Below are 144,179 nucleotides of genomic sequence, written 5' to 3'. Positions count from 1 at the left end.
CTGGCAATTTAAACCAACGGCATTGCAGGACGCTACATTTGCATCCATCATGGATAACCACATCCAACTATTCTTCGAGAAAAATGTAGGATCCGTGACGCGCCCCTGGCGTGGTGTGGAAGGCCTTTAAAAGTATACATCAGAGGGATTGCAATGGCCTTTGAGTTCAGTGTCCTAAAAGTTATCCGGCGCAGTATGGGACAATGCGAAAACAATCTGAAGGCATTGGAACAAGGCTTTATGTCTGACCCTCCCACTGCTACTCTGGCTCAGATTAAGGGAGCCTTGGACACATTTTGGACACATGCCGAGAGAGAGGTGAAGTTCTTTGACATCTCACGGTTGGCTAGGAAGTACGGTGAGGGCGACAGGGCGGGGAAATTACTAGCCCGTATGGCGCACAGAAAACAGCAGTAGGTGTATCCCCTTCATTACTGCCACATTTGGAGACACAGTCCATACACCTGCCGCCATCAACAATGTCTTCACTCAGTTTTATACTGACCACTATTCCAATAAAGCCACATGCACAAATAACACTATCAATACATTTCTGGACGCTCTTCCACTTAGCCAACTCTCACAGGAGACCAGAGACCTGCTGGAGCTCCCGATCAAGCTGTCTTAGATCACCCAAGCGATTGACAGCTTGCCAACTGGCAAATCCCCGGGGGCAGATGGTCTCTCTGCCAAACTATACAAGCGGTATAAAGGAACACTTGCCCCCCAGTTACCGCTGGTGTGGCAGGAGTCTCTGAGATCACAGATCATCCCCAGTACCATGCGCAAAGCAGTGATCATGGTGTTGCTGAAACCAGATAAACCAGCTGATCAATGCGGATCCTACCGCCCCCTTTCACTGATCAACACTGATGTTAAGGTGTTTGAAAAGATTTTGGCCACACGACTGATGCCAGCGTTGCCATACATAGTTCATTCATATCATTTGGGTTTTATCTTAGGCCAGTCAGTCCACAGCACTGAACCTAAGGCGACTATTTAATATACTGGCACACATCAACCCTAGGGTCCAGGCTGTGGCTGCCACACTCGATATTCAAAAGGCGTTTGACTCTGTGTTCTGGCAGTTCATGTACGCTGTATTACTGAAATGCGGGTTTGGTCCGGGGTTCCTTAAAGCGGTGCGCCTCCGCTATATGGCGCCGGTGGCCAGTGATAGCCTCCCCGCAATTTGAGATTGGCAAGGGTACTTGCCACGGATGCCCCTTCTCCCCTCTGATATTTGCCATTTTTATAGAACCAATGGCGGACATCAACGCCTCAGACATAGCCACAGAGGGATAAGAATAGCAGGAGACCCACAAATAATCTTGTTCTACGCTGATGACACCCTGCTCTATATTCGCAGCACCTGGGACCCATAACGCAAGATATCCTATTATTTGGGGGAGGTTTCAGGGCTCTGAGTCAACAGTGCAAAGTCAGAACTCTTTGCTCTCACAGACGCAACCACTGGCCGCCCCCAGACTTGTTTGGCTTCAGGTGGACCCCTGAGTCCATACGGTACTTGGGGGTGATAGTGGCGAGACACTGACCTGCGCTATATGACTCCAACTACACCGCATACATGTCCCAACTGCGGGGCAAGCTGGCATCATGGTCAAATCTCGATGCCAGGTAAAATTGCTTTGCTAAAAATGATCGTACTGCCTAAGCTCCTATATTTCTCTGTAGCATACCTCTTTGGCCTGGGCGAATCTTCTTCCAAGAGTTGAACATTGAAATTTCCAAATTCGTTTGCCACTCCAGGGCAGTGCGGCTTAAATGGGACACATTAACACAGCAACACGAGAGGGGGGGACTTTCAGCGCCAAACTTCTGTCGCTATTGGATGGCTGCACAGGCACAATTTGCGACTGCTTGGTTTGAAGACGGCATCCCTTCTCCCCACGTACAACTGGAGGGACACTTGGCCATAGACCGGGATCTCTGATCATTGGTGTTCCCAGTGGCATTTGGGGATGATTGTAGATTTGATCCTGCAGCTGTCACAGTGTTGACATGGTGTAAAATATGGGCAGAGGTGGGCATCCCAAACACTTATCATGAAAACGTTCCCCTCTGGAACTGCTTTCCCTCGCTTCCACATATAGACTCGGGCTCACAGAAAAACTGGACACAAAACGGTTTCCATACATTGGGGTCATTATATCCAGGGGGTAACGTCATCCACGCAACTGAGATACTAGACTCGAGATGCGGGAGTTCCTCACAATGGCTACACTACGCCGGCCTACGTAAAGCATGTAAGACACTGTGACACACCTTCCCGGCGGAACCCGACAGCGACTCACTCTTCGGGTTCGTCCTGGCCACACATGACACCCACAGCCAAGTGTCATCTCTGTATCAACTGATCCAAGCCTGCTTCACCACTTCTCTCTGTAAGGCACGAAATAAATAGGTGTCGGACCTCTGCCTAGAGATGAGCATTGACCTCTGGAGTGACATGTGTTCAAAGACATCTAGAGTATCGTGTAACCCATGATTCAGCCTGATTCAATTAAATGTGTTGCACCGGTGCCATTATACCCTGAGCCAGCTACACTTATTCTCCAATGAGGGGACCAGGGCATGTCCGCGCTGTTGATTTCGAAATGCTAAGTACTTTCACATGATCTGCGACTGCCCCAGGCTAGCCCCTTTTTGGGGCTGATGTTTGTGCAATGTTATCTGAAATGTTATGTGAACCTATTGCACACATCCCCTACTATGCCTATTCCATATCCTTGAACCACCCACATACATTTGTGAGGTTGTGTTTATTGTTGGCAAAACGTTGCATTCTCCCAAGTGTACGGGCCCCCAATAAAGGCCACTGGTTGAATGATATGGTGTGGGCAAACGACAAGGAAGAGCAATGGATATGTATGCAACCGCACAAGTCCCGTCCCAGGGACATATGGGGCCTCATTACAAATCAGGCAGTCCGGAAATAACGGTGGCGGTACACCTGCCGCCACCGTTGTTTCCGGACCGCCTGATCCCGACTCCTGCAGGCGGGAGGTGATGTTCCCGCCAGGTCAAACCTGGCGGGTTTAACACCGCCCGTCTGCAGGCGGACGAGGAAACACTGGCAGCATCACGAGATGCTGCCGGTTTTTCCATGATCCCTATTCCCATTGAGTCCCATAGGACTCAATGGGAATGGGGATTAACACCATTCCGCCTCCGTGATTCCCGGGAAACCGGGGTTGTAATTCCCCGGTAATTCCGGGAATCACGGAGGTGGAATGGTAATACGAGTCCGGCGGTAACCAGGCAGTTTTACCGCCTCGGTTACCGCCGGACTCGTAATGAGGCCCACGGTCCCCACTGAGACTATACCTATTATGGACTACGACAAGTAACAATGATTCCCCCGACACCCATCCCCAGTAATTGCCATGTTCCCTCTGTAGGTTCCCCCTCCGATGTTGCTACTATTTTGATGTAATGTAACAGGTGCTTCCATGTGTGCTTAAAAAGAAAGACCATCTGGGTGCGGAGCTCTTGAATTACTTGCTTTCTTTTTGATCGTTAGGATATCATCTTGATCGAATTTGATATCACAGGCAGCCCTCTTTATTGACATCAATTTTGGACTCTTATGGTTATTATCTCTGTAAAGGGTTGAAAAATGAGACACCCATACATTTTCTGTTAAGGGGTTCAAAAGGAAAGGACATGTTGGCATATTACCCCCATTCAGTAGTTGCCATACATGCCTTGTGTTTTTCGAGTTCATTGCTTTAAGCATTATCTCTGAATCTTGTTGGAACAGTAGTGATTTGTCGCTGCTATCCAATTACAATATTTTTGCTTTCTGTTTTTGATTAGCTGGAGTCGCACATGTAGAGATGCGTTCTGTAGTTCTGTCACTTCTTTCCTCAGAAGACGCTTTTGTTTTAAAACTTCGTTATCAAAGCAATGTTTTGGTTTGAAGTGAGACCTCACTTTCCTTTGTTGTTCTTTAAAGACGGACAGCACACGTTCATATTCTACTTTTCCGTTATCAAGTGACTGCCATTGCAAAAAAATGTCAATGAGGTTTTTAGAGTATTGCGTTTTTAACCTTATCCGGTTTCTACCAGGTTCCAGTTCTATCGCATGAGCCCAGGTCTGTAACGCAACTTTGTTAGGCATGCTGCAGGTTAGAATCAAAAGTTTGTGATCACTAGTTGTCGTTGATATCACTCGTAGGGAAATAGTTCAACTTAGCATATTAGGAGAGACATAAAAGTAGTCTAGTGTCGAACTGGATGTTACAATTTTTCAATTTTTCCAAGTGTCTGCCTCTTGGAGATCTCCTTATATGTTGCCATTTAACATATGAAATTGTCTGGCCACAATCACTTCGTTCCATTTTGGGATTCTTAAACTTTTGGCGGTCTTATGGAATTATTTTCATATATTATCAAATCCAAACAATCCAAGTTCATATCTCTGCATAGAATCAGGAAGGGTTCTTGAAATGTAGCATAGATGTCATCAATTTGGGTCATCACAATGTGCACGAAGATTGCTGATTCGCAACACTTTGGGTTCCATTATAAGTTAAAAGCCACTATATGCTTACTATTCGAGCTCACAGTTTGCTCATTTAATTTGATATTCAAAATCTGTATAAATGGATTTGGTTGAATTTCCCTTACAATTTCTAGTTTTAGGCTGTTGTTAACAAAGATGATTAGACCCGAGGTAGGTTTACCGGACAAACCTTTGACCGCTTTGTTATGATGGGTAGTGAAGCCGTCCAAGAAAGGAATCTCAATCATCCAAGTTTCTTGAAGGCATATGAGGCCCAAATTAGTCAATTGAATGGGTAATCCATGCAAGAGGTGAGAAAAGCCTTGAGTATTCCAGGAGCCAATTCCCAAAGACCAGGCCTCCACTTCCTTTTGGCTTTATGTGCTTGATGTTGTGGATAGGGCTCTCGGTAGCCAGCTCCATGTTCATACTGGTAAATTCTCAGTTTGAGTGGCGGTACCTGTTAGAATACATAAGAGTACGCCAGAGGGACTGGCTATTTAGTCATCCGGCTGCGAAGGTCCTAGGTAGATGGTTGACTTGGTCGTAGATTGATTAGCTGGAAAGCTTTTTAACTTTGGTAAGGATTTAGTTTTCACCAACGATACCATGTTTGGCAACCCAGGCATCGGGTTCGCCATGTCTTTGTTTATAGTGGAACCAGAGGTATCCACGCGGCCTGCCCTTTGGTTGGCTCTGGCATCTTTAAACAGCTCAACCAATGTTTTCAATACTGTATTATCCAGCTCTTTATCTTTTAATCACTTTTCTCTAGACATTTCAATAAAGGATTCTATATGAATAAATTTCGAGTTCATTAAAGCGATCAGTGTTGATTGATCTTTGTAATTGTCTGATACATTTTCATATAGCTTCAAATATGGTGCCAATGAAATTGACATTGGCGAGATGAGATTTGCTTGGTGAGGCATGAGTTGCTTACGTAGTAAGTATTTTTCTGATTTCTTTACCACATCAATACATTCATGGGCTAGGTTATTTCTCCTCAACTGTTTATTTGTGGTTCTTTCTCGGGGAAGACTCCTTTCACTCATGAATTCAACTTCTTAGTCGGGTTCGGCACTAGAGCTAGACATGCATGGATCTGAATAGTAGGCGTCAGCGTTGTGATTACGAAGCTAAACCTTTTTTTGGCAAGAAGCTTTTGTAAACGGGCAGCATGGTGGATTAGCCTCATTTACACGGTGTATTGAATTTAGTAATTTAGTAATCATTGTGTGATTAACAGATCGCGGGTCACCTCACAATGAACATAATTTGGGTCCCAGAGAACGCTATTATTAGAGTAGGAGGTTTGGTTAGCCTTTTCTTTGGAAGTTCTGTGAGGCGACACATCTGTGGCTTCAGGCCTCAACCGGGCGATTGGCGGCGCCTCAGTCAAAGAGTCCTTTTGGACGCTTCTGAGTGATCATCAATGACATTTAATATGGTAGATCTAAAATCACCCGACATCTCATTGGGACTTTTATCTAGGTAGTTGCGTATTTGCTGGCTTTTGTCAGGTTCAAACGCCATTTTAGTGGCCGCCTTTGTAGTGGTCTCAGACCTAGGTAGTGGCTCAAGGATGCGCAATGGCTCCATGGGCTGATCACTTATTTCGAGGCTGTGGGCTTGTAAGTGTCTTGGTTGAATTCACTCTTTTTAGACAAGTTAAGTTGAATAACATCATTTGCATCTGCACGCGCCATCACAGTTGGATCCGACCGGGTTTTATTGCTCTCTACATGATTACTGTCATCAATGTCTAGTAAATCCCCATCTGTCGCAGCATTCCACATTTTATTTGAGCACGGATCATCACTTCAATGCAGAGATAGCGATAAGATGGACTCTCTGGTCTTTGTGGTTTGATTTGGAATTTGCTTACATTGAGGAGATCTCATTTGGTTAAAATGCCATCTTAAGTTGGAGAGGTTCGCCACAGATTCTTTAAGAGAGTCTTTTAAGAGAGTGTTTAAGCGATAAATTCTGCGGATTTGATTACTACATTGAGTTAATTAGCTGGATCGCTTTATTCATATTTGGGTGATCTCTTGTAGAGTCTCTTGTAGGAATTTGCATTGGGAGTACAAAAGAGTTCATGGGGGAGCCTGTGTCATGACCCTCGCCTAAAACCCCCTCTGGCAAACCCATTGGCCAGGTGCAGTCAGGACTCGGGCCTCTAGAGACTGGCATCCTCTTCAAAAGCCCTCATGGGGCCAGTCCTGGTGCCTATGGCGCCAGGCTCATACACCATGAATAAACACTGTGGTTGGGAACTACTTTATTATTGTCAGCCACCATGGAGGCATCCACATAGCTTGGTTCCTAAGAACCAAGCTATGTGGTCTAGTGTTTGGGTGTGGTAGCCTAAGGACTACTTTTCCTGGACTATTTTATTGGGGCTATTTAAACCACACCCGAACAAGACAACACGCTTCGCGTTACTTTGCAGCTTGCAATGTGATGCTCACCGTGTCCAGCTATTCCCTCAAACCTCGGAGAAGCAGAACCTGCAAGGAGACAAAAGGAGCATCATTAGCAGCAGCATCTCACCTGCAGTCTTCATCTTTAAACACTCGCAGCTACTGAGAACAGCTTCCTCGAATCTGCACGCCTCACGGACAGAACGACCCGGAAGAGGAAAATAGAGGCAACATTAAAGAAAGCAGTAGAGACATTTACAAATTACAAACTGCTCAAAAGGCTTACCTGGCTGGTGCCCCTCGGCTGGCACCACTCCAGACATTCCACTCGCGCTGAAGAATACCGCGACCTACAAGGAAGGAAAACACAGGTTAGCAAAGGCAAGACTTTGCAGCGCTGCGCATAGAGCTTACTTAGCGCCTCATAGTGCTCTTAATGCGGCAACATTTACCAGCGGGGCTCAACCAAGCCAGTTCACCACGCTGAAGCTCTGCATACCCAAGGGAGAAAAAAGAGACATTTTAAACAAAGAAAGGCATGCAGGATAGCAACAAAACTAAAGAACAGCAATAAGGCCTAACTGAACAATATCAAACGGGCCGGTGTCAGTAAAGTAACTGGACCGCACTCTCCCATGAAAGACAACACGCCCCTGCAAAGAAGGGAGGATGGAGAGCACGCCTAATTCTACCACAAGGTGAGGAGAGGGCACCAGAGGGACTGAAATCATACGGGAGTGGAGGGAGGATACTTACCCAAGTCGGTCAGTCTTGAACACAGTCCTCCTGTATTTTCAGGCAGAACTTCCCCGCAGACCACATCTGGGCAAAGCTGAGAAGCATACCAGCGAGTAACCCGGCTGGGTGGCATCCCTCTGGATACCAGGTGAGCGTTACAGCCTGGCTCTGGTGAATTACTCAACTTGAGGCAACTGAGGTCGGGTCCGCAATATGCTTCTTCAGCGAGGGCCTCAGCAGAAACCGAAATGTGCACGTCGACAACAGGGCGCTCGTCAGCCCGCAAGGCTCCATATGGGGTCGCTGTTCGTCGCCATTCGGCGGTCAAATCGAAGGGGGCCCAGAGATGTAGTAGTCTCAGGTGATTCTTTTGATGCGGCTTTGCCTTTTTTTTCCCCATTCGATTGTAAAGTGGTGAGTTGGAGTAAACAGACATTGCCCCCTGTGATAAGGGAGCGGTTAACTAATAAGTGGGGTTCCATATTTCAGTTTGCCCTCTATTCCTCACCATATAGTGCAATCGGGGAAAACTACTTAGTGGAACCCTCTAGTTGCGGCGGATAAATTTATGGGTACATCTGCAGCATAGGTTACAGTTTTCCTGGTGCACAACAAAAACAAAGTACTCACAGGGCTCGGCAGTGTCGGGGGCCAATCTTGAGCGCCCCTAAATATGCTGGCTTTTAGACCTAGACCTGCAGCCTGCGGACTGCAGACTGCAACAACACTTAGCAGCTTGCTTTGCTGTAATGAGACCTTTTGAGTGTTCAGTAGAAGGCGGGTCGGCAGCCAAGCAGCAGGGAAAACCGACTCTCCAAAGACCAGCGTCCAGATAGAAAGCAGACAGCAACAACACTTAGCAGCTCGCTTCCCTTTGAAATCAGAATACAACAAGCCTCTCCTTAAAGACCCATCGGGAAACACTTTGCCTTTTAACCTGTCTTATGTGTCCAGTTTATATCCATTTGGTACCATAAGCTTCACATATGGCATTAGGAGAGTATCCAGTGATTAAGTCCCCTGGAAAATAGTCGTCAGGAACTGACATTTCCCCAAATGTGCACTCCCAAGAAAATCAAGCACTTTTTACAAATATTCAGCAACTGGAGTATATAATAGTAAATTATACCCGTCCTAGAATATGTGGGGGAAGGGTTTTAGGGGTGCAGGAAAGAAAGTTTAAGAATCTGGGTTGTGTTTGACAGGATGATCTTGGCAGCGAAGGTCGGGTTGGAGCCAAGGTTCAAGCGGTTCACTACGTGTTGAGACTTCTACGGCAGGTATTCCCTTACATTCCCAATGAGGATCATACCGCTGTGGTGGGTGCGCTGACCAATGCGCATTTGGACTACTGCAATAGCCAGTTCATTGGAATCCCGTCCAAACAAGTTCAGAGACTTCAAAAAGCCCAGAACGCGGCAGTTAGACTGATCTTTAGGTTGAGTAAAACTGCACGTTTCATCATCTTGTTGTGCCTTACACTGGCTAGCAGTGGAAGAATGTATTAGCTTCAAAGTAGCTTGTCTTCTATTCAAATGTTTGAATGGGCTTGCTCCATCATATTTGAAAGATAACATTCATCATTATCAACCGGTAAGATCTTTACGATCCAGAAACTGTTTGCAACTGTCTATCCCCTATTCAGCCTACAGGACAAGAGGTGACAGAGGATTTGCAGTTTTTGGTCCAAAATTTTGGAACTCCATTCCCCTAGAAATTAGGACTTTGGAATCACTGTACCAGTTTCGTAAGGCTTTGAAGAAATGTGTGTTTACATAGGGTTAGTTGTTCTGCCCTTCCCTGCATGCACTCCTGGAATTTGCTTTGTTCTGCGATATTATGAATCTGCTGTTCCATCTGCGCCGCTACGCGGTCAGGTCTGTCATGTGCGCTATATAAATGCTAAAAATACAAAATCACCTCCCTAGTTACATTTGCCCAGGCAACATTGTCACATAGAACCATTAGGAGGACACACAACTGCTGTCTGAGGTGAAGAGAGTTGAGGTGGAACACAAACAGTTGCGTGACCCTGTCTTACTGTGCGAGCTAAACAAACTCAGAACGAAATTAAAATCTGCTACTACAGCTTGTGTGTTGTAATATTTTCGGAATGTGCACAGAAATGTTTTGATGAAGGAAACAGTCCTCAGAAGGCTAGCATTCATACCGAAGTGCCAAAATCAGGCCAGGATCATCGACTCAGTGATGAAGGACATATTGCCCTGGCGACAGGTTATCTGAATAATAATTATTGCTTTTTTCCCTTCTATGCTGATTTATTTGCTGCTCCTCCCCCACCAGTTGCAGATCATCAAATGACGGATTTCCTTGATGGCATTGAATTTTCAAGAATGCAAAATGACCTTCAGTTGCTCAATTTGCCATTCCCCCAAGACGAAGTCTTGAAAGCAATTCATTCTCTTAATAAACAAAACGCTGCTGGCCCGGATGGGCTTCCACTTGATTTTTCATAGCACTTTTTCAGAGCTTGTAGCTCTGAGTCCCAGTAAGGTCTTTGAGGATGCACACGGGTTTCCACGTATGAAGAAATGTAGTGTTTTTTTCCATAAATCTGTAAAAGATTCTACTCGCTGTGACTCCTATAGACTATTTTCACTCATTAACACAGTTGGAAAGAGTATAGCTATATGTCTGGCTATGCGATTAGAGCATCCGTTACTTAAATTAATTCACCATGTTCAAACTGGTTTTGTGCGGGAACAACATTCAACGGAGAGAATGTGGCAGTTACTGAACGTTACACTATACAGGGATGAGAAATCTGACTACCCCACTCTGTCAACGCAGGTCTAGGCTTGGTGATATGTTGTGATGTCTAAGTTATGAGTACACACCTCATAATTAGGTGATGCTGTCAATCTTAGTACTACCTAGTGTAACTGGTGCCACACACTACTGAAAGAAAAGAACCACATCAATTATGCATGCTCACAACATTCTCTACAATTTACCACACATACAACAGATCATAAATAAGTCCATACAATTTTATTCCTTTTAAGACAAATTTAGAAAAGTAAAAATAAAAGACAGAGCAAGATTAAACAAGTATATAGTACAATCAACAATACATGATCTTCTCAATCTAATCTAAAAACAGTATCATCTGTAAAGGGGTTAGTTAAATCAATGGAAACTGACTATATTCACTTTAGCAGTGTTAGATATAAGACCTCAATAATTCATGAGTCTATTGTCAGGTGTCGACATGTTTCGGCCTTTCCGGAGATTAAAACACTATCTCTAGTGTCTCTACAACCATTGGTTTTTCACTGCCTTCTTCAGGACAGACCATTTCTTTAGATGCAGTAGTAAGAATCTTTCATATACCCCATAACAAGTTTGATAATATATCCTGGATGGACATGAGCTCAGAAACCGGCTCAGTAGTAGCCGTGACAAGTTTTTCTTTTTTCTTTATCGCCGAGTATTCAGGAATCACCCCCGGTTCAATTGCATCCCAGACTTCGTTTGGAACTTAAATGCTGCTTCATACAAGCATGTATCTACCAGCAACGTCTGGTGAATGAATCTTGAAAACCACAACCTTTTGCGGGCGGCGGCACTTTGACACGCCCAACGGTTGCGTGTATATTCAGCCGCAAGAGATTGCCTCGCTTTCGCAGTCGTTTCAAACACACACTGGAACAAACGCACCCGATCGGTCGCGTTTTGGCGGTCAATTCAGTTACTGAATGTGACAGAGCCTGCTGACTCAGATTATATCGTTTTATCCCTCGTTGCTGAAAAAGCCTTTGATCACCTCTGATGGGATTGTAGGTTTGCGATGCTGGAGAAATCAACCTTTGAGGGATATTTTTGGAATAAGATTAATATGTTCTATTAACATCATAGGTCCATTGCCCTGACTACTGACTATCTATGACCTTCTTTATCAGGTCATACTGATACCAGGAAGGGGTGCTCACTACCACCACTCCTCTATACTTAAGCAATTGAATCCCTGGAAATTAAAAAAAGATCAGACAAACAATTTACAGTAATTTCCTTGGGAGGAGAGGATCACAATATTTATCGACATGTTGATGTTAGTATTTTATATCTCAGTAGATGCAGTGTTACTCTGCCATTTATAACTGCTCTTCTCTTTAAATCTGGACCTTTAGCGGCCTACAAAATATATTTTGGTCAATCTGAAGTCATGACAATTAGATCAGACATCTGCATGATTCTGGTGAAGCAATCACCTTTAAACTGCATTTCTTTAAATATTTGGTTATCCCCATCCCCATTCCCAATGATTTCAATATCTTATATTCTATCAACGAACCCACAATCTTTGCTAACATTTAGACCGTTTTAAATAGATGGAATACACACATTCATTTTTTAATTGGGAGGATAAATGCTATATATATGAATACATTACCCAATAATGTTTCTTGGCCAAAATGCTGCCATTACAATCTTTTGTATGACAATTAAGGATTTGGAGAATCGCGCTCTGATTGTCATACGATCTAGCAGCTTGTTGTATCTTGTCTTTTCCGGATCTACTCTGTATGTATGTGATGTCACGAGTGCCTGGAAGTGGAACGCTGTGTGAGTGTTCTCTGCTGGGTCTTCTCTGAATGACAGTTGATGAGAGGATGGCTTAGAGAGAGGGTAGCTAGTGGATACTCCCTTATGTGACCTATATCTTGTAACCTGGTCCTGTTCTTATCAGCACTGTACTTGAAAGTAAAGAAGTTTCATTTTGTTCCCAAGGTTCCCTGTGATCTGTGGACAAAGGCACTTTTCAACACAGCTGAACTATGTTGGGCCCGAAAACGTGTACTGTCTGGTGATACTGCTAGTTGGAAATCAATTGAGTTATCTTTGTTTCACCCGTTTACACCCAAGGAACCTCATCAATATCTCCACGTAGAGTCTGAAATCAATCTGACAACCTGTATAGAGTGTACACTTAAAAGCTGGAATATGGTGCGTAGATAAACATCTGAGGATGCTGCATCAATTTTTCCATGGCTTACAGTCTGGCCAACTCTAATGGTGCTAGATAAGGTTGGTTCATTTTCACCCATTAAGAGAATGACATGCTATTACCATATCAGACTTTATCCTAAAGTATTTCATGAAGTCAGAGAATCATTGAATCTAACAAAGGGGGGATTGCTGACTCATATGGCCCTTCTACATGGCATCAAACAGTGAATAACTGATAACACGCGTAATAGGAGCCTTTCAGAATGTAAATTGGAAATGTTTGAAGACCTTGATGTTTTCACTAGATTGCAGGTTTTTTTTCTCATCCGCTCTTCATGCCTCAAAACCTGCAACTAGCTGAGCTGTGGTCCAAAGACATGGCGATTTTCCTAGAAGCACTGGCTACATATTCATTCTGGACGCATTTCTTCATGTGTCCTTTAATTTGAAAATTAGGAAAATTCAGTTTAAACTGACTGTAATGGGTCACCTCTCCTGGGAGCTTGGTTTCTCCCAGGCTCGTGCTCCTGTCTCATGGCAGGGACCACTTGACTGGAATTCAATAAAAGGAATGAGCGGCCTCCCGCGCATTAGTCTTAAAAGCAACTGAACATGGTGTGCTGTGTCCTTATTGCGCAGCACCATGCTGGTGCTGTGTAGCTGACAGAAGGCCTGCCCTGCAGGGGCCTCCACCAGGACAGTGCCCTTGCTGGGCAACGCTGTCCCTCATGGTTGCCTGCCATGCTGGTAGAGCCCCTGCTGGGCAACTCTACCTTGGGATGCCGGTGCCCCTGCTGGGCAATGCCAGCGTCATCTGCAGTAGCAGGCCTGGGTGCCCCCAGGCCATGGAGGAGCCTGTGTGCTCACGGGCTGACTGGGTGTCCCCAGTCCGGAGCTGTCTGCTGGGTGCCCCCCAGCCATGATGTCATGTCGGGTGATCCCGACGTATGCAGGGTGATTCCTGCCTGTAATCCGTTGCGTGATCGCAGCCCGTGTGTCTGCTGGGTGCCCCCAGCCTTGGTCAGCCTGGCCTGCGTGATCGCAGGCCAGGACATAACACTGACTCAATCAAGACCTTTATACTACTGTTTGAATTGCTAGAGGGAATGTGAATTGATGGGCAAACAGGGGCAAATGTTTTGGTCCTGCCCACTATTGCATACTTTTTGGAGAATTGTGAGAAGTCAAATGAAATTCAAGGGTGCTAAGCTGGTGTGATTCTATTTGTAGAAGAGGTAGACCCATTTGTAGAAGTTGAGATTGAAATGAAATTAGTATATGCAGTTTTATTTTCTGCCTATAAATCCACCTTCTTTTCCTGGAAATTCAAAGACTTGCATAATATCAAAGCTGAAAAAGACAATTATCACAGTTATGGGTTTATGAACCAAATAGCTTTATAAAAAGACGTATGATGCCACAGGTGTTTAGTATGTGTGTTTCTGGCCATGTTGACTGTTACTTTACTTTTTCGTGTAAAACAACTGTGGCCTGCTGAGTTATGTCATTACCGATTTTGCCTGCTGACCTACATATTCAATATTGCTGTGGACAGTGGATGAAACATATTGTTCCTCGCTGTGGCATAGGATCATTTGTGATGCACGTGGCCTTTTCTGAGTTGGTATAATTATTTGTATTGTTAAACGCTACTTAATTATACTATGTATTTTCGAGGTACTTAATGAGATTTCTATTGTATCTATTTTAAAATAAATATAAATATAAATCAACAATAAAAAAATAAGCAACTCAATAAAAAACTTTTCGTCTAAGCAGGTAGTATTAAAGGACACAGGCACCTGTTACATTAAGGCAGCCATACTCCTCCAGTATGCCATCATGCCCTTCAGTGACAGTTGAGACAGGAATCTCTGAACACAGGTCTAGCTTGTCAAGCTGTTTTTTAACTTTAAATCTGATATCTACTTATAAATGTGCACTCCACACAATGTATTGTGTTATACTACATGTTCTAATAAATGCTTGAGGATGTAAGGCTTGTTTACTCAGTTTTCTCAGCCTTTTTGGTGTTCACCACCTTCTACTCAGCCAGAATACCTTCTCTTTTTGACGAATGTGACCTATGTGAGTTTGAGAACCTTCGAGAAATCTCCATAAAGTCTGTTTTCCATATCTCTCTGGTTCCCCCTCCATTGAAGAGTTCCCAAATTGCCACACAAAACTATATGGATGTTGAGCCACACAAGCCTGATCAGAGTATTGTAAATATGAACCTGCTTGCAGTGTGACATATTTCTCTTGGGAGACCTCTGTGCCAGCCCCTTATACCCCCAGGGTACTCAGGCACTGCTGGGACCACACACATCTCCTCTGTCACCCTCAACGTTGAGAACTTCTTTAGAACATCACGTGTTATTTTTTACAGAGATACCATGTTTCGTGTTGAAAATGCCACTTTTGAGAGACTTTTCACAATCTATGTTGATAATGTCTGTTCCTTCATTCTCAAAATCAAGAGATTCATCTAGAGACAGGAGGGCTCGTCAACTACCAGAGACATGCCAAAAGAGCAGGTGACATTGTGAATGGCCCCAGGTGGCCCTGAAATTCCAAGGCAGCATAAGGGACACAGACCTATGTCTCAACCTTTAATGGCTTGGTGAACCTCCATTTATATAATCGCACAATAGTCAAGGTGAGAGAATTGGTCAACCTCCAGAATTAATATTACACACCTCCCATGCTTTGCCCACCTCTAAGACTTCCATCACCTCCAGCTCCTTGCACTATGAGGGATCACTCCACGAGCGCCACGGATTGGAGTACTGTTCTCCTAGGTCTCTGGGTCACTTTTTCTGAGGTGAGGAGAGTGGCTGTCAAGTGGACTGTCCACCTCTCAGCCCCACTTGCCACATTGTCAATTCTATTTTAGACTCTGCATCACTAGGAGACACAAGGCCCTCATTCCATCCGTACCAGATATCCTAGAACCTACAATGAAAACCTTCTTGATGCCAGTCTCTGTAAACCAGCATCAGAGGTGTGATAAGAAGTGAAAGGCTCTTTTCTTGAAACAACATCCAGCTGATTCGTTACTGGCTACTGACTCCAGAGGGCATACCTTGTGGTTCCTCATCATCCTGTCACTCTTCAGCTCCTCCTGAGAAGGAAAGTGGGACATTCGACACCCTGGGAAAGAAGGCTTTGAACACTGTCGCCCATACTCATAGCTGCTGGCACCTGTACACTTCTAAGGAGGCATGGCCATGCCACTTGGCAGTCTGTGGAGAAGTATGGCTCTTATCTAATGGATGACATAAAGAGGAATTCATTGAAGTGGCAAGAGAAAACTGCTTAGAACCGATCAACTGTTCAGTGCCTATAAGGAGATCTCTGAAGGGGCAGCTCAGGGCTAAGGTTCACAGCATTACATTGTGAAGGCATCACTTCGTCCAGGCTTATGGGCCTCAAAGTGGAAACAAATATTGCACCTTTCCTTCTTGGGCCACATGCTCTTGATGTCTCACATGGATGAGAATATGATCCAGATTAAAGCTGAAATTGACACCCTGAAAGCCACGGGGTTAGCCCCTTGGAGGAAGGACTGCCCTAAATCATACAACTGTCACGAGAGGCGAGGTTGCAAACAAAGGATTCTACCCCTACAGCCATCAATGCCAATACTACAAATAACAGCAACCTCAGAGATAATCTTATCTCTCAAGAAAGGATCATTGACAGAGCGGCACGGATAAGCCACCATTAGATGCAGCAGGGAAGGAACCCCTGCAGCAGAAATAGTTGTCTCCAATGCTCCTCCATTAGGACGGGTGGAATCTTTACGCATCGCGTGGTTGCAAGGGAAAACATTGCCAGAGATGTTCTTAATATGCATGAAATGTATGGACCTGCAGAAAATGCTTCGTCCAAAAGCAAGACATCTTGGGCTCCATGCCCTCTGCATCTGTATTGTCCTGAAGGTGAGGTTGCAAATAAGACCTAGAACATTTCACACAAAAAGGACCAGGTTGTCAAAGCATGCAGGCCTTATAGTGGACACTTGTTCTTAAGTGAATACTTTCTTTGACTTTGCTATCATGGCTTGCATGATTTAAGCAATATTACCAGTGGAGGTGGGCTTGATTGGATGTTAACTCTGCCGTTACCAGCCGATCAAGTCCACTGCTGACGCTGAAGGTGCCATTGTTATGAACCAGAATTACACTGCCGTGGAAATGGATGTGTGGGAAGATCCGGCAAGGGAGAGGAAGCGGGGATCCACAGGAGAGCTGCACGGGCCTGAGAGGCGGTGGGAGAGGAAGGTAAATGAGGGACAGACGGTGGTGAAAAAGTGGGCTGGGGAAACGGCATTGTGATGGGGGTGGTAGGAGGCAAAGGTGGAGAGAAGCCTGAAGGTGCTGGCAGCCCTCAGGTTGTTTTGAACATAGGCTTGGCTTGGATTGGTCGTTTCAGCCCGTGTTTGGTATCACATTTGCCCCAGGTGCTGACTTAGAACCTTATCTCTAAGTTAATTCTTTCACAGTGCAATAGGAAATGTCATCATTCCAGCCCGTCGCACCCAGGCAACAGAATGCGCCCATGCAGGCGTGATCCTCCATAGGTGAAGTCGCATATTTTCGGTGGTGCCAGACAAAGTGTGGGAGGAAGATGTCTGAATTGCTTTAGTGGCATGGCATTCAGCGACGCTCCTGTGTCTGTGAGCACTGGTAGGTTGTCTGATGCAATGGCGAGGACACAGTTTGGTTGTCTCAGTTTTCTTGTTATGCATAACACACTGCCCAGATGAAGAATACATCTTCTTTGTCTTTTTATATAGGTCCTGACTCGCCAGAATATCTTGGACGTCTTTGTTAACGGTTGCCACTCTCCCTTGTTTTAGTCTGTTGCTGACCACAAGTTTGGGTGGATTCTGGGTAGGACATTGAGCTCAACACAATTTGGCAAAGTGATTTTGTCATCTACATGTGCCATGCAGTTGTCCTAATGCTGAACAGTCTTAGTTGTGGGGAAGGCTGTCTCCACAGGAGTTGGAGTGTTGCACCTCTTTGGTGTTAGATGCCCTTACAGTGGCACGGTCAGGAGCTCTTCCCAATGATAGCATCCATTGTAGCAAGATAGCATGCTCCTGTAGATTTTTCCTCCTAAGTTGTGAGGAATAGCAGTCTTGTGTCTCCGGTCACATGACATTGCTAGCTGACTTAAATGACCGTGGAACACATCTAGGGATTTGGATGTCCCTTGGCTAGGTTGGTATAATTTGAAATGTTCATAGTCTTTGTTCACCATAGGGCTGAAATATTTGTGTAAGGCGTTTATTTTAACAGAGTTTGAAGGCAGAGATGACTCTGAGGAATGGTTACACACAGGAGTGTTGGGAGGTCGGGAGCTTTTCTGTCCTGGGAACAGCAGGTGGGCGGGGCTTAGTTTCCAGAATGGCAGCAGCAGGAAAGAGGGCCAGCGGGACGCCAACACCCCACGCGCTTGTCTCCCCGCAGGGGAGGCCGGGAGCTTTTCTGTCCTGGGAACAGCAGGTGGGCAGGGATTAGGTCTGGAACGGCAGCAGCAGGAATGAGGGCCAGCAGGACGTCAACACCCTGCACCCTTGTCTCCCCGCAGAGACAAGAGTGTGGGGTGACGGATGATGCACTCAATGTGGAGGTTCCAGATGCCCCCAATATTCTCTAATGCCTCTGGACAATCATTATTGCAAGGCAAGACATCCTCGTTTTTGTTCTTGGAGCAAAAGACAGGCATGGTTGAGCAAAAGCGAGTTGTACCTAGTTCTGCTTAGTTGCCTAGGGCCGAGAGTAATTAACCACCATCTTGTTTCAAATCTGTTTTATGCCATTCCTATGCTTCGTGCAATTGAATCAAGGGGCTTGGACTGGGTGGAGTTTACAAGCGAGAACCGATTACATCAGGTATTTTTGCATGTGAATTCTCCCTTAATGAGGCAAACACTTTTGAAGCACCTCCGCTATTACTCTATATGGGTTTAGGTCTTGTTATGATATGACATGATAAGTCATTTATAACGTGCCTGTACACAAGTGCTTCTAGGTGCGACAAGACAAGGAGGGGGAAACAGAAGGAGGACAAACAACGATCTTATTAGGCCTTGTGCCATTCACATCGCGCAAGTGCAGGGAAGAGGGGAGGGCAGTAGTGCCAAGGTGGAGTGGGGTGAGAAGTGCAAGTGACTCATAAGTGCTGCCAGAAGGTGGCTCTTAAATGCAAAGAGAAAGGACAGTAGGGTTACAGATACAGACCCTTGAGTGCTGATGGAGCCCAGAGGCAGTAGGAGGGCAACTGGACATGCAGGCGCCTGGGCCCGATTTCAGGGGTGGCCAGGTGACCAGTGTGTGGATCTATCAGGGGCATTAGCAGGAGAGAGGAAGAGAGAAAGCAGAAACAAAATGCAAGGTCTTGAGTTGCTTCCAGAACCGGAGGTGGTTCTGCTCAAGTTTGAGGGAGGAAGGGAGGCTGTTGAGAGGGAGGCCCCAGTCGAGGAAAGAGATCTGCCCCCCATTCTCTGCTTGGAAAAGCATCTGACCCTCAGAGAATCGGAGATGGAGGAGTCGGGAGCTCGAGAAGGAAGATGTTTAGGAAGAGAAAGTTGGAGGTAGTGCAGTCTCGGGCCCCAGAAAGCCTTGTGAACTATACTATGCAAAGGGTCTTGAATTTGATTCTTGCAGCCAGAGGGGGCCAGTGCAGAGATTTCAGATCTGGAGAGATACGATCCCTGGGCTTGAGGCCAAGGACAAGTCTTGCAGTCCTGTTCTGGATGAGTTATAAAGGTTGAAGAGTAGAGACAGGCAGATTTAGAAAGAGGTTGTTGCAATAGTCCATCCTGGAGAGGAACAGGGCTCTAGAAACAGTGAGCTTCTGGGGGAAAGTGAGAAAAGGCAGAATACCTCTGAGGAGGTGCAGCTGAAAGTGTGGCTTCTTAGAGATGTCAGAGATGTGAGGAGAGAAGGAGATGGTGGAGTCGAAGAGGACACCAAGGTTCTTAACCTCAGAGGAATGCGCAGGATGATGGCCCAGGGTGCGTGGCCAGAGAGAGAGGAAAGGAGGGAGCAGGTGTTCTGATGAGGAGGATCTCTGTTTTACTGGCATTAAGGCAGAGATCATTGGCAGCACACCATTCCTGAATTGCGGCCAGACAGTCTGGTATGAGAGAAGGAGCACAGGAGGCTGAGGGGAGCCTGGAGGAGAGCTGGGTGTCATACGCATAACACTGAAAGAGCAGAATGTAGCAATGCAGTGGGCCAGAGGTGCCAGGTAGTGGTTGAATAGCCAGAGAGAAAGGTTAGACCCCTGGGGAACACCACAAGAAGAGAGAGGGATAGAAGAGAGGAAAGACCCCAGTTGGAACTGTGAGTGTTGGTCAGTGAGAAAGGAGGTCAATCAGGATAGGGCCTGACCAGTGATACCCAGGTTGTCACAATGGCGATTGAGCAGGATGGCAGGGTTGACTGTGTCAAAAGCAGAGGATAGATCGAGGAGAATGAGGACAGAAGAAAGATTAGAGTCAGGATTGGAGAGAAAGTCTTCACGGGTGTTCAGGAGAGCAGTTCAGGTGCTTCTGGCAGCTCTGGTGCCAGACTGATGGTCGTGGAGACAACCAACAGATCCAGTATGCAGCTGAAGCTCGGAGATGGCCAGCTTTTCCAGGAGTCTGCCCAGGAAATGAGTGATGGAGATCGGGCGATAGTTAGCCGGAGAGGAAGGATCGGCAGAGAGCTTCTTAAGAAAGGGGTGCACAAGGGAGTGCTTAACGGGGAGGGGAAGATTCCAGTGGCAAAGGAGTAATTGCAGAAATCGGCTAAGATTGAAGTTGATAACGCTATAGTGCTGTCCAATCATGCTGTGGTTAATGGGAAGATAGAGAAGAGAGATGTATACCAATACATGCAGCCGCAACCTTTGGGAGACAGGTTTGAGTTGCTGGATTATAAGGTTGACCGTGATTTTAGCTTGGCAACTGATAAGTTACCATTGAAGTATCCCCCCTTGCAAGTTACATGTGACAGATTTAGTACAAAAGGTCACACTAGATAATCACAGTGGCATCACAATCAATCAAGGTATTTGTTGGTCTTGGTTGGCAGAAGCACTTGTTATTAATAAGGGCTAGCTAAACCCAAGGGCATTAGGGCTGGCTCTTCAAATACTCAGGGCTTCTCATCTGTGTCAAGTACGAGATTTTAATTTTGCTTCCTATGATATCCTCCTGCTTCAAGAAACCTGGTTGCGGACAGTGCCAGTGATGGATGGCTATTCGAATTTGTGAAATCCAGTTGTGAAAGGTTCTAAGGTGAGGCCTGCTTCGGCTTGCTTGGGTCTGTTCGGAATGGCATGGGAGTATATTTAATCAGATGGGAAATGCTGAATCCCAGTGTGGGAACCTCTCTGCTTACCGGGTGTGGGCACTTTTGCTTTAATTAATTTATATTGGATCCCAGTTGCGCTGTATACTGAAGTATTTTTAGATGAGATTGCTGAGTTTTGGATGAGTGTTTGACAGACCACATACTTAATAATGCGGTGCTAGTTTGTGGGGATTTAAATGTTGTATGTTTTATTAAACACAAGAAATTATTTGTAGATAGTGCAGGTGGTTCACCTACTGTAAAACAATGGGCCTCATTACACGGATGGCGGTAAAATACGCGGACACGAGCATAGTGCTATGCCGGTAATGACCCTACCACCATGCCGCTAAAGACCTTGAAAAGACCCCTAGCGGCACAGATGAAAGCGCTGATAGCACTTCCGACCTCCAGCAACACGGAATTAGCGGTCACCGTAAAAATTGCGGAACCGGAAATAGCGTCATCGCACAGGAACGGGACAGAGCATGGCGGCCATCTTTAAAAACACAATCCATTGCCATCCTCTGCCCCCAGGACCTGCATCCACACCAGTGCCATACCAAAACATCCAGGAATCCCTGACAATGCCCAAGGCAATCAAAAAAGGAGCGGATCGGCAGCGGAAGGAGAAATTTACCAATGAGGAGCTCATCATGCTCACGGACATGCTTGCCGCCAATGCGGATGTGGTCTTTGCGAATGACATGCGGCGTGAGACCCTAATTAAAAAAAGGTAATCTGGGCAGAGGTGGCCCAGAAAGTCAGTGCGGTGGAAACATTGCAGGAAGCGGTGGGACGATCTCCGCCTCCGTGTCCGCAGCACACTGTCCGCCAATCGGAACCTGGCCATGGCCACAGGAGATGGTGGAGATTCACCGATCAAACTGAGGGAGTGGGAGGAGACCTGCGCGAGCACCATAAGTGTTGAATCCATAGAGGGAGTCGGCGACATGGAGCGTGGTGCGCCCATAACATCAGATGGAGGTGAGTGTCCACATAAAACAATGCAATGTGAAAGGTGAGGTGCCCCCCAAATGTGAGCCCTAAATCAGCTCAGGGATGCGGCCACAAACATACATGCACACAACCCTGCCCATGTGAGTGTCACACCCCAACACACACACATGCACGCATCACCACAGACACGTGCCACCCAGACCCATGCATGAATGACCCACCCGACAGTCCCATGACCTGAATGCCCACTAATGAAGTCCCAAGGCATAGAACAGCATGATGAACAACATCTGCATGAAGCACGTTGACCCATCACCAATGCCAACCCCCTCTTTGTCCCCCACAGGCTCACAGACTGAAAGCGATGAGCAGGACACTGCGACACAGGCTCCGCCTGCCAAGAAACAAGCCGCAAGCACATCAAGGGGCACAGGGAGGAGAGTGCTCCTGCAGAGGGGCAAACGCAACAAGTCACCCACGTCACCAAGACGTGCGTGAAGCTACGGATGAAACAATTGCTGCACCCACTCCAGTGAACACCCCAATGCAAGAACCACCCACAGAGGGGCCACTGTCTGCTGCCAACAGTTCAATTGGCGATGCAGCAGCCACCGCACCGCTGTCCGATGTGGAGGACACCTGTGACTTGGCCATGCAAGAGCACACCCCCAGCCCCCACCAATCCAGAGAAGCAAGCCCACGGCCAACATCACAAACCAGCAGCCATGCCCAGTCTGGCGATGAAATCGTGGCAGGGTGCTGAACCCACAGGTGTTTTGGGAGTGTCGTGGGGGGGGGAAGGGTGTTTTGGGAGTGTCGTGGGGGGAGGGGGGAAAGGGTGTTTGCGTTGTTGGGTCCTTGTACCTCTTCATCTCCTAATGTATTAAACACATTGGTGACAAGTCAAAACACAGGCTTGGACATCATCATTGAGTATGTGAGCTTTAGTGGGGGACAGGGACCAGTGTGCGCTTCACCACAGAACCCATTGGACAAATACCCACATCCATTCAACAGAGTAGGACCATGTGAATCAGAATAATTGGTTGATCAGATGCTGACGGACATCGCGTCCCTCCTGGGCATCGCCTCCTGCATGACCTGCAGCCCCATCTACTCCTTCCTCATCCCCTTCATCATCCTCATCAGGTGGTTGCATTTCAATGTCATGGGGCATTGGCACATTCCGTCCGATACACATATTGTGCAGCATGACACATGCCATGGTGATCTTGGCCACCTTCTCATGGCCGTACAGGAGTGCCCCACCCGATCTGCTGATGCACCGGAACCGTGTCTTCAGAAGGCCGAATGTCTGCTCAATTACCACGCGGGTACGGGTATGTGCACGGTTGTATTCCTCTTCGTTCCTGTTCTGTGGGTTCCGTACAGGGGTAAGGAGCCAGCTCCTCAGGGGATAGCCAGCATCACCTGCATGCGGGCAACAATGGGGACTTGTTACTGTTCACATCAAGTGCAACCTGTACATATCACACAAATCAACTTTGCATTGTGATTGGCATCCACGAATCCCAGCATGCATGGAGACGATCTGTGTAACTGCAATGTGAGAAGGTGAGCTAGTCCCTGCAAGTGGACATGCACCATGCATGCCTCCGGCTGTTATTGCCATGTCCTGGGTGAGGACAGGTCTTAGGTGTTCCTGGGCCCAGGCAATTCTGGTACCACACTGCTAGTGTACTGCCATTCTGAGATCGATGTTGCCATGCTATGAAGCGTCACTTCAGTAGTGTACGGGTATGGTTCAGTACAATGGCTACAGGTGATCCCTTTGCATGCACTCAAGGGCGCATAGCTGTAGTGATGTTGTTCAGCGCACATTTTCATTTGGCATATTAGCGCCATGTTGCTGATTTGTGTCATATGAGGTATGGTATGATGTGCAATGTGCATGTGGATAGATGTGTCATATTTGGCATATTGGATTGATTTCAATGTTGTGCAGCTTCAAAATTGCATGTGGTTTTGTTTCTGGTCCATTGTGGCCTGCCTTGGTGGACATTGGCGTACATCTGTATGTCCATTTGTTCTAGGGACGACAGTCCACACCCAGTTGGAGTATGCATCTCTTCCCCCCCAATCACACCCAGTTGGAGTATGCATCTCTTCCCCCCCCCAATCACACCCCACATCACACTGCTATGTGCTTGCCCTGCTACTCACCAAGTAGCCACGAACGTTGTCCGGCATGTCGCTCCATGTAGCGTGGTATCATTGAGTTCCCCAGGACCATTGAATCATGGGCTGATCCGGGATATCGGGCAAAACAATGTGTGATTATCTTGTTTGAGTCATATACCATTTGGACATTGATGGATTGAAATTGCTTTCTGTTTCGGTAGACTGCTTCATTGTGATGTGGGACCACCAATTCCACATGGGTACAGTCGATGGCCCCGATGCAACTTGGGATGCCTGCCAGTGAATAGAAACCAACTTTGGTGTTGGAGATCTCCTGGGCAGTCCGTGGCAGGGATATGTGTTCACTTGTGTGCTTCAGGAGGGCATCAAGCACCTGGGTCAGCGTGCGTGAGAATACTGGTTGTGAGATGCCATGCATCTGCCCTACTGTATGCTGGTAGGTGCCTGTGGCCAGGAAGTGGAGCACAGTTTACCACCTTCAGTAGAGGGGGGATGGCAGTACGGATGTCTATGAGGCTCACAATGTCATCGTATATCATGTCCACGATGCTGGTGATGGTATCCCGGTCCAGACGGTACAGGGTGTGTATCTGCTCAGGGGTTAGGTTGAATGGACTGGCTCGAATCCTGGGGATTGGTGGCTGCCTCTGTGGTATTACTAGGTGCACTGGTGGGGCTTGCTGGGCCTGTCTCGCCCTCCTCCTGCGTCTCCTCTGTGCTGCCTGTTGTTGTTGGTGCTGCAATGCAATCATGTCCTCCAGCCCATGTAATGCTGCTAGTATGGGAACCATCTTGGTATGGGAAGGGGTGTGGGAAGGGGTGTGGTGTGCTCCTTTTGTGCTGCCACAGTCTCCATTGCCTCCATCTGTGCTGATTGTGTCCACCTGTGGCAGGTGGGAACACTGCTCATGTCTCTTAACGTGTGGTTCGCGATGCCGGTATTTCCGCCATGCCGGTATGGGCTTTTTGGGGCTATTCCATGCCGCTATTAGCATGTCCGCATGCCTTGTGATGGTGTGCTATTAGCGCCATGCCGCTATTTACGGGATGAGGGGTCACGCATACGCGGACTAGCCGCTATTAGTGGCACCGTTCTTAGGGGTGCCGCTAATAGCGGTTATCCGGGTCATAATTGGCAAGGGTATTTAACGAAGCCGGTATTCCCTTACCGGTATCGCTAATCCCTTACCGCCATCCGTGTAATGAGGCCCAATGTCTTTTATGGTTATCCCTCATGGAATCCTATGGGCTGCATTTATTAAATGGTCACGTTATGGTGGACATCCCTGCGAATGACACCTGGGCTAGAGGCTGACAAAGAGCTATTTCAGATTATATGTTTGTGTACGGGGGTATTTTTTCATATTCTTCCGCTTTTCAAAGTTATTTTCACCTCCTGTAGGGACTATTTCATCCACAAAATGTCCTGGTTGCTTGCAAAAGAGAATGGAAGTCTGCAATATCTCCCTAAAGCGGAAGTAGCCCCGGGGAGGAGCCGCCTGGTGTATAAGACGGAAACGGTAATTAAATAAAATATTTGTTTTACTGCAGTGCTTGAGCAAGACTGACCAATACATTTTTATTCTGGGGTGGACTTTGTACTGTTTTTAACTAGCTTTTACACTATGGGGAGAAATAACATTAGGCCCTGTTACAAACATAAGCATACCTTTGATCGAGAAGTTGAGTTAGTGAGAAGGCAACTTCGATCAGTTATTAGGCATTTGGGGAGTGTACCTAAATTGGAATTTGCACTTCGAATTAAAAAATGTAAATTAGGATACAAGAACTGGCTGCGTTTACACAAAGCACTTTAGCTACAGCACGATGCTGAAAAAAGGCTAAGTGCCATAAGTATTAAACGAACTGCGTATATATCGAAACTCTTTAAGGCTCTTGAGACTACCCAATTAGCCCTCCAGATCAGTCCGATCTCTGAGGCTGCCTGGATTCAGTATTTTGATAATACATTTGTAAAGGGCTCTTCTAAAAGAGATCATACTCCCATGTTAGCTGTCATTAAAAAATCCTGTAATTCGAGGGCCCTGGCTGGGTGGCCTATCCAATGCCATCATGAAGAAATGCCAAGAACAATCGTAATAATTTTTATATGCACTTTTTGGGCAGATTCTTAAAAGTAAATATAATCCCACTCGTGCAAGTCGGCAGTAGTGGTGCCGATTTTTACGAAGGGCGATTGAGCGAATCCTAATAATGATCACCTGATTGCTCTGCTAGATGCTCTAGGAAAATATTTGCTGCTTTAATTTCAGATCTACTAACTTCTTGGATCAGAAAGAGTTTTAGATTTGATGTTCATCAAACAGGTTTTGTGAGGGGCTTAGGTGCAACATCAAACGGTTTTATTTTAAATGCTTTTAAGAAAAGAGCTTTATCTGAGGGCACTACAATTTATAGATTTGGCTCTTGCTTTTGATAGCATTGACCACAGTCTTCTTTGGAATAAGCTGTTAAAGTGGGGATGCCCCGCTTTTTTAGTAGAAATCCTGATTGTCTTATATAGTTCAACTTCTCTGTGGGTGAGATTGAATCAAGAAGGGAAGTTGACCAGAGAGATTAGTACACATAAAGGTTTAAAGCAAGGGTGCATATTCAACCTCTTTATATCGGATCTGGGAGAGACCCTGAGTAGGGCCAGGTCTTTTCCTCTAATTATAAATGGCCAGCCGATTGGCTGGCTGTTGTATGCGGATGACCTGGTCCTGCTCGATCAGACTGCTATTGGCCTGCAGAGCCAGCTTGATATGCATGAGGTAGATGCAACAAGTAATAATTTGACTGTAAATGTATCCAAGTCGACTCCAATGGTTGTGCAATCTTTGTGGAAAAAGTGGAAATCTGTTTTTAAATGCCATTTAAATGCAGCTTCGCTGATGAGGGTGGGCTCCTTGACTTACTTAGGTCTATGCATGAATTGTAGTTCCTCAGCTATTCCGACCATGAATGTGCTTAGACAGGTTTGTGCTCTAGCACTTTGGGCACTTTTCTGTGATCCACATCCTCCAACTGTACAAAATGTGTGATGGGAATATGGGACACAAACCATAATATTTGTATGTCATCTAAAGTATAGACTTTGGTCACGGGACTTTTTGGGAAAACTATTCTGAGTCTACCGAAGAGTGTCCCTATACAACTAGTCTGCTATGAGTTGGGTCTACTTTCTCTGCAAGCCATGGTCCAGTGGAAGGCAATTGCTATATTTCGGAAGCACTTAGAATCTGAAGATAATTCTATGTTTCAGTTTTTGAAGGATGCGCTCAACGGTGGTAAGGATAGAGTGTTACTACAAAGGAATTTGGAATCCCTTGAAATTAAAAATTCTTTAGATATATCGAAAGATCTCCTGGCGTCTAATCCAATGATTGTAAAATCTAAACTGTGGAAGTGGGACTGGATAAATAATCAGAAGGAGTGCAAATCAAATACATCATATTATCATTTTATACATGTAACCAATTAATTGAATAAGTCGAAGATGCATAATCATTTTTTAACAGTTTGTTTAAATTTGTATCCGACAATGGAAATATTACAGGTGCATACGGGTGCATATTAAAGTTGAATTGAACTAATTCTTCTGTAGATTTTGTAAGATTGCCACTGAGTTCGAAACACTGAAATATTTATTGTTATTCTGTACAGGGCTGACTATATTAAGGACTTTGCATTTTGGTATTAATGCAATATAAAGGATTGAATGATGAAGAATAGTGGAGTATTCTTTGTAGTGGTAATAGTACGGCAGTGGTTTTAGCTACAATTAGATTTTTAAACACAGTATTTTTGTACATTTTATGAAACTGTGATATTATGTATCTTAGTTGTTCTTGCTTTTTATAATATGGAATGATAAATATTATGAATTGTTTTATATAGCAAAAGGTTTACAATAAACCAAACGCTTAATTAAAAAAAGAAAAACATATTTGGGATCTCTAATTTCGAGCAGGAGATCAGAAAGGGAGCTTATGGCTTCCATTGAACTCAAAGCAAGCGGGAAGCTAGTTGTCATTATGAATTTCACTAAGACCCATAATGGTTAAAGCATTAGAGCACTGGTAGTGATTTATAAACAAAGCATTTAGTCCCCACCGTCTTGTATGGCCTTGAAACTAACATGGGGATTAGTCACAAATGACTTAACCATCTAGAAGGGGCATCTTAGGTATACCCAATTGTGTACCTGTATGTGTGATCAGGCTTCAATTAGGCCTGACCTCTTCATACACAATGCTCAACATCAGAAGAATGATGATGTGGTTTAATATTAATAAACAACCCACAATTCCCATCCATGCCCTGTTGGCTCAAGAAATTAGTGAAAGTGGTAACAAAGCACTAAGGGGCATCAGGATCAGGGTCTACTGTATATTCTTTGCGGAGAAAATTGAATGGACCATTGATTAGGCATTACAGCTACATAAACAAATCCACTAGCTTCATAATGTGGCCTCAAGGTGGGACTTTTGCAGTCATTTAGATCTGCTCAAAGGCTACAGATCCATACAGGAAATTGTGGAACACACCTGCACTCCTGGTACACTACAACCTTACTCAAATTCTCTTGCCCTAGAATTGGGAGGCTCTTCATGATGGCTTGTTTCAACCAGTTCACATGCCTGGCAGTCATGGGCGTTGGTCTGAATATGCCATGGGAAGAGAGGATCTGTTGTTTATGCCAGATGGAAAGTGAGGCAGAAATGCTAAGGCATCTGCTCACCCGATGCTGGTTATTAGATATCAAAGAGAACGTATAGGACATTTGGTCCATGACAATAATACACTAGCATCACTGATGTTTTGGGGTAGATGTATGGCGGGTGGAACATTAGGATGACTGATTTCACTTATGAATCTTTGGGAAATTGCTTTATCCTTAATAGATGATATCACTAAGCTATCAGGTGTAAATAACCAAGCAATGTCTCTTACTAAACACAAATGAATTTTCATCTTAATAGTTAATAATGCTAGCAAAACATTTGTATATGATCTTGTATTTAATTAAGAAATGCAGACTGCTTTGCGTACATATTTTGTGAGTTTGTTCAGAACTAAACTATTGTACAAAATGCTGTAACGTATTTTAATTGTCGGTGTAAAAAGCTATTGCCAAAGCACACAGAGAATTAAATAAAAACATTTAAATATATTTTTACTGATCTAAAAAATACCTACATTGCGAATGGAATTCATCCCTAGAAAAATCTTTGTACTCCCAGCTTTAAAAGCTTGGAGTTAAATACTCCAACTTCAAAAGCTCACCTGCTGCCTTCCCTACGACCAATCAGTCCTAGACCAGATGGTGCGATGTGTTTTGCCCATGCCACTGATGCATCACAAGTTCTCACATCTGATGGAGACAAGGAACTCATTGGCCAATTGTGAAATGGTGAGCTGGGCGGCGTGATTTGTAGAATGACCAGGCCTCACTATCCCTTTTATAGCCTGCTATTACAAGCTTAACTGGTTGTTAAAGGCTTACGCCCCAGAGTTAATGGGTTTAGCAAAGCAAAGTTGGTTATCAATGGGGACTTTAATAAGGATATTTAGCCATCGGCTGTGGGAAATAAGACCATTAGTACCCTGCCCAGATCTATGTGAGCCTTGTGCATATTTTACATCCGAATGCCGAAAATAACTCATCTTTTGCCCCGCATTTTTGTACTTCTTCTCACAAATAAATGCAGAGGCAATCCCCCTGCAGCCCACCTCTCCAACTTGCCTCCATGCCTAATTAATACTCTTAGCCCACTTACCATCTATATTTGCGGAAGAAAAGTGCAAACATTTGATGAAAAAATCCCTATGTTTTCCGGGTTGCAGTGATAGGATTCGACATTTTCGCCCTATCCCTCCTGCCCAACAAATATCTAGTTGGTTATCAATATATGAAATTAGTTTATGCTCTTACTTTAAGTATTCAGAGTGCAAATATGTCTGACAACGAAACAGTAATTCAATATGCCTGCCAAAGGACTCCTACAGAATGAGAAAAAGGCACTTTTCTATGAATTTGGAAATAACCGGAACAGTAGTGCCCAGGAATGTTAAGTGAGGAGCTGCAGTGGAAAGCAGCACCATGGCCAGATCACAGGGAAGAAAAAAATGAAAATAAAAGGATAGGATGGGCGACGAGCCGCATAGGTTGCCTATTGCCCATGCTCCTGGAGAAACACTTTTTCACTTGGGCCCCAATTTCACATCCAACCATCTTTGATACAATGTTTCCTCCACTTCTGCCTATTCCACAATAGTTGCGTTGGGTATATATAAACTTTGTCACATGGACTAAGTGGAGCTATGTATTTGCAAACTACAGTGAAATCAAAAAGTTAATTCGACATAGAAATGGTGATCTAACTCAAACAGGACAAATAGCCGCAATGAGCAGATATTATTTGACATTAAAATGCAACTGTAATCAATGTAAAATCATGTTTGGCATCCCCATCTGATTTTGGCAATCTTCACAGAATGTCACCTACATATAGCAGCAAAACCTCCCAGAGTGCAAAATATAACGCTGACCGCTTATGTCCCTTGAAACGATAATTCCATACAAAAACAGCAGTTGAACTTTACTGATGACCAAGTGACACCGTAATACTGGGTAACGCTTGTTGTCGGATCCTACGTGGGCGTTTCCTAGGACATCACCTAGAGTTCTCGCTCTAAGACCATAGCGCATCGGTAAATGTTGGGGGCAGAAAAGGAAACAGCAAAGGTGTGTTAGTAAAATACTTTAAAAAGGCACCCATGCATTCTACTGTTGAGCAGCTTAACTTATGTTTTATTTAAGGCTACAATGTAGAAGGTTCACCTAAAACTATACACACCCAGTTCTTTTTTTCAAATCATCAAAACTGTTCAGAGTGTTTAAAATAAGTACAAGAAGACAAGATTGTAAAAGTGAATTAAACAGTTTATACGAAAACACTTACAAATATAATTTTTCTGGGTGTGTTATTGCACATTTACCCCTCTTATTGTATGTTTCAAAGAGTGCAAGTTGCACGCAGCATCTCGGAAAATGAACACTATTGACTTTATCAAAAGCTCTATTTACATTTAGAATGTGTGATGCTCGATGCTGACACACTTAGGCGTGCTGACACAAAATGTTCTTAATGCGTTGTCGGTTTTGGTCTCATCAGTTTATTTGTGTTGCTCTTCTCTTTTGTCTTTCTTCTTGTGAACAATCTCACACGACACCCAAGATTCGGGCAACCCACCAACTGCATGGCATGATAATTCTGCAGGCGGAGCGGCATCCCTGGTAGTGGTAGGGCCAAGGTTCGTAGCCGTTCAGCGGCTCGCAAATTCTCTGGCAGTGCGTATAACTTCGTCGGCATTCGATGCAGCAGACGCCCTGGTGGTCCAGCATTACATCAAAGGTCATGGCTCCGTCCTCACCTTCTGATTGCTGAAAAGAAAGAAGTCAAAATGAAACACTTCATTGAATGGCTGCAATGTTCTGCAGTGGGTCAATCATAGAAATGTAATTAGTTAGAGGACATATTAACTGTATGGGATTAGAACTTCCACAATGATACACTGATTTAGTCTTACTAAGCTTGTGTACTTGACTAGAAGACTAGTTTATCGGATGGGAAATTGTGTAACTTTTTCGGTAGCCCCTTGTTATTACTGCCTAAAAGCGGAAGAGTGCAACTGTTGGACTTGTGATAGCGATCCTTTTGCAATACACTTTCTGTGTATCAAGAAAATATGTTTATTTTTTATTTTTACTGGTGCTCAAAAATTTGGGCAGGTCCCTGTATACCAGTCCCATTAATGGTAAAGGATATCCAACAAGGTGGAAGACGAGCATGCCAGTCACTCGGGTGGAGGTATACCACTGTAGGACACTCTTACATCCTCACAATCTGTAAACTCATTCTTACATTTTTGAGAATTAAGACATATTACGCCTGGATCCTGAACTGTCAAGCTATCCAGAAACGCCAGGCCTGTTGGCAGCTGCAAATTCAGTTATTTATCATGCATGTATTCCTTTCATCGTAAGACTTCCCCAACCCCTTTGGGAATAGCGTCACAGTGCTTTGAATGTGTGGCTACAATGACAGCCACACAATGTGGCTGAGGAGGTATGCGTGCAGTTGAAGTACCATTGTTTAGGCTGGCCAGAGAAGGAGAGAATCGTCCATGTCTGGTAGCAAGATTGACACGGCTCTAAGGAAAATGTAGTCATGTGAAAATATAGCCAGCAGAACTGTGTTTTAAAAAATGTAGTCATTCAATGCAAAGTGTTAAAATGTTGCCAGTAATGAGGTCAGAAAAAGTTATTTTTAAGTGTACACGGCTGTAACCCTATCAATGACCCAAACCTTAAATACAAACCTCCACAAGCACCCTAACTCACTTCTTAAGCCTTCCCCCAACTCTAATTGCTACCATGAAATGTACAGAACAATAACCCTTCAGTGCGCTAAAGCATTTAATTTGCATTTTACTCAATGCAAAATCAATAGAGAAAAACTCCAACCCCATCACCCGCTCGCCACAAATGACATAGCCATTGCCCTAAACCAAACCCGTGTTTTAATCCTAACCTAACCCTAACTGCAATTCGAACACTTACCCTAATGCTTACTTTCCTCTAACCACTAGGTTTATCCTAACCCCCATATCCTACGCCAGAATCACCGATCTTCCCCAACTTCCCTATCCCCCTCTTTAACACTTACCCAAACCATAACTCTATTAGCCCTAACTTTACCATAACCTCTTCCCTAACACTTACCCAGAAAATTAATCTACCCTAATGACTAACCGAACCCAAGCCCTGCAGCAACTACCCTGACTCTAACCAAAATCTTTACTCTTACCCTATCCTTGCCCTAAACCAAGCAATCGCAAGTCCACAAAACCTTCCTTAGCCCTCCTTAACCCTAGCTATTACCCTATGAGCACTATATGTTTGGCTACTTTTTAGCTGCATTTTTTGACTACATTTTGCTTGGCAACTTTTTCGCTGCAGAGGCATTTTCACCACAACGTTTTCACTGACTATATTTTTGCTGGCAACATTTTCCCTGCATACTGATTGACACTGGTCTGGCTAGGGGACAGCAGTCTCAGAAGGTGGGTAGGTTGGCTGACCTGTGCTGTGCCTGTCTGCAGAAGGCTATCTCTGGTTTGTACCAGCTTGTTAGTGGCAGCGTGGTATACTGGATTATGAGTAGCCGCTGGTCAAGTCCCTGGGCAGGAACCATACAGTGCATATTTGTCTCTGTGCGGTGTTACCCGAGATACACAAAGCTGGGTTCCTTGAGTAGCCTAAATGTGGACTAGACAGAAGCCAAGTAATTTCACCATTTGTTATGTTACAATTGCTTTGCGGTTCGCAGGAGCCAGAGGATGTTGTTTATGCACATCTAACCTTAATGTATCAATTCAAACTAAGCACAAATTGTATGGTCAAGCTCAGAGACTGGTTCAAAAATAAATTCCAGACCAATAAACAGAGCAAAAGTAGTACGTGTAATTTTAAACTACCATACAAAGTGGTATGGAGAAGCAGTGGCTCTGGATAACAAATGTACACTCATATAGCACAGAGTGTTACTTTAACCCAAATCAATAGTACCCTCTGCATTAACCATGGGCGGATGAAAGGTTGAATGCACCTTAATGGATTTGAAGTGTAACATTCCGGTTAGCCACAGACTTCCGCAGTGGATGCGTTAGCCTCTGTAGTGTCTTACCGGCTTCTAGACACAATGTATCCCAGATAAGGCAGAGGATGGCCCCATTCACATTGCAGCAACAGAGAGGCTGATTTACCTAATTCTAGACTGATTTACACTGTCACAATGACACAAAACACTGACACCTTCGATTAGGATGTACTCTTGGTGGGAAATCCAGGGGCAGAGCAACTCCAAACATGGCCTTTGGCCTGTAAGTTTTGTGGGTCACAATTAGAAATGATTCTGAAGAAACACAAGCAAGGATAATAGGACTCCTATTTCATTCACCAAGTCTTCCCTGGATGAGGAAATCGGGAGCGGGAGGAAGGATCCATACTAATATTTTATTTTTATATAGCGCTTTAAGTTAGCGGTCTTAATGGTCTCAGGTGCAAAATAAAATGGATAACCTATCTGACCAAATAATTCTTTTGGAGAACAAGCTCAACAAGCTATTGATAGGATGAATTAGGGAGATAGTGAATTAAGTGTCACTGGCTGCACACATGAAGTTCAAGACTGAAAACTGCCACATCCCTTTAAAACAAATGAAAAAGAACAGGCCAAAACACCGGGCAAAGTATCACAGAGACTAGGCTGTGCCAGGAAAAAAGAAATAACTCTTGTATATGTATTGCACCATCTCAAGTCTGCCCTCTCGATCCACACACAGCCTCACAGCCCAGAACGGGCACCTTCCTATTTTAACCTCACATGTGTGTTCTGAGGATGGTTACCCAGGAACCATACCAACATACAAATATAACACCACACTTTTGCTGTCATGATCCCTGCATTAAGGGGCTCTCTGAAAAAATGTAAGTCTGATAATATGACTGAATACAAAATGAAACTCCTTTCAGCCATTTTTTTAAAAAGACTGTGCTCCCACATACCACATTAAACGGTAAGGCCACACATGGGACCTGATTTTTAGTTTTGGCTATTGGGTGGCGCTGAAAGTGCTAACTATAAAGCCAAAACTATTGTCATTAAAATAAGAGCTTTAACATGAGAGCTTGAAACATGTACTTTGGATGCAGGTTTTTAATGCTTTTCAATGCAGGTTGACATATGAGGATGGATATTATGTAGTTTGGCCATGTGTCCCACCCATTACCGCCCATCGACAAGTGAAATCTATAGGGTTTTCCTCCCATTTCCACCCATCTCCTCCCTCAACACACCTTGTTCTCCACTCTGACTGATTTTCTACTGTGTGGTGAATTTGTCAGCCATTAGTACTTCCAAAATGGCAGCTGCCATCTGTTAATGCTATAAAAATGTTATTTGACTTGATTGATGCTTTTAAAAATATTTACAACATCTTTTAAGTTATTATTTTGATGTATTTGGTTTTCAAAATAAATATGTTTTGATAAAGATATGTCTTTTGTAAAAAATGGCTTTCAAATTCTCCATATACTGATTTGTGGGTGGTGTTCCAGTGTCTCGTGATGTAAACATGCAACACGACCTGATTGGCTGTGCAGATAATGAGGTCAGGAGGATGCCATTGGTTCTGCAGTCTGTGTTTCTGCACTGAGGGCAACCATTTTATGTCAGCATTCGATCACTGTTGCCGTGCTGTAATCGAGGATGGAATTCTGAAGAAATGATCTTTCTTCCCTGCGTCTCCCCCTCTCCATCTCCTTTTCTCCCTGCCTCTGCCCTCATCCCCTCCGCCTCTTACCCCATCTATGAGTGGCTGGTAGAAGCCGGCTCCCCATGCTGGCAGTCACAGCTGTAACCCATCTGATTTGATTGAATACTGACAGTGATGAGACAGGCGCCCTGGTTGATGCTGCCTCCACCCTTGTGCGGAGCCCTCGGAAGGGCCTTAAGTCATAACAATGTCCTCCCCTCAGTGGGGCGAGTGTGGCCGAGGCAGGGTGCCGGGCCTCAGGGAGTTGGACCGGCTTTTGCTTTCTTTTTTGAGGGTGCCAGAGCTGTCGGCTGAGCTTCGCCCAGGCCCTCGCACCTCTTTCTTAGACCCCTGCTTCTCCCACGAGCCACTGCCCCTCTTGGAGATGGGGGCCCGAGGACAGCATGCAGCAGGTAGGACCAGGTAGGACCAGGTGACAGGCCCAGAGAGGATGGAAAGATCCAGAAATGGCACTCACAGAGCGTGAGAGAACAGGACGTTTTTTTAACCCCAAAATATGAATGTTTGACAAACTTGTTTAACTTTCTCTCGCTGGATGTACGGCTTATCCTTAATCAGTTTATCAATTCTACTCTTCCTTCTCACAGTAGTTGTGAGTAGGGAGCTGTGCCACCCTCAGCATTTTTGGCAGGGAGAGGGACGGTTCACTGGAGGACTGGTTTAAACAAGCAGTGGCAATGCCAACAGTTTGCGCTTGGAATGGGAAAGGCACTTGTTTCATCAGTGCCAATACTTCCGCCTGATGCAGCACAGTCAGCATTTGTGGTGAATGTGCAATGCAATTTGACATTCCTGTGTTATGCCCCCGTACTCGTTGATGTCTAGCCGTTTAACGGTTATGTCAGTGAATGACAGCAAATGTAAATCAACGCTCAACCCCCCCTTTTTTGTTCTTGCTCCACTGTGCTGTGACTCTCCCCAGTCAGGAGCCCAGATCACCCAGACGGAAGAAAAATGGAAAACGTTGTGCCGCTTAAAATCTTGCCTTTTCTAATTCACGCTTCTGTGTATTGCTGGCTAATGGTTCTTCATCCAGAGTCATGGGCATAGCTTGAAACTCAACAATTTGGGTGAGTCTTTTCAAAATCGTATTAAGAACCATTCCCCAGTGATGAAGCCTAGTCAGTCGCTCATTGGGCTTGGTTTTTAGCAGAAAAAATGACTTTGTTTAGTTTTAGGGTTCTCTTGGCCCCCTTCCTGCTCCCACCTGCAAGGAAAAAAATCTCTGGGTCATCTTCGATTCTACACTCTTTTTCTCTCCTCACATCTCTGACGTCTCTAAGAAGTCAGACTACCAGCTGCACCTCCTCAGAGGTATTCTTCCTTTCCTCTCCTTCACCCAGAAGCTCACTGTCTCCAGAGCCCTGGTTCTCTCCAGGCTGGACTATTGCAACAGCCTCTTTCTAAATCTGTCTGCTTCTACTCTCAGCCCTCTGCAACTTATCCAGACCAGGACTGCTAGACTTGTCCTTGGCCTCAAGCCCAGGGATCGTATCTCTCCAGGACTGAAATCTCTGCACTGGCTCCCAGTGGCTGCGAGGATTAAGTTCAAAACCCTCTGCATTGTCCAAAAGGCCTTCTGGGGCCTCAATACCTTCAACTCTCTCTTCCTGAATACCTTCCTTCTGGAGCTCTTCGCTCATCTGCCTCCAATCTCTCAGGGTCAGTCGCTTCTCCAAGCAACGAGTTGGTGGTAGATCTCTTTCTTCGGCTGGGGCCTCCCTCTGGAAAAGCCTCCCTGCCTCCCTGAAACTTGAGGAAAATTATCTTCGGTTCCGGAAGCACCTCAAAACCTTTCTCTTTGCGTCTGCTTTTTTTCCTCCTCTCCCTTGCTGATTTCCTGGCTGACACTGAAACTGCACTGGTTACCTGGCCACACTCAGATCTTGGGCCCAGGTCCACTCCCCCGCCAGTCGCACTCCTGCACTGCCTTCCTAGCAGCCCCTGCACCTGGTGACTGTTTCTGTATCCCTACGGTCCCACTTCCAGCAGTTGACACCGGATGTCTGCACTTACTCTTTCACTTGCCACCTGCTGGCCGTACTTTTACTTACTGTTTATTATTGTCTTATTCCATGTACTGCACTGTCCTCTCGCCCTACCCCCCTCGCACTTCTCCTCCTTCCCCTGCCCATGCACTTGCGCAATCAGAATGACACCTGGCCTAGTAGGATCGTTGTCTGTCTTCCCTCTGTTCCCCCTCCCTTGCCTCGTCGCGCCTTGAAACACTTGTGTATAGGCGCGTTATAAATGCCATATCGTATTATATCATATCATTAAATGGAGCTTAAAACCGAAACTAGGGAACAAATGGCAGAGGAGGGACCAAGCTTGTAGGTATTGTTTGGTTATTTACCCACCCGTTGACTGCCCATGGCTATGCTAATCCCTATGACCATTCCTATTTTCTCCCACTCCCTGCCCAACACACATTCTCCTAGGATTGCTTTGAGCACGCTTTATCAAGCCTTACCTTCAAACTTTGCGTTCAAAGTGCCTGCCACTGTTTTTTCAAAGCAGTCTTCTGAGAATGTACTAAACTGCAACTGTAAATGTGCTACAGGTGCAATAAAAATGTCTTAAACAGGTCTGCCTTCAGCCACTTGATTTATAAGCACCATGCATCTTCTTCACTGGAGTCCAGTTAAAAACAAGCATTGGCAAAGCCAACAGATTTGGCATGTGTATAAATAATAGGCATTTGACAGGCATTCCTATTAGATGCCCAGGTACTTTTTTTTTATTCTCTTTATTGGCATTTAACATATCAACATTAAACCAAACAAAATATCCCCCCCACCTTCTCTCCCCGGTACATTGCAGCTGGAGAAATGTTCTATTACATTAAGTCTGTGCGTTGCGGATTGCCAGCTGGTCTTGTTCGGTCTGTCCGCTAGAGCAGGTAATTGTGTATCAGCGAGTACCTTTCTGCGTTTTAGAGTAGTTGGGGCTCTCCATGTGGTGAGGGGGGTCCATCTTCCTCGCTCTCAGATTGTCTGATCAGATAGAGCGTATATGCATCCCACATACGTCTGTCCCCCCCATCGATTACCTTGCAAATTGCCCCATCTAGTTTCCATATCATTGCAGAATAGAATGTATGTGGGCCATTGTGTGACCTTCGGGGCTCTGCTTCCCGCCCCACACCATCCCCACTCACCGTTTGGCCAAGATCAAAAGGAGACCCAGCAGTTTCCTAACACTCCTAGGTATTGATTTGGAACCAACTCAGTAGGGCCAACACTGGGTCGGGTTCTATCGCCTGTCCTGAGATACCTGCTATCACTTCGAAAACTTGTTCCCAGAATAACCTGATCTCCCCGCACTCCCATGCCATGTAGAGAAACCCTGCTGCCTCTTGCCCACATCTAGTACATTTGCCTGAGGACAAAGGGAAGAGGTCCTTCAGCCAGGCCCGGGTGTAATAGTATTGATGTAAGTATTTAAAACGAATCCGCTTATACCTTGTGCAAATTGCCCCTTTTCTGATCATCTTGCAACAGTATCCCCACACCGCTTCTGGTATTTCTCCTCCTAGTGTCCTCTCCCAGACCTCCCGTGGTGAGGGTGCATCAGCGGGTCTGTTAGTTAGAGCCATAGCATACAGTTCGGACGTTACTCGGCGTCCCATGTTCCCATGTACCATTTTATCCAGTGTGGTTGTGGTCTGGGGTTGCTTGGAGAAGGATGGAAATAGTTGCTTTAGTGACGCAAGGAGCCTGAAGTATAAGAACACGTCTAATGCTGACAATTCTCCTCTTTCTTTCAGTAGTTCTATCATTATGAATGTCTCATTGGGGAACAGTTGTCCAAAGTTTGTCACCCCGAGTCTTCTCATCAGGGATACAAATCTCGGTTCTCCAGATAGGGGGACATCCAGGATATGTATTACCGGAAGGCTGGGTGAATATAGTATGTCTCCTTCTTTTTCCTCTTTAGGTGAGACCATGCCTTGCATGTCAGGTCCACCATGTTTTTAACTTTGTGTGTTCGTCTCGGGGCGGTAAGGATTAAGGATCTCAACATTGTTGGGGCTACGATCGCTCTCTCAACCTCCACGTGTCTCAGGTCGCTCTTCCCCCCATACCAGTATAAAAGAAAGCAGGCCTGTGCTACATTGTAGTATGATTCAAATTCTGGTAGTGCTAAGCCCCCCCTCCCATAAGGGTGCCGTGAGTTTGTCCCAGGATACCCTTGCTTGCTTGCCTGTCCAGATGAATTGTGTCACAGCCGATCTTAATTCTCTGAAGTATGCCTTGGGCACTGTCGTGGGTGCGTTCAGAAATATATAGAGAAATCTAGGGAGCAAAGTCATCTTGATCACCGATATCCTGACATAGAGGTTGAGACGTAACGAGTTCCATCTGGACATTGCCACTTTAGCTGCTTCTAGAACTCGTGCATAGTTACTGTGGTATACCACCCCTCTATCCCTGGCTATAGTGATCCCCAAGTAGCAGGTTTGAAGCATGTCCCATTGAAAACCCCAGGTTTCCTAAAACAGTTTCACTGCGTCTGTTAGGGAGAATATGATCTACTTGCTGGTGTTCACTCTGAGCCCTGACAGGTCACCATATTGTTGGACTACTAACATAATCGGGTCGAGGTTGGTGGTGGGATTTCGTATAAATAGCACCATGTCATCTGCATATAAAGATATCACCACTTTGTGGGTGTGTAGTTGGACCCTTCTTGGTATGTGTAATTCCCTTATCCGTTCAGCCAGGGGTTCTATCACCAGGGAGAACAATAGAGGGGACAATGGGCACGTCCCTCGTTGAGTGCTATCAGCCCAGTTACCTGCCCGTTCACTCTCACCTTTGCTGTTGGGTCCTTGTACAGCAAGGATATCAGGGAAATAAACAACTCTCCCAGGCCCATACGGTGCAGGATCATGAACAGAAATGGCCATTCGACTGAATCGAACGCCTTAGTGGTGTCAAGTAGGGCCGCCACTGCCGGTTCCTCCTGCGGTAACACGGTTATTAAACTGAACATCCTCCTGAGCCCACAAGATGTTGAGCGTCTCGTTATAAAGCCTGCTTGATCCGCACTGACTAGTGTTGACATCAACGGGGACAGTCTGGTCACCAGGATTTTGGCCAATATTTTATTATCAAGATTGGTAAGTGATATCGTGTGGTAGGAGGAGCAGTTGTTGCCCGGTTTGTTGGGCTTCAGCAGTACTACCACCACTGCCTCCCTAAGGGACTCCGGCAGTTGTCCTGTGTTCACTACCTTCTGATATACCTGTAGCAGGTAAGGGGCCAGTTTATCCACAAAGTGTTTTTAAAATTCGGCCGTGAACCCATCTGGGCCCAGAGATTTCCCTGATGGTAGAGCTTTGATTGCACCAGTGACCTCCTCCAATGCCAGTGGTCGGTTCAGCCACTCCCTTTGTTCCTCAGTACACCAATACAGCCCCACCTGTTCCAGGTACGAATTTACATCTGCCTGGGAAGCTTGTGTAAAATTTGTGAAATTCCTGGATTATTTTTAAATCTTCAAACTGGTCTACCCTGTTCTCATCAGGCATCACCGCAATCCTACCCTCGTGGCTATTCTTCCTGGTTGCTTTGGCGACCGACCACCCCGGTGCCTGTCCTTCACAATATAGTCGGGGTGCCACCCTGTCCCACAAGTACTTTATCTCCCTCTGTGCCAGTGTGTGGAACTCCTGGAGTTTCTGCATTATGTCCGCCTGTTGGGTGTGTGAAGGGGTGGGGTTGGTGTCTTGTAAGATGTGAACGGCTGTCTTCTTTTCAGCTAGTTCTTTCCTGATCTGCTTTATGATCCCAGGTTCCCTAGCAATGCATTGCCCTCGGATTATGACCTTGAATCCCTCCCAGAGGGTCCCCACTGAGTCCACAGAGCCCTCATTGATTTCAAAGTATGGTCTATGGCTGTCGTCAATCCTTCTCTAAAAACCGCGTCCGTGAGTCTCTCACTTTTAAACCTCCAGGGGGTCTTGCCCTTTCATGCCCCATTAGGTTAATGGTCAGTAGAACAGGGGTGTGATCTGATAGTGTGCGAGCCAGTATATCCACGCCAGCCGTCTGGCCCAAAGTTGTTTGGGACATCAGAAAGAAGTCTAACCTCAATGCGGAATTGTGAGGGGAAGAGTGATATGTAAATTGACTTTTGCCTGGATTCCTCACCATTCACATATCTTCTATCCCCCAGACCAAAATCATGCCTCACGGTTTGCTCGATCCTCTGCTGACCGAGCGTTGGGCCCCCCCGTGTGGCCACGGGTCGGGTCCACCACCGCATTGAAGTCTCCTGCCCATATTATTTCCCCCTCAGGTAGGCCCCCCAGTTGCCTCTCAACCCATTCTAGGGATTCTGTTTTGTACTGGTTAGAACCGTAATAGCTGATCAGGGTGTACAACTTCCCCTGAATGATCTTCTGCACTATCAGTGCTCTGCCTTCCTGATATTTCAAGACCCTGGTTTGTTGGAACCCCACTGAGCTATGTACCAAAATGCACACCCTTCTTGCATATGAGAAGTGAGAGGAAAAATACCTGTGACAGCCCCAGCTCTTTCCAAATGTAGCCTCTGTTTCTGCCATTAAGTGGGTTTCCTGCAAGAAGGCGACCCCCACCTGCTATCGTCTCATATACTGCAGGACATTTTTCGGCATTTGGAAGGAGAGTTGAGCCCTCTCACGTTCCAGGTGATAAAGCTAAGAGTCGCCCTAAGGAGTTAAATCAAAGTGCTCTCCCCACAGACAGTTGGGACGTCCGGGGTGCCGGTGCTGCCATGCCTCTATGGGCGTGTGTTAGCCGCTTCCTTTTGATCATATAATCCACTCCGCCTGTACCGCTATTCCCTTGCACCCCTCCCCTTCCACCATGCCTACCGGCAACCCCAACCCGCCAGTGATAGTTCCCCACCGAGTCCCGCCCACCCTTCTCAACTTACCCCCAGGTATAGCCCTCTTCCCCCCCCCCACGCTGAATACCCCAACACTTCACCTCCCATTTGACCCCCAACATGATTAAACTAGAGCTTTCGCTTAAGGGATTGCAGAGAGTCTGACCCTCCGCTGCACCTCTATGGTGCTTGGCTTCTTTGACTATGGGTGAAAGCCTCAATCACAGTTGGTGCCGTGTTGCCTTGACAGAGTTGATATTCTTTGAATAGGACGAAATTACTGAGGTGGAAAAGTCTGACCTCCATTTATTTGCATATGTTTGTGTGTGGGGGGGGTAAAGTTAATACAAATGTATAGGTTAAGGTGGCAGTGGCGTGGGGGTCTCCCCCACACATATGTATATGCAAAAAAATGGTGGGAAAACAGACTTTTGGTGGTCAGACTTTTCCACTCAGTAATCTCACACAGATACGATATTCTTGAGGGGTCTCTCAGTCATTGTTCCCCTGTGTCCTGGGGGCCATCGGCAGCATTTCCAAAAAGGCTGTGGCTTCTTCCGGAGTCTGGAAGAAGAGAGTTTGCCCCTCATGCATAATCCTCAGTTTAGCCAGAAACATCATAGCATATGTTATGCCTCTGTCACGCATTTGCTTTTTGTCTTCGATGAAGGTCCTCCTGGACGCTTGTACCCTGTCAGAGAAGTCGGGGAAAAGCTTGATCGTGTCGCCAGGGATGTCATTTGGGGGTTGCCAGGGGTCGCAATTGCAACCCCTGAGGTCTCCCTTGCTACCCCTATGGTCTCCCTTGCTACCCCTAAAAAAAAGGTTTAAAAAAATCTATTTTTTTAAAACTTTTTTTTTAATGTAAGCTCCTGTGCTGCGGCCATTGCCATGTGGCTCTTTGCTTCTGAAGAGGCTGGCTTTCTTGCTCAAGTCTCTTTAAAAAAACATGGGGTTGCAAAAGTGTAACACTTTGAGCAGCGACCCTAAATAAGAAAGAATAGGAATAACAAATAATGTATCTTTCTGGAATTCGCTAGACTCATTAAAGGTTTGTTTCTGGCACACTTCAGGGGGTGAGTCACTGATTTAGTCTGTTCTTAAACACCTCAGCTAAGCCTTTCATTCTTCTGAGGGCGCCAAATGAGTACCAACACAGGTTGGTTGATATTTTATGTATATGTGTCCTATATAAAGCACTTAAGCGTAAGTGCTATATAATAACATATCATTATCATTTGGCCTTGGACGTCTGCTTGCATTCACAGTCATTTGGTACTATGGGCCTATACACACTGATATTAACGATACATATGATGATCCATTCTTGTATGAAATGTATATCACATTATAGTGATATCGTAAACATGTTTTTCGTAGTGTAGTAGGAACAATGCTATGTAATGCCACTTCCTGTTTTGTCAAGGGGTGAAAGGTTCTGTTCCATCGCTTCCCGTGACATCATTTCGGGTGGGGTGAAATGTCATCACTTCCTGTGATGTCACCAGAGGTCAAGGGTCATGCGATGTCACTTCCGCTACCCCTGGCATTTTGGTGAAATGACGTCCTTGCATGTCACCCTTGTATGTAACTGTTCACTTGCCCGGGCTTTGAGGAGTGCTATGTCCCTGTCTCAGAAGTTCAATAGTCGGGCTATCAGTGGACGGGGTGATGCTACCAGGATTGGCCTTCTTCCACTCGGTATCCTATGTGCCCTTTCGACGATGCACAGTGGTGAGAACCTCTCTGGGCCCAGCGCTTCCTGCAATATTCCCTCCACGAGGGTCTCCATGTTCCTCTGGTCCACCGATTCTGAGAGGCCAACAATTCTAATGTTGTTTCTTCTTGACCTTGATTTCAGGTCCTCCTGTTTCTAAGTGAGCTCTTTCAAGGCTCTCTTGACTCCCAACATCTCCCTGAAGACAGAAGCTGACTCGTCTTCCACCCTCGACACAGTCCCCTCCGCTTCATCCAACCTCTCGCCATGTTTATCCAAGCGGACTTGCATGTGCTCCACTTTGCACGTGAGAGAGTCTAACTTCCCATCCAAGGATTGTATACTGTTCTGTAGTTGCGTGAACATTTCTTTGATGTCTTGAAATGCAACTGCCATATCTTGGGGTGGTGCCGGGAGGTGTGATCCCGGTGAGTCTTCCATCACTCTGGTAGCTTTGTTCAATGAGGACGTCTCGAAGTGCAGTTTTGTCTGCTGTTTGCCCCCTTTGCTGGATTTGGACATAGTCTTGGACCCGGAATGTGTTGGGATCAGAGCCCTGCAGCAGCCGGTTCACGATTTTAGATGGGTCCTTCGGTGTGATACCTCACTGTCTTTGGGAATGGCGTTATGGCAGCACCGGTGTTGGTTCCTTCGGGTTCTTCCGTTAGATTGCCTTTGTGGGGGTAGATCTGTGTCAGCTGATTATTGCCAAGTGCAGGTCAATTAGTGGTGCCGCCCACTCTGGCTGCCGGTGAGTTCCCTCGCTCCTCTCGGTTATCTGTGGGTGTGCGGAGTGAAGGTCGTCTAGGTCCTTTGTCGCAGGTAAGCTCCGTAGAAGAATGGGCCGCACCACTCGGGTTTCCGGGTGGCACAGTCCTGGTGGTTAATAGGGGAGCGCTGTACGTGTCCCTGAGTTCTCACCAGGTTATATTTACTCATTGGGAGTCTCTGCCCTGCTGTGGTACTCTTGGTTCGCCCCACCACTGTGATAGTCTTTGAGTCACTCAGGGCCCTGGTGTGTTGTGCCCGTGGAACAGGAACAGCGCGTAGATTGTCCTATGACAGTGCCCTCCAAGCAACGTGCTGGCCAGGCATCCAATCAGGTGGGTTAAGCCCCCTGCCCCTTCTCTAGGCTTGCACAGTTTAAGTATCTTGGTTAGGCCAGAGCTCCCAGGGGCTCTGCTTTGCCGATTGTTCTGCCATCAGGAAGTTAACTTCGTGGCTGCCCCTCTTCCCCAGTGTGTGTGGCTGATGGAGCAGGATCCACATAGACGACCTGCAGCCCAGGTGGTCAGGCCGGGTAGATTGGGCCAGGCACTTCTCCCTTTTCTCTGGTGAATGTCACAGTTTCTGTGGGAGTAGGGGCGGTGAGGGGCGTGGCCAAGCCCGAATAATTCATGTGGGCTCCTCACCCAGCGAGCTCGTCTGGGTTTCCACGTACCTGCAGCTGGACAGGTGCTGTCATCGCCTTCCCTGTTTGCATGGGGTTATCCAGAATTTCTCTGACATCCGTAGCTTTCCCTCCGATGTAGTGCTGGCAGAAAACACTGTTGCAGCGGGCTGCTTGTGGTCCGTTCCGTGGGGGCAGTGCAGGTGGACTTCCATGGGGAAGGTAGATTGGGGTCGACAGTTTGTGCCCCGGTCCCTCCCGGGCTTCGCTCGGACCTCTGTCAGTCCTATGTGTCGCAGTATACACTGGCAGTATGTGCCCATTCCTGCTCTGGGGTGCCAGTCTCCGGATGCACCCTCACCAGTTGCTGGCTGCGGTCGGCCCACCTTCGTCCCGGCAAGGACGGACTTCTGGAGGACTCAGTGATGTGGGTGGCAGCGCCAGCCGCGGGGCCTCCCCAGTGAGGAGTGTAGTCTCAGCCCCAACCTTTGTGCACCGGATCCAAGACTCAATGTGCTGAGTGTCTGTCTCGTACCTGGTCTCTTAGGTGCCACGTGCAGAGAGCAGCGAGTCAGCAAGTTTCACAGTGGGCCAGGGGCCTCCCTCGATGCGCCGGCAGGGCTCTTCGCCAGCTCTGGGTGGTGCCTCAGTGTTCGGTTAGATGAGCTCCTCCCCCGTCTCTCGGATCCCACGGGTGTCCACCATGCTCCATACTGCTGCCAATATGAGGGCTCCCTGGCTCCGATTTTCTCCAAGGTTGTTTCCAATCAACGCGGCAGGTATTCACCTCACAGTCTTGCTGTGGGGAGAGAAATTGCTGTGAGAAAGCCCTTGGATTAAGGACCAGATTTTCTAGGTGCAGAGGAGCTTCACAGGCTCGTGGCCATCTTGGTCGGGCCCTCTACCGCCCCCTTACATGCCCAGGTACTTACCCCATTTTGCAGCTGCTACCATCGATGTCGTTAATACCACTACCACAGTGCCTGCCAATTGCCTCTCCAGTGCCTACACAAAAGCCAAAACTGTTGACATTGCCAGTGCTTGTTACATGGTTGAATGGTAATCCATAACATAGACCATTTACACAATGGCAAGTACCGGCTTCCCTGTGTGCGTAGTGGCCTTGTAAATTGCCAAGGCAACTGGCTCAAGTGAGAAGTAGGCAAACAGCCTATTTTGAGTGTCAGAAGTGACCTGCTTCTGATGCATTCGGTGGTGGTGCAGGGTGCCAAGAAAGAGGTGGTGGCATTGCTGCTGTTTGGTACTGGAAAAGGAAGACAAGGGTTCCTGCCTCCACGAACCTTTTTTCTCCTCATGCAGTAGAACTGATGGGAATCACATTGCATCATCTTTTAAAATGTTTTGCTTTGCATATGTATGGCTAAAGAAGAGGTGTACACGTGACATTTTCCAGAATGCCAGTCAAAAGAAGAGCTGTTCCATGCTCTTCAAAGTTTACCCTTTTGTGTCGTGGGGGATGCATGACACCTGTGACCTATTTATTTGTTCCTGACTGGGACAGTTGAAGCAAAACTATTGTTGCAACGGGCACCGCCTTCACAAAAACAACACATCACACGCAACGAGGAAGACCGGCCTCATAGTGATGGCTATTTTTCATTGTTTTTTCTGTGCATTGCAGTGTCTTTGAAGTCCTGCCCCTCACCCGGCACTCCTAATACAACACAGCCGGAAGTGGCCATGTAGTCGCAAAGGAAAGACTGTGTGGTTGGCATACCCTCACACACACTGGTTGCACCAAAACTATCTTGCCCCTGTTATTAACATATCCTGATATGCTGAAAAGGCATGTGAAGGTATATTTGTAGCCTCTCATTGTTTGCATTTATTGGGATTAAATATGTATTCAATCTGCATTGTTTACAAGCTGAAATCCAGTCATATCTGTAGACGACTGAAGAACGTTACTTCTAATGCACATGTACTGGAGTGATTATTGGACCAGCTGTCACAATCAATGGAGGGTTTAGGACTTGTTTCTGTAGTGGTTTTGTACAGTGGGCAGCTTATTGAACAATAGAGATGGACCCTGGTGTTATGAGGTGGAACTCCGCATGCGCAGTCTTTCAATTATATAACAGGATTCTCGAATGTGGTAAGGAAGACAGTTGGAGTGTGAGGCAGAGGCAGGGTTTTAAGTGGGCCATCTCCTGAATGGGCTCCCAAGCCAGGGCCCTGCCGGGGGCGACCCACGCCTAGCCCCAGCCACGACGACATCTCAGGCAGCTTGTGTAGCTGAAGCGCTGCACGGTTGCACAAGCTATCTGCGGGTGTCAGCACTTTGAGTTAGAAATAAAGAAAATGCATAGCCGAAGTGCTGACACTTGCAGACAGCCTGTGTAACCATGGCTTCAGCTACACAGGCTGCCTGATGACTCTGTACCCAAAAACAGGAGAAGGGCTGGAGGGCCTGGCTCTCTTATTGTTTCTGAGTAAACCGCACAGTTAAAGGGCTTTGATGCTGCGTGATGGCTCTTTACTCAGAAACAATAGCAGAGCCGGGCCCTCCAGCCCTCCTCTTGTTTCTGAATACAGAGTCATCACGCAGCAGACAGACCTTTCACTCAAGGAGCCCATGGTTTTTGATCAGGTGGCTTTTTAAATGAAAGGGTTTCCTTCTGCGTCTTAGAGCTGGGGCGCACTGGTGCCACGCCTTAGTGCGCCCAGCCCCTCCTTTTATTTAAAAGGAGGGGCTGGGTGCACCAGAGGTAATAATGCCAGTGCGCCCCAGCTCACTGGCTTTCACCAATCCCATGATCCCCTTGGGTGAGGGGTGGGACTCTCGTTAGGGGCGTTGCCTAAGTACACACATACATAGGCCATGCCCGCTAACAAGAGCCCCCCTCTTGATTTAGCATCCCACTTAAAGCACTGGGCAGTGGAAACATGTTGGTGCAGGGCTCTGTATATTAATACTTATGAAACTGTTGATAATAAACCTGTACTTACCTTGACAATGCCTTCAGCATTGCTATTTACAGCAAAACAATAGAGATGAGCCTTCAGTGGAGAGTCAGGCCTCACCCTAAGACAAATGCTCTGTAAAATCTGTCATCATATATTGGAAGATTTCTGCACATATATTTTATTATCAGTGTAGCTATGGCAATGTCACTAATAGACATACCTACGAAGGAAGTGTAAGTTAGTGGAGAAGTTTCTAAAACATTGGAAGCCCATCTGTTTATGTGACTGCACACACACTTACTTGCCTCTAGTTTCACCCCTCTGTGTCTGTAATGCTTTTCCAATGGAAATGACATTTGAGGAGGGATACATAGTTGTAATCCCTCCCATTCCCTGCCCCTAGAAAATGTAATCCCTATGGCTAATCCCACCCATTCCTGCCCATCTCAGAACTCTGAGTTTTTGTGAGCTCTTCCATGGAGGCAGCCATCTTGGATGATTGTCTCTAAGGAAGCTCTCTGGAAACAAGGCAAAACTAGCAGCCATCTTTGAATGGGAAAGACACTGTGCATCTTCCAAATAAAATGATACATTGTTTAAAATAGCTAAAGTAATTTGCATTTTGGGAGCTTATTTAATGCTGTTATTAGAGATGTCTTACATTTGACATAAAAATATGATCCTGTTACAGATAAGTAAATGTAATGATGGAGGTTCGAGGGAAAGAGACTTGCAATGTTGAATGCCACAAAATAAAATGGGTCACATGCCAAGATGTCTAGGCACCTGGTATGACAACATTGTGTCCTTGACAGACAGAGACACAAACCAAATACTAGCTTTCTGCCTGCTTTCATTTCCCCTGTTTGTCGACACGGGGCGTTGCCAGAAGCACAGTTGAAAAGAGAATGTCGGAAGACTGGAACCTCAGATGAGCAGCTCTGCAGATTACACTTTCCCTTAAATATTCCTCACCGGTTCTTAGAGTGCATGCCGCAAAATTAGTTTGGGGTACTGTGTTGCTGTAAGGTGCCATATTGAGAGTAAACTGAACAACTTCAGATTCCATGGAGAGACCATCATCGGTCTCTCTGCTGGGAATACAGTGAACGGAGGATGGGGGCAGCGGGGTCGTTATTGGCTTAGGATGCATGGGGATGTCGGTTGTCATTTCATCATAAATTGAAGCTGCGTTAGCCTGGGGATAACTTTTTGCAACAGTGTTTTAAAAAGAGGTTTTGCACCACCTGCTAGGAAAGTGTTAACATTATTAATTCATCCCTTTCTGTCTTGGGCACTTGGCACATGTCTCTTTTTCTGAACCAGAATGACCCTATTTTGAGCTTCCTGGTGGCAGGAAGCATGCAGAGCCTTTGTGTTTTCGCACTGTGTCCTTCTCTGGAGGTTTGTTACAAACATTGCCAAACGCCAATAGTTTTGGCTAGTGTAGAAGTATTAGGCATTTGGCAGGTAACAAAAGCCCAGACTATTGGCATTGTCAATGCTTGTTTAAACTTCTCTTCCCCATTAAAAAAAAGTATTTAACGCACATGGAGGTTATCAGATCGTAGAAACCCTCAAAACCAAAAGGGAATTAAACTTGAATAGGGAAAGATAAGGAATAGATGGTTCATCCTGTAGCTGGGATTTAATGCTTTAATGTAAATAAAGCAATCACCAAGTAATAAACTGAGCTTTCAGTATAATGCCATTGGCTCTCCTTGTACAGTTCGAGATGGCCACGTTCTCATAGACTTACATGATAGGGGTTTTCTGGATTGAAGGGTGCACTTGTCTGGTTCGCTGGCCGCCGTGCTGGTTGCTGGGCTGGCTGGTTCCCACGTCGTCTGGTGTTTGCCTCCTCAGCGGCGGCTTCAAATTGATTCTGCTCTTGGTTTTGTGCTTGCCGGCGCTTTTTCCCAACTTCCCTTTTCTGCCTTTGGCTTTCTGCAAATAGTATAGTCATTGAGATATACTAAGAACCAATAACACATTTTCTGTTGGCAATGTTTGGTAGTCAATGCTATGTGTATTACACCAGCATGCATACAATGAATCCAGAGCAGTTAAGGGTTAATGCTTGATGTGAAGCAGCAGTGCAATGTGGGCCTTCAGCCAATCACCGCTACTGAACCTTTATGGAAGGGGACAAAACATGGCACTGGCAGTAGTAAGAGAGGAATCAGCCAATATGCTTTGAATGATGGCGCTTCTCCTTATTCAACAGAGTCTTTCTTAGAAGAACGACTGAACTAAGTGGTCTCTCCCCATATAGTTGTCAGCAGTGAAACCTTAAGTTTTGACTCACAGAGAATCGCACAAGTAAAAAGATGTGCACAGGGTAGATCAAAGAAATGTGAAGTTCACCAGATTCACAAAAATGCCTGCGCTGCCAGCATAAAAATTGTACTGCCCGGCCCCCTTGCATACATTAGTCACAGAACATGCACCCCCATGAATGCACGATAGACTTCTGCAGCCCCATTAATGTATCAAAGACTGTGGGTGGTGGGAGCAAATTCCATCATGACTGGGACATACAGGGCCTGTCAGTCTGAAATGCAAATAAAGCAAGAAAAGAACACGTGTCCTTGTTTGATTAATAGTATTTCAAATGGGGCAACATCGGTCCATGCTGCTGGTTTCCTACTTAAAAGCTAATGCGTGGATGGTCCAGGAGGAAACCTTCCGTGCATTCCACCCTCAAAGCCATGTCTTCCAAATAGGCACTGGGCGATGCTTAACTTTCTCACGCATTGCAATGCACAACCCTGTAATAAATTGGCGCAATTGTGAATAAGGGGGAAGAATGGCATCTAAATGTGCACACTTATGTTGCCCACATTCCAATGCCATTTGTGGGTTGGGTCGAACAATTTATGCTGCAAATTAAAAGGATTTGCTGGCATATTTTCTTCACTGGCATCAATGAGAATTTGTGAATTGGGCCCTAAATCGACAAGAGGAAATTCCAGAGCCATTTTATTTATTTTCAATACAATGAAACATGCTGCAGTGTTGTATTGAGTGGCGTACCTAACATGTGGCTTTCATGCCTATCAACTAGAATTGTTCCAATACTGATACATATGTCTTTAGACTTTTTATTGTCAGGCATCATTGCAAGCTTGAGATACTCCCTTAGTATTTGTTGATTTGTGTTATCGGGCCTCCCATGTCCTTGCTTTAAGGAATGAGTATTTATGTCCTAACATGGGCAGAAGGCTATTCATACTGTGGCAGTCTGCAGAAAAGTGGAGGACTTAAAGTCACTTTGACTTGTTGACCCTTTGCAATTGCCAACTAGACGGGAACACACTGCCAAGTGAGACACAGCAGGGAGGTGGGTAGGTCAATGTGTCAACCCATTCCCCTTGCACAGAGGTCCAGGAGGACAGCCTGCTCCTACAGGGAATGTAGAGGGTAGTGTTTAATCAAGATATTAGGAAAAGGCAAGGCAGACAGAGCTGGGAGGAGGGCAGAGCAATAGACCATCCCATGCTTATTGGTCACAGGTTCAGGAGGACAGCCTGCTCCTACAGGGAATGTAGAGGGTAGTGTTTACTGAAGATATTAGGAAAAGGCACAGGAGACAGAGCTGGGAGGTGTGTAGAGCAATATACCATCCCATGCTTATTGCACAGAGGTCCAGGAGGACAGCCTGCGCCTACAGGGAATGTAGAGGGTAGTGTTTACTGAGGATATTAGGAAAAGGCAAGGCAGACAGAGCTGGGAGGTGTTTATAGCAATGGACCCTCCCATGCTTATTGGTCACAGGTTCAGGAGGACAGCCTGCTCCTACAGGGAAAGTAGAGGGTAGTGTTTACTGAAGATATTAGGAAAAGGCACAGGAGACAGAGCTGGGAGGTGTGTAGAGCAATATACCATCCCATGCTTCTTGCACAGAGGTCCAGGAGGACAGCCCGCTCCTACAGGGAATGTAGAGGGTAGTGTTTACTGAGGATATTAGGAAAAGGCAAGGGAGGCAGAGCTGGGAGGAGGGCAGAGCAATAGACCATCCCATGCTTACTGCACACAGGTCCAGGAGGACAGCCTGCTCCAACAGGGAATGTAGAGGGTAGTGTTTACTGAGGATATTAGGCCAAGGCAAGGGAGACAGAGCTGGGAGGAGGGCAGAGCAATAGACCATCCCATGCTTATTGGTCACAGGTTCAGGAGGACAGCCTGCTCCTACAGGGAATGTAGAGGGTAGTGTTTACGGGGGATATTAGGAAAAGGCACAGGAGACAGAGCTGGGAGGTGTTTATAGCAATGGACCCTCCCAGGCTTATTGCACACAGGTCCAGGAGGACAGCCCGCTCCTATAGGGTATGTAGAGGGTGGCGTTCACTGAGGATATTAGGAAAAGGCACAGGAGACAGAGCTGGGAGGAAGGCAGAGCAATAGACCATCCCATGCTTATTGCACACAGGTCCAGGAGGACAGCCTGCTCCAACAGGGAATGTAGAGGGTAGTGTTTACTGAGGATATTAGGCCAAGGCAAGGGAGATAGAGCTGGGAGGAGGGCAGAGCAATGGACCCTCCCATGCTTATTGCACACAGGTCCAGGAGGACAGCCTGCTCCAACAGGGAATGTAGAGGGTAGTGTTTACTGAGGATATTAGGAAAAGGCACAGGAGACAGAGCTGGGAGGAGGGCAGAGCAATAGACCATCCCATGCTTATTGCACACAGGTCCAGGAGGACAGCCTGCTCCAACAGGGAATGTAGAGGGTAGTGTTTACTGAGGATATTAGGAAAAGGCAAGGGAGGCAGAGCTGGGAGGAGGGCAGAGCAATAGACCATCCCATGCTTACTGCACACAGGTCCAGGAGGACAGCCTGCTCCAACAGGGAATGTAGAGGGTAGTGTTTACTGAGGATATTAGGCCAAGGCAAGGGAGACAGAGCTGGGAGGAGGGCAGAGCAATAGACCATCCCATGCTTATTGGTCACAGGTTCAGGAGGACAGCCTGCTCCTACAGGGAATGTAGAGGGTAGTGTTTACGGGGGATATTAGGAAAAGGCACAGGAGACAGAGCTGGGAGGTGTTTATAGCAATGGACCCTCCCAGGCTTATTGCACACAGGTCCAGGAGGACAGCCCGCTCCTATAGGGTATGTAGAGGGTGGCGTTCACTGAGGATATTAGGAAAAGGCACAGGAGACAGAGCTGGGAGGAAGGCAGAGCAATAGACCATCCCATGCTTATTGCACACAGGTCCAGGAGGACAGCCTGCTCCAACAGGGAATGTAGAGGGTAGTGTTTACTGAGGATATTAGGCCAAGGCAAGGGAGATAGAGCTGGGAGGAGGGCAGAGCAATGGACCCTCCCATGCTTATTGCACACAGGTCCAGGAGGACAGCCTGCTCCAACAGGGAATGTAGAGGGTAGTGTTTACTGAGGATATTAGGAAAAGGCACAGGAGACAGAGCTGGGAGGAGGGCAGAGCAATAGACCATCCCATGCTTATTGCACACAGGTCCAGGAGGACAGCCTGCTCCAACAGGGAATGTAGAGGGTAGTGTTTACTGAGGATATTAGGAAAAGGCACAGGAGACAGAGCTGGGAGGAGGGCAGAGCAATAGACCATCCCATGCTTACTGCACACAGGTCCAGGAGGACAGCTTGCTCCTACAGGGAATGTAGAGGGTAGCGTTCACTGCGGATATTAGGCAAAGGCAAGGGAGACAGAGCTGGGAGGTGGGCTGAGCAATGGACCCTCCCATGCTTACTGCACGCAGGTCCAGGAGGACAGCCTGCTCCTACAGGGAATGTAGAGGGTAGTGTTTACTGAGGATATTAGGAAAAGGCACAGGAGACAGAGCTGGGAGGTGTTTATAGCAATGGACCCTCCCATGCTTATTGCACACAGGTCCAGGAGGACAGCCTGCTCCTACAGGGAATGTAGAGGGTGGCGTTCACTGCGGATATTAGGCAAAGGCACAGGAGACAGAGTGGGAGGTGGGCTGAGCAATGGACCCTCCCATGCTTACTGCACGCAGGTCCAGGAGGACAGCCTGCTCCTACAGGGAATGTAGAGGGTAGTGTTTACTGAGGATATTAGAAGAAGGCAATAGGTTTGCATTCTTACAGCTGCCGTTTTTGGTTTTTACACATTTTGCCCCAAATGCCCTTGGGCAAGGCTGGCTACAAATGTTATCAGGAAGAAGAAAAGGGTGTTGCTGTGCAACACAAAATCTCAAAACCTTATCCCGCTCTGCCACTTGAGAAACGTCATCAAAGGACTCCCCCTTTGGGAAGGGAGATACTATTTGGATGGCTAGATTAGAAATAATCAGTAGGTCCTGAACATTTAAAATGGAATTCAGGTATAGAATTGTTGGTTACATGCAATTATAACTAATGAAATAATAGATAATTCCAAAATAACACATTTCTTTTTTTGGGGGGGGGGGGGGTTCCCCCTGAACCTCCCCCCTTTTTGTAAATAATACATTTCCCTCCACCCCCAAAACCACTATTTCCTCTCGCAACCACATTTTTTGTTTTTTTCCAGAATTAGTTATTTTGGTATTAGTTGTTTATTCATTTGATATTTGCGCATTAGTTTTGAATTCGATATAATCACTGAATACCGAATTGTTTGGCTGTTGCAAAAATCTTCCATGATCATTGCAAAAGGTAAAATAGTATTTTCCTAAGCATTGATGTGCCTCTTTGGAACACAGTATCAGTGGCAGCACAGAGATGATTTGTGGCACAGATCCCCATGGCTGAAAGGAAGGGTTTAGTGCCCCTCAATATGACCTGTCTGCTCAATGTACAAGTGTTGCTGCTAAAGAACGCTAGGGCTTCTCAGTTTCTAATAGTGCTTCTCAAATATATGAAGGCCCCTCACTATGGCAGCAGCGCCGCCGCGCACCTGCAAAGGGGACTGCTGCTCAATGTCAAGGTGATGCTCGTATTGGCATGGGGGCTGTCCGCTGCCAGGGGTGCTTCACAAAGTGAATGGCCAGTCTCATTTGCATCAAGCCAGGCTGTTCTTCAGTGTCAGAGATGTGGCTCAGAGCCTGCTTGCTATGTTGTGACGGTGATGCTCCCCATTCTAGGGGTGCTGCTCAATGCCAGTGGCCCCAGTTGCTTCCGTTGTTTTGAATGTTAGACCGTTGAGATCGTTTTATTTTGATTCTTAGACATCAGCTCTGACAGCATGCAAGTCAGGAACAGAATATTGCTCTGGTCAAGAACACTTGGTCGGATTCCTTAAGAAGTGTTTTCATCTTTGTAGGAACCATAATTACTAACTGCAGTTGTTATACCACATTAGCTTGCTTCTCCATAGAAAGACTAGGATTGGAGGTAACACGTGAAACTTTGACCTTAGACAGAGCAGGTCTGGGTTAGATATATGCTGAAAGGTTATTGTTATCAGAGGGAAGTATGAAATGTGCTTAGAGCATTAAAGCATACACTCTGCTTATTTCAATTTAATGCAATCGATTTATTGTTCATCTAAGATTTATTTGCATGTAATGTTCCTTTATTCCAAAGACCAGCAGGGGATACTCCATGGAAAGGTGGAATGTCACCACTCTATAGTACAGCGGATTGTGCAGTGGTTTCAGATACACAATGAAAGTGGCATCAGGGAGGATCCCGAAGGAACTCCACGTGTGGTGGTAATACGTGGAGCTTCTTAGGCGTGAGTACAAACAACCTCATGGGATTTTCAGATGCTCCGACCAGGCATTTTAGATTATTAGGATTGAGGGTTGCAACAGACTGAGCCCCACAAGTAGTCATGGCACGTAGTGATGTCTTGCTTCTTCTGTCATCGATTACGCTGACATTTCCCAGGAGAGTCTCTGCACATCTGCCTGGGTGAAGCCTGATTGCTACTAACCTACAGTGGATTTCAAAGTGAGTACCTAGATTTGAGGTTCCTCTTCAATTGTTTTAACAAAGAATGGGACCAGTCATTTATGACCAGAAAATGGTGGGGTCCAGTGCTTAGTTTGGAAAAAATGAAGTGTCTGGCTCTGAAATTTACGAACACGCCCATGACACATCCGGATGGGCAGCTCCCCGCCCACTGTTGCCACCACCCATGGCTGCTTGCCATGCTGTCAACATGTATGGGGTTAAAGCTGCAACTCCCACCGGCTGAATGTGGTTGACGGATGTAATTACTTTTCCTATGGGAACATTTGGAAATGCCACACAAAAGAGGCCCAGGGTGCAGAGGCCTACCGGGAAATCTCCAGAGTTCCCTATAGGCCAGTCCACCCCTGCCACTCGGACTGGACTAAGCTGTAAAGGAGCTACAGCTCATTACAGGCCTACCCAAGGTGGTAAACTAGTCTTTTTATAATTACTCCTCCATTGTTAGTAGATTTTAGAATTGAACACATCCTGAATGGAGATTAAGATTTTGGTTGAAGGTTTATCATCAAGGGCATGTATCAATGAGTTTCTTATCTCTTTCATGATTTTAAATATTGCTGCTGAGCAAGTGCCAGATGTGGTTAAAGAGTTATGGCGTTTGGATTTTTAAGTTTTATTTCCATGGGTCCTTCGTTATTTTGTTATCAATTAAAAAATGCAAATACTGACAGGAAACTGAAAACAGCTATTTGTAATTGCGATATTGCTTAAGTTTTGAAACAGGTTTTTGGCAGAATGAATCCTTTGTCTCTGCATTGATAGCAAGAATTCACAGACACATGAAAATGGAATATTAATTAATTCACTGGAAAGACCCGACTCTCTCATCAAAGTTTTCATTGAACAACCATTCACTTAGGCATCTGTAAATCCAGTGGTCGAAGGGCACGAAAAGAAGTAGTGGAACTATGTTCCCCGCTGGCCTGCCGCCACTCCCCACAAACCCCATAGCCACTCACCCTCCCACGCGGCAAACAAACCCCTAAACACATGCGCCTGCAGTTTAAGGGAACGTTCAGTGCAGTGCGCTGAAGGGCAAGTTCAACTTCTTTGTACACTTGTATTTTTAAAACAAATACCGTTCCAGAATGGTTTCTTTTTAAAATAAAAGTATAGGAACAGTAACACTTAATTAAAAAGAGTAGAGGAGCACTGCTCCCGCTCACTTTGACCACTGTGTAAATCCCCTCTCTTGCCACTCTTGAAAAGAGTAGCTGCGCTTGTCCCTGCTAGCACCGGGAAGAAGGGATTTGTTTCGATGTTTAATTCAGATTTCAGAGTTTGATGTTCCTGTAAGAACCGGTCTAAGGAGTGTCTGGTCTTACTTTTGAACTTATTTAATGAGTATAAAGCTTTCCAACTACTGACATAGGACCTAATCACGAGTTTGGCGGTAACCCTTAAATCCGGCGGTAGCGCTATTACCTCCGGATTTAAGGGTCCGCCAAATCAGGGCTTCGGCAGATTTCTCCCCAGCTCTGAGCTGGGGGGAAATCCACCGAAAATTTGCGCTATTACCGCTGGCAGGAAATCCGCCGGCGATAAGAGCGCGAAAATTCCCCATTGACCCCAATGGGGAATTCCCGAATGGGCTCAGTGGGGAATGGGCAATACCCGTTCCGCCAAACCCGTGATCCTGCGCTATTAGCGCCGGGGGGTTTGGCGGTAGGGCTATTAACGCCAGCGCTAATAGCGCCGGCGTTACCGCCCAACTCGTGATGAGGCCAATAGTGTGGAATTGTATCAAGTGGTTAGATCCAGCACTTGGTAGAGCAAGTCACTACTGCACACAGCCTTAAGCGTCCAAGGGGGAAAGCAGTAGTTACAAAGAAGGTCATTATCACCTTATGTGCGCAAGTTAATGATGCCCACAATAAACGTCCTGTCGCTGCTTTTGACATTTACGTTTATTAATTCTATGCGATTTATTTATTTATTTATTACATTTATATAGCACACCTAACCCATGGGCATCTGAGCATCTGGAGATCATCCCAAAAAAGACTTCATTGAATTTGGCTGCTGTAGAGTACCCATATATGGGAAAAGGAATTCTCTGAAATTAAGTTTTCACATTTCACCTTGAAGGTTTTAGGATGCATAATTGTAAGATCCCCTCCTTCGCATGACATCTCTACTTAAATTTAAAATTGTAAAATTGGGGACAACATCAGGGACATTTGCAACCCAGGATATTCCCTTAGCCTGGTTGGCAGAGTTACTAGTAGGCTTAAATGCTGTTGTATTAAAAGTCTCCAGCTACAGGTGCCAGTAGCAGGCACTATTGATGACGCTGCCTTTATAAGGGCAAGCATAAGAGAGACATCTTTTATTTGATTTATGATCGTCTTTGTGACCATCTCAAATGTGATTATGTAGTATTCCATTTTAATGATATTGTTTATAGAAATGTGCGTCCAGTTTAACGGCGGTGAACCATTTGTGTAGACTTGTTTAGCAATCAAACGAGAAATCTCTGAAGATGGCGGCATGTCAGAAGAGAAAGTGTCTGTGTCCTTGAGGTTGGTCATATCTTCCTCTTTCCATCTGACCGGTTTGGTGCCTATGTATTCCGGGATTCTCAAGCGCAAAATCTAGTGCTATTCTCCAACTATAGCGTACGTGCTTGCTTTTCATTCTCGCCTACTAAGTCAACACCATCAGTGTTAACTTCTAGTTAGCTGTGTGTGTGATGACGGTGGGTGGAGACTTTAGAATCAATATGCATATTTGTTGTATGGTCCAGGCCCATGTCTGCAGCTGGGTTGGCAGTCCAGACCCTGTGGCGTGCCCCAGCATTACATGGAGAAATCGAAGACGCTGAGGAGGCTTCAACAGCCTTGTTATGGCAAGCATGGGAAAGCCTGCTGGCCCTCCCATACCCACATGTCTTTTTGATCCTAATGCCCCCTGCACCATACCTGGAATTCTGCTTCACTGGACTCCCCTCACACGTGAGGGCAGAAAGGACAGGGCAAGGGACATTAATGCCTGGCAAAAAGTGGGGCAGAGCTCTTGAAGAGGGGTTCAGGATTTCTGTGCAGGCCAGCAGCTGCACTCTCAGTCGGGGGCTGTAGCGGCCCGCAGTCCTTCGTTTCTGCTGAAAGCAACGTGGACAGCCCACCATTCGCAAAATGATGGGTTTGCAAAATGATGGACTGACTGTTTCATCGTTGAAATTTAGCGTACATGTGGTGGGCAACTAGAACAATTTCCACCTGCATATTGAGAATTCCCCCATTGACACACACAAGGTCAATCCCACCCTCAGGTAGACTATCAATGTGTTAGATCTAAAAACCTAAAAAATGCGAGAAAATAATAAAATGACTGCTTTGTCTACGTAGAATTCTAGGAAACTGATAAATTATGTTGGCTTTTCTGAGAACTAGGAGTAAGGTAGCCTAGTTGCTTAATGACCTCTGTCACACAACTATGTGGGCTGATGAACTCCTCAGTGGCAAAAACAAAACGTAATTGCTCTCTAATTTGCAGTTCCAAAATATATTTGTGTTCAACTTGAGAAATGCATTGACAAAGGGGAAATGCATTTTCTAACTCGTCATACCTAGAAGGGTTGTGTTCTGTCTGCATTCAAGCGGGATTACATACAAGGTGATCAATTTATCGTACATTTCTTAAGCTATCTTCCATGAAATGCTAGCATAATTTTGCGTCAAGACAGTTTACCAATGATTAGACTATTCAACTGCATCAGCTAGAATGAGGCGTTACAGCCCATGGGGCTCGGGGGTTCTTAACAAGTGTTATCGGCTCATAACCGATTCAGGGGCCCGAGAGTAAGGAATGATAATAATAAAAGCACCGTAATGCCGTTATCACATGGTGACATCAAAAATAGATAAAAGCAAAGGAATACAGTTCAAGAAGGTGCTCAGAACATTGCATGTTGGGGGAAAGGCACATTATGGCGTTAAGCCACCGTTAACGGCCCGGCAGCCCAAGTTATCAGCCCGAGCGAAGCAATAAACTGGGGTGCTAAAAAAAAAAAGGATTTTCTTCATTCAATGGGACACCGCGCCGTCCCGTAGAATGAAGGAAAATCCTTTCCAAAGATGGCCCCAATAGAAAGGGAAGGCGGGGCTCTGTACGGAGCCCCTCTTCCCTTTCCATGGGGGCCAGCTGGAGCCAGGAAGAAGGAGCGGCTGCGGCGGCGAGCGCCATCGCAGCTGAAATAAGGTGAGTCGGGGGTGGGAATGGTTAAAAAAAAGTGGGAGGAGGGTGAGGGGAAGATGGTGGCGGGGGACCCTGTTCTCAAGCAGGCTGGAGTGCGGGCTTACATTGACAGTTCAAGCCCGCATTCCCAGCCACCTGATTGGCTGGCTTCTCCCGCCCGGATGCTAACACGCTTTGAGGCTCACCAATATTCCAATGTGATAACAGAGCAAATCAAAATGATGTAACTCAGTCGGCCTGTTGCTCTCTCCTATGATCTACATGTAAATCATTGTAGTTGCTGGTAATGGGGCATTTTACACCATCAAATAACTATTCTGTACATTTATTTCTCAATATAATTTCTTATGTTAACCCCATTTTACAATTAAATGTACTGCATATCCAAATACTGAATCACTTTTCAGCCACCCTCCCAAAAGTCATGGGCTCAGTTAAATCATGTTCGGGTACATCCCATCCCTCCAAACTCCTGGAGTGCCCTCGATGTAGGATAACCCATTGGAACTTCAAAAGGCACGTGTGGCCACAGGCGTCAACACTTCAGCACTCCCTGGCAAACTGCACCTCAGTTCTTTGTTCAGCTACTTGGCGATTGGACATTCATTATCCCGGGAGGATAGCTCAGTGGCAACGTGCTCACTTTGGAAGCAAGACGACACGAAACAACACAGGTTCGATGCCCGGGTCCGCGCTTAAAAACCCCTGGGTATTTAAGCGCGTTATAAATATGCAACTAAGACAACAAAAAATCTGTAACAGCACCTCGATGCCCCAGGGCTGTGTGAGCGCTTTAAAAATGCAAATAAATAAATTATTGCATAGTGTACACTCTCTCCTCCTTGGGTTTTCCACTGCCTATTGCCCTCGATTTCTGCCAATACCAAGATCTCACTGGTGTCAGTCTTCAGTATATGGGGCCACGCATCCTTGGCCTGAGTTTATAAACTCAGGTGAGTAAAAACCTTGTAGTTTTCAGTAGTAGTGGCAGTTGTAAATGTATTTATTAAGGCCACTCATTACCGGAAAAAACGAGCTCCAGGGCTACAATCCGATCCAACAAACAAGACAATGCATGAAACAATTAAAACACCAATTAGATTAATCCAGCCGCTCCTGCTCAGCTCATCCCCCTTATTGAGCATACATGGAGTAAACATGATGTTATAATCGGCTCTCAAAAGTCTGTAGAGCGGCACCCTTTCTGACGTGGATAGTTCGTGTAATTCACAGTTTGCAGCCTGTGACACGCAAAAGTCTTTTTCCGTAGGAAGGTTTTTGGGATTTTCGTACGACGAGTAATTCATGCACACCTGATCTGAGACGGCGTGACGGGGTGGAGTGTGGAGCCATTTAAGATAAGTCCTCTGGTGAAGCCCCATTCAGTATTTTCCAGAATAATGTGAGGACTCTAAACTGAACAAACTCTTCAATCCTAAACCACCTCAATTCCGTACGATAACGAGAAATGGGATCAGATTTCCTTAAGCCATAGACTGTTATCACAACACACTTTAGTACGGCTTGAGATTTATATAGCGATATATTTTTAAAGCTGAAAGGCAATAGTCCAGTCTAGAAAATACCACTGCCTGGATTAGAATCTTGAGTTGGTTCTTGTCTGAAATTGTATTTAATTGGTTGTTGATGTAAAGGTGGAAATTCACATTTTTAACTACTGCATATCAATATGCTGTGAATATGTAAGTTGGTTATCAAAAAGTAGACTTTGGTTCTGGGCCACAGCCACTGGGACTGGAGCATGCTCATGGCTAGATTGCCAGGGAAATGGAAGGGGAGGTCCAGTAGAGCTGCCTACAAGTAGAATTTCCATTTTGGCTCCATTCAGTCACAAGCAACTATCTTGCATTGAGCGCTGGACTGCACCCAGACACTCCGTCACCATTTTGTCTCCATTTGCTCCTCCATGTATCTGAGTACCGTCTGCATGCAGAGCCTCTGACGAAGCAACTCATTCCGAAAATTGGCAAAAGGATCTCCAAGTTTTGGCTTGGTCAGTTCAGGAGCTTCCCCTTATTCAAGGTTTAGCATGTGGTGCATTCCGCTCCTAGTATCACTTTTCACCTTGGAGTGTACCTGAAATCTTCTAACTACCAACGTGTTCCGTATGCTGACATCTAGACCTAACTCCTCTCATGTTAGTTCTAAAGCAACGGGTGGGTCACCTAAAGTTTTGAAGAAGCTTTACACTGCCTGGTGCTGAAAGGTACCCAAAGGATCTAAAACTGGGGAAAAACTCTGTGGTGTTCCAGAAGCTGCCAAGTGTTTGCGAGAATCGCTTCGATAATGCTGGCACCACATGTTGCATGGGTCTCTGGACAGAGAGGGCAAGTGCCTGCACTATCATAAGGAATGTGGCCACACTTATTGGGCCACTGTTAACCTTGCAAGTCTGAATTGTTGGGCCTAAAATGGGTTGCCTGGGCTTCAGCTAACAAACACCAAAGAAGGTGGTTAGATACTTCTTAGTTCTGGCAAAGGCTGCGGGCTCAGAGGCTCATGTTGATGCAGGCAGAGTTGTTGAACCCTTCATGCAGTCTTTGGTGGGCATAGCATGGGACTGATTGGCTGTTCCTTTGAACTATGCATGAATGTAAAACGGTAGGTTTTTTTTTAGCAAATCCTTTGACAACCTTTGTAAACTGACCTCTTTTTTTTGTTTTAGCCGGACTCCACAAATGCCCTTTGATTATACCATGGAACAAAGCTGGAAAATTATCTTCGCACTGCGACACACGCTGTACAGACCTCCCTGCTACATTTGAGGCAGCTGGCTCCTTTCTCCAGAGTCTTTCAAATTTGAGTCGCTGTTCCTCTCTGGGTATTGCGTACCCACTTGACACCACCCTTTCTGGCTCCAGGAGCTGGCCTCATGATGACACCCGTTAAAGCAAACCCACTTGAAGAGGCACAGGTTCTTCGGTGTCCAGGATGTGAGTTGCCTCAGTTGCTGGTACAGCTGCAACTTCACATGTTTGAGGCACATGCGTTTGCAAAGTTTAACATTGCATGTAACCAGGGACTGTCTCAAGAATCTTATACTGTGTGCATCTTCTGTTGTTGTTTAACATGCCCCCATCTCTGGTACCGGTTCAACTCAATGCCCAACCTACCCCACAGGGTTTTTCTGTATCATTTTCACTCAACCACAGACCATGACACCAACAGACCAACTGGGCACTGATATGCAGGGGAGTTATCTGTGTCAAGCTGATGAATCTGAGGATGAGTCCCCTTCTGAGGCCAGATTTTCAACTTGAAATTAGGATATGACACTGTGGTGGAGACTGAAGCAGGGCTTCTCTATATTTCTTTAGATGGGTGTTCTAAATCTCATTATACCCTCATTAGCATTTTAAAGGACTGGGATTATTTTGCAGACAAATGTCATTATGGTAGTGATAAATCTGGCACAATTGCAATCTTCTTCCCTTGTTGGCTTGTAAAATCTTCCCCACCTATTCAAGCTCCTATGCTATCACTAAACCCACCTTCTGTGACCCCTTGGTACAGCGCTTTGTTGCTTTCCAGCTGGGTCTGTGTTTTATAAATCCCTTGTATACATATGAATTTGCACTCAGCATCCTCTCTGGTTACCTCCCAATGGCTCCCCCTCATCTGAGCTATTCTGGATAAAAGGATGGGACAGCCATTTCCTACATCAGCAATATTTCTGTCGAAGCAACACGCTCACTAACGGCTTTGGCTCTTTTCCCTACACCACAGATTGGTGGTTCCAGGTAGACATATCTTTGATGACCTCGTGTGTGCAGATCGCGTCCCTTTTACAGGCTTTAGAATTTGCAAGCCCCAACTCGCTTCGAATTGGAAACAGAGTGCATTCTTCAATCAGGCTCGATCACCTTCTTCAATGTTGTCATGTGGACTTCCTGTGATGGCCGCATGAGTCCAACCTTCTAATATGGACCCAAATTCTATCCATGCACCTTCAAATGATCATAACCATGGTTTCCTTAGAGTACAAGTGGGGAGCCACTCCCAGCCCACTGAAGATACACAACTTGTGGGCTGTACATGATAGCGACATCAATATAAATATCCGGAAGCAAAAGGCAATTTTTCTTGCCCTGAAGTCTTTCTTCACCAGTCAAGGCGAAGAGAAACATCCACATAGTCAACACTGATATTTTATATCAACAAATCAGGTGCTACTGGTTTACACACCTGTCTTCCTGGCAGTGGATGTGGGTGCTTGGAAAGCAATGGCCACACTAACCAGTCCACCAGCCAGTCAACTCCTTCATTAAGCTGGACTGTCTCAGTAGATTTACTTATGCTGCTCACGAGTGAGGGCGCATTTGGAGGTCACCCATCCTCTTTGGGAGGGGATAACATCCAGAAATATATCTGTCTGCATCCAGATGAAACATCAAGGGCAGTCGGTTTGGCTCTTGAAGGGGCAGAGGTTCTCATTTTATTGGGCGGCCTTTCTCCTGAATTAGAGTGACTCATCCCTTACTGCCTTCCTTCCTTATGTATCCTCCAGAGTGCCTAATTCTAGTGGATCCCAATAGGCCAAATCATTTTTCATGTTCAGGTCTGCTGCATCTGGCAGGGGTTCCTTCCTTTTATGGATCATTTTAATCCTGTCCTCACCTGATGAGCTTAGCCACATGGCCCACAAGGAAATATGGAGAGCTTTCCAGCTGCTAAGATGCGCTCCACTGGGAAGGGCAAACATTGCAGCTGGCTTAAGTTTTGGCATTGGGTCTTACTTGGAGACCTCAATGTACTGAAGTGTTCTCAGGTAGTGGTTTGTTGTCCATTTCTTTTTTGGCCATGTATGGCATCCGGGTCATGCAGGGAGATCTTATGTAGCTGTCATTGGCACTTCTAGGAATTTTGAGAAGGATTTTTTTCTTTAAAAACAGTGTTGTGAAGAATCACTTTAAGACGGGGATCTAGCTTTTATTGTTCTCTATCATGTTTTTTCTATTTTGGTATGCAAGCCATGGGAGCTCCTGGGCACACTTGAGCCTAGACTGGTGCCCTGGAAGACTGGTGTCTAGGTTGCAGTCCACCTCTGCATGGACCATTAAGGAATCTCAGGCTCACTCCCTTTCCAAACCATACAACGGTTTTCATAGGAAAATGGTTGGCCTAAGAACCCCTACTTCCTTTCTTACCTATGGTCCTCCGTCAGATATCTGTATTCCTTCATTTTTACAATGTTGCAAGAAGATAATGTAGACTTTTGCAGGTCTCTTACATTTCACCTGGCTGCATGAAAGCCATTGTATTGCCTGAAATGTTTTTGTGCATCTTTGCCAGTCCCTCTCTTAGCAAGTAAGCATTCAAGGCTTCCTTCCACTTGTCTCCAGGTGATGGTTCATATCTTAGAAAGCCTAAAGCACCTTCAGTATCTTTACAATATCATGTTTCTTTGGATGGCATTTGTAAGGAAGTCACGTGGCTACTCATGCATATTTCAGACTCTACTCAGAGATGATAGCTCTAGGTCAGAGAGTTCATTTCTCCAAGACCTTCTGAGGGTCATCTTACAATAGGTTGCATTCTCCCCAGTCTGGTTTATCATGCGGTAGAAATATCACATGAGTCCACCGGACGAGGCACTGGACATATTCGTAGGCATATGTAACACACCAGAGTGGCTCTTGATGTAGTGATTACTGTTCTTCCTCCACCCACTCTGTCTATATTTTGTGTTTTATTTTATTTATAAACTGCTTTTACCAAAGCTCTTTAACAATCTATAAAAATAACAACGGTACAAATAGCAGCAAAGAAAGTCGCAAAAACAGGGAAACAGAATCAAGTTTGGGATAATGACTGAAGCAGATGGCTTTTGAGCTGGGTTGGAAAGTAATTTAGTTTGGTCTGGATGGTGGGAAAAAATGAGGTGTTGCAGGAACCAGCCGTGCACAGGAGGGTGGCGGTTGTGGCTGCACATGCATGCTGGTGTCACTTTTGCATTTAGCTGTGCAAGGAATGGTCTGAAAGGGGGTCCTGCAGCCAAAACATTCCATTAGAATGGATGTAGGGGTCTAGGACCTACGAGTGAACAGGTGATCCTTTTTATTGCACGCACAACAGAAAAGAAAAATGTGTAAGTATGATAATCCTTTAAAACAAAAATTAAGTTAATTAAGCATGTATTTTAAAGATCTTACCTTTAGGATAAGTAGGTCTGAGCCAGAAAATAGGAAGTTCCCCACACAGTTCTATGATTTTGGGGCTAAGAAAGCTGTTGTCCTTGATGGGCTGGTCTGCCGCTACCCAAATCAGAGAATTCTCATCAAATTTAGCCGGCATAATTTCATCTTCCTATTCAGAGTAAACAAACATACATGGTTACAATCCATAATTTTTTGTTCACAGCAACATCCAAGTCTAAAATATGTTAACACACTTTATAAAAGGTTGTAAATACACACCTCAAGTAGAGGTTGCCATGACCAGGACATGCATCAACAGACAAGACCAAATTCAGCTTTTCTTTTTCTGTTCTCTTTATTCTGCCTATCACTGATTTTCTATAGACAACTGGCAATTGAAGCAAGAATACGAAAAGGTCTCCCTCTATATACCATCAAGGGTAAACGTGTAAGTCCTGGTGTCTTTCTTCCACCGTCCTCCCTTTTCCTAGAACTCGTGGTTATGATGGGGTTCGTCCACGTTTGGGGAATATTGTATGGTCTCCAAAAAACAATGTTCTCCTTGGAATGATCAGGATAACTTCTCTATCCGAATGCTGATGAGATCTAGCAAGTGAGGTCCAAAAAACGAGCAAAGTGTGTGTGTGTCTCTCTCACTCTCTGAAACAAACTGCTACCAACACGCATTCTTACCCTGAAGTTTCTTAGGTTCCCACGGAATCCCCTCTTCCAGCAGTCTTGATGCCACTTGTTTCTTCTCTCTGTTCTGGAATCGGGGCTCATTGAGTGGCATACAGCCTCCTCTTATGCAGTAGCTCAAGCAGCATTGCCAGGGATCCAACCTCTTCCTAATGAGTAAATCTGACCTCCTCTTGACACTCAACTTCAATCTTTTACAGATGTTCCTTAACCTCCTCCTGATCCTCAACTCCAACCTCCCCATGATGTTCAATAACTACAACTTTCTGATGCTCATATATTACCACCTACTGATGTTTCTTAACTACCTCCTCCTGATGCTAAACTCCATTTTCTTCCGGATTTTCCTTAATCTCCTACTGATGTTCAACTCCAATCACCTCCTCCTGATGTTCATTAGTCCCATTATCGTTAATGCTCGAGTCCACCCTCCTCTTGATGTGCCTTAATCTCCTCCTCCGGATATTTAATTCCAATCTCCTCCTTCTGATACTCCTGTTTAAACGCTTCCTTCTGAGGTTAACTTAATTCCTTCCCTCTTGCCTCTAAGCTCCATTCACAATATCCTCATTGGACAGCCTCTCACTCCAAGCTCCTGTTGAAACCACTGTCTGAAAATACCCACAGCCCTATCTCCCGGGCTGGGCCTTTCTTTGACACTGTGGTCTTCCCTCTCCACGGACCGGGCTCTGGCGAATAGCCTTCAGGTGTGTTCGGCCGTTAACAGTGGTTTGTGATGGGGCACTTTGTATCAGATGTGCGAGAAGTAGGTGTGTAGTTTCTTCAACAGGCACGGACCAAGGCTCTAAAAGACTGGTCTGCCATCTAGGATAGGCAAACCCTGTTCCGGCATCCATGCACCGACTACCGGGTTCCAATAGTGGAGCTGTGTCTGCTCCAGTACTTGCTGTGACAGTGACAAGCGACTGTGTGTTCCGACCTTCTGCTATGATCATGTACGTGTTGGGAAAGTGTTTGCTACTAGTTGCTCCTATTACAGGGCCGCTGCATAGATGGTTGTGGTAGTGTGATCTCTTATCTGCATACTGTGCCTATTTAATGGGCCAGTGTTCTTTATGTGCTGCATGTTGCTGTTGACTGCCCGATGACTAGCATTAAGTTAGGGTGACCTTGGGATCCTACCCACACTTCCCCTGGGGCCATCCTCCACTAGTTTGGGGAGACCCCCCACCTCCAGGGTCACCCCACTAAATATCTGCAGAGCCAGGCAGAAGACTGTTTTCATCTTCCCAACCTGCATTTCACACATGTTGGCGTGCATTGAAGCACTTTCGCCTGCCATCAATCAGGACCTCCTACTCCTAAATGTATGAAAAGCAAAACATCCTCAAGGAGGGAACATGGTAAATTGATCTAGCGTGCCATTTCATTGTCAATGTTCTTTCTGAGTTGTATGAATCATTACTGTATTACCTCAAATCTGGGAATATCCCAAACCGGTTCCTCTTCGGTGCATTCTAATTGTACATGTGGCCTGCGGGTGACTTTGCTCACGATTCATTAGGTTTAGATAAATGCATGAATAGTTATTATGTTTGCCCTTCGGTTATTGTCACGAATCAAAATAGGCTTTTCATTTTCCGAATTATAAATGTATTACATTATGGGAAGTATTTATTGAAACAATATAATTCTCCTGGGCACTGCTGATTTAATTATTTGATCTCTGCATTGCGTTTGTTTGATAAGCATGGCGCTTTTCTTTTTAATAGATATCTTTTCTTTACATGAAGAACAGGTTGTTTGTCTCCATTTTCAAAGTACACCGTTCATAACCACAACACGTGTGCCAAAGCTGTAAAACATGTATGACAGATGTACAAACGTAATTCCAATCAATGAACATCTTCTGTGCACGTGACAAAGACATTTAAGTCTAGAGTTGATACTATTTGTCGGTATTTTGTCAATAAACTGGTCATGGTGGGAAGTCCCAGGTGGTAACAGCCTGCTGCTTGATTTAACGATGGTGGGCAGAGCCATTAACCCTGCAGCACCCCGCTGCGGCCAGCATTACATTCAGACCGTGGCGGAATACTAATGACAGCAAAAAGTGTATGAAAAAAACGGTATCCAGTTAAATTGTCGAATGCATATTTTCGAATGCCATTTTGTTGAAAAAAAAAAATCCGAATCTGCTTTTTTTAAATTTTATGTTTTTTTTTTGGTTTAGTTAGTAAAAAAAAAAGTGTAAATAAAAAAAAATAGGGGAATGGGGGTAATAAAGAAAATTTTTAAAAAATCACTCAAATTTTTTTCCAGGCATATTTGTGTCGAGAAAAATGCATTCGAAAATGTGACATTCGAAAAAGTCACTATAAACCAAAAAAAGACTGTCTTTTCATAAAAGAGAACAGCAAAATTTTGAGTCTCTTTTCTATTTTCATGACAACTAATGTGAGGAGACGCTGCTCAGAAAGGGGAAAAAGAAGAAAATAAGTTGCATATATATTTTTATTTTTTTAAAGTATATAGCAATAGCTAGGAGACGGGGAGGAGGGAAAGGACATCTGAATGGCCAAACTCCACTGCTGTTATGAGGCAGCTATTGGATAAGGCTACAGTTCTGGCTTTCACAAGTAGATGAAGCGCATGCTCCGTACTGCCTGTTTGGCGTTTGCAGCGCCGCAGGGTGTTCATTGTATTTATGTTAGTGCTTTGGCAGGAAAGACTTCAAAGAAGGTCATACTCCCTGTAGCGGTAGACACATTACTGGGTGTTTACATGACATAACAAGCTCTAGTGGTTGCTACATAAATATGCCAGCGACCATAAAGAGGGGGCAGCAATAAGATAGGATACATCTATGTTATATAGAGTGTACAGCAATAATGGTAATAACAAGTGATGTTTGAGTATGGCTTTACACCCCCTTACTGTGGGGAAGATTTTGATTTCAGGGGGAAGGGAATTCCACTATTGGGGAGAAGGAAGGGTGAAGGAGTGAGCGTAGGTGGCAGCCGAGGGTCGGTCGTGGACAGCTAGCTTGAGGAGGGCTTGGGATTGAAGACTGGTTGCTGGTGATTAGCAGGAGAAAGAGTTAGCCGGGCTATTCTCTTGGATGGATTTAAAGACCAAAAGCAGGAATATGAAGAGGTTGATATTATTCATAGAAAGCATAGTAACCACCCCTCAGTGAGATTGCTTTAGAAACCTACCATTGAGTACTGTGTCTGGATGAAGCCTGGGCCCACCTCAGATAAATCACAATCGTGACTTCTGTGTATGCAACAAGGTATTAACACAAAAAGTTACTATACAATAACTATTTACCTACTTTTTAACAGAATCTCACACATCTGGTATTTGCTTTTAAGTTCTGAGACTGTCACTCTCTGTCATGTTTTGCATTGACTTGTTCAAGTCTTGTCTTAAAAAGGGAATCTTTGTGTATATATTTTTATTTTGTACAGTAATGCTTTGCAGAGCATCTATTTTTTCTTCCTCTTTATTTCATTTTCTCCCCTCCTTTCCTTGCCCACCAGCTTTATTTGACTTTCTTGGAGCATCACAAATGTCTAAATGAAAACCGGTCATCATTTCTATTGTTCCCTTCCTCCTCCCCCTTTAGTTCATCTTTTCTAATCTTATATAGACTGCTGATTTACACATGCTTCCTTGCTCCTGTTTCTGTGATGCCTTTATTTGCTGGGGCGGCTACTTTTCTTTGGTGGAAACCAGAGCACCGTTGACCTTCCCTGTCTTGGATCTTTAAGGGCTTAAGCTATATACGAACGAAAATACGCTATATGTTGACTTACACAAAAGTGCAGATGCATACAGTACGGTGCACTGCATGCAGCATGCAAGGCAATACACAGCAAGGGGAGAGCAGTGATGCAACACTCCTCTTCGGCACTTAAAGCGGGGAGGTACACATGTCTCTGTACTTCCCCTGCCTCCCTCTTCGTAAGCCTCAGTAAGAGCCATGAGAGGGAAAGAACTTGTCTCTGCATTTATGCATTAAGTTATTTATTACAATTGTATAGCGCACAGCCACCGTTGGGCAACGAGGTGCTGTTACTTGAAGGGAGCTTAGTTACTGGGGGTGGGCACACAGGGATCAGCAGTTATGCGTTGAACAAATATAGAGCAAATATACATTAAGATACATGTAATATACATATAAGCATGGTATATTTATGTGAAAAACAGGTTCAGCTGGAGATCATGGCATACTTCAGTACTTCTAGTTTTCATGGCTTTGCGAAATGTCATGAGTGATGCCTCGCCTCGGAGGGTAGGAGGTAGGGCATTCCAATGTGAAGGTGCTAGGTAGGAGAAGCTAAAGCCACCTGCTCTAGTTCTTCTTGACATAGGCACACGGAACATGTTGGCGTAGGGTGTTCTAGTTGGCCTTGTGGAGGTGGAGGGGTGGATCCTTTGTGAGAGGTATTCAGGTGCAGAGAGGTGGATGCACTTGTGGGTAAGAGTCAGGGTTTTGAATAAGATCCTCTCTTTTATTGGGAGCCAGTGGCATGCTTTCCTGGCGGCAGTAATGTGATCATTTTTAGAGATGCCTTGAGCTGCGCAGAGTGCGTTGTTCTGGATGACTTGTAGTCTATCCAGGTTTTTGGTGGTTGTTCCTAGGAAGAGACCATTGCAGTAGTCTAACCTTGAGCCTGTGATGGCTCTGGCTATGTTGGTGCAGTTCTCTTTGGAGAGAAATGGCCTAGCTGCGTTAATTAGTTTGGCATGGTACGCTGCCGAGGAGGCGATAGCACTGACTTGTTTGTTCATGGATAGGTTGGAGTCCAAATAGACACCACGGGTTTTGACTGAGTCTGATACTGGGATTTTAATGGAGTCGATAGTGAAATGGCTAAGCTGTGAGTCGAGGTTTTTTTGTGTGTCAGAGGAACCTACCAGGAGGAGTTCCGTCTTGTCAGAGTTGAGGCATAGTCCGTTTGCTGCCATCCAGGCCTGGATGGTGTTGTAGATGTCGGTAAGCATAGCAGAGTCTGTGTCATAGTTGCCAGTGGGGGTGAGGAGGATCTGGGTATCGTCCGCGTAGTTTGTGTAGGAGATACCCATGGTGTCGAGGATGAGAAAGAGTGGGCGAGCAAAGATGTTGTAGAAGGTGGGAGAGAGGCATTCTCCCTACAATGCCCACCTTCCAGCTTCTCTGCACTCTACGCCAACAGGGCGTGGCCAGGCAGCAGAGTTCCGAAAGGAGAAAATAACCATCCGACAAAATCACTCAGATCAAGCAACGAATTTGCTTCGAACTAAAACCATGCAATAAAAGAAAATTCAGAGGATCATCATTCTCTCACCTAACAGCAATATCAATGAATTAACTACCAAAAAACATACGCAAGACAAGGGATCATTTGGAATTCAGGAAACTACTCAAATACTGGCTCTTTGCGCCAGAACTAGAAGGAAACAACTAGGAAATATGCACCCAACGGAAACAAGAATCCTAAGGATTAACCCGTGACATTGACTTTATCTCCCGTAATGGGAGGGCGGGGGGAGAACACCCAGACAACACATGTCCAGATACAGCTAGCCCACAGAAGAAACTCAGGTAGGTAAGGACCCCCCGCCCCAAGGGACAGGCAGGCAATGACTAGAAACCCCTAACCCAAACATTGCCAAACCAGGGTGGGAAACACGCCTGCATCAGCCAGGTAGACATACCACTAGAGTAACACAGAGGAAAACTGCCACTCCTAAACATGCCTGCCAACTATGTGGACAAACTACAATACCAAACAAACAAAACATTCATAGATGCTGAGCACAGAAACGCAAAGACAAATAGGTAAGGAAAACCTGCTAACCCAACTCTAAAACCTCAATGTTCCGCATACACTTCCTATACAGAAACTCATACAGCCACATCTCTGCACAGCAACCTGTGTGCATTTCACCACACTGCAACAACAGACTAAAAACATATACCCCGGCACAACAGCACCTAAGCACAGCGAAGGGTGCAAACCGAACTGAAGCCGCCAACAGGACATCTTGTCTCTCACTTTCCTATTCCCACTACACCCTACTAACCCCACCACTCCCCCCTCTTTTCGCACCCTCCTTTTCAGATCCGCCAGAGCACCTGCGGACCACTCCGCTGGTGACGGTGCATGATACAAATACCTTTAACATTAACATGGCAGCCATGCTCCTTCAGCCATTGTCTCCCTCTGCCCCCTCCATCTCCTCAAACAGGCTGTACATGTCAAAGAGGCTGAGGAAGGCTGTAGTGATGGTGGAAGCTTTTGCTGATGGGGTTATGGGGGGCTTGTGAGTGGACACCTTCTTTCTAACAGATTCAAGATCAGTGGGAGCCATGTTTTTTTCCGTTAGCATTCATATTCTCCTGAATTCCCCCGAGCATCTGAACGTTGTGAAGGAGTCTGAACCAATGAAGGGAGGTTTAGGCGTGCTTCCCACCCAGGAACATGTTTTAAACAATGTGTTGAAATTGTGTATTTTACAGCACAATTTCTGAGAAAACTGTGTCAAAATCACTCCAATTTACAATCGGTTCTGCAGGGTAACGCAGGAAAATAATCCAATGGATGGATTCCAGCTCACCACGAATAGACTAGAACATTGCACAAAATGTTCTGGATACCTGCACCCACAATATAGTCCTTCAGTGCCACTGTAAAACATGTCCCTGATGATGCCCACAAGATATGACAGCACTGCTACTGTAAAGCACATGTTCATGATGCCTCGGCTTACAATATCTGTCAGCATGGTCACGTAAAACACTGCTTCATGCTACATATGCACAAATATATACCACATGTCTAACTATGAAATCCTTTCACTATGGCACTCATAATATATACCAGCACTGTAAAGCACGTGATTGCGATCTCCTGGTCCACATGTTATTGATAAAAGCACACACACCAACCCTTTTACACAACACACATATACACAAACTTACACTCATTCATGCTCTCCTTTATACTTAATAAATAAATAAAGTAAATGTACCTGTCAGCACAGTGAACATGTTATTTCTTCGTCGGTCTGTGGTCAGGGACCTTGATTGCCAGGCAATCATTTACTTTTCCCAGGCATGCCTTGCTCCTGTACTGCCAGTTAGTATCTGACCATAGGATTTCAGGCTCTGGAAAATACCGCCAGTAGTTGGCCATTTAATGGCAATACGTGGCAGTCGGGCTAGTACATGGATTGTTTTATGGCGATACCTGGCAATGGCCTGAGGATCTTCGCTTTCAGTGCAATACCTAGCAATGGTGCAAAGGCCTGGCCATAAGATCGCATTTTCTGGCAAATTATGGGAGTATCTGTGCATATAATGGCAAAGCATGGAATATGATGGCAAAACCTGGCACATGGTCTTGGGTACCTAGGTATATCATGGGAAAACACGTCAAATGGTGTGAGTAACACAATATTTAATGGGAATACCTAAGCATATTGCAACACCTGGAAAAATGATGTTAGGTGCCTGGGGAGTAGTGGCATTTGATGACAGTACCTGATAAATGCATGGGGAAGTAGCGCGAGTCCTGGAATATTATGGGAATACCTAATATAGTGTGAGCTGCCTGACAAATGGAGCATGTAGCAAGGAATCTGGTAATTACTGGTAAATGGAGGCAATATCTGCCAGATAAGGTGATTGACAGGCATTTCCATGGCAGCACTTGGTAAATGCTAGCAATACTTGGCATACAATGTGATTATCTGAGCATGTGATGGCATTGCCTGGCAAACAATGAGAGTACATCGTTCATACAATGGTAATACCTGCCACTTATGGCAACTCCTAGCAAATGCTAGAAGGTTCCTGGTCCTGGGCAAGTGAAGGCCAATTCTGGCATATAGTTTAGGTGCCTGGTAAACCAGTGGCAAAACCTGGCATTTGGCAGGAATTCCCTAACAGTCGAATGATGTGAGTACCTGCACATATGATGGCAATAATTGGCAATTATGCTAATTTCCGGGTGTGACTGCATACACCGTCTCTCCTGTTACACCCAAAGAGGAATGTGGTGTGCATGCCACACCCTCTGCTTCCTACATGTCTTCTGCGAGCGATGCGTGAGATGTACACTGTCTCCCTGCTATCCTGTGCATAGCCACCTGCCTCCATGCCTTTGGCAACAGGGCCAGGCAAGTGGGCAGGGCAGATATACATGCCACTGGGCTTAAGATAGCAATATCTTGCAAAGATTTTGATGATGAACTCTGGCAATGGTGTTGACTACCGGTGTATATGAGGACGATATTTGTAATATGATGGCAATCATTGACAAATGATGGACGTGCCTGAGGATATGATGTCAAAACCTGAGACATGGCATAGGTACCTGACCATACCATGGCCAAACCTGGCAAATAGTACGAGTTGATGGGCATAAAATGGCACTACTTGGTGTACCTTGGCATTTTTTAGGAATATTTGGTTGATGATGTCAATACCTGCCAAACGAATATGAGTATGCTATCTTATGGCACCAAAAGACAAATGACGGTAGTACCTGGGGCATACTGGTGAATGGCGTGGGGTACCTGGGAGTATGGCGTTAATGCCTGGCAAATGGTGCAAGTACCTGGACCTTTGATGGCAATATCTTACAAGGGCTTGAGTAACTGGGCATTGCCTTTAACTACCCGGCTTTTAGTGTATTAACTGGGCAAAGTAGGGCAATAACTGGCAAATGGCAGCAATTGGCACAATATAGGAATCATTTGCAAATAATTTACCTCGCCACATGATGAAACATTTCGTAAATGGTGTAAGTGCTGGGGCACACGAAAAACGACCTCTCAAACTGTACCAATAACTGGCATATGATGTATCTACCCTTGGATGGTGATAACTGGTATTTGCTAGGAATACTTGACATAACATGTGAGAACCTAGTCATACAATGAAATTGTATGGCAAACAATGGGTGTAACTAAGCATATGATGGCAATCACTAGCAAATGATGGGGGTTTGGGGTTGGAGGGGTGGTCCTGGACATTTGATGGCAAAATGAGGCACATACTATAAGTCTCTGGGCGTAAAATGGGTAAAACCTGCAGTTTGTGGGAGGTCCTAGCCAACTGGCAGATGCAGTAAAAAGCTGCATACATGGTGGCAATTACTCGTGTGTGAAAGCATTACATGCCATATATTTGAATGCCAGAGTATATTATGGCAATACATATCAAATTGTACCCGGGCCCGGATGGCAATAGCTAGCAACCGATGAGAAAACATGGGTGTACGATGTCAGTACCTGAAACATGGTCGGTGTGCCTGGGCACATAAAGGCAATACTGACAAAACAGACAACATTCCAGTTGTACAATACACAAAACGAATGTCTTTGCCGATTCTGTTTTGTTGGTAAAGATTATTTACATTAAGTTTGTTTGTTCTGGTTCACATTTCATTCCCTCACTCAGATAGTCTGGCACCCATATCTACCCCAAGCGTGTGGGATATTTTTATGCTAATGCTCTTCATCTGCTTTGTTTAACCATTGTGTGTCTGTTGCTTCAATGTGGCTAACACAATATCTAGTGTGTGTCTATACTCTAGACTCTGATAGGTCTGAGATTCTATTGTTCATGTTGTGCCAGCCCCTCTTTTCGTATCAGGCACAGTTTTCTTGATGTCTTTCCCTTGAGCGACCTTTGCAGACCTTCTTCTCCTGTCAAGCTGATATGCCTGGGGGACCCCTTCGGCTTACATTCTTCTTCGTGTAGGTCTCCTGCCATAAATGCCTCTTCCCAGGCTCATTTTCTTTTTTGTGTTTGACTTGGAGGTCTTTTAACGCTTCTCTTTCTGCAGATCGTGAATTTCCTAGCTAGAGGCAGCCCTTTATTTTTATGCCATCTGGTCTTTATCAGATAGGATTATATACTTACTGCGCAGCGTTTACTGCGCCCCCCTGAAAAATACGTCTTTTTTTTATTTCGAACCCCTTTTCACCCCATGTATGTTGGGGGGTGGGTATCGTATGTAATGGATGAAGGGGAGCTGCAGGGGGTTTCCCCTCACATATCGGGGTAACGGGGTAGAAATAAAAAGTTGACATTTTCGGGGATCACAGTAAACGAGGCGCAGTAATCGCATAGATCCTATCAGATTGGAGCTGCCGCACTCTGGCGGGTTTGTTTTTCCTGCAGTGGTGGATTTGTGGCACTTTGTCATGCTGAGGAGCAGAGGGCAGAGGCTGAGGGCACAACAGAGGACTCAAGTCCAGTCTGAGATCCCCCAGTTACTTTATGCTTCTTCTGACAGTGGTCAAGAGGAAGGTTAACAACTAGCGTGGGATTCCTCATGGGAGGACTAAGTGAGACACTGCTGAACAAATAGTGGTTGTTTTGGGCAAAGTGACCAGTGATGGGGCTTTTACTTAGCTTTCTACTTCCCCGAGGACCGCAGTCCTTTGCCTGTACCTTTCTTTCCTGGGTCAGGGTCGTCACCCTGTGTAGATTAAGCCGTCATCCACAGTCTCTAGGATTTTACAGTGCTCCAGACCCCTTCTTTCTTGGTCAAGGAATTTGCTGGCTGGTGCGGGATTCAGTTGGATTTTCTGTGGGCCCTCCTGGACTTTCTGCTACTGGGCACTGCCAACCTGGCACCCTTAGTTTGCCTGAGGGGGGGTCACTTGTCAGACTCTTCAGCAACAGTGGGTCCCTTTTAGGTTTCCCCTCCAGGTAGTAGCCCTTCTACTCTCAGAGCTTGACTTTTACCACTTGTCTCTGACCGTTTGGTTGCGTCCTGCTCCAAGAGCTCCAGAGCACTTAGATACTCCTCAATACTCTACCACCTTCCTCCCACCTCTCCTTGAAGCTCTCCTTCCTCGTTTCATTGTACTCCCTCCACCTCTACTCTATCTGTCCATGCCAACCTTTCCATCCACTCCTCTTTCTCCCTTTGGTTGTTCCTCTTCTCTTAACTCTCTCTCCCTTGATGTTCCTCCTGTATCTCACCTTCACAGCGCTCCTCTGTTCTCCATCTCTCTCGCCTCTCACCTCTCTGTGAGTTCACCATCCAGCTCCTAATTCCCACACTTCTGGTCGGACCAGTCTGCCGTTTATAACCCTCCTCTCTCCAGGATTGAAGGACTAATGGTTTAAGTGAGTGACCTGGGTCCAGCTGTTATTTAGTGTGGGCGGTGGGTTGGTGTTGTTTGTCCCACCTTCCCCATGCGTGCTGAGGCGAGTGAAGATTCAAGTACTTTTAAGTGGCCCACGGCTCCGTGGCACCATGGCAGTCTCCCATTTTGGACGGCCACTTGATAGCAGTAGGGTGGCACTGATCTGTATTGCTGTGGCGCTTACCGCTATGCACGTATGCCTGACCGGCAGAGTGAATGGGAGGCCCCCTCTACCACAGCCAAGAATCTTGACGGTGTGCTCCACACACCCAGTCCATTTGCTTGCCATCAGTTAGTGATAGTGCTTGGTTTCTAAAGGACACAGTGCGGGGCTTGCAGAGTCGTGTGAGTAGGGGCTCGCGTGCATGCCTTCTCATGGCAGATATTTCTCCGCCCCTTAACTGCATACTGCAACGCATGCTTTTGGGCCATGGCAGAGGTTGCTGTCTGCTATGTCAGGTGCAAGGTGGCTGCGGGCTAGGGTTGGGGTGAAGGCTGCGGGGGACCACCAATATACTGCATGTGTGGCAAGCATTGCATGACGGGGGGTGGGCGAATTTTGGTCTCCAGGGACAGATGCCTTAGCATTCCCAAAATGACTTTGCCACGCCTCTCTCCACAACCTTTCCATCGAAACAGGTGTTTTGTAAACCTGCTTCTGGTACCAGGGTTTCCCTCCACTTTCCCCTTCTACCTTTAGGCCCTTTAGGTGTCCTTGTCCCTGGAGTGATTGCTTTGTTTTGTGGGTCCTTGAGCACCTCTCCTGATACCATTTGGCAATGTTACAGCTGGGCAAAAGTTCACGCACACCACAGACCCACACGGCAGATGTTGCAATGGAATCCTTCCACTCACAGTGATTCACAGGCGCAACAGCCACAGATGTGGTCTGTTTAGTTCGGGCTCAATTGGCCCTTGTGGGAAAAGAGGATGCCCCAGGGCACCACAATAACCGAATTGGTCTCTGCCAGTTGCTTTCTTCTACTCCTGGCCTCCACACCAGAGAGTCTGGCCGCATGCCTGCTTTTAGCTCTCAGTTGCTCACTGGCCCGTTAGCTGCTGCGCTATCCTTATTTACTGGCGCTGTTAACGAAGGATCATACCTACGGGAGACATCTACCAAGGAAGGGCTAGGGCTTACTTTTCTACTGCCAGGCTCTATGCCAGCTGTGTGATTATCTGGGCATGGTGAGTTACAGGCAGAACAGTGATAGAGCAGAATACTCTAGTGAGCTGAATGCGGATGGTACCTGCTTCTCATCTTCTCTTGCTCCAAAGCTCAACTGAGCCCAAAAGGCATCCAGCAGCACCTGCTTAGCAGAGTGGACTGTATCAAATCATGTCCTGGTCTGTTTCACACCGTGTGGTTCATCTGTGTGTCTATTTTAAACCCTAGAGTGACCTATATCTATGTCCTAAAGGAGTGGGTTTATTTGAGCTCCATATCTTACTGTGCGGCCTAATTTGGGTTTAGGAGGCAGCACATTCTGTGCATCCCATAAACGTCAATGGCACCTGTTTTTGTGCAGAATTCTTGGCCACTGGGGATAATGCACGCAATGCCATCTCTACGTTTGTGTGTGTACACTGTACATGCCATTTCCATAAGCCCTTTTACCCTTTCCAGTTACTTCTCTCTGTTGCCTTATTCTAAAGTCTACTGCCAGTCTCCCCATAGTGTTCTGGATTTGGGAATGCAGCCCCCGTATCTGTAGTTACATTTGCACGGTGCCCTGATGCAGTTCCGTGCTGTCAATGCGGGCGGTGCATCCCTCCACTATGGTTCTGCTGTATCCCTTCTTTCAGCTGCTGTGGACAGAACTAAGAATATGTTCTACTATCCGGAAATGTCAAGTTCGGCAGTGAGTCCTATTGGACGCATGCTGCGGCAGGTTCATACCGCGGCCTGCATTGTTCAGCGCTGCAGACCAGAATGCTTGTTCTATAGGTTCACATTGCAGTGCCAGGCGGAGGAATATTGGGTGATTGTTCTTGTTGACGCGCCACTCTGTGACCCACCCTTTTAGAGATGGACTGAGGCCACCTCTGGTGCCACCTCCTGCTCTTCTTGGCACCTAGAACCTTGGCTTGTTCCTCTTCTCTTTATTTCATGTTTTTCATTCAGTAGCCCTGTAGTCTTTACTCGATATTTTTAATATCTCTACTTTTTGTTCTATTAGGTGGTCCTGATCATGATTTTGTTGCTGAGAGATTGACATTCGATTCTAAATACGATTCTGACTCCCTTGTGTGGTTCAATATTCATAAAATCTTTCCTTGTGTTTTGCAAGATCTCATTCTCTAGTGTTCTAACTTCCTAAATATCTCGCCATTTCCGATGAGTGAACAATTTTGATTCTGAATTCTTTAGAATATTGTGTAGATGGGGAATCAGCCAAGGATACCAGGGAAGCTCTTTTCGGATGCTTTCTTCTGGACACATCCTCCACTAGATCCCTCAGCAACAGGATCCCTGGAGCTCAGCAGTGGCTACTTGATGACAGCAGGAAAGTAGGGTCCTGTAGTTCCCTTTAACCATGAGGGTGAGACAGAGCCTATGGTTGTGGCAAATCATATGCTTACATTATGATTGTTCAGCATTAGCAGTCTGGGTCCGAAAGTGATCATTACTCGCTGATACATTGCCCTCGTTCGGAGCAGCCTGACAGCTGCGCGACCCTGCCTCTGCCTCATTGACTTTATGGAGCTCATCACAAGTTTCCGGTGCGGAAATAAGGTGCCGGTAATAACGTATACCAGCACCTTCACGGACTAGCAAAATACACATCTGCCGGTAGGGGCTGTGATCTACCAGCAGGCCTGACCTGCCGGTAGATCAGGCCCCTACCAGCAGACAATTGCCACAATCACCGGCAACTGTATCACCAGCGCCTGTGATTGTGGAATCCCCACCCCATGGAGTCCTACGTGACTCCAAGAGTATGGGGATTTACCGGCATCTCCGCCACCCATAATATATCAGGCGGCAGAGACAGCAGTTACTGGCGGGATACTGGGGAACTCGTAATGAGCCCCCATGCCTTTTCTGCACCTCCATTAGCACCCGCAATTTGATAACGGGTGTGCCGAAGTCTTTGCCAACAAACAAATTGAAAAAGATAACCTTGCTAGTGCACACCTTTGTTGTCACATAATCCTTTTTCTGTGTTGTTTGTATCTGCATAATCAACACTCAAAACAGATGATGGCAAGGTAGTGGAAAACTCAGACTGTTTAATGTAGTAGAATCTTTTCAACGTTCCCCTCTTTCTCAGTACAGTATGTTTGAAAAGCTGTTGGAGAATCCGTCAATGCCCCCACCGTGGTCCATGAGTAGTTCTGCCTATGTGTGCAGTACACATAAATACCAATCATTAATTGATAAATACCTTTGAGCCATTACAATATTGAAAGGGTGAAAACTTCAATGGGGTCTGAATAAATGAGTTCTTTGTTTTGACCATTAAAGTTCTACCAGGACTTTTAAGAAGAACAGAACAGATGCCTAATGTGATTAACATTGAGAAATAAAAGCATTGGAGCTCAGTTGCCATTAGTTTCAGTTCACTCCAACCTCTGCGCAACCTCCGGGTGAACTATCAGTCCAGTCCCCATAGTGAATGAAGACCAGATGGCAAGAAAAAATAGACACCAAATAAAAAAAGAAAACATACAGGTTGTCCAACATACAAGTTGCCCAAAGTTTGTATGGAATAGGAGTTGATAGCATTCAGTTCGGGAAGCCTAGTTCTCTAGTTCATTTGAGCTTGTCAGAGAAATGTTCAGGACTTTGTACAGTAAGGTGTTTTATCAAGCACCAGTCCTATATGATCCTGTTGCATCCTGGAAAAGACGAAGGATGTTGCCTAGGTATTAGTCTTTATGCGATAGAAAAGTCAAACTGCCCATTATCATCTGAGCAACACACGATCCCGCACCCCCCACAGCACTTTGTGAAGAGATAGTATCCCAACCTTGAAAGCACACATGGGGGGCGGAGGTGGATACGCACATAACTCATGGATGTCATATTAGTCTTTATTATATACAGCAACTTCATTCTTTCTGATACATGTTTCGCTGAAAGCATTATGACACAGGTAAGCTTTGACCCTTTCTGCTCTTTTTTAGTTGTATTTCATGTATGTTACACAAACCCTCAGTTTTCTATTCTGTGCACAACATGCCTGATGTGTCAATCAACAGATTGTGTCGTTCATCCCTTGATCATGTACTAAATAACCTTATTGCCGATCAATACTTACCAAATCAAAGGAGATAGTTTCTTTTGTTATGCTACCAACATCTGGAATGTGGGCTTTCGCTTGTGCCTTGATGTAGCATTTCTCTCCTCCAGCAAATCGGATCCCAGTTATGCCCTAAAGGAAGACACGCCTTTTGATTACATAGGATCATGACTTTTCACAGTATACGAAATTTGCACAACGGTCAAGACTTCAAATGTGAGCAGTCAACAATTTCCATAAAGTGTTAAAACATTAATTGTGACTGAATAGCCATAAATGTTCCTGGTACTTTACATGAAAATGTGAATTGAGCGACATGGAAGCCTTGGCCCAATTTCATAAGAGACTAAGGCGGAGCGCATTCACCCTCTTAGTAGTAAAAATCCAGTCAAATTTTCAAGCGATGGGCAATGAAAAGCTATAAGAAACGTTTACATATTGCACATTTTAGTGTGAACTGGCTGCATATTGCTTGATAATTACAGAGCAAACCCCGAGATACAAACATTGATCAATTACCATTTGTCTTTTCCTTTCTTTCTCTGCTTTTTCATCATTCTGTTGCACAACACACTTTTTCTATGCCTACCACTTTTTCAGTAGTTTGCAAGGCCTTGTTTTGTCTGCCCAAACTATGCAAAGCACAGTTAAACAAGTTCTCTATGTTGCAACTCCTGGCACAGAGTCTGTGTGTGCCCACAATGAGTTCCTAAAATCTATCCGATCTCACAGTCCCTAACTGTTTCTCTAACATTGATACACACATTTTATCATGATACATCAACATATAAAAAAGGCATTGGGCCTTATGAAAAGTATGGTTCCATGTCATTTCATTGCAGGATGTTTTTTCACAGGGTTTTTTACTGCAGATTTTTTGACAAAAAAAGTATTGAATTTTCATTTTTATTTCTTTTTGTATTACTTTTGGGGGGGTTCCCCCTCCCAACCCTTGCCTAACCCCCCATCCCATCCCCTTTATTTTGTGGGATATTCTCGAACACCCACACCCCATATATGTATTTTACTACCCCCTTAAAAATTCAGTGAGTTTTTTTTGTTACAAATCTGTCGCAAAAACATGCCGCGATGAAAGGACGTTGTACCAAAGGTACGGCGGTGCAGTAATAAATGGCAGTAATGTGGTGGTAATTCCTTTACTGCTGCATTACCACACCGCCGTCCTACAGATTTTGTGGTGAGGTACAGGATTTTCCTCCAGCAAAAAGCTGGCGGGCAATCCACCAGCCTAACACCACAAATTTGACAAAATCGGCAAAACTACTGCTGGTGGTTATTTCGCCAAAATCCCCACGCAGTCCTATTGACTCCAGAAAATGTTGACTTACATTGTTTACCACCACTTGTAAATCCGTGGGACCAACTGGTGGTAACAGTAAAACCATTTGGTGGTATTTTGGTGGATTTACAGTTGGAATACCGCCAACCTTGTAATGAGGCCCATTAATATTTCTAGTTCCTTCACTGTCAATATCACATGTTCAACTTGTGGGAAGGTACAGAGCATTACAATGAAAATATTAAATTGTTGTTGTTTTAGGATTATCAATGGATTTATATAGCGGCAGTCATAAATCCATTGGGAACTTGTTACAGAGAGAGGGTGAGTAGCAGGAAAAGGCCTGTTTCATGTTTTTCCCTCTCTGGTGTGGCTGCTTCCAGTGGTGTGATTGCCTTAGAGGTGGTGAGTTTCTCGACCAGGTAGTTAAAAGAATCCGAGTACCAGTCCACTACACAACATTTCATCTGTGCCCCGATTTGTGTCCATTTTATGCGGGGTCCTATCATTTTTCCTTACACAGACCTGTGCTGATTTTGAATCCTGAAAGTGATCCACCCAAGAAAGGTGTTTCTGGGGCTTCCTTACAAAGTACACAAACTGCACCAGTGTCTAGCCGCAACTAAGGCCAACCTCACACATCCTGAAATAGGCTTTGGTAGGACATAGAATACTCTCATAAAGCAATGAACTCCATAAATATATGGTTGACATTTGATGTGGGTCTGTATGGTTCCTTTGTACTTAGGTTTTCATAGAAATTCTCCAAACAGTCAAGTCCTACACAGCATCCTCCTCCAGCCTACATTCTGTGCAACGCCTATTTTTATTGGGTATTTATTCAAATGGGCACATCTCCACTGAGAGGACTACATCTGTTACAGTGCATTAGGCATTGTCAGAGAAATGTTCAGTCTCAAACAAAGCACACACAATGAACTGCATCATGCTGTCATACAAATTATGAGTGCAATTTACGCCAAACCTAGACAAAGAACAACATGAAATAATATGTGCAAAGTTACATTGTAAAACATATAATTATCCCTGAAAGCAGGACATGGCACAATGATTATACAAAATCAACACGTTTCGTATGTAATACATGAAACAATAGCAAAAACATAAATAATGAAAGAAAGATGCAAAAAATCAAAAAAGGAGCAATATTGTTGTGGAGAACATTTTGAATGTATCTTAATGCTGTCAAATCCACTGTGGATGTTGGTAGTAAGTTTTGGCTGAGCAAGGGCCACAGAAGAAATGGCCAAGCCTTTATCGGGACAAGGTAAAGAAGTTAAAAATAATAGATAAAAGACAGGGCCAACCAGAAGTGGGTAATCATTCTTCTATTCCCAATTTCAAGTTGCTGATCATGTGGATTGCCCTAGAATTGTTCAAAAGGCCAGGTAGCGTGCATCAATTTTCTAGGCCTGAATGAAGAGGCCAAATGCCTCTGCTTATGTGCATGGTCACAAATATCCTGCAGTGGTCAAAATGATCACAGGACAATTCACAGATGGAGGACCAACTTGGCCACTAGCTTCTTTTGGCAGCGTAGGCGTAGTTAGGTTTGTCTAACAAGTGGGGCCTAATGCAGTTGGGCACACCGCAGTGACATTAACATCTGTGAATGCCAACACAGCTCTGCTGAGTGAACATTTTTAGATTTTGGGTGGAATTGCCCACTCAGGCCCTACCCTCTCTACGCCTCTGGGGGCAGGATCCAGATTTGATTAAACAAACTAGATACGGCAGCCCACTGAGTCATTTGTTTGAAGTGAGACATTTTGTTTTCCTAAGAATTACATGGAACACCTGGACATAAAGATGTCTTTTCATGTCTATTTATGTATTTGCAAATGATCTATGGTCATCCCACATTAAGCACCAATACAATCCTTAGATTGCTAAAAGGAGAGTGGCCAAAGAGACGTTCCAGCAAGCTAAACCGCACTACTTTCTATGGCACATACTGGTAATCAAAGTACAAATATGGCAGGAGGGTATCCTGCTTCCTCCTCATTGGCTCTATCATGCTCTTTACAGTGATACTGAAATTCTCAAAACGGCCATTGGTTTGTGATTGATGTATGCATTCCCCCACAATCATCTCACGCAGCTGTCATGTAAGCAGAAATGAGGCTGGAACCCCATCCGAAATGGCATACATGTTTAACCCAATGCTGGTACAAATCTCCAACAGGGCTCGGGCTGCCACCAGGGATGCCTTCATGATATTCTGCTTCAGGGTATCTATCTTGTTGCGTCGTATATCATTGCAGGTATGTCCTGCTTCCATGAAGTAATGGGCGGGTACGGAGATCCAAGCATGTCCATTCTTACCATTCACCGTGCCATCCCACCACTAGAAGTGGTACCCGATGAGTTAGAATCTGACTGATCCCTAAACTTTGCACATTTGCTCCCATGCAGAGCCAGTAAAAGTGGGAGACACCATAACCACTATCTGCCCCGCTCTGGAGTGTCCATGGATGGGTACCTTGTGTGTCAGTTGTAGTAGGCGGCTGGACTTGTGGCTCTTGTTAACCACCTGACTCTTGCTGACCCCAGAATGCAGGGGCCCATGGGGTCTGTTTAAAAGAGCCAACCAGGCATATCACACACTTCCTGGGCTGCAGTCTGATGTTGCATGTCCCACAGAGGGTCATATATTGCCTTAGCTCTAGTAAGCCCTAAGGTCAGACATTGGAGTGTAATAGACCAGCACCAGCCTCTTCCTTGCAAGGAGGGGAAACTCTGAGTTCTCTGGAAGGCTTGTCAATATGGGCCCATTCTGAGATCAATCTCTCGCTTCTGGTACAATCTGTGTTCTTGGGGTCAGCTCCCCAGAATACTGTCCTTCAGAGGCCTGTGAATAGGTCACAACAGCCAGCAAGCGTGATGTGGTCAGGTGCTTGCTTAGTGAAAATCTGGCTAGTGCTTTGGAGAATGACTTTACCTCTTTAGTTTGATCGTTCTTTTATTTCTTTAGCACTTTAAATATTATTCTTAAATAATGTTACAATTAAACATAAAGGTAGAGATGTTGCTACGTCTGGAAAAGACCGGGGCTAAGCTAATGTGGGCACTGTTGGGACTTGGGGCTAGCTACCCTTTTGGTTGTAGTCCCTGAGTTTTTATTCCGGGACTACAATCAAAAGACAAGGGGCTATAGCCCCCTCAGCACCCCCCGCTCCACCCCCCCAACAGCACCTCTGCATAAAGGAAGACGTTACCGCAGTAGTAATCCAAACAAAAGGACACAGGAGAAGGTGCAGGGGGGCATTAATACACACACTGAATAGGATGTGTGAGTCACAATCACCAGAAGGAAGCTGCTGCCTGGTGGTGTTGGTTTCTCTTAAGAAATAATATAAATAAAATGTGAAAAATTCTGGAGTAGGGTATACACAAAAGTCCACAAATTGTTAAAGCACTTCTCACGCGTGCAATCACTAGCCAGAATCGCCTGCTACATCAATGTTGGCCTGCAGTGAGAGGAGCTATTAACACAAACGTCCTCCCAAATATCTCCAGGTTTATTCTTTGCTGTATACAGAGTGTAGTAATCTTGAAAATATACCAAATGGACGTTCTTTCGGATTTTTTTACCCATCCAGAACATTGCCGCCCTCTGCTTAGCCAAAGGTAAAACAAGTCTAATACACTTAGTATTTGACTTTCTTGCTGTTAGAACACAGCTAACAAACACCCCGTAGCGGATAGTGACAGTATGATAGCCACAGTCTTTTTCATTTCATCAATGACTTAACTAAAAGGCCTGAATTTCTAAGCTATTGCCCGTAAGGTGTGAATATCCCACTGGGTGTGACCACGCTTGGAACGTAAAGAGATGGATACTGGTCAAATCAGTTGAGATGTACAGGGCTTATCAAGTTTTCGGATACATCCAGAAGGTAACCAGCTTATTCATGGGCTAAGTAAAATATTTCTGGCATACGTTATCGTCCAGATCACACCCACTCATCCCTGGACAACAGTCTCATCGGCTCCATCTTCCTGTAATTGGAAGTATAGAATAGAAATAATGTCATGAGGGATGAAGAAACCATAAAACGTATTGTTTGAACTCGCCTGCAAGTTTAAGGGGGTCCGGGATACTGGTTTCAAAGTGATTTCAGTTTACAGAATACAGTATACAATTTATATTATTGAAGTAGTAGACTGCCCTATCACTTAGTATACTTTTAGCAAAGGAGCCTGCCATCTGTAATCAAGTGATTCCACTTACTGATGTCCGATCCATGCTAACATCTCTGATCATTCCAATCATAACTTCTCATCAGTGAATTTCAAAATGTGACCGCCAGCAACGCTTCTCCCAGTTAGATACATTATCCACCAGGCCCAGTGAGTGCTACCAACTGGATCTAGTTTGTCAGGTGTCCTTCTAAGTCGCAATGTTTAATTCATAATAATAATAATTGGTTATTTATAACACACTTAATACAGAAGAGGATTGTAAGCACGGACCCGGGATTCGAACCTGTGTTGCTCTGCGTTATCTTGCGCATTGCCACTGAGCTATACTACCCGTACCATAGGTTGATCTTTTCTTATAGTCTATTTCAAGGGTTGGTGAAGCTGAATCTCTTATGCTCCAACCGGGCTCTTTTATCTGGGGCAAATGATCTGGGAGGCACCTTTTGGGTCTACAAATCTCTAATCTATCATGGCTTGGCTGGCTCATGAGTCTCAGAAGGTAGTCACTTTTACTCCATCTGCCAAAAATGGTCTTTGAGTTTGTATCTCGCAATTCTAAGGAAACTAAAATCAGATCCTTTCTTCTGCCATCGAAATTGCCATATTAACAGTGTACGAGTATGTGACTGTGGCCTTTACAGACTTACTGGTCCCCTTGCTGAGTGGCTTGGTGACCACAATCCCAGCACTCCTGGGACCTGGTCACAATGTCCAGTTTACTCTCCTGGCATTGTTACTTCTCCTTTGTATCTTTGGGCCACCACAATTGGATCTTTCTGAACAATCGTGTCCCATTGGTGCTTTTGGGATTTACAAGGATGCTGCTGAGAACGTTCTATTGGTGTGTACTATGTGCTATGTCTTTTCACAACATGGTTGTCTATCCATCTATCTATGGCAAGGACCACCTGTACAGGGTCAGTCGCTTGAGATTTTGACAAATTCTGGAGCAACTGTGTGCCCCTTGACTACTAACTAAAATGGCCTTTTGAATCTCTCCACCTATTTTCCCCCAATCTACCCATATAGAGTTTTCATCAAGTCATCAAAGTCTTCCTTAACAGATATGTTCTCTTCAGTGTATGACTGAAACTCTGATTTCCCAGGCATTCTGCCAAATGCTCTTAGAGCAGCCCTTTTTCATTCTGCTGTAACCTTTGAATTTGTTGGCATCTACCATTTCCGGGTGGATTTTGAAGCTTGAATGGTGTAGTCACCAAAATGGGGTACTTCTTTTGCTGCTTAATGCTCCAGAAGAACACCTTCTTTTCTGTTCCCTTGCACCCCAACTCACAATATCTTAACACATTTATGATTGGGGATGTGCTTTGAACACACAAGACTGCCTGAAGGGTACTGTTAGTCCCCCAGCATTTTTAACATGGTATTACACACAGATTTAGGGAACATTCAGGTGCCTACTACCATTATTCAATATGTGGATGATTTATTGGTGTGCAGTGTCAGCGAGCACCAGTGCAGACAGCACTCTATAACACTCCTACAACTTTTGGCCTGCAAGGGATACAAGGTTGATAAGGCTAAATTAAAGGACTGCCTCCAGGAGGTACTTTATTTGGGTCAATTGACGTCTGTAAATGGCTAAACAATAATTCCTGATTGCGCCGCCTCTGTGAGTGCCACCCTGCAAGCCCAAAACAGTGAAGGAAATTATGTTCTTGGTGCTATGCAATTACAGTAGGGCATAGATACTTGACTATGCAGAGTACATGAGGCGCCTTTAACAAGGCCTCAATGAAGCCCCAAAAGAGGACAACAAAATAGTATGGATGGAGGATATGGTCACCAATTTCAATGACCTCAAGGAGGTCATATCCACCGCACCCGTGCTAGCAACCCCAGACTACACGCAAGAGTTCCATTTATTCTCCCACCCCAACAGGCAACTGATGACTGCATTGCTGACACAAGTCATTGGCCTATTGCAGTGGTATGCTAGATTCAGTAATGCAGGGCCAATTTTCATGTGAACAAGCACTTGCTGCTGCTGAGTTTGCCATTGAAAAGAGTTCCACTATCGTTACAGGGTGCTCTGTAACATTGTACGTCGAGCATGCAATATTTTCCATTTTAAAGCATTCGAAATCCACACTGACCATGCAGCGAGCATCTGCATACAAGGTTATTCTATCAAGCCCAAACATCCACATAGTGCGATGCAAAATGGTCCACTCTGCCACCTTTTTGACAGAAATGTGCTCTGACAAAACTTGGCCAATCATGACTGTGCGACTTTTGAGGGAGAAGATGATATCCCAAAGGCCCATGATGAACCGCTCGGGGGGAGGTCCTCTTTGTTGATGGGTCAGCAACAATTGACCAGGACACTGGCTTGTGGCACACTGGTGCGGCAATGGTTCGCCTGGTGGATGTGGAGCATGAGGTATTAGTACAGAAGAGATTACCAATGCATTTTTCGACTCAAGCAGCTGAACTCATAGCACTTATTGTAGCGCTGCAAGCATCCTAGCGGTACCATGTGACCATTTATTCAGACTCAGCATATGCCACTATTACAGTGCATGCAGGCCCTGCACGGCAGAAAAGAAGAGGATTCAGGCGAGCTGACGGATTTCCGGTTCAACATGCCACATTATTAGATAAACGTATTCACGCACTATTCCAACCATCTGTAGTGGCAGTCGTGAAATGCGCTGCCCATACTAATAACATAGAGTCTCACTCGGTGACGCTTCCGTGGATGCAGGAGTGAAAACGGCAGCATATCTTCCAGTGCCACATGTCTCAGAGTATCCTGTATTAGCACAAAACACTGAACAGTTGCTAACACAGTACAATGCGTTACCAATTGCACAACTAATTGCGTTACAGAGACGAGCACCACAAGAGGAGCTTTGGGTGAAAAGGGGATATAAGCAGTCCCCGACCAATCTGTTGTGGAGGCAATAGATATCTGGGAAAGTGGTTAGGCCACATGAGCGATTACTGGTCGCATTTGACCAGTTAACCATCCAACACACGTTTCCAAACAACACATTGCAGCAGACTTACAGGAGACCTGGTTTGTCCCCAACCTGCAGAGGAACTTAACTAAAATGGTTGTGCATTGCACTACATTCCAAAGTTACAATACAGGGCTTACATTAAGAACTATCAGAGGCAACGTGGCTCGCTCTACTGGGCCATTCCGCAAACTGCACATAGATTATGCAAACATGGGTGAAAGATGCAATGGATCTCGTTACCTCATTGTGGTCGTGTGTCTCTTCTCATGATGGGTGGAGGCAGGACCTTGTGCACATCTGGATGCTAAGTGCACAACCAGATTTTTGGTGTGTGAGGTTTTGTCCCGATGGGGCATGTGCAATGTGGTATACAGTCTTTATAACAAAAATGTCATGTAGAATGCACATATAATGCAAATGTAATAACAAAAACATAATGAAAATGTATGTGGGGGTGGGGTAAAGGGTTAAATCTTGTGGGGAAACAGTTGGGGTGGGTCATTAGGGGTGAGAAACGGGTTTGGGGGACACCCCCCAAAAAATGAAAAAAACCCAATTTGTTATGTTTTGTCATTAGAACTTTTTCGTTATATGTGCATTAGTAATAAAATTAGTCGTTATAAAGACATGTAACCGTGCAATGTATTGAGATCAGATAATGGCAGGCACTTCTTTAATTAACTCTTTAAAGAGATTTCGGCATTACTGGGCATCAAGCATCAGATGTGCACCATTTACAAGCCCCAGACCAATAGGGTCATAGAACGGATCAACGGCCTATTGAAAAGCAAACTGTCAAAGCTGTGCACCACATTATAGAAAAATTGGCTTCACTGTTTGCCACTTGCGCTGTTCAGTTTGCACCTGCAGCCCTGCAAGGATGGCCACTTAACACCCCACGAGGTGGTAACGGGGCATCGCTTGCACACACCTCTTTCTCCTATTAGACAACTATCAGATGCTCACAGGGCTGCGTCCATTTTGGGTGAGGAGTTTCACAATTATTTGTCCGCCCTAACAAAGGCGATAAAATGTGTCTCCGAACAGATTGCACCTCCCCTAACTGAGCAAAGAATGGGCGCTGCAACGGTCACAACAGCAACGTCAACCCCTCTGCAGTTGTTCCCCGGGTGACTGGGTCTATGTTAAAAACTTTGAGCACCGGTTGAGTGAGCCCAGATATAACGGCCCTTTTCAGGTCATACACACCACTCCCCTTGCTGTAAAGGTTAAGGAGCTACGTTATTGGGTGCACCTGTCTGATGTTCCCAAAGCACCCAAAGGTCCCGAGCACGCACTAACACAGTGATTATGCCCATATGACCCTTTTAAACGTTTGAGGAAATATACTCCAATATCCACACCTGAGCCCTACACAAAGCTGCTATGCATTACATTTGCAGAGGGAGTGTGTGCCCTCCCTCTCCCAATGTTGTGATATATTGCTGGATGGTTTGCCATGTCTATGTTTGGATTAGGTATTTATCTGGGGTACACTTTTATATGGGGGAGGGCATATAAAGCGGCGCAGTGTAAATATGAATGCTACTATTAACAGGTCTATTCATTATGTAAATATCACCAAGAGTACAGACCTAAATGTGTCCCCATTTTTTCTAACACACACCATTGCCAGAGATCCCCATATCAATGACCAGGTCAAAAGTAATAACACTGTCAATAGTACTAATGAACCCAATGCTTTTATTAGTACACATGTTGATTTCACCAGCTTTTTTGATGATGTATATAACAATGTTCTAGCATGTAGGAAGAGGAAAGTTAAAAAGCTCAAGTATGATGAGTACCGTGGACTTGGTTTAGCTGCAATTGAAGATGTGCACCATCCAGAACTCTCAAATATTTGGTACGCAGACATGAGCTCGGTGGGACGGAGGAGAGTAAATGGTAGTTATTTGTTTTCATTGATACCACACGCGTCGGGAGCATCCAAGGTCTTAATACCACAAGAACTACCAATTTTAGAGGCTCAATGCCTGGTTCATCTGGCACTGTGTAGGCTGCGAGGCACCTTTGAGGCGTGGAGCGTGCAACTAGAAGTTATGGACCCTGACCAGCTGCAATGTACCCAAAATCCTGAAAGCATCCTGTGCCAACAGAGGCCATACCTGAAGTTACAAGGTGTAAAATAGGTGGCGAGTAAGTGGCAAGAAACATCAATGAGATGCAATGCAGGAGGGCAAATAGGGTTCAGAGATTAAGTGTTGGCGCAAGTGAATGGAGCATGTGTCCTCTTTTAGAACAAACACATCGCAAAGCTGATGTGGATTGAAGCAATGGAAAAGCCAGTGAAAGTGCAAAAGAAAGAGACTTGTGAACTATGCTTTTTTAGTACCCGGCGAGGGAGCAATCAGAATGAAACAACCATTCTGATTGGCCCTAGCCGAGGCATTACCCGGCCGGGGAGTCAAGTAAGGCTTTTTTTTTTGTTTTCCCTTTCCTACCTCGTCCCTGCCCTTCCCATCCCACTTACCTTCTGCCTCCTGTGTCCCCGGTGGGGGACGATGGCAGCCTCCAGCTGTGTCACCACTGGGGACGCAGGTACATTTTCTTTTTCTTTTTTTTCTTTTTTCCCCTCCCTCTCTTCCTCCCTCCCAACCTCACTTACCTTCTCCTCCTTTTTTTTATGGGAGCGGACGCGCTAGGAACACTTCTGTTTCCAGTGCGTCCGCTCCCGATGGCCGGCATGGAAAGGGAAACGGACTCTGTTTTCCCTTTCCCGGCGGCCATTTACTTGCTCCTTTTTTTTTTTTTTTCCTTTGTTTTTCTGTCCCAAAACGTTTTGGGACAGAAATAAATGCTTTTAGTGCCCCGGTCACGCAAATCTTGCGGGCCGGGGTACTAAAAGCAATATGACCCTTGCGGTGGGGGCAATACCGACTCAGGTAATGCCCCAGGACCTTCGTTAAGGCCCTCGCTTCACTCGCCCCTATAACTATGGGCCCGGGGGCATTACCTGAGTTGGCAATGCCCCCGCTGCTTGGGTCATATTGCTTAAATAATGAAGCAACTGTTTTCGTAGGGGACAACCAGCGATGCAATAAAACCTTGCTCATTCCAGACCTCAAAAAGGCACTGCTGCAGTAATGAACTACTACTGGTTGTGTGGGCAGCAGGCATACTTGCGCCTCCCACCATCATGGTGGGGCTACTGCACCCTGGCCACGTTGCCCCCATCACTTCTCGTGATCCCTGAAGACCACCTAGCAGTCGGATTGAAGAACTTCCTCACCCCAACCCCAGGTCCAACGATAGGGGGCCTACCAGAAGCCTGTTGCAGTCCCCTATCTTCCGCATTTTGCCTGTAAAAGAAAAGAACGAGAAGTTGCTTCCATCCAAATCGGGAGGCAGTTTAAATGCTGGACTAAACTAAAAGGGTTTGATTGGTACATTTGACTGGACGGCACAGTGCCTCAATCCATACAACAAGGTGGCACATGAGAATTCTTTATATTCCACAATGGTGCCTGTTGGGTACCAAAGTCTTAGCAGAGATTATTCTATTGGTTCATAAATATGAGCAAATCAGGGGACACGTAGTCAACATGTAGGACCAGTCTGCCGCAATATCTGCCTTGTCAGCCATAGAGCGCTCGTGAGAGATTTGTGGAATCTGGATCTCACCCTGACTAGACTGCTGCTACGTTGCCCTGAAGAGCCCTCCTATTGCCTTTGTCATCTTGGACCTGCCAACAAGGGCACACTGCTTGCTTTGGACTTGCCAATGGTTAGAACTCACAGGCTCACAACTTTGAGCTTGTGAATAACATTCTAAATATTATGTCTGTCCACCAAGCACTGTGGGGCCACTTTACAGGAACAAGTGCTAGTAGTCCACTGAAAAGGCCTGAGAAAGCTTGTGGCACTACGGCAGTGGCAGCGTAATGGCACTATAATAAATAAACCATCCATCCACTTGTACTGATTTTGTGTTCAGAACCATAAGAATCCTAGAACCAGAACCTCAAACAGAGGTGGAGTCTGTGATGCCCAGAGGACTTGCGTTCAAATGACTTTGAATATAACCACCTAGAATAACATTAGCCTCCATTGATTTCCGTGGACGCGGTTGGCCCTGAGTTCATCTTCTAAGCCCTCGTTGTGGTGGCAGTTCAGAATAACATTTTGACCTGTTTATTAAAGCTTGGTGAGGGGTTACAGTTAATAAGTCACAGGCGTGCTGATTGAACACTTTTTTTTATAAGTATTTCCGGGGAAAGAGCCAAGATCCTCCTTCATGCCTGGCGGGCTCATGGGAAATGTCAGGGTGCGGGGTGTTTCTGGTGACATCCCGGGTAGATGTCTCATTACATAGGTGAGGGAGGGGCGGCAAGTAGATCCTCTCAGGGGAGAGAAAGGGAGCAAAAAGAGATGACCAGGTTGACTAGGCTCTTGGCCCGTGGGTCACCACACACTACTTTCCCACTTGCCAAAATCGTGATGCAAGCTGTTCATCTCCATCGTTTCAACGAGTTAGTGCTTAGCAGAGAAAACCTCTCAGTTTAAGGCCTTACTAAGTGATTGTTATCACAAAGTCTCTGCAATTAGACATCTTCCCCTGCCCCCAGCTGCCTTTCCACGAGGGTCAGAATATGCCCCCTTAGTACAGACATGGGGTTCCCCGCAAGAAGAGGCACAGATGAAGTGCTTCTCTGGAAGGGCTACTCTTCTCACATACTGACAGAAACCTCAGAATGTTTGTTCTTCAACTGTTCAGGTCAACCCATACGTGTAATTCCATTGGCTTCAGGGATATCATCACACAGCTCCATCCAATCAGAAACACCCATCTTTTATGAGTAGGTGTGGCAAACACACTCCCCTCCCCTTCCACCCCCACATCCCCAGACACACTTGAGTCCGATTGGAAGCATTCAAAATAAAAAAAAAGAATCATTGTCCAATCATCCAATATCACATTTACTGAACTTTACGCCAAAACAAGAAGGCTGAGATTTTGCATTACCATTTCTTTACTGAACTGCTGGCAGCAAAGAATGAAAGAGTTACACTTGAATTACTAGAGACAGAACACCAGCAATGTGACTAATATGATCACAGGTGGCCATACTCATTCATGAACAGTCTATAAATACTTGCCCCTTTACAGACTTCGTATTCGTTGCTGTTGCTAGTGCTCAAGTAAGTGCTCCCTGTGTTATGTTTCATTTTACTGTGGGTGCAACGCTTGTGTGACGCGCTTCCTCTTGGAGACCACTTGCCTGTTAGGAGGACTTCCCTGTGAGGATGACTCAGTTGCGATGCCGCAGTTGGGAATTCTATGCTATTGTGCTATGTGTTCCTATCACTCCAAGTGGTGGAGCCACATGGGGCCTGTTCTGTTTGTGGCAGGCACCCTTCTTTGGGGCAGTGGCATTGTTTTGTGCCACCTCCCTCCTTATTACCCTTCTCGTGCAAACATGCACAGTGAAGATTAGAATGTTTAATCCTCTTTCCTCGTGTGTCTCTGGAGCGTTCTTGCCTCTTTCTGTTGCGGTGACCGTCGGGCAGTGGTTCGTTATCGGTTGAAGGAGTATTCTTTGTTGTTCCTGGGCTGTCTTTAGAATTCTGTGCAATATGGAGGAGGCCTTTAATTCTAGCCCTCGGAGGGTCCTTCCGGGTTTACTAAAGAACAGTTTCAAGAATTGTTTAACCTTCATTCCTCACTCTTGCAAGAGAGGGGAGGGAGTGAGCAAAGTCCGTGTCCTCTACCATTACAAGCACATTCACTAAAATACCTAAAATGCTTTGGAGGGTTGATAGATGTATATTTCTTCCGAGAATGAGGAGCAGTTTTGGGCTGCAGTTGTGTCTGGATCTGAGCAATCAAATGATACAACACTGGGTCAAATGGTGAAAACCAAGGCGGTTTTCTAGTTTAATGATTCAAGTAAGTACATCCAATAAGAAGAAAAGCAGCGAGGCAGATTGCGATTGAGGCTCCTCTAACCTGGTCTTGGTTTCGGAGAATGAAGACTGGCGTAATTACAACTCCACACTCGATAAGGATGAGAGACTTGCGTCCCATGTGCAAGAAGCATCTGAGGCCACAAAAGGGAGATTAAAGAGTAAAGAGAATTCTTTATTTGACCCTGTTGAGGTGAGCCATCCCAGATTCCGGCAGTTGCAGTTGATCGCTTTGCCCCTTGGAGAAAGATATTTGGACATGAGATTACGGAAGCCTCTAGAGAAGGTGTAGAACAATAAATTGATGGTGGAATGCCCTAGGCCTCATATGTGCAATACATCCACGTTTCCACCAGATTTAGATCCAAAGTTAGTCACTTTCATGTCCAAATCTGGTAAGGATACAAAAATGGCCTGGACAGAGATTTAAAATTGTGTTAGGATCGGGTTCTCGATATTGCAGGTCCCTTCAGGGCATTCTGAGATCTTCTGACTGGTGCAGTGATTCCACTTTTAAGGTATTGTACTTCAGGCCAACTCTTAATGTTGCACATGTGGTTGTGGATGTGCTTTGAGCATGCAAAATTGCAGCCTCTGTCTTGACCAAAATTAAAGATTTACTTAGCTAACTGTGTAGGAAAATTGTAATTTTCATAAAGGTAAAGAGGTGTAGATTTCCTCACACTTACTCCCTACTTTCTTACATCCATTTTTAGTTTATGCTATTAGGTGGCACTGAGAGCGCTACCTTTAAGCCAAAACTATTGTCATTAAAACAAGAGCTTTAACCTAAGAGCTTCAAATGTGGCCTTTGAATGAGTATCTGTAATGCTTTTCCAATGGAGATGACATATGAGGAGGGATGCACAGTTGTTAGGTTATATCCCATTCCCTGCCCCTATCCATGCTAATCCCTATGGCTAATCCCACCCATTCCTGCCCATCTCAGAACTCTTTGAGCTCTTTTAGCTCGTCCATGGAGGCAGCCATCTTGGATGACTGTCTCTACAGAAGCTCTCTGAAAACAAGCCGAAACTAGTGGCCATCTTTGAATAGGAAAGATACCATGCACCTTCCAAATAAAATGATGCATTGAATCATGTGAGTATAATGTTTTTTAAAATTATTTCTGTCCTTTCTGCGTTTCATTTCCTTGTTTTTTTAATATAGCTAGGGCTGTTGCTCGTCCTTTTTAAATCTGTTTTAATATGTATCAGTGTCGTACAACACAAAGTCGGCGATGGTGTGATACATGTCATGTAGTGCTCGAACTGGCTCAATGATTGCTTAGGTTAGCTGAGAAGAGTCATGCAGATGCTTGTTTTCCTTCGATGCATTCCCTTTCTTTTGTTTTCCTTCCCCGCTGCTTTTAAACCAACTGTAAAACACTGAGGGCATGCGCCGCATTGGTGACAGCAGGGAGATAGAAATCTAAAGTGTGAGCAAAATCCCATGAACACACAGTCGACAGTGATGTGTTCACAGGATTTTTGCTTTCATTTCGGATTTCTAGCTCCTTGATGCCGGCAACATGGCTCATGCCAGCAGCAGGGAGCTAGAAATCCAAAGTGCAAGCAAAATCCTGCAAACACACAGAGGACAGTACTCACAGATTTTGAGCACTGTCCTCTGTGTGTTTGTTGGATTTTGTACACAAATCACAATGTAAACTGAAATGACAAATATATAAATACTTATGTGAACCAAAAATAGTATGACAGTAACTTTGTTTTCGCGATTTGTAATGGAAGAATACAAGTATATGAATGGAAAATGATGTCAGCCTAAAGAAATCTTCTATGCGTTATGCAGCTTTTCAGTCAAGTCATAAAGGCACACAAAAACAAAACTGTGTGGCAATGTTATCTGTTAGTAAATATTATGGGCCTGATTTGAAAAATAGTTTTTCAATGGGAAAATCAATGTCAATGCTTCCAGAATACATTAACTGCTTCTAGAAGTGCCATCTTGCTGCGTGGGAACCATTATTTAAAGATTCTACCTGCTTGAGAAATCGTAAGCATTCATTTGTCGGTTTGACCTTGCTGTGTGGCTACCCTTTTCTCAGCGAGCCAGTCTGTTGGCTAGGGTGGCTTTTCACCTGTTCTGAAGCAAAAATACCATATAACAGAGATGCAAGGTGTGGCTGGTAAGTTTTGCATGTAGGACAGGACAGCCCCCGGGACATGTTTGCAAGTTATGCTTGATTTTGTGTATCATTGATTAGCCACTTCCTTGATTGAAACATAATAGAACCTAATCGTTCATCTTCCCCTCGCCACCCGGTGAGCAAGGTGTGTACCCCCCCAGGTGACTGAGAACCCGACAAAGACATGAGGTAGAACTCTTGTTGTGTCTTCACCTGAAGACAGAGGAGACTTGAACTCTCCTCCAATACTCTCCACTGGACAGTAGATCAGAATGCCAGTAAGTGTGCATGCTCAGCTCCCGGAAAATATTTCCGGTTCAACCAAAGGTGCTTACTCAGTCATTCTGTGATGAAGCAAGGCTTTATGCCAGTTACCTGCAGTATAAAACTGCAGTGAGACTTGTGTGACTCCCAATGCAACCCCCCAATCTTATTGCTTGCTTGTGCAGCAGTGGTCTCTGGTGTAGCACTTTCCTGGAAGGGACACTCTTGAAGCAGGCGCTACATGCATCTTGTTTTCTCCTTGGCAGGAGAACACTCAGGATCTCAGGATGGCCTTTGTTCCAGTGAGTAGGCATCACTGCCAATCTGGAGGCTTGCCAGCATTTTAGGCTCTTGCCCAATCCACTTAAGACCAGGACAGGAATGCCCCTCACTATCTCTGCACCTTCGCTGCTGTTCCAAGGCTGCCCCCGATAAGTGGACATACATAGATTATGGACAACCAACATTGGACATGTTTAAGTGCAGGTAGGCAGTACGGCCAGCTGCACTTAGGATGTGACCATGATGGTTGAAGTGCTAGAGTGGAGGCAGAGGAAGGCAGGGACAGAGGCAGGTTAGAGACGAGGGAAAGATGTTAGCTTTGCTAGCTAGTATAGATGGCTGGGTTGCGCGAATGCTGTTGACTGAGCACTGAATGCAATCTATAGGTCACATGTTTGAATCTCATTGCGGTGGAATCAGGATGCATCCATCTGTGATTAACCAGAATGAGGACAATCACGTTTCTGGATATGTATTTCTTTTTAGTAGTGCAGATCTGAAACCTGTCTTTTTCGTGCAGGCGCAGCGGAAACACTCTTGGTGCATTTTGTTGAATCTCTTTGGATTGTGTGAATACCGTATGTTGGGAGATGACACAAAGCTTGTAGGTGTTTGGTTATTTGGCCACCCATTGATTGACCATGTGTATAAAGTATTAGGCATTTTGCATGCACTGCTTTTAGGCGCCCACAAAAGCCCACACTGTTGCCATTGCCAAGGCTTGTTCCTTTTACCCCTAGTTAACTCGTTCATTTTAAAATAAATCTGTGTGAAGCTCCATGTCCGAATTGGGATTTGCTTGTTCTATACTTGTCTGTTTGGAGAAATGAACTGCATGCGGAAAGAAGAGGAAGCGCTTGTGAAGGGACATGTTTTTATGCAGAGTTCCTGAATGATTACGCCCACCTGGGATCATGTCAGTCACGCAGGTGTTCCGTTCCCTACTTGTTCAAGTTTAACTCTTGCCTTTTTTTGCTGCTGGCTGCTCAATAAAGACGTTATAACATCATATCTACGCCTCTCTGTCTTTATTAAAATTGTGATTGCCCAACATATAGCTAAGAAATTCTGTGTCGCTGCTGTAGCATTGCTCCCTAACGCAGTGAGATCTTTTTCCGGTCCCAGCTGTCACTCTCAAGCACAGACCGCTCATGCAGTTTACTTGGAAAAATAAAAGGAACGCACCTTCTAAACTCAAACACCCCCCAGACATTCCAAGTGCTTGAAAACAGCCATGCGTGCTGAGACAGACCCATTCAGTAACCCGGAATGAAAGAGGGCTTTTATACTGTCACGCTTTCCCTGCAGCATCAACAGCAGGTCTCTGGAGCTCACTTGCTTCAGAAGTTGGCATAAGAGCAGACTGACCTCCCTAGTTTTAAAACCGTGCTAGGAAAACAAACAAAAAATGCCCAGTGGGTCTCAAAGCTATTTTAAGCAGTGGCAAATGGAAGGAAACATTGTATCATCGTGTCTGCAGAAACTATTTTTTATAGTTACCAAGTGTTTTGCATTGTTTGTATTATTGCTTTCGTTGTCAGTTAGGGCCTGATTACAACGGAAAAGTTGAAGCATGCAGTATTCCGGAATGATGCATATTTTGCCGCTCTGACAAATTGCGAATTTCCTTTCCAAAACCCTTCCTTTTGGCATGCTTTAGTGTGGCGGTAATTATCGCCATACATAAGCATTACTGTATGTGATATTGCCGGTTTCAGTAATTTTGCACACACACACACAGTGGGCCTCATTACGAGGTTGGCGGTAAGCTGCCGGTGCTACGGGTGTGTTGCCGCCGACCTCCTAACACCGTTTCTGCCACCTGATATCCTGGTGCCACCAGGATATTACATGTCCCGGGGGCCTGGGATGTCAGCTGGTGGAAACTGTAAGTCCCCATTCCCGTGGAGTCCTATGGTGTTGCTAACGGTGCCGGTGCTTCTGTGAAAACCATGCCTGCAGGGGCCAGTGCTCGCGGCAGGTCAGACATGCAGGGAGCACGGCCCCCTGCAGACATTCTCATAGTACGATGGTTCGGAAAGGGTACCGGCACCCTTATTTTCGGACCGCCACACTTGTAATGAGGCCCACTCTCTCTTTCACACACACACATGCACTCTCTCTCAGACACACACTCTCTCATACACACTCTATCCCTAACCCGCTGACTCTCTCCCACTCTCTCTACACCTGTTCTTGGGTCCTGCTTCACAGGTTTCAAACAGCAGCAGTGACTAAACTATAAAGTGTGCTTGTATCTCAACTCTGGTTCTGATTGTGTGTATTCTGTATTACTGGTGCACTCTAAACGCCGGCATTAAAAACATGAACATGTTCTTTTGCAACCTAGGACCGCATTTTTGGGATATAGTAATATTTCAATTAATAAGTGTATGCACAGATAGTATGAAAGCATAGCTTAGGAAGCCATTTGCTTCTAAAGCCATTACCCCATGGCCTCTGAATCGAACAGGGGCATGACGGATGCAGATGTAAACATTGCGTGAGACGGGTGCTACATGTTTGAACAAAGAGATCACTTCGGCAACACTTAGAATTGAGGATGGTATGGACAAGCAATTTGTTGTAAGTCCTCAGCAATGATGGATTCCATGTATTTCCGCAATCAGAGCCCACAATATCATCAAATAACTTCACAATTTACTTACAATCTGGAAATCGTGCACTTCCACAGCCTCCTCGCTTCCTCGCCCTGTCTTGAAAGTTTCCAGGTTGCGTCCAGCATCAATTTCCATGGAGCCTTCCTGGACTTTTCCATTGATGCTCATCGTGTAGTGGACATTGTAAACCTGGAAGAAATCCCGGAGTGTGTTAGAAACCCGCTGTCGCGCTATGTTGATCAATAGGCAGTCATACTATACAGAACTTACTCTACTGGGCCCTCGCTGGCATGTGCTGGTGGGACTCCTATCACCTTTAAAATGAAGCCATCTGATATATATTGGAGGTATGATATGATATGGCATTTATAACGCGCCTATACACAAGTGTTTCAAGGCGTGAAGAAGCAAGGGAGGGGGAACAAAGGGAAGACAGAGACAACGATCCTACTAGGCCAGGTGACATTGAGATCGCGCAAGTGCAGGGGAGGGGGAAGGGGGAAAGTGCGAGGGAAAAGGGGAGGGGGCAGTGCAATACATAGGAATAACAGTAAAGTAAATAAAAACCAATAAATACAATAAATAATAAATAAGTGCAGCCGGGTGGTGGCAAGAGATGGTAGGGGGCTGTAGGGATACAGAGAACAGCCCCTGAGTGCAGGGGGCAGTGCAGGTGTGCAACTGGCGGGGCGGGGACCTGGGCCCCAGAACAGAGGGTCGCGAGGTAACCAGTGCAGTTTCAGTATCAGCCAGGAATTCAGCAGGGGAGAGGAGGAGAGAAAGCAGAAGCCAAGAGGAAGGTTTTGAGGTGCTTACGGAACCAGAGATGGTTCTCCCCAAGTTTCAGAGAGGCAGAGAGGCTGTTCCAAATGGAGGTCCCAGCCGAGGAAAGAGAACTACCACCAACTCGTTGCTTGGAGAAGCGACTGACCCTGAGGGAGTTGGAGGCGGATGAGCGAAGGCCTCGAGAAGGAAGATATTCAGGAAGAGAAAGTTGAAGGTATTGAGGCCCCAGAAGGCCTTTTGGTCAATGTAGAGGGTTTTGAACTTAATCCTCGCTGCCACTGGGAGCCAGTGCAGAGATTTCAGTCCTGGAGAGATACAGGAGAGGCATAAGGGAGGCCAGGACTGAGAAGGCTTGCTGGGGTCTGCCAGAGGAACACCCCCCTGATGATGGAATACTTCATTATACTGAGGGGGGGTGGGCGGTGGAATTTGTTTTTGTGATTGCATGGTACCAGTGGCACCAGTAGGGATGGAGAGCTTTAATGCTCTGGCACAGTGCCCAAGGACCACGCACCTCTGGGTCACCTCTTCACGAATGGCCCTGGTAGGTGGAGGCTGAAAGATTCTACCACCATCTGGTGCCTGTTCTGAGCCTTCTAAAGTGGACTTTAGTGGTTTCTGTTTCCCAGCAGGTGTGGGTATGGCTCCCTGTAAGAAGTCCACTATCATAAGTCACCAACAACTTCTCTTGAAATGACCCAAAGGCCATTGAACCTCAACTAGTACGTCTCTTCTGTGATTCCTTCAGATGGGGGCTTCTGCCCCATTGTAGAGCCAGTGTTGTGAGGTGCTTGGGCTGCTACTGGCCATGCAGTCGCCACTCAGTGGTCTTATCGGATAGCATGCGGGATGTCAGGTGCAACAGTGCAGTGGCATACAGTTGTAAAAGAGGGTTAGCATCAGGGGTATGGTTGAGGTGATGATAAACTCTTCAGTGGTGCATCCATTCCTCCACTGATAATTTTAAATGAGAGAATGAATGTGCACAGTGTTGTCACTGCAATCAATGTCACAGGGCCTCATTACGAGTTTGGAGGCAGCCATGGTGCTATTAGCACCATGGCTGCCTCCAAAATCGGTCCTCATTCAAAATACCCATCCCCATTTTCATTCGAGTCCCATAGGGCTCAATGGGAATGGGGAGGGAGCTAATAACGGGCCCGTTGATAATGGGCCCGTTATTAGCTCCCTGGTCCTTTAGCGGCTCCGGCTAAGGGTGGCTGGTAAAACCAGCTGCCCTTAGCAGGGCCCGTTAAGGGACCTCGTAATGTGGTGGTAAGGGGTTAATGGCACCGGCATCCTTACCGGCGCTGTTAACCCCTTACCGCCGCACTCGTAATGAGGCCCACAGACTCATCGGGCCTCTTTACGAGTTTGGAGGCAGCCATGCCCTTAATAAGGGCATGCCTGCCTCCAAACTCGGGTCCGGGTCCCCTGAATGGGAAATACTGGGCCATTCTGACCTTGAAGGGCCCGGTATTTCCCCTTTCAGGGAACCCGGACCTTCCCCATTCGAGCCCCCAAAGTGCTCAATGGGAATGGGGAGGGAGCTAACGACGGGCACGTTATTAACGGGCCCGTCGTTAGCTCCCTGGTCCCCTTGCGGGACCCGCAAAGGACGTCTGGTCTGACCAGACATTCTGAGCGGGTCCCGCAAAGGACCCTCGTAATAGGGCGGAGTGGGTTTAACGGCACTGGCACCATTACCGGCGCCGTTTAACCCATTCCGCCAGCCTCGTAATGAGGCCCATCATGTGTAATTCTTTTTTCACGGGTACTGGCCTTCAGGCAACTCCACCCCATGGGCCTCTTTTGAGTGGGTACCCTGCTCCTCTTACCCTCTCTTCCAGTCAGCCCACTCTCTTCCTTCCACTTCTTCTCATCCGCCAACATCACTTTGAAAAAGGAATTTATTTTTTCTCACTCTTGAATGTTGTATGGCTTTTTTATGCTTAACTACTTTTTAATACCTATGTAAGGACACATGTGCTTCAAACTACACTCCGTGGACTCCTTTTTCCAAATGTTCTTGGGTGTAGAACCCTAAAAGCCCTCACTAGAGGGGATGGGCTTGCTTGCACAGTGTCATATAGTGCCACTTTGAAAAACTTTTCCAGGGCCATTTTTGGTTCCCAGTTGAGCCCCTGCTTCCTATGGGTCTTAGGTAAACACAGACGGACAATACAGGTGACATAATCCACTATTTGGCAAGAGACTTCCAGACCCTGTCTGCCGTGAACTTTACATATGTATGTTGCAGGAATCCAACCATTGAATGCTGGCTCTTTTCTATGGATATACAAATCCATTAAGGGCCCCATTCGTGGAACTTTTTAGTGGTGCAAAGTGCATTTTTGCAGTGCAAAGTGACTTTGCACCACACTGCAAAAATACACTTTGCACCGCCCTCTGAATCAGGGTGTTTGCTTACGGGCCCGGTGCGCACTATAAATGAATAAACAATGGATCACCATATGTATCGTTAATATCAGTGTGTATAGGCCCATATTACCAAATTACTGTGAATGCAAGCAGACATCAAAGGTCAAATGATAATGATGTGTTATTGCATAGCACTTACGCTTAAGCGCTTTATATAGAACAAATGTACATACAATATCCCCCAACTTGTGTTGGTACTCATGTATCGACCTCAGAAGGATGAAAGGCTGATTTGGCCTTGCTAGGATTCGAACCTGCAACCTGCAGATCACACACACATTGCAGCACGGAGCACTCAAACCACTGAGCTATCTTACCAGCTATCGTAAAGTTAGCAATTACATGCCTGAATGTTCTTAAAGTCAGAAAGCAAATTACACTCTATAGTGGATACAATTAAACTGGTAACTGTGAACAGCAGGTCAGTTCGTCTGCAGGTCTGGTGCAAATTTGGCCACATGTCAAGCCAGCGTGGATCTACTTCTCAGGCTTTATAGGTTGGCAAAATACATACCATTGGGAGGGTTAATAACTGTGTATTAAAGAAGTTAGTGTAGTGCAGGGAAAGCAGCACACTCACACGGCATCTCGTGCTCTGGGCACTCGTCACCTCATTCATGCAAACAAACATCCTGAACAACATTCCTTGGAGATAGGAAAGATAGACACATTGGGCCTCATTACGAGTATGGCGGTAAGGCACTGTTGTTACCATACCACCATACTACGAGTTCTGCTCGAGGGTGCCCTTGCAGCCACCTGGTCTGACCAGGTGGCCGTACCGGCACCCGTGAGCAAACTTGATGGTAATACCGGTACCTTTATTAACAGTACCAGCGCTACCACCCTCCCCATTCCCATTGAGCCCTATGGGGCTGAATGGGGATGGGGAGTCCCTTATTACCGGCACCTGCGAATGGGCAGTTACCGGGTCCGCCAAACTCGGCATGACCCGGTAATTGACCATTCGCGGGTGCCGGAAAAAAATTGATACCGGCGGCAGCCATGCCTGTACTACAGGCACGGCTACCGCCAGCCTCGTAACGAGGCCCATTACAACAAAGAATGTATTGTGGTACAATTAAATCAACGGCCACTTTATGTGCTATGGTCAAACATTTCTACACTGCACACAAGCTTTTAGGCACAAGGATTGGAATGTCTTGCGATGATTGTAACAGAGACAATGGTAGAAAAAAACAGGTTATAACTGCAACCTTCGAAAGCAAAATACATAGGGCCTCATTACACGGATGGCGGTGAACCATGGCGCTATTAGCGCCATGGGTCATGCCGGTAAAATACCGGCACCGCCTTGGTGGAAAGGGGAATTACCGCCCTATTCCAAGGTTGGCGGGGCGGTAATTCCCCCTTCCACCATTGCCCTTCCCCATTCCCATTTTTGCCCCATAGGGCTCTATGGGAATGGGGAAGGCGCTAATTACGGTACCGCAAATTGCGGTACCGTAATTAGCTCCCTGGTCCCTTTGCGGGTTGGTTTTTAACGCCTGCAAAAAGCAGGCGTTAAATTCCCCAACCTGCAAAGGGACCTCGTAGTAAGGCGGTAAGGATTTAAGGTAAGGTAAACCCTTACCGCCATCCGTGTAATGAGGCCGATAGTCTGAAATGGATGTTTATTCTACTCTAAAACGTTTTTGGAAGTTGTTGTCTGCATTGTGAATTTGAGGTGTTTAAGAACAGAAATCAGTGAATCAACCCCTGAAGTGTGCCTAAAATAAACTTTTAATGAGTCTAGCAATTATTGTATACAATTTCAGAAAGACAAATTATTTACTATTCCTATTCTTTCTTAATTGGGGTCACTGTTACATTTGTGGAATCCCCTGTTTTTTGAGAGGCCTGAACGAGTAAGTCAGTCACTCCAGAAACAAAGAGTCACATGGTGCTGGCCACAACCCAGGAGCTTCAGTTTGTTAAAATAAAAAAAGAAAAGAAAAAAAACGTTGTAAAAATATTCTTTTTAGGGGTAGCAAAGGAGACCACAGGGGTAGCAAGGGAGACCAAAGGGGTCACAATTGCAACCCATGGCGACCCCCAAATGACATCCCTGCCTAATAGACCACTTGTGCTGCTTCCCCGTCACCCTGTCTCTCTCTCTCCCTTTTAACTTCTTCTCGATCATGCACACTCTCTTTTTCTCTCTTGCTCTTTGTCTCTATATGAGTGAGTGTAACATTGGTGCATGTTTGCTAGAATCCCCACATTCGTTTCAGACAGCTGCATGACCAGAGGAAAAAAACAGATATCTTGGGAGGGGGTTTGCAAAAGCAGCTATTAAAACATTTTTAAAAAACACAAAAATAAAATATTGAATTGTAATAACATTGTGAACTGGCACCTTTTAAACTGTATTCTGTTTAGTTCTAATAATCACACCCACTATATATTATAGCCATATAGAATACTACACTTGTCTTACTGAGCAAAGCACATTATCAAAACCTAGGATAACCATATACATTAATTTCTGATGAAAGGTTACCTATTTCAAGATGGACAGTCTGGTACACTCCCATTGTATGCTTTCAAAATACAGAAATGAGAAAGGAGGAGAGGAAAAATGGCACCAGTGAGGGTTCTATCCTGCTTTGCATAAAAGCAAGGAACATTTTGGGAAAATGTCCTTTGAGCTTTATATTTGACAAATATATCTGTGGTAAAAGTATATACTGGGCTTGGTTCTCATTTCCTTTTTCACACTATTCACCCTAAGATTACAATGTGTGTAACACATAAGCATACATATGGATTTGACAGCCTCTAGATTTGGAGGCAAGGATAAAAAAGGCTCCAACATCAGTCTCTCCTTTCTGGTCCAAGGGTTGTTGCAGAGATATTTCCTTTCCTAGTGCAGAATTGTAATCGAAGGATAACAGCAACACAGGCTATCCCAATGCATCTATGCTAACGATTGACTATATGTTTTGTGTCTTATAAGCTAGAGAAGACTCATTTAACCCATTTAGGTGCATGCCTCTATCACAGTGCAATGCCCTGAGTGATTGTCCCAGGTACTATACCTCTGGCTCCTCTCTAACAACTAGGTTCATACACCCTCCACTCCCCCATGTAACCTGAGACTGGGTGATCTACTCCTTCTCAGGGGCGGACTGGCAAGGAGGCAAAGGGGTAATTGCTCCCCAAGCTGGCTGGGCTGTTCCCCCTAGGCCAGGGCTACAAATTGTAAAAAGAACATTGAAAAAGATAAAATCCTTCTGAATTTCACCTGCCACAGAGAAACTGAGTGCTGCGAAGCCTGCTCATATTCTGTGTAAATGGGCGAGGCATTCATTTCGGTTTCAGCAATGGTGTAGATGTGCCTGGATGCCCCCCACACATGGGTATCCACAGTGAGTGAGGGTGGGGCAAGTATTACTTACAGGAGCATGTTCATACCACCCAGTGGCAATGTATGCATTTAAATAACGGATTCTGTGACCCTGAATGGTAGCATTGGCACCACTGCTCCCCACACACCATTGGTCTGTTATAATCTGCAGCAGCTAATCACAACTCCTACTTGCCAAATTAGTAAGAGTCCATATCGTATTAGAGTTTGTCCTTGGTTTCCTTCTGTACGAATGCTTCCCCTGTGTTCTGGTGAATTTCTTGCGCACCAGTGTGTTCATCCAAAAAGAATTTAATAGCACCCTGAATAGCTCCCATTGATGTTACTTATATAGTGCTTAGAGAAATGGTTGTGGTACTTTTGGACCCAGTTGACAAATTCACATAGAAAGATGTGATGTTCAGGTATTCATTATTAAAAGATTACAAACTAAGTGGGTCATTCAGTGTTGGAGAGATTATTTTATACCACTGAAGAAGTTACCAGCTCCAATCGTGGTGTTTCTGGAAATCCACCCTACTCAAAGTTTACCACAAGCCGAGGTGATATTTTTGGAATACCTCCAGTGCCATTTCAGAAATACCACCTCCAATGGCAGTAATGTAAAAAGGTTTAACATGTTTTTTCAGACATTTTCAGCATCAATGTGAATGGAGAAATGGATTATGTGCATTAGTGGCTCACCTCACTACTGGTGGTTTTCATTATGCACAAAAGAGTCAATTCTGGCCCTTTTATGCATTATGTGAGGTACGGTCGTGAGAGGAGGCAATCGGAGATGCCCACCTTTTTACCCCCTCAACATGGGCATTTGTAAAACCCTTTTTCACTCTATTAAAGGGAAGCACCTGTGCTTCCATTCTCTACAGTAAAAATAAAGATTTAACAAATGTGGGGCCAGGTTGGATTGGCTTGACCCCCTTTCTTTTTGATAAGTGATGCATACTTCATATGTTTCAATTGCTACTTCTGTAATATTTTGTCAGGTTGCTTTATCATGTGACTTTCTGTTTTGAAAGTACACACAATTGAATAGACTGTCATTATAATTATTGTAAATGTTCATTATAATGATATTAGTCTCAGATGTATTTTCCTCAGGATACAATTAATAGGCTTCCCCCTTGTAGATAAATTGGTGCTTTGAAATCCAGGTTTATTGGACAGTACGCTGGTTTAGCCCTAGAATAACAACTTTGTGGAACACATTTTTTGTTTTTTAATATTGAAGATTGAATAGGAGAAGATGAAGTCTCCCTGCTTTCTGAATTGGAAACTATGGAACCAGGAAGACAGGGCTCAAATCCCTACCTTCCAAACTTCATACATTATGTGACCTTGAGCAAATCAATTTTCATCACTGAGCCTTATTTTCTTTAGCTACCTGTAGAGAAAGCCTCACTCATATGGGTTTATATTCTATAGTGTCACTCTATAATTGTAACTATTTATGTTAAGCATACCGGTGAGGAGGCAGGATAAATAAGGGGCTTATGTTGTGGGGGTTGGGTCAACAGGGTGCCAGTTATGGGTTTTGTGTTGTGGGTTGGGAAGGCAGGAAACCAGGTAAGGGTCTTTTGCCATGCCAGCTGATGTCTGAAAGTGAGCAAAAACAAGAACCCCCCCTGGTTCAGCAATGGCTCTGCTCTACCAATGAATTCTCTATCTTTGTCACTTTTTTTTCATTGTTCTAAAACGAAAGTTAAGATGGGATGGGAGGAAATGTAGCCTGATGTAAAATTACAAACTGTAACACACTGAAAACCGGGCTCAAATCCCAGCTTTCCCCTTTCACCAAGTATAGTACCCTGGTGAAATAATGTTTATATTTTTGCTAAGTGGGAGAATTTCATGGGGTCCCTAAGAAACCACAATCATAACTCAAAAAATGTTGCATAAAAGGAAAGTAATTTCAACTAAATATAATTGAGAATATGCGGGAGGGGGAGAGGTTGGTATTGAGATTACTTGTTCTGGAAGTTGGGGCTGCTGCAATGTGGGCCAGAGAAGTAAGCTTAACCCCAAGGCCAAATGTTGTCAGTCCTGTTTCCTCCCCTGGTTGCTTGTAGATCCTGTGCAGCCACATTGCCCGACCTCTGCCTGCCTCCCCCGTTGTTCGCTCCCCACTCCCTGGTATCTCTGCTTCCTTCACTGTGTATTTCCCCTTATGACTGTAAAGCGCTCAGTTGCTTCCCGAAGCCAAGTCCATGCTCAATCAATACAATAGTAATAATAATATTAGTAATAGGATTGATTTTTATCAAGCATGAGCTAATATTAGGAATGGGAAATCCCAGCAAAACATTAACTACAAGGAAGCCTGCAAAGTAATATACTACCACTAAAGCTGTTCATCTTCCTCACGACAGACCTGAAGGAAATGCTCTGTGATAAAAAATAACTGCACAAAAATCCCTTGTTTGTATGTGTAGGAATTACATCTATTGGTTGAAATTTCATGTATTTAACGAACAAATGAAAATCCTTCATTGTGTGGAACTTCAATGAGAAACTTAAAATGTACACTGTACAGTGCATGCACGGAGCAAGGGGGGCACCGGGGGGAACGCGCAGCGTTTCCCCCGGGGTGGTTTTGGGCGCTGCACAGGCCAGCGAGCTGGCCTGCGCATAGCGCCATTGGGGGGGGTATTTAAGGGGCAGGGAAGGTTCGAGAGCAGGCGACTGTTGAGTGCGAGTCTTTGTCCAGGTCACCTGCTTCGATCCTTCCCTGCGTGGGGGCCTGGTATAGTAAAGGGAGGAGGAGAGGTAGGAGAGGGGGTAGTGTTGGCGGAGGTGAGTGGGTGCTTTGTTAGTGAGTTTAAAAATAAAAGAAATCTGGTAGTCTGCATTAGGCAATTTGTTAGATATTCGTGTCAGGTATTAGTGGGCAGAGTTCGGGGAGTTTGCCGTATATAAGGCAGTCCCTGTGCATACCTTTGTTGGTGGGGTAACCATCGCGGCTTGGCGGGTCTGCTCGGGTGTTCATAGGCCCGCGGGGAGGGTCCCGGGTGGGTCGCAGTTGCCGCTTTCTGCTGGCGGGTCTCCCTGGGGGGTCCGGCGGGTGAAGTGCGCAACTTCGCTGGCCGGTTTTCAGGCGGGCGCCTTCCTCGGCAGCGGGGAGGGGCCTTTTGCAGGGGCCGCGCCAGCGTGCTGCTAGGTGTAGGCCTGTGTTATCCTTTCATCAAAGGGCGCAAGGTGCGGTGCGGGCGGTCCCCCAGCAGGGGGCCATGTGTAGAGAGAGGGAGGGGTTTGGGGTGCTCCGCAGCAGCCGTGAGCAGGAGACGGGTGTTTAGGGGTGGGAGGGACAGTTTGGGGGTAATTTTAGCAGGTGGGAGGGGTGTTTATAAAAAAAATGTTTTCTATTTATACTGAGTCAGGCAGTGCGTTAGAACATTTAAGTAGCGACATTGCTGAATTTATGGTTATTCTTTGGTGGTCATTGAGTGGGGGTTCATCTATTCTGTCTCCTGTATCCTCAAGTAATTGGGGATAGCTCGTGTTGTATTTATTCATTTAATTTTAATTATTTATTTAATTTTTATTTTTATTTATTTAATTTTCTCTTAGTTTCCGGGTTTGCTGAGGCTGGAAAGGGGATTTTAGTGTTTGGGGCTTTCGTGGTGCGGTTCCTTTTCTGGGGGGGCGCGGCCCAGGCGCCAGCTAACAGGTTGCAGCACCTTATTCGGGGGGCTTTTAGGGGGTGGGTGGCCGGTGCAAGAGCCGGTAGCGCCAGGGAGTAGCTGGTGTTAGGGGTTTTGGCAGGAATCTTTGGTGGAGGTCAGGCTGCGATGCTTGGGGGTATTGCGGGTTTGTCTGGTGTCAGGGAATTGTGCTGGGTTGCGCTGGTAGTTTTTTTTTCCTGCAGTTGGCGGACACGTTGGGGTGCTAGTGGTCTGTGTGGGTTGTTGGCGAGAAGTGTTTTATCGGGGTAGCCCATGAGTATTGAACGGTGCCGTATGAAGATGGTGGGCCAGTAGGCTAATAAGCAAGGGCTCATTGATGCCAAGGCATTGAGGGAGGCCCTGGCGATCATCAGCAGGGCTTCCAAAGCGCAGCTTGAGGGGGCGGTGTCAGAGGTTATGGGAGGGAAGGAGGGAGATGGGGGTAGACCGCAGAGGAGAGCTGCAGCGGACGGAGCGCTTGCAGCAGTAGTGGCATGTAGCCCTGCGGCCGGGAGAGGGGGAGCCTGGGAGGTGGGGGGCAGGAGGTCCAGGAGGGAGACTCCTAGGAGAGCAGCAAGAAGGGTCGGGGAGGGGGAAAATAGAGCAAGGAGGGTGTCAGGGGAGAGGGTGCAGGCAGAGAAGGAGGTGAGAGGAATGTGTATGGGGTGAGGGCCTGGCAGAGGAAGAGAGGAGGGGAGACAGGGTGCAGGAGGGGGTGGTGGCGCAGAGAGGCAGGGGAGGTAAGTATCTACAGAAGAGTGTGAGGGGGAGAAGGAGGGAGCGGTCACCGGAGAGCAGTGAGGAGAGGGAGAGGTGCGGAACGACCTCCCCATTTAAGAGGGCATCGGGTGGAGGGTTTGGGGCAGCCTCCACAGTTTGTCAGGAGCAGCCAAGGGAGGGTTTGAGAACAACCCCTCTACAGGATATTGGGGGCAGCCTAGAGGGCTCAGCACGGCCCCTAGGGAGGAGGATCATACGGTGGAGGTGAGGACCCCTCGCCCAGGAAGAGAAGAGCAGGCAGGGGTTCTTACGGCCCCGCCTGGAAGAAGGAGAAGGAGCGGTGGGGCGGACGCCCTGAGTTCACCTGAGGAGGAGCTACCCAGAACGAGCATGTGCTCGCAACAGCCATCATTGGGGATGATGATGGGGTGGAAGAGTATGCGGGGCAATGGGGCGATGAGAGTTACTGGGTGGCTAGGAGGAGGGGGAGAGGGAGTGAGGGGTTAAGGTGGGAAGGGGATGTGGGATGGTATGGAGGTCGGCAGCTGAGCGGCCGGGGGAATATTGGGTTAGGCGAATCTTCTGACATGTTTTCTTCCCACAGCAGGGGCCCATTGAGGAGGGAGACGAGGAGCGTTGGAGTGGAGGCAAGGCTGCAGTCGGGCAACAGCAGGGCAGAGCGAGGTGAGCAGGGTAGGGAGTGGTCAGATGCATGGCAGAGGGGAGACATAAGGTCGGCGGTAAGTGGGGAGGGGGTGAGGGTTCAAGGGGTGATGAGAGATGTGGGCATGCAGGTTGCGGGGGCTTGTCATGGGGAGAGAAAGGTGTCGTCAGTGGAGGTTCAGGCTGACGGGGCGATGGAGCCCGGGGCAATGGAGGTGCAGGCAACAAAAGATAAGGAGACAGACGGTAAAGGGAAGGATAAGAAGCTGCCATATATGGGCATCAGTAAACCGTTGGGATCACACTTGATTGCTTCTACAAAGGATAAGATTTGGGCCGGTGAATTTGTGGACGTTTTCAAGCTGTTACACAGGGAGGTTAGAGCCAAGGAGGGTTCGAAGGAAGGGGAGAGGGAGTTGGCATTGCGTCCGAAAGTCCCAGTGACAATAGAGAATTGGACATCAGCGTTTATCATATACGCCAGTGTTTACTGCGAGAAATTCCCAGAGAGGTGTGTAGCACTGTTAAAGTATATGGATGTCATTAGGAAGGCTTTCACGAGCTTTGGAGGTTTTGCGTGGGTGAGATACGACGAGGAATTTAGGGCAAGATTGGCTGTGGGTAGCCAGGCGGTTTGAGGGGAGATAGATATGGACCTCTGGCTGCAATGGATGGTGCCGACAAGGCCGGCGCCGTCGGTGCACACTGCAAGTGGCTTACCTGTGCCTTACCGGCCCTTTCTTGGTCGCCCCGCTCTGGAAGGGGTGGGGGGAGCAGGCAGGAGTCAGCAGTGTGTTGGGGTTTCAACAAGGATGGCTGCACGCGGACGGCGTGCAGGTTCAGACATGAGTGCACCAGATGTGCAGGGCGGCACCCGGTTACACAGTGCTTCCAGCAAGGGGACCATGAGGGGGGCGGGGAGCAGGACGGCGGATTGTGGGGAAAGGCTTCAACTCCGGTTAAGGTAGGGGTTCTGGAGAGGTGGCTCCGTTTTTATCCAGACAGGGAGGGGGCGAAGATCCTGGGCGATGATTTCAGGGACGGTTTCAGGTTAGGGTACCAAGGTCCGAGGGTGCGCAGATGGGCGGAAAATCTGAAATCAGACAGAGAAAAAGGGGATGTGGTTAAGGAGAAGTTGTGCAAGGAAGTGGCAGCCGGGCGGGTGGTTGGTCCATTTGTGGATTTACCGGGCGATTTGGTGATATCCCCGTTGGGGGTGGTGCCCAAGAAGGTGCCGGGAGAATTCAGACTGATACATCATTTATCATGGCCGGAGGGCTTGTCAGTCAATGATTTCATTGCCCCGGAAGACTGTGTGGTGTCATATGCGAGCGTGGACCAGGTAGTGGAATTGATAAGGAAGTTGGGTCAGTGTACCCAGAGGATTTTTGGTTGCTGGGAATGCAATTTGAGGATTGCAACTATGTAGACAAGGCTTTACCGATGGGATGTGCGATTTCTTGCGCGTTGTTAGAACGTTTTAGTTCATTCTTGCAGTGGGTTTTTACTTATAGTTCAGGTGCAGAGGGGGTTTTACCCCTGACACGATTTTTTGTTCATCGGCGTTCCGGATGATGATTCTGAGTGCAGGAACATGCTTCAGACTTTTCAGGCATTGATGCAGGTGCTGGGGGTGCCTTTGGCCGAGGATAAAACAGAAGGGCCGGCGGTGGTTTTGACATTTTTGGGGATTGAGCTGGATTCCAGGACAATGACATCACACTTGCCGCACGACAAGGTGAGTCGTTTGGTGGGTTTGCTGGAGAAGGTGGTGGTGGCGCGTAAGGTGACTTTGCTTGAGATACAGCAGTTGGTAGGGCATTTGAATTTCGCATGTAAGGTGGTGGCCCCGGGGCGTACCTTTTGTAGGAACATATCGAGGGCCATGGCGGGAGCTAAATGCCCACATCATCGGGTGAGGGTTTCAGGGTCGGTGCAGGAGGATTGCAGGATCTGGCTACGTTTCTTGGAAGGGTTTAATGGGGTGTCCATGTGGCTACAAGGGGATCCAGTAGTCTGGGAGGTGCAGATATTTTCGGATGCAGCAGGTGCGGGTGGTTTCGGAGTCTTCTGGCAAGGTAGATGGTGTGCAGAGAGGGGGCCGTCGAGGTGACTGGAAGAGGGGAGGAGTATTGCATTCCTTGAGTTCTTTCCATTGTTCGTGGCATTGGATCTGTGGGGCAGGGAGCTCTCAAATAAGAAGGTGAATTTCAATGTGGACAATGAGAGCGTGGTCAATGTCGTCAACATGCAGTCAGCAAGGGACCAGAGGGTGGTGAGGTTATTGAGGGAGTTTGTGTTGCGATGCCTTGAATAGAATGTGCTGTTCAGGGCTACGCACGTACCGGGTAAAGATAATGGCACCGCTGATTCATTATCTCGTTTTCAATGGCGGAGATTCTGTGGATTGGCACCTGGAGCAGACCAGATCGGGCAGCGGATCACGGAGGAGCTGTGGAAGCTAGGAAACTGAGAGCTCTGTCGCTAGTGGAGGGCTCTCTGGCACCGTCGTCTAGGGCAGCGTACAGGAAGGCGTGGGGACAATTTCTATAGAAGGGGGCTTGTAGCTGGAAGGGCTGGGAGGATGCTGAGGAGCGCAGAAGGGATGATGTGGTTAATTTTCTTTTGTGGTGTATGGATAACGGTTGGTTGAAGGCCACCATAGCGGGGAAATTGGCGGGAATAGCCTTCTACGGCAAATGGTTTTGGGGGTTTTCACCTAATGGTGGGGAGTTGGCGTGCAGGATGTTAGAGGGCTGGGCAAGGAAAAAAGGTGGGGTGAAGGATAGCAGAAGACCAATATCAGCAACCCTGTTGGTCAGATTATGCCGGGCCCTGGAAGTAATTTGCTGGTCGGGTTGGGAAGGGGTTATGTTTCAGGCTTGCTTTACATGGTTGTTTTTTGGGGCATTCAGGGTGTCGGAGCTTGTGGGAGCGAAAGGGGGTGCGGGTGGGTTACAGTGGGCAAATGTCCATTTTTCGGATTTGGGGGTGGATATTGTCAGATCGTCCACAACGTTATGTGGGCGGGCCTTCGTTAAGGCCCAAAGGACATGACGTTCCGGATGGGACGCCACGGGGGAAGGGGCGGGACGGGAAAAGGGTCCGGCAGTTCCCGCCGGCTTGCGAATAAAGTAGGTTGCAGTTAACCCGGCTCCCGCGTGTCATTGCCTGCGAGATTGTGCAAGCGTGCGTTGGTGTGAATGAGCCCCCCCATAACACTGGCGACGAGCGGGCACGAGCCCCCGCTGTCTCCGTGACGAGGTCTGCTGTTGGGCAGTCAAGCGCGTCGGCGCACCTCGGTCACGGAAAGCTGCACGAGTGCAGCCCCGCCTCCCGCGTGACAACGGACTCGGCAACGGGACTGGGGGAACTGGGCCCACACCCTTACGTCAGAAGGGACACCAGCAGCCACACAAAGCACAGGGTCAGGGCTTTTTCAAGGCGGAAGACACAGCGCCTGTCCCCACACGGCGTGGGCGGCGCTGCACTTGAAGGAAACAGCGTGTGCTCCCTCACGCAGTGGCACGGTGTGGGCCTCCAGGGACAAAGGCTGGGCCACAGGCGAGCTGGAGTGGGTGAAGAAGCCGCACCCCATCCACTAAATGGAAAGCGTGGCCATCCTGCACCACGGGTGATCAAGTAAGGAACATCCACCCAGAGCAACAGGCACCCCGCACACGCTGCGCGAACGTCACGGGGACACGCCACCGCACAGGCTCACGACATCGACAAACATGTCGGAGACGACGAGTACCACGGACTCATCATCGGGAGGGGCGGCACCAGCGGCAGCAGGAGACATTGATGCAACCCATGACAGCAATCAAACAGCGGGAGGTGCATCCCAAGTCATGCACATGCCAAATCCATTTGAAATTTGTGATACCTCAAACCTTGGACCCAGATGGGCAATATGGCTCCGGGACTTTAAGTTCTACACGGGTGCCATAGGGCTAACAGATGACGCGAGACTGAAAAATACACTGTTCATGGCAGTGGGGCCAGCAGTAAGAGACATTGCAGGGGAACTATTAAATGTGGACACAGTCACGTTCGGAGAACTACATGCCAAACTCTCAGAATACTTTGCACCTCATACTAATGTCGACTATGAACGCCATATGTTCCACACAACCAGGCAAGAAAAGGGTGAGTCAATAGACAACTTTGTGATGCGCCTCCGCATCAAGCTGAAGCATTGTGAATTTCACAAATACTCTAATGAAGAGGCACTCAGGTCACAAGTAATCGCAGGGTGCCTCTCACAACCATTCCGCAAGCAACTCCTACAGAAACAAAGATCCCTTGGAGAGGTCCTAGCCCTAGCTCGCATGGAGGCAGCAGTCGACTCACAACTAGACAGCCTGGGGAAGGTATCCATACAACAACCCCATGAAACCACTGAATCGGTCAACAAATTATACTCACACCCACTTCAAGGAAACAAATCACTAGAGGCCACGTGCTACAAATGCGGATACGAATACCCGCACAAAGGGGAATGCCCGGCCATAGGGCAAAAATGCCCTGCATGTGGAGGAATGGATCATTACAGGGCCATGTGCAAGAATGCGCCAACACACACGCCAAACAAACATCGACACCAAGACAGACGTCGCTACGCTCGCCAGAGCCCGCCCAGACCCATGGGTGACAGCGAAAGGAGACACTACAGAAAAGAGGACAGTGACCGCAAAAGCAGATACACTCGTGAAGACAAGCGCTCATCGGAAGACACAAGACGCTCGCACAGAAGAAGATTCGTAAGATACGTTGAAACCCGCTCCCCCACCAGTAGTGACACCCCATCATCTGAGGATGATCAAAGAAGGAAAGGATACATATGGGCGCTGAAAGACAACACGGCCGCCACCCAACATAGCCCTATACTGACACTCCAGGTAAACAATACCCCACAAAAATTCCTGATAGACACCGGAGCAACGGTCAACATCATCAGCGAAAGAGCATACCAATCACTGGTTCCTCAACCAAAAATCAAGAAAGCCACAGTAGACATATACCCCTACGGGTCCACGACTCCCCTGCCGTGCAAAGGAATGATCAAGGCTTGGTGCACACACAAAGAACACACCGCGAAGATTCCACTATACATACTGAAAACTGAAGCAAACAGCGGATGCATCCTAAGTTTCCGAACCGCAGTAGACATGGGACTCGTGCACATCCTATATCAGCTGATGGCGCACAAGTACTTTGCCAAACCGGACACTATTGAACAATCATTCCCCAAAATTTTCACCGGCCTCGGCAAACTGCGAAACAGGAAGGTGCACCTGCACATAAACCCTCAGGTAAAGCCGATAGCCCAACACTACCGAGGGATACCGTTCAACATTCAAAGGCAGGTGGAAGAAGAACTGGACAAACTTATCAAACTAAATGTCATAGAACCAGCAACAGGGCCCACACCTTGGGTCTCCCCCATCGTCCCCCTCCCCAAGAAGTCACCTGAGGGATCCATACGCCTTTGTGTAGACATGCGCAGGGCCAACACCGCCATCGAAAGATAGAGGCTTCAGGCGCCCCGAATCACCGACATGATTCACTTACTCCATGGTGCAAGGGTCTTTTCAAAACTCGACCTCACAAAAGGCTACCACCAAATCGAAATCGCGCCTGAATCCCGGTACATTACTACATTTGTTACCCATCTCGGTTTGTTCCAGTACAAAAGACTCAGTTTTGGCATTTCCTCCGCCGCTGAAATATTGCAAGAGGAAATTCACAAAGTAATCAGGCATGTCCCTAACTGTCTAAATTATTCGGATGACGTTCTAGTCTACGGAAAATCGCAGGAAGAACATGATATAGCGCTTCACAGAGTCTGCCAAGCACTGACTGAGGCAGGATTAACATTGAATAAAACGAAGTGCGAATTCTCGAAAGGATTGCTGCGATTTTTCGGACACGTCTTCTCGGACAAGGGCATGAGACCCGATCCAGAGAAAGTGGAAGCTCTCAACTCGGCCACGCCCCCAATTAACACCACGGACCTGAGATCGTTTCTTGGCCTAGCCAGCTACTGCTCCAGATATCTGAAAGACTATGCCACCGTCAGCAACCCTTTACGCTTGCTCACTTGCAAGGACACGCCATTTATATGGTCGAAGGAGTGCCAAGATGCATTTGAAGCCATAAGGAAAGCCATATCACAAGCAGAGGACATGGCATACTTTGATGCCAACCGTACCACCGAACTGATCGTAGACGCCAGCCCCGTGGGACTCGGCGCCATTCTCACACAAAGAGACCCCGGAGAACCGCACGTCACCCACGTGGTGGCATACGCCAGCCGGAGCCTGACCAGGACAGAGCAGGCATACTCACAAGCAGAAAAAGAAAGCCTGGCGGTAGTCTGGGCGTGTGAGTACTTTCATCTCTTTCTGTTTGGCAAGGAGTTCACTGTCATCACCGACCATCAGGCGCTACTCACCATCTATGGGAGCCCAAAGGCTAGGATGCCACCAAGGATCGCCAGGTGGGGCCTATGACTGCAGGATTACAGATTCCAAATAATTCACCGCCCGGGGAAAGAGGAAAACCCCGCAGATGATCTCTCTAGGCACCCTCTGCCCTCCACCACATCCCGACCATCCATAGCGGACGCATACATAAATTACATAATTCACCACCTGCAACCGCTGCCCGTGGGATGGGCTGAACTGTTGGCACAGTCGGAGATAGACCCAGCACTTTGAATTGCGAGACACTGCCTGGTGACAGACAAGTCAACCCTCATGAGACAACAGGCAAGAGGAGAATCAGAGACGACACGCGAGGACGTCAAGTCATTGGACCAGGTAAAGGAGGAACTAACGGTAGTAGAAGACAATGTGATCCTAAAGGGCTGCAAGGTAGTCATCCCGAGAACTCTCCGAGAAAGGATAGTGCACCTAGCCCATGAAGGATATAGAGGAGTAATCGCCACGAAGCGCCTCCTTCACCAGAAAGCCTGGTTCCCACACCTTGACCACCTGGTTGATACCATCGTAGGGCACTGCCACATCTGTGCACAAGTGGCGCCACCGCCTCATCCCAACCCCTTACAGTCGTCACAGCTACCGAACAAAGTATGGGAGGAGCTAGCGGTAGACCTATTTGGTCCACTGAGCAACGGAACTCACGTGGTCGTACTCATAGATGAACATTCAAGATATCCGGATGTGCAGATAGTGGAAAGCAGCGCCACATCGAGCGTCATCCCGGCACTTGACAGAATGCTCTCTGCATATGGGATCCCCAAAGTCATAAAGTCAGATAATGGCCCCACATTCATAAGCCAGGACTTCCAGAGATTTGCAAAGCACATGGGATTTCAACATCGACGAATAACACCCCGATGGCCCCAGGCCAATGGCATGGTCAAAAGATTCATGGCCAACATAAAAAGAACCCTACAAATCGCCCATGTTCAAAATAAGCCGTTCGAGCAGGCCCTTAACCAGCTACTCCGGGAGTACAGGCACACACCTCACAGCACGACAGGAGTGTGCCCAGCTGATCTGATGTTCCGGAGGCCGATCACCACGAGACTGCCGGAGGACCCCAGACCACAAGAACTGACGCCGCTTGAACAAGAAGCGAAAGCAAATGACACCGCGAGGAAAGCAAAAACAAAAGAAATCACGGACAGGAAGAGAAGAGCTCGGGAAAGTGTGATGCAGCCAGGAGATGAAGTATGGCTCAGGCAACCCAAAAACCGCAAGGAGGAAGCCACCTTTGCACCCACCCCCCTCGTCATAACACACAAGCGGGGCACCATGGTCACAGCACAGAGGGACGACTGCTCCGTGGTGACCAGGAACAGCTCACACTTGAAGCGTGTCAGACCGACGCAGGGAAGGCAATGGACAATGGACAGAGACAGTGATGAAGACAGACCACAAGACGAAGCGTACCAAGGAGATGGAGAAGAGTCAGGAGGCGAGGCACACCTCCCAACTCCCGACAGGGAACGATCAACCCCAAGCCGGGCGCCACGACCCCAGAGGAGCCGCATGAAGCCAATGCGACTCATCGAGGAAATGGGGTAAGAAGGAAAGCCGCGCGGCTCATTTGTTAAAAAAGGGGGAGATGTCAGATCGTCCACAACGTTATGTGGGCGGGCCTTCGTTAAGGCCCAAAGGACATGACGTTCCGGATGGGACGTCACGGGGGAAAGAGTGGGACGGGAAAAGGGTCCGGCAGTTCCCGCCGGCTTGCGAATAAAGTAGGTTGCAGTTAACCCGGCTCCCGCGTGTCATTGCCTGCGAGATTGTGCAAGCGTGCGTTGGTGTGAATGAGCCCCCCCATAACAGATATTTGGATTGGAAGGTCAAAAACTGACCAGAAGGGGAAGGGCTGGTAGGTGTCGCTGGGGTGGGGAAGTAATGAGCTCTGCCCGGTGAGTGCAGGATTGGCGTGGAAGGAGTTATCAGGGGGAAGGTCGGGGTTGATTTTTAGACATGCTGAGGGGTCAGGGGTGTCGGCAGCGCAGGTGCTGGGGGTTCTGAGGAAAGCATTGGGGGTGGTGGGGGAAAAGCCTGAGGATTTTGGTACGCATTCATTTAGGATGGGTGCGGCATCTGAGGGTAACCGTTTGGGGCTGTCAGAGGATAAGGTCAAGAGTTTGGGTAGGTGGAGGTCTACGAAGTATAAGGGTTATACCAGGGAGCTGGGGAAAGAGTCTAGTTGAGAAGGGGCAGCGGGGTCGTGGTGAGGGGGGGCTCTTTGTGGGGGTGGAGGTTCGTAAGTGACACTGTGATTTCTTTTTCAGAGACGGCGAGGAGGCCGGGGCAGATTCGGCAGATTTGGATGGTCGGGCACTCGATTGTGAAGTGGGTGGGCAAAGAGGCAGAAAAGAGGGTTTTTGGCATGCAATTGGGCTGCAGCTATGGAATGGGGATTGTGAGGTGGTCGGGTCTTGGGGGGCTGCGCTGGGATCAACTGCTGCCCATGCTAGCGGGGATGAAGGAGCGTTTTGATGCCCCGGACGGGTTAATAATACATGCTGGGGAGAATGATCTAGTGTGGGATACGGGAGTAGCTTTGTTGAAGAAAATGAAGAGGGACCTGGCATGGCTTAGGGAAATTTGGCCTAAGGTAAGTTTGGTATGGACTAAGTAGTTACCGAGGAGAGTGTGGAGGGGTGCACTGAGCGAAGGTGCGGTAGAGCGTACAAGAAAGAAGATAAACAGGGAGATGATAAAGTTTTGTGGCCTGGCAGCGGTGCGAGTTCTTGAGCACAAGGAGATTATATATGAGAACTTTGAGGTTTTTAGGGAAGATGGAGTTAATTTGTCGCTTTACGGTAATAGCTACTATCTTCTGGATTTAAGGTTGTTGGTGGAGGATATGGTGAAGAGTTGGAAGTGTTGAGCAACTCAGTTGTGGGGCAGAAAAGAACACCTCAGGGGAGGGTTTTTTCTGGTGGCGGGGGCATGGCACCTTTGGATGAGGGGGGAGGCAAGCAATGGGGGGGATAGTGCGGGTAAGGATGGGGGTGGTGCTGTTTGCACGAATGGGCTACCCCGGGGGTGCAGAGAGGGGAGCAGGTCTGGAAGGTGGAGGGGCAGCGTTTCCCCCCGGGGTGGTTTTGGGCGCTGCACAGGCCAGCGAGCTGGCCTGCGCATAGCACGCCGCTGGGGGGGGTATTTAAGGGGCAGGGAAGGTTCGAGAGCAGGCGACTGTTGAGGGCGAGTCTTTGTCCTTACCCTCCTCCCCATTTTTTTGGTGAGGTCCATTGGGGTGAGGTAGGGGTGGTTGATTTGTGAGTGGGAAGTCGGTTTTTTAATTTTCCCCCAGGTTTTGGATTTTATCAGTTTGTTAGTGTGTGTTTAGGGCATAAGGTAAAGGGGGTTGTTGGTAGTTTTGGTGTGACAGGTCGGGGCGTTAGTTTGGAGGAATGTTAAGAGGTTTTGTTGCTGATGTGACAGGTCGGCCTGGCTGCGGGTCTGAGGTAGGAGGAGATTGGTGTTGAGGGGAGTTGTGGGGGTGCAAGAAGTAGTTGGCGGGGGGCATGGCCCCTTTGGATGAGGGGGGAGGCAAGCAATGGGGGGGATAGCGCGGGTAGGGATGGGGGTGGTGCTGTTTGCACAAATGGGCTACCCCGGGAGTGCAGAAAGGGGAGCAGGTCTGGAAGATGGAGGGGTATGGCCCTGGGGAGAGGGTGGCAGAAAGCGAGGACGAAGGCTGGAGAAGATGGTTAGGGGATGGTAAGGACCTGGAGATAGGTAGGGAGGAAATTGGGGTTATTCATTCAATTGTTGGGGGCTTTAAGAGTTCATTATTTATTTAATGTTTGGCGAAATGTTAAAGCAGTTAATTTAGTCTGTAAGGCCAGGGGCCAGGTTAGCGTTTATTTGTGTGCTTTGGCCTGTCACATTAAAGCAACCTTTTCCACTTTTAAGCGATTCTGGGTTTTTGTGCTGTAAACCCAAAACTGATGTCAATCCTTGCCATGGGCTAGACCAGACCGTGCCATAGGAACTGCACACCATGAACGGAGTCGAAGTTCACAAGGATGAGCTGCAAAGAGGAGATCCGCCGATTAGGTCAGTTATAGGAATACCCAGTGCTTTAAGTGGCCTTCAAACTTGAGCCAGAGCTCTTAGGGAGCGTGGCCTGGCAGGGGGGGTCAATGCCGCAATTAAGAAGCAACACTTACCTCACCTGAATGCTGCCTGTTAGGCGAATCCCCCGTAAGAGCCCCGGCTCGATTTTGTAAAAGGACCAGGGTCGTGGCATGACAGGCTACAGTCAGGTAAGGTAATTGTTGCCTCTTTTAACTGCGGCACTAACCCCCTGCCAGGCACCCTTTTCACTAGAGATGCAGGGATCAACACCCTCCTACTTAAGGTGCAAGGGTAATGATCCCTGCATCTCTAATGAAAGGGGCGTCTGGTATGGGGGGTCCATGCTGCGTGACACAATGAAAGGGCAAGGCTTTTTTTTTTGCAAAGCCCGAAGTTCTCGCTTACACACGAAAACTTCATTTTTTCTAATGCCTGAAGCTCTTGCTTGCACGCGAGAGCTTCAGGCTTTAGAAAATAAATCTGGGCTTCTATGAGCCTGGTGGGCTGGGGTTAGCAGGGGACGTTAGGGAGAGCCCCGTCTCCGACACAATATTCAGAGCCTGCCAGGGCTCTGACCCGGCCCACTTGAAGCACTGGGGATACCCTGACTCAACTGGGGTGCAGAAGAGTACAAGACCCGCAAAGTAACAGAGCTGCTCTAGTACAGGAGGTTTTCCCTCTTCCAGAAAGGAGGGGATACAGTAGAAAATGGCTAAACTCAGAGAGTTCCCACGTTTCCCTCTCTAATATGTATCCGTTGCCTGTAACCCATTGTATAATCTCTCCATCTGTAAAATAACATAATGAATGACCATAGTGGTCTCCCGGTGCCAGGCTTATTGGGAAACCATGTAGCACCCATGCTGGGAGTAACCACAAATGCACCATACTATTCTATCTTTCTAATTGTCTCCATATTGCAGTATTTCCTTGTTGTAGAGTGTTCTGTTGCTTCTGAGGAAGGTTTGCTCTACTTTACTTGAGAGCAACAATTGGTAGTTTCTCCGATACACATTGACACTACTTTGGCTTCAACATCACCCAGGCATGCGGCAGGTACAGCTGCCCACGGAGCTGTCTATCATTTTGCCACTGGGTGTCTCCTTGTCGTTTAACAGGGGTTGAGGTTCCTGGATATGCATGCTCTATCCATAAGTTACACCTGCACACCATTCTCAGGCACATAATCACTCAGGTGCAGCGTATAGCCAGAGCATTGGTAGGCTTGCAGTTAGAATGGTTGCATGGGGACGCAAGCAGACAAGAGTGCTGGGTTCAAGGCTGATCATGGATGCTCTCCTTTTACTCATATTTCCATTTGTTTTATTTCAGCCCTTTAGCAATGGCCCCTAGACAGGGATGGCTCCCCTTCAGTCGCAGCCACTGGTAACTGTTCTGTGCTTTCGCCTGTGTGGCATCAGACATTTCAGGTGGGGGGCAGTCCATGCACTCCACCCTCTACCACAGCAGGAGTTCTACAGCAGTCCGGTCTTTCATTCCTCCACCAAATGTAGTATTGAACTGCAATGTTAGATCACTTCAGCTGAATACAGTAAGCAATCTCGGCCCCAACCAAGCCCAGTATTGTTCTATTTATTTAATTTATTTATTTATTGGGTATTTATAATGTGCTTCGAGGCGCAACCAGACAAGAGGCAGGACAAAACAAACGGTCCTACTAGGCCTTGTGAAATTTGGATTGTGCAAGTGCAAAAATGAGAAGTGCAGGGGAGAGGAGAGTGGGGAGGGGGAGTGCCAGTCAGGGCGGAGGGGCCATGAGAAAGAGTGAGTGCCAAGGGAGGCCAAGTGGACAGAGCAGGGGAAAGCAGAGAATGCAGGTGAAGGAAGGTCCACAAGCTAAGTGTGAGGTAAGGGGTTGGAGAGCTACAGGGGTGGAGGCACAGCCAGGCTAGTGCAGGGGCAGGAGCCCAAGGTCAAGTGCAGGATGGGTGGGTCGGGGGAGACCACATGCAGGGGTAGACTGGACTAGGGGGGCCTGAGGCCCTGTAGGAATCTGAAGGAACCAGACAGCCAGTCGAGAGGTAGACAGGGACATTAGCAGGGGAGAGGGAAGGAAGAAGAGAAAAGGAACGTCTTGAGAAGCTTCCGGAACTTAAGGAGATACAGCTCAAGTCTGAGAGGGGCGGAGAGGCCATTCTAGAGGGAGGCACCTGCGGAGGAGAGAGATCTACCCCCCACTCTCTGATTAGAAAAGCGTATGATCTGCAGAAAGAGCTAGAAGAATAAAAGGTTGTAGCAGGGAGTTATTTAGGAGATACAGTTGGATGTACCAGCGTCCCAAGCCCCAGAAATCCTTGTGGGTGATGCAGAGAGCCTTGAACTTGATCCTCACAGCAAACGGGAGCCAGTGGAGAGATTTTAGGGCTGGAGAGATGCAGTCCCTGGGCTTGAGGCCAAGGATAAGGCTGCAGTCCTGTTCTGGATTAGTTGATGGGGTGAAGGGAGGAGTTAGGCAGATTGCAGGAGGCAAGCCTAGAGAGAACCAGGGCTCTGCAGATGTTGAGCTTCTGGGGGAAGGTGAGGAAAGGGAGAATGCCTCTGAAGAGGTGCAGCTCAAAGTGGGACTTCTTGGCATATGAGGAGAGAAGGAGAGAGCGGAGTCGAAGATGACACCAAGGTTTTTTCCTCACAGGAGGGGAGGGGAGGGGCCCCATGGAGGGCGGCCAGAGTGTGGGAGAGAAAGAGGGAGCAGTGGTCCAAATGAGAAGGATCTCTGTCTTACTGGAATTAAGGCAGAGATCGTTAGCAGTGTACCATGCCTGAAGAGCAGACAGGCAGCCAGGAATAAGAGGGGAAAGCTTGAAGGAGAGCTGCGTGCCATCCGAATAACAATGGAGGTTGGGAGAGAAGGTTGAGATCAAACGGGCCAGAGGGGCCAGGTAGATGTTTAACTCATTATTAATAACAATTTTTAATATGGAGTATTCAACATTCTTTTTTCTAAAATGAAACGCTATATTGCTGATGTTTTTTAGTTGGAAAAATTAACTGGCTCAGCCTACATAAAATCATCATCAATAAACACATACTAAAAGTAGGTACATGGAACCTAGAAAGCATATTTGGAAAAGGCAATTCGGCACTAGGAAAACTGGTTGAGTCTGGAGATGGCCATCATTAACCTGAATTAAAAAATGTCCTTAGTTCATTCTCCTAAATGACCAGTGCTGATAGGGACTCGTACTTTAGAAGGGCAACATAAGAAAACATGTGTATAGTGTCCTCAATTTGGTCCCATTTGGTCAATCAATGCTTTTCTAACTGATGTTTATTTTGGGGTGACAGTCTACCGAAGACAGAACGACACAGTGGTTAGCTAAATCCATAGACTTCTCCAGCAGACATTGAACTGTTTTAAGGTTCATGCAATGTATGCAATTTTTTCAAGTAAAAACAGTTAGGGCTGAACTGCCCTTTTTGGGGTGGGACCGAGCCTGATTTGTATATGGTCTTTCCCTTTCTGTAATGGCTTGGCAGGTGAAGAACAATGCTCTGGCGGGGGGGGGGAGTGGCCCATAGCGTTCATTGAGGTTATGATTAATTCAAAACCTTCCAGCTATCACTTTTTTTGTTTTGCACAAAATACCTTTGTAGTATCTGCAATCACAAATACTGGACACCTTGAATTCAGGCACTCCATACACTACCATCATCGAAGGACGGGAATGCCGGTGACGTTGGAACCGATTGGGCTTCCAGGAGCGGAGGAGGGAAGAATGGAACACTGGATGTATTCTGGACCAGAAGGCAAGTAACTGGACTCTAAGGGTCACTGGATTTATCTGTTGGATGATGCAAAATGGCCCATAAAAATGACGGGCCAATTTCAAGGGAACCAAATGTCAAGGTAGGTATTTCTTGACCAGCCATTCTTAGTCTCCTACTGAAAAAGCGGGATCTGAATCCCTGCGACTGTCTGTTTATTTCTTCATCCTATCCTGGGTTGTTCAGAGATGCTCTAAAAATGTATGCCCATTCTGTAGCTCGGCGATCTATGCATCAGAGGCCGGGACCTGTGACTCCGGGAAAGAATCCAGGGGAAAATTCTGGGTGTCTCCCATCTGTGACAAAAATTTAGGAAGTCTTGAGGGCTTATTGCAAAGAGTTAAAATAGGAAAATTCAACTAGGGCAGCAATTGCGACCAATTGTCTGCAAAGGTGGTGGAAGAACAGTGGAAGTATTGCTCCAGGTTTTGGTTACTACGCTCTTTGTCCATTCATTTGTGGATGGTGCCCTGAATACATGTCTTGGTCTATGTACAATGCCTTACACAAGTGTGTCTAAAATCTTGAGATGAACTGTGGTCACTGATCTGGCTTAGGCAATCCATGTAGATGGACTATGTCTCGAATCAACACACAAGTCATTTCAGGGGCAATGGGTACATTAGGCAAGGGAACAAAATGGGCGAGATTGGTGAAGCAGTCTATTGTCATCATTATAGTTTTCTGGTTGAGGGACAGCTGAAGTTCCACGGCCAAGTCCATGGAGATGGCTTCCCAAGGTCTAGAGAGTAGTGGGAGAGGCAGCACCTTCCCCATTGGCAGTCTGGAATGAGACTTGCTTTGTTCACAGATTGAACAAGAGGATACATGTGCTCTCATGTCCCTCTGCCAGGTGCGCCATCAGAAATATCGGGAAAACAATGTGGTGGCGGATTGCACTCCGCAATGTCTGGCAGAGGGCTGATCAAAACAAAGAGGTCGTGCCCTTTCTTGTAATGACACAGTCAGAATAAACAGGCATTTATCCTTGAACATGTAACTTGATGTTCTTCACAGGTTGTTGCTGTATTTAGACCGAAAGAAGTGGTCCAAAGAGCCATCTTTAGTTACCTGAAGGATGTGCCACCAAAAGGGTTGTAATGGGAACACAAATCTCTTACTAGGTAAAAAAAGGGTTTGTGGGTGAGGTTACGCTGTGATCTATCTTGTCTTTCCTTGACAGAGCATCAGTGATGATATTGTTCGTACTGGGAATATAGGTCAAGAAAAAGAATCCATTTGCGAAAATAAATATAACCATCTGACAGCTATTATGACATTCAACATGTTGTAGACTCTGGAGATTTCTGTGATCAGTCCTGAATTCAACTGTGTGCTTTGCACCAAGAAGCAAGTGCCTCCATTTTGGCAGCCCTGTTTTAAAGCGAGTATCTCTCTTTCAATGACAGAATAAGTCCTCTCACTGCTGGGTAAGGTTCGGGAGAGGTAAGCAATTGAATGTTCTTGGTCATCAGATTGAAGGACAGCCCCTTTCACTGTGTTGGAGGCATCTGCTTCAATGACAAGGGGCTTCTTGGTGTCTGGTTGACCCAGTATGGCGTGAATGTCCTCTTCAACTCCTGAAAGGCACGCTCCACTTCTTCAGTCCACTTAAAGCGCAGACCCTTCTTTAACAAGAGGGTGATTGGTTGAATTTGTTGGGAAAAAGAGTCAATAGACCTCCTATAGAAGTTGGCCAACTGGAGAAACTGTTGGACTTGCTTCACAGAAGCGGGAGACTGCCATTGCATGTCAGCAGCAACTTTTCGGGGATCCATTGCCATATCAGTAGAGGACAACATGTAACCTAAGTAGGGTACCAAAGGAGCATTGAAGACTTTTCTCTAATTGAGTCTTCAGTGGGTGTAGTCACAACTGATTGAGTACTTCCAATACATGTGCAGTGTGTTCTTTGATGGACTTTGGAAATATCAACATGCCATCTAAATAAACAATGATGGTACAATATGAGAGATTGGCAAGTACTTTGTCCAAAAAATGTTGAAACACAGCTGGCGCATTTGCAAGTGCAAAGGGCATTACCCGGCATTTGTATAGACTGAAGGGTGTTCTAAATGCAGTTGCCGGTCCAGATAAGAATGAGATGGTAAGCTCCTCTCAGATCTAACATCGTGAACAGAGGTGCACCCCTCACAATTGCTACAACGTTGTTTATCAACGGCAGGGGATATTTATCCTTGATGGATATCTTGTTCAATCCCCTGTAGTCCAGACAGTGTTTAGTTTGACTTTTGGGAATAGTTTAGTGAGTCTCCTCACTAGTTACCTAGTTTAGTGTCTCTTTTGGGAATAAAGAACAATGAGGAACCCCCAGGTTCTCTTGATTCAGTGACTAACCTGTTCTTGAGGTTCTTGTCAGGGTTGGTACGCAGTAGTTCTTTCTCAGGTTTTGAAAGCACATACATTCTGCCGAGTGGAATGGTAGTACTGGGTAGAAATTCTATTGGACAATCCTCTGACCAATGTGGAGGTAGTACGGCTTCTTGCTCTTCCTTAAAGACATCTTCAAATTCGATATATTGTGTTGGAAGGGTATTGACAATAGCCGGGCTCAGTCCTTTCAGGTCCTTGGATGACTTGTCTTCTGGGTAGGAAAAAGCATGTAGGCAGTCTTTTACACAATATTTTGCGTCGAGGGAAAGCAAACCAGCCTTCCAGTTAATGTACGGATTGTGCCGTTTTAGCCATGGGCTTACTAAAATAACTGGGTAATGGACTGTTCTTATCAGGTCAAATTGCATGTGTTCAGAGTACAAACCGATGTCCATAATCATTCTAGAGTTTGTTCCTTGACTTGACCTGAATTTAAGGGTCGTCCATCCACGTCCGCAAGCAGTTGTATTCATTCTTTGGCTTCCACTGGAATGTGGTGTTGCTGTGCCCACTGCAGATCCATAAACAAGATGGCAGCTCCAAAATCCACCAAGACTGGAATGCCTATTGCAGACTTGTCAGAGAGATGTATCTGGATTCTTAATACCAAAAATTTGGAGTCTGAAAGGTCTTTCTTGGACTTTGGTGGATCCTTGGTACTTTCTATGTTCTTCTGAGCCAACGTCCCATTCAGGAACAGGAGGAGGCATTTCTATGATGACATCCTGATTCCACAGGGCACTCCTTTACAACGTACCTTTTTGCTCCAAAGCATATACAGAGGCCATGCACCTTCTGTCATTGCTTTTCTTCATCAGAGAGCAGTCCTCAAGAACTGCTTACCTTCATGGGTTCTGGTTAGTCTGTATTTGCTGCAGGCATCATCAGAGTGGTCTCGAGCGTAGGTCTACTAGTGCAGCTTTTATTCCGCTCTTACTTTCGTTCCTGTAACCTGTAGTCCAGTTGCAGGACTAGGCTCACTAAATCGGCAAAGTTGGCTGGACGCGCAACTTGTGCCATTTCATTCTTCAGCTCTTCAGAGAGACCTCTATGAAAGTGTAAGCCGTGTCTCTTCTGGCCAACCAGTTTCATGTGTGAATTGTTTTATAACATAACTCAGGGTATCTAGTGGTCCTTGGGAGAAGTCCAGTAAGGTTTCCTGAGCGGTATCTACTGTTTCAAGATGGTAAAACATACCTTTCATAGTGGTCACAAAGGTTGCATAGTCATCCAGGATAGGACTATTGGGGGTCACCAGCGGAGCCAACCAGGCTAAGGCATTGTCCACCATGTGGGTTACCATTAAATCCATTTTAGCATGTTCGATAAAGAATTGGTGGGGAAGGAATGCAAAATGGATGGTACAATAATTCAGTAACTCCTTTCTTTTCTCTCAGTAAGGCCCACTCAAGAGCATCTAACGCCTGCTAGTGTGGGATGGAGGTGTGTAGACTTTGTACGTCAAAGGAGACTAAAATGCAATCTTCTGGCAATGTCCCTAGTGTTTTCATGCACTTGTTGAAATCAGAAGTATCTCTGAGGTCGGTGGAAGTAGCCTGGACAATGGGCTGTAACACCCTGTCCGGGTAGATAGCTAGACGGTCAAATATGCTCTCTGTGCCCGCTACGATGGGTCTTAGTTTTGTCCATTTGTTTACCAGTTGTTTTGAACACTTGATGACCTAGTGGGGCACAATACTTACACTGAACTTTATTTTAATGTAGAGACGAGCCGAGTGTATCTCTTTAAGCTATACCTCCAAGAAAGGACGCCTATTAACTGCTAGCTGTAGGTAAGACAGTTGCCTGATTTGACACATTAGTTAACTCTGCTACCTATCTGCTCTTTGGAATTTCCACCGATTGTAATGTTCTTGTCTCTACAGATTACACTAGTTGAGTTGTGAAGTTGTTGCAGAGGAGTAATCCTCCTGAGAAGAATTCAGATGTGTTGTCAGCCACCGGAATCCAGGTGAATAGGGTCCCTTAATATGGAAGTTAGATTCTCCACTTTTTTCTGACACTAATGAAACAGAAATGGCTAATTTAATCTATTTACTTTGCACTGATGGAGGAGTGAGACTGCTGAACTGATGCAACTCAAGACCTTCCTCTTTGCTTCCTCTTTCTCTCTTCTTCTCCCCTGCTAATGTCCCTGACTGCTCCTCGCACTGGTCACCGGGCCACCCCTGAACTCAGGCCCAGGCTCCTGCATGTGCAGTTGCCCTCACACTGCCTCCGGGCTCCCTCAGCACTAAAGGGTCTGTATCTATAACCCTACAGTCCCTTCTCTTTGCACTTAAGAGCCACACTCTTGAGTCACCTGCACTTCTCGTCACCCCCAGGGTGGAGTTGGAGTGGATGATGGAGGCAAGGTGGAAGTGGCAGGATGACAACTGGATTTGATGGAGGGAGGGGTGGAAAGGGCGTGGGTTCCGGGTGTATCTCCTGGAGGTACAGAGAAATGGGCGGGTACATAGCGGGAAAACAAATCTATTTTGCAACTCCCATTGCGCAATAGACGTGCACAGTGGGAGGGTGGGAGGACGGCGGGGGTGCAATAAGCCACGAGTAAGACACTCCCAGAAAGCAACCAGTTTTACATTCCAAGTAAGCGTGACACTCCCGGCAATACTAATTTGTGTTCACAGGCAGTGCTTTATGCTGTAGTGAGAGGTGTTACTACATGCAAATGTAATTGTACTCAGTTGAGTGACCTGGGACAGATGGACTGCAGCTAAGTGGGCAATGCCACAGGGCAGGCTGGCCCCATGTCTGGGATGAGCCCTTGACGTGTCCAGCCGGATCACTCCTAATAAGCTTGACTTTCTCAGTCGGTTCGCAGTTGGACAATCCCAGCAAGCTCCCAGTTTGCCATTCCCATTGAGCACCCATTTTAACATACTCATTTAGATTGAAAAAGTCCTAAATCGGCTCCAAATATCACGCGCAGCAAGCTTGGAGCACACTTGCTTGCCGAGCTCAAATTGAAAGGATAGCAATACCCCTCTGACTCATCGAATATAATAAAAGACTAAAAATAAAGAGACGTTTCCGAAGTGTTAGAAAACCACGTCCAGGTGCTGATCCCCGTTGGCTCGGTGCGTTGCCATGCTATGGCGCGGACATTCGCTCGTGTGGGAAACACAAACGTCCTTTGTGTGTGCGTCACGTCGCGTGCGCGTCAAAGGGGCACTGGAGCATGTTTCTCACTTGGACCTAAAAACGCTGAGCTGCAGCCCAAACTTTTCTTTGGGTGGATGTGCCCTTCTCTGAAGCAATGGAGCAACTTTGCTGAAAATGTTGGGAGGGGGGGGGCATGACATCTGAAGAAAAGGTGTCAAAGCCAAATCAATGGGGACAAAACGGTGTGCCATGAAAGTTGGAGGGGACAAACACCCCTGCCCCCCCCCCCCCCTGAAATTACGCCCATGCTCGATAATGCGCAATTTTGAGTTGAAAGAATTTCCACAGGATACCAAATACGGCCAGACATGCGCGTCTCTGCTCTCTCACACACACACAGCGGCCAGTAAAGGGCTTGAATAAACCTCTCTGCGTCTGAGCCTTGAAAGGACCCTCTGTGCTCAGAGCACACAAGCCCCCGTTTGGAAAATAGCACCTCTCGGGCCTGGCGCAGCCGAGGAGACCATCCCCCCTCCCCCCGCCTTCCCTGCGGGTTATTGCGCACAGACCTCGGCGGCGAGCGCTCTGCCCACCGAGCTAGCGCCCCACCTGTCACCTACGTGCTTGTCGTTGGCTTTCCAGAAGTAGAAGGCTCCCACGGCCCCGAAGAGCAGCAGCACGGCCCCGGAGATGAGCGCGATGGCCCCGATCTTCAGCAGTCGCCCTCCGCTGCCGCCGCCAGGGCCCTTCAGAGAGCCCGCGGTGTAGGCCTGAAACAAAGAGCAGAGGGAACAGCCGTCACTCACCACAGGACGCCCACTCACGGGGTGTCGCAGTGCCCCCCCCCCCCCCCCCCAAGACTCCCACTGGTTAACGAGGCTTACCCCTATGCTCACGCGAACCCCAGGATGTGGACATTCATATGAACCACACACGCGGGCATGTACCCGATGAACACTGGCACCTAAAGTACTTGGGCAAAACATCCGTTCATGCGAAGTTTCTCAACTGACACATATTCAGCGGGACAGTAACTAAACGCCTGAGCAAACCTGACTTACTCACTGGCACCATTTCTCCACATAAATGCGCACATTTAATTTGTCGTAGCAAAAACTCATCGACACGATTGTACTTAGTGGTATATGGCAGTATTGGCACCGTGTGGCAGAGCTGTCGTTCGTTCAATTGACCAATACAGCACTTCTCAAGAGACCTGGCATGGCGCATTGCCAGCCCTCTGCACCAGAACGGAATAAAGATTGGATGGCACATACCCACAAGAGCTCATCATTTCAATTTACCACAGAATACGTTTCATACATCCAATCTCGGGAGGATAGCACAACGTGCTCGCCTTGAAAGCAAGACGACACGGAGCAACACGGGTTCGATCCCCGTGTCCGCACTTAGTAACGGCTGGCGATTAAGCGCATTATAAATAACCTATCATATCAATGCGACTACACAGACTCCTCGCTGGAAGTGGCATACTTACCGAGGCACTTTGCACACCTCCTCCTCTTGAAAAGAGAGGAAACCATTATTGCTTATGTTTAAGCATTCTATATGAAGCACAGTTGTACAACATGCTCAACAATTGGGGCACCATTCGAATCGGATTAATTTATATAGGTTAATTGGGGCAGTACTAGCACAACTCAGTAAAGGTATATAGTATATATGGATGCTATCGGTTGTAAACACTGAGATCTTTTTCAGTGGACTGCGTCGGCACTTCTGGACCGACATTAAGTTGGACATTAGCAGCACTTTACACAATCACAGGGTGACACTCGCGAGCCCTTTAACGCAGTGGACTGTGGCACTTCTACATTGTTTGAAAGTGTGTTTGTGTGTTACTTACGCAAAGTGACCTCTTGCCCCTGGCCCCCAGGGTTCTGAATATTTGCTATGTCTGGACAAGCCTCACCTGATCCCCTCTCGGGTTGCAGCCACAAGCCACACAGGCACCTTTTCACCTGCACATTCGCTCACAAAACACGACCTACAATGCTAAAGTAGGGGAGGAGGAGCGCGGGATCTCTGGCTTGTGGGTCAAAGGGGTACACTTCAGGTACCCCTCTGCGCATTACCTGATAGTGCACTCCCTGACAAACACCGGTGTATTTTAACAACATGTGTGGATGAAACCCTGCATTCCTATTGGCGAATGCCTTTATCCATGTTTACTTTCCTGCACAACCCAGTCCCACCGCACAAGGTTTCCATTGTGCATTCCCCAAATCTCAGTTCAAGTGTCCGCCACAGTAACTACACCCCCAAAATGACCTTCTTCTGGAATATTCCAGCAAAAGGGGACCCGTGCTCAGAGCGTGCCCTTGCGGCCACTGTTCCCAAGGCAAGGCATGCTGCTGGCATTGCCCCCCGGGCCCACTCGTGTGAACACAATGGACAATCCTAAATGAATTGAAGCAACCTACATCGGTGCTTTGTGAAAGGAGACCCAGGTGGGCAAGTGCTTTCTTGGGGGGCAACGAGTTTTCTGGATATATTCTACCCTAGTAGCAGGGCTGCTGAGGGAATAAGGTTTGGGGGTGCAGAATTCCATGCACAAAACATCCCATAATTTGCCACGAACAACAGACTGCGCATTTCCCCCCGGGGCTTAGCCCCAGGTGGAGGGACGCCATAAAATGCCCAGCGGGGCTGCGGGCGGGCAAGCAGCAAGCTCGCCACACCCGTCGCCTCTCCCTGTGTCTTTGGGAGTCACTGTTCTGCTGAGCCTGGCATGCAGAGCCCAAGGTGGCGGTACTCACGGGCGGCAGGCACTGCTCCACGTCCTCGGGCCCCGCCAGAGCGATGGGCACTTTCTCTGAACTCTCTGCCATGGCTGCAGCTCCGGGTCTGAAGCGGGGCCCCGCGCTGCCCTCAGAGCACCGAGAGGCGCACGCCCTGCCCAGCCCATCACCCGCCCACCTCACGCCGCCTGGCCGGCCCCTCACAACCACTCCCCCAGTCCCCTGATGCCCACCACATCACCAGCACGGCCGGGCACCACGCACTGGCCCCCTCCAGACCGCAGGCCAGTACCGTGGATCCGCCCCTTCCTTACCCACCTGTGTGGTGCTATGTTACAAGCTATACGCCCTGTACCCCACAGGGACCCTCTTACATTAGGCCCCCCGGGGCTTCTCTCCCGTACATGACACCCAGTACCACGCGCCAAAAAGCTGAGAGACATCTAAGATGTTCTGTAATATTTGGTATCCCATACCGATCCGGTATCCCCTGTCTTCGGCTGTCTTCGTAGATCACAGACCAAAGTAGGAGAGTTGCGAGCTTCGGTAAGTTTTGAGCCTCGGAATGGGATACCAAATGTTGCATAACGCCCGAGTTCCATACAGCCACGGTGAAACCTGCCACTTTCCCCTCTCAAAACTCGCTACTTTCCCCTCTTAAAACTCGCTACTTTCCCCTCTCAAATGGAGTGCACGCAATTCCAGGTTGTCTCATCATATCGCATTTTAACACAATAAAAACGTCTTAACACAATAAAAACGTCAGAATCATTACAGATGCAGGGAACTCATCTTTCAGAGCTCTATCCAGGCGCTCTGGGGCAAAATACATGCACATCTCCTGATTTGCTTATGGATTGCACCAACAGAAATTACTTCACAGAAAGCAAATCGCAAGGAGCATCATCAGTCTTTGATACTTGGAGGCACCATGGAAGTGACTTTAGAATAAGTTGTCATAAGTAAGCCAAGAGGCAAATAATTTTGTGAGGCAAAATACCGAAAATGCACTGTCATATATGGAGCAAGTAAGGCTTTTTTAAAAAAAAAATAGCATCATATATTAACACATAAGCTTTGAAGTGAATCACTTACAGAGCTGCAGATAAGACACAGTGATTACATGGTCTGCCCAGGATCACACACTTTGGTTAAATGGTGAAACTGGGATGTGGACAATTTAAGCAACTGAGCACATCTTTACAGTCATTATTTCATAAAGCATACAGCATTATGCAAACTTCTCACACCTGATCACTTCCTGCCGTGTACATTTCTAAAGGGACAAAAGTCCCTGCTAATAGTCCCCCCTCCCTCCCATCAGTGCCTAATGGCTCACATTGAAATGCTCTGTTGACACAGAGCAACTTGAGAGCCCCTCTGCTGCTGCCCTGCGCTCCTTGGGACATTGTCCTGCCAGAGGTTTCGGAAAGGGTAAGGTGTCCTGCTGCCAGGACAATTACTGTGCTGAGCAGGAATTACTCAGCACACATTGTCCTGCCAGCGGGACATCTTTCTCATTGGGTACCCTCATTGAGGTGCCGAACGGGACGGGTGGCCCACTGACGAAAGTCCCGGTCAGGCTCTAAAAAGAGCCTGTGGGGTGGCAGCTTGGCCCCCCCACTCCCGCGGCTCGGTACGCCACTGTTACTTGATGAGTCAGCCGAACTGCTTTGAGTTGAATGAAACTTAGTTGGTCATATGGTTATTTGTAGCTTAAAAAATCATAGCTGCCAACACTTAGTGGGTTATATAATTAGTAATATCGAGGGCTGCACACATCTCTTAACTGCGCCACAATTGTATTTCAAAAACTTGGACTCTTGGTCATAGTGAGAGTAGGTTTATTAATAGCCCTTTTTTGATAACACGTGTTTCGGCACACTCCTAGTGCCTTCCTCAGATCAGGGCAATATCTATTTACTGATTATTTATAACATAAAATTTAGAGATTTGGCAAATACAAAAAACAAAAAAATCAAAAAATCAAAAAATCAAAAAATCAATTTAACAAACGTTACATTTACGACAGAGCACAAATCATATTGAGTTCATATGTTTCACGAATTCCCCAAAGTAAAACATAAATAATAAATAAAACATCCATTTAGACACATAAACAACGTAAATTACATACATAAACCCATTTGTAAACAAAAATGTTAGGCACATACCAATCAGGAATCGAAAAATCATTTGGAGGAGTGTGGAGGTGGGAGTAAAGGGTAGTTGAAAATATAAAAAAGAAAAAGAGATAGGAATATTGTAAGTCACTAATTAAGATCACGAGGTTGTATTAATTGATATATCGGGGAAATCCCAAATGGGTAAATCTAGCTTACCCATCGACTGTTCTGTCCGCTACAAATAACGTATTTGGTGGCTGAGTCCCATCAGACTCTAATCGTTTTCTAGAAAAACCGAGGTGAGACATCAGAGTCAAACCACTGTATTCATACATTGCCGTTTTGTTACATCCTGACTTTACCGTTAATTTGCCTTCAAGCGTTTAAACAAACTCCCATTTCGCTACGTTAAAAGTGTTCTATAGTTCTAAGCGTTTCTGCCCAGCAGTAAGACCTGAACAATCCTCATATTAGTTTCCATTAACCTGCATTCTATCATTGTGTGCCATAAAAATTATACGGATGAGGATCCGGACTGCAGTTTCAAACGCGGACCCTTTGTTAATTGGTGCGTTGTTATGTGGGCTTAACCGCCCCCTAGGGCTTACCTGACAAGTTCTGTTTTACTGCATCACGCGTCGGGTTTCTAAAATGGCAGAGGTCTTTCCCTGTCATTTATATATAAAGTGTTGCTATGGTGCTGGTACTCAGTCCTACCTCTGTTTCCATGCTAGGAAAACTGTCAGCCATATTTTAATGGTGAGGGCTAAATTGTCTACAGCGAGTTCGTGCGTGTTTTAAGGCTGTTTTGAAATTAAAAGGAGCCAGTCCTTCTGCTGCAGTATGAGTTCCATTCATTGTAGTCTTACTCTGGGCTAATTACATGTGATCCTAATCTGAAGTCCCATCCTATGGAGTGTTAGTTGCTACAGGTGCATGCTGGAAGATGTAGTCTTTGTGAAATTGAGAGGTCAGCGCCTTGATTAACTATAACGAATTTGTGCGTGTTCTTAAGGCCGTTTCGAATTTACCAGAAGACAGTCCTTCTGCTGAAATATGAGCTCCATTAATTGTAGTCTTAATCTGGACTAAATGCATGTGAACCTAGTCCGAGGTCCCATCCTGAGGAGTGTTAACTCCTACAGGTGCATACTGGGAAAAGTAGTCCCTGTGAGATTATGAGGGCAGGGCAATCCTAAAATCTCGTTCATGGGGAGGCAAAAAGGATGCTACTTTGAATTTAAATTTACCATATGTTGGGGTACATCATACTAATCTGGATTTTAAAAAATATTTTTTAAAATTTTTTTTTATAATACAACTACATTGTGGCCTGCTTCACAGGCGCTTCATTCTAATCTATATAATAACAGTTGTCATTTACAGAGTTCATAGAAAATATGACATTTCCTTGTCTGTGTTAAGGCCGTCTTCTACACTTCTGAAAAAATTTATAAGTTTAGCCTCCTCCTGACGTAGCAACAGTTCCTGGTCGCCACCTCTGCAACCCAATGTCACTTTTTTTAAACCGATGAATTTGATGTCTTGTTTATTGTCCATCTGGTGGACGCGCTGCCAGTGTTCTGCTAGAGGCAGATTCTTGTCTTGACTTCCAATCACTGCCAGGTGTTCCCTAATCCTGAAACGGAGTTCACGAATCGTACTGCCAATATAGATTTTTTTGCAAATGCAGATAATAGCGTATATGACATGCTTGCTTTTACAGTTTATCTGTTCTCGTATCTTAATTCGAAGACCATTATCTGTCTTGAAATTGTTTGTCATGGGTGTGGCATATTTGCACATTGTGCATGTGCCACATTTCCTGAACCCTGGGCTGGATTCTTTTAGCCAGGTCCCTGCTGTCTCCTCCTTTTCTTCTGGTAGTAATGACGGGCTGAGGCTCTGTTTCAAAGTTTTAGCTCTTCTGTAGATCAATGATGGATGGTCGTGTATAAATGACCCTGGCAGTGATTGGAAGTCAAGACAAGAATCTGCCTCTAGCAGAACACTGGCAGCGCGTCCACCAGATGGACAATAAACAAGACATCAAATTCATCGGTTTAAAAAAAGTGACATTGGGTTGCAGAGGTGGCGACCAGGAACTGTTGCTACGTCAGGAGGAGGCTAAACTTATAAATTCTTTCAGAAGTGTAGAAGACGGCCTTAACACAGACAAGGAAATGTCATATTTTCTATGAACTCTGTAAATGACAACTGTTATTATATAGATTAGAATGAAGCGCCTGTGAAGCAGGCCACAATGTAGTTGTATTATAAAAATTTTTTTTAAAAAAAATTTTTTAAAATCCAGATTAGTATGATGTACCCCAACATATGGTAAATTTAAATTCAAAGTAGCATCCTTTTTGCCTCCCCATGAACGAGATTTTAGGATTGCCCTGCCCTCATAATCTCACAGGGACTACTTTTCCCAGTATGCACCTGTAGGAGTTAACACTCCTCAGGATGGGACCTCGGACTAGGTTCACATGCATTTAGTCCAGATTAAGACTACAATTAATGGAGCTCATATTTCAGCAGAAGGACTGTCTTCTGGTAAATTCGAAACGGCCTTAAGAACACGCACAAATTCGTTATAGTTAATCAAGGCGCTGACCTCTCAATTTCACAAAGACTACATCTTCCAGCATGCACCTGTAGCAACTAACACTCCATAGGATGGGACTTCAGATTAGGATCACATGTAATTAGCCCAGAGTAAGACTACAATGAATGGAACTCATACTGCAGCAGAAGGACTGGCTCCTTTTAATTTCAAAACAGCCTTAAAACACGCACGAACTCGCTGTAGACAATTTAGCCCTCACCATTAAAATATGGCTGACAGTTTTCCTAGCATGGAAACAGAGGTAGGACTGAGTACCAGCACCATAGCAACACTTTATATATAAATGACAGGGAAAGACCTCTGCCATTTTAGAAACCCGACGCGTGATGCAGTAAAACAGAACTTGTCAGGTAAGCCCTAGGGGGCGGTTAAGCCCACATAACAACGCACCAATTAACAAAGGGTCCGCGTTTGAAACTGCAGTCCGGATCCTCATCCGTATAATTTTTATGGCACACAATGATAGAATGCAGGTTAATGGAAACTAATATGAGGATTGTTCAGGTCTTACTGCTGGGCAGAAACGCTTAGAACTATAGAACACTTTTAACGTAGCGAAATGGGAGTTTGTTTAAACGCTTGAAGGCAAATTAACGGTAAAGTCAGGATGTAACAAAACGGCAATGTATGAATACAGTGGTTTGACTCTGATGTCTCACCTCGGTTTTTCTAGAAAACGATTAGAGTCTGATGGGACTCAGCCACCAAATACGTTATTTGTAGCGGACAGAACAGTCGATGGGTAAGCTAGATTTACCCATTTGGGATTTCCCCGATATATCAATTAATACAACCTCGTGATCTTAATTAGTGACTTACAATATTCCTATCTCTTTTTCTTTTTTATATTTTCAACTACCCTTTACTCCCACCTCCACACTCCTCCAAATGATTTTTCGATTCCTGATTGGTATGTGCCTAACATTTTTGTTTACAAATGGGTTTATGTATGTAATTTACGTTGTTTATGTGTCTAAATGGATGTTTTATTTATTATTTATTTTTTACTTTGGGGAATTCGTGAAACATATGAACTCAATATGATTTGTGCTCTGTCGTAAATGTAACGTTTGTTAAATTGATTTTTTGATTTTTTGATTTTTTTGTTTTTTGTATTTGCCAAATCTCTAAATTTTATGTTATAAATAATCAGTAAATAGATATTGCCCTGATCTGAGGAAGGCACTAGGAGTGTGCCGAAATACGTGTTATCAAAAAAGGGCTATTAATAAACCTACTCTCACTATGACCAAGAGTCCAAGTTTTTGAAATACAATTGTGGCGCAGTTAAGAGATGTGTGCAGCCCTCGATATCACTTTCACAATCGGAGTGAGGGAACTCTTTGTCTCCGTTTCTGCTGCACACACCGTTGCGACACCACCAGATTTGGTGTACATAATTGAAGTCGCGGAGGTCAAAGAGTGATTTGGCCCAAAAAGTTCCCTATAAAACCTATATAATTATATAATTAGTAGCTTAATAAATCACAGCTGCCAACAGTGATGGAAATGACTACACAAACTATGGCTGAAAATTGAAAAAATACTCCAGAATACTACCTCCTTAGGGAAATTGACCCGATAGATGGGTTCACTGTAGAGGGTGTGGCGTAGCGGTGCAGTCATCATGGCAGGCACGTAAAACACATACAAATAATATTTCATTTTACAGGGTTGACATGAAATGCAGATAAATCACACAATAAACCAGACTGACAATATATATATATATTACACATCTCATAGCATAGTGGGAGTATTTGTGCTGTTTCCCTTTTAAGAACATGTATTGTTCCTCTAAGGATGTGTCATGACAGCCTCATACCTGACTGTGAAAAGAAGGAGCCTGCGCACGCACGTGCAATACCACGGCGGTAGACTAAATGTAATGGCACTCTGTCTCTGTGTCTCATTGTGTTGGGCCTGCAAGCCTACCCTGTGTGATCACAGGCCTGCGGCCCTGCTAGTCTGGGTGCAGTCTGGGTGCCCCCAGACAAGCATGTGTAACCTGGGTGTCTCCAGGCCACTGGCCCGCTGTGTGATCGCAGAGCAGCTGCTTGTCCGGGAGCCCACGGCAGCTGCGGTCTTGTCGTGTGACCACGGCGATCAGGGTAATCCCTGTCACATTAATTGGGTGTCGGTGCCCCGAGCACCCCTTGGGCTGGCCCAGAGTCACAGTGCACAGAAAGAATTTGTGTACTCCACTACCCAATTCAAGGGATAGTTCAATCAGTATTTTGTTAAATGTTAACCTTCAAAATTAAGGGGATACCAAATATTACAACCCTATATTAGCTGTAATATTTGGTATCCCCTTCAAAAAAAGGATGAGATGGCTTCCAGAAGCTGTCACAGTGTAGGCTTATGATGTACTCCCCTCCCCAATGCAAGGGATAGTTCAAGCAGTGCGTTGTTAAATGTTACCCTTCAACATCAAGGGGATACCAAATATTACAACCCTATATTAGCCATTATATTTGGTATCCCCTTCAGAAAAAGAATGGGATGGCTTCCGAAAGCTGTCACAGTGTAGGCTTATGATCTACTCCCCTCCCCAATGCAAGGGATAGTTCAAGCAG

General features: G+C 46.3%; 1 protein-coding gene and 1 long non-coding RNA gene across 2 annotated transcripts; both read right to left on the bottom strand.

Moving 5' to 3' along the window:
- Positions 1–30,941: 30,941 nt before the first annotated feature.
- CNMD (chondromodulin) lies at positions 30,942–137,000 on the bottom strand. The gene is made up of 7 exons (XM_069639878.1): positions 136,861–137,000; positions 134,701–134,850; positions 102,600–102,740; positions 82,812–82,925; positions 66,742–66,895; positions 50,225–50,412; positions 30,942–31,595 (listed from the first exon to the last, which is right to left on the bottom strand). Exons 1-7 carry the CDS (start codon positions 136,930–136,932, stop codon positions 31,374–31,376), a joined length of 1,041 nt encoding a protein of 346 aa, XP_069495979.1. The 5' UTR covers positions 136,933–137,000; the 3' UTR covers positions 30,942–31,373.
- Positions 137,001–138,669: 1,669 nt separating this feature from the next.
- LOC138528626 (uncharacterized) lies at positions 138,670–139,246 on the bottom strand. The gene is made up of 2 exons (XR_011284190.1): positions 139,185–139,246; positions 138,670–138,765 (listed from the first exon to the last, which is right to left on the bottom strand). It is a non-coding gene; the product is annotated as an uncharacterized lncRNA (long non-coding RNA).
- Positions 139,247–144,179: the final 4,933 nt, after the last annotated feature.

This window comes from Ambystoma mexicanum, chromosome 7q (assembly GCF_040938575.1).
Source record: "Ambystoma mexicanum isolate Mex_15411 chromosome 7q, UKY_AmexF1_1, whole genome shotgun sequence".
NCBI classification, from domain to species: Eukaryota; Metazoa; Chordata; class Amphibia; order Caudata; family Ambystomatidae; genus Ambystoma; species Ambystoma mexicanum.
Note: the sequence above shows the minus strand (reverse complement) of the source record. Positions and strands in the feature narration are given on the sequence as shown.

Bases quoted from the DNA above. Each gene is read 5' to 3' on its own strand.
- CNMD (XM_069639878.1), bottom strand. From the start codon at position 136,932: ATGGCAGAGAGTTCAGAGAAAGTGCCCATCGCTCTGGCGGGGCCCGAG. The intron at 102,741-134,700 runs GTAGGTGACAGG...GATTTCTTCCAG, and splicing joins GGAAAGCCAACGACAAGCAC to GTTTACAATGTCCACTACAC. The intron at 82,926-102,599 runs GTAAGTAAATTG...GTCTTCCTTTAG, and splicing joins AAGTGCACGATTTCCAGATT to GGCATAACTGGGATCCGATT.